The sequence below is a fragment of the Mauremys reevesii genome, linkage group 3 (genome assembly GCF_016161935.1).
Source record: "Mauremys reevesii isolate NIE-2019 linkage group 3, ASM1616193v1, whole genome shotgun sequence".
In the NCBI taxonomy this organism is placed as follows: domain Eukaryota; kingdom Metazoa; phylum Chordata; order Testudines; family Geoemydidae; genus Mauremys; species Mauremys reevesii.
The window spans coordinates 4,865,683-4,987,578 of record NC_052625.1 but is presented as its reverse complement, the minus strand read 5'-3'; the positions used below and the strand labels follow the sequence as shown (position 1 = coordinate 4,987,578).

General features: G+C 43.1%; 2 protein-coding genes across 3 annotated transcripts; one reads left to right on the top strand and one right to left on the bottom strand.

Annotated features, from left to right (window-relative positions):
- Positions 1-616: 616 nt before the first annotated feature.
- Positions 617-88,049, top strand: XRN2 (5'-3' exoribonuclease 2). 2 transcript variants are annotated; one of them, XM_039528775.1, is made up of 30 exons: positions 617-785; positions 13,837-13,964; positions 14,048-14,159; positions 18,231-18,342; positions 19,843-19,901; positions 19,981-20,070; positions 21,248-21,320; positions 21,437-21,487; positions 21,862-22,019; positions 22,477-22,551; positions 22,647-22,780; positions 22,909-22,966; positions 23,064-23,171; positions 25,780-25,824; positions 27,341-27,478; positions 31,564-31,682; positions 34,166-34,301; positions 48,902-49,009; positions 49,091-49,180; positions 49,676-49,748; positions 53,220-53,303; positions 55,590-55,687; positions 55,776-55,855; positions 57,656-57,712; positions 62,004-62,072; positions 62,158-62,292; positions 63,806-63,939; positions 74,646-74,715; positions 81,270-81,414; positions 87,451-88,049. In XM_039528775.1, exons 1-30 carry the CDS (start codon positions 711-713, stop codon positions 87,511-87,513), a joined length of 2,877 nt encoding a protein of 958 aa, XP_039384709.1. In that variant the 5' UTR covers positions 617-710; the 3' UTR covers positions 87,514-88,049. The 2 variants fall into 2 exon arrangements, with proteins under 2 accessions (XP_039384709.1, XP_039384710.1); XM_039528776.1 differs by lacking the exons at positions 617-785; positions 13,837-13,964; positions 14,048-14,159 and adding an exon at positions 15,690-15,834.
- A 5,449-nt stretch (positions 88,050-93,498) lies between these two features.
- On the bottom strand, positions 93,499-97,288 carry NKX2-4 (NK2 homeobox 4). The gene is made up of 2 exons (XM_039531719.1): positions 96,700-97,288; positions 93,499-95,631 (listed from the first exon to the last, which is right to left on the bottom strand). Exons 1-2 carry the CDS (start codon positions 97,082-97,084, stop codon positions 94,961-94,963), a joined length of 1,056 nt encoding a protein of 351 aa, XP_039387653.1. The 5' UTR covers positions 97,085-97,288; the 3' UTR covers positions 93,499-94,960.
- Positions 97,289-121,896: the final 24,608 nt, after the last annotated feature.

Genomic DNA, 121,896 nt, shown 5'->3' with positions numbered 1-121,896 from the left:
CCTTTCTGCCCCTCGCTGCGGCTCTGTCTGGCAGGGCCCTAACCCTGTGGCGTACCCCGCCCCCACCCCCGATTCTGCCCCTGCCTCCCGCTGCCTGAGCCGCCTGTGCGGTCAGATCCCCCCTCCCTCGATTCCCCCTTTGCAGGGAGCAGCTGTCTCAAGCCCACCCGAGGGCAGCGGCTTCAGCAGATGCCACTGAGCATGCTCAGTCCGTGCGAGCATGCGCAGTAGCGACGCAGCGGCCCGTTTCCAAGCCGTTGCGGACAGGCTATAGGGGGCGGACAGAGGCTGGCCCCGCGCGGGCGAGTCCCCAACGGCCCTGGGCTGCCTGTGGCCGCGGGTTCCGGGCGCGGGGGGGCGCTGTAGGGGCTACTGAGGGTGCCCGGGACTGAGGCGGGCGAGGCCCGGCCCCCCTTCGCTTCCCGACTCTGCTACCAGCAGTGAAGCTCCACCCTCAGCAGGGAACAGGGCTGGCCCCGCCCCTAGCTCCTCTAAGCGGGGGGCGGAGAGCCCGCACTGCGCATGCCCGAATATGGCAGCCCGGAGCCGCTGGAGTCACGTGACTTACTCCGTTCGCTGCCGCCGCCTGCGCCTCCCAGCACGTTTTTCCCCATCATGCCTCGCGCTGCCCCTTGCCCCGGAAGTCCGGTTGCCGCCGCCTGGATTCCAATTCCAACGACGCGGCCGCCGCTGTATGCCCAGGCGGGGCCATGGGAGTCCCGGCCTTCTTCCGCTGGCTCAGCCGCAAGTACCCCTCCATCATCGTCAACAGCGTGGAGGAGAAGGTGAGGCCGGCAGCGGCCCGGGCCCGCCCGCACCTCCCTTCCCGGGGCTCGGCCTCCATCCCCCCAGCAACCCTCCCGCCCGTCCAGGCCCAGGGCTCGGCCCCAGCGGCCACCTGCTCCCGGGGCTCGGCCCCCAGCAACCTCCTTCCCCCCGCATTCTGCGGCCCGGCCCCCCATGAACCACAGACCCCCTCCCCCCAGTCCCGGCTTCCGCTCGTTCCGCTTGGGCTCCGGTAGCTGCACACGGGGCTGACTCTGTAGCCATTCCAGCCCCTCGGTCGAGCTGGGAGCCTCTCTCCCTCTGGGCCGGGAGCTCTGGCCTGATCTTCAGCTCTCCCTGGGGGAGTCTCTCCAGCCCAGGCGGAGTGTGGGGTTACAGCCACAGCATCCTTCAGCGTGGAGATCTGGCGATCCCTTGACTGTATTGCACTGTGTGTGTGTGTGTGTGTGTGGTGGATGTGCCCCCACTCAATCATTGGGGAGGGGTGCCCGCCCATTATGTTAGGCAGTGTACAAGTATGCAACAAAGACACCACCTCTCTCCTTGTGAACAAACCCAAAGGGCTGAAAAGCTCATTAGTATACTGCAGATTTGTGGCCTTACTTGCTGTGTTAAGGTGCATGGTCAGTTGTCTTTTGATACATTTTGGTGGATTGGTTTATATCTAGCAAATGCTGGCATGTCTTATTTAGTGCTAACTAATCTTGTGGCACTGTGCAAGTAATAAATAATAGGGAAGAAGCTGAATAGTGGTGCCTGTTAGTTCTTTGAATGGAAGCTCGAAGTTTTCTTATTATGTGGCTGCTGCTGTTTCCAAATGTTCTGAAAACTGGACTTTTTATGCAACATTTCTTACTGTATTTTCTGCAAAACTCAAGAGAACTGAACTTTTTTGCTCCTAAGCTACAGTTAGTATCAACTGGTTTTTGTGTTTCCCTCTCCCAGGCCCTCCTTGGGTTGTAAGTCCTTGCTTGCTGTCTTTTCTACTTTCCCCCTCTTTTCATTTTGCGTGGCACAGAAGCTAGTACTTCTTATATTTGTTATAAGCGCTTTTAGTTCTATTTATGCCATCTTCTGTTGGCACTATCGTTAATGACAATTCAACTTTAGCTACCAGTAAATCATTATTGCTTAATGACTGACTGGATGAATTGCCAAAAGTGAATCTGAAGGTCTTTAGCACGTCTGGTCATTAATTGGCGTGAAATGTCTGACCTAGAGGTCACTGTTGCTGCTATTAAACTTTGGCAAAATGTGAAAAATGTAAAGGAAAAAGTACTGTTGAAAGTTGAATGGCCTGATGCTGTGGAGATGGGGTTCTGTTTACAGTGCTGATTTCTTCTGGGCTGTTAGGCCTGTACAGTAAGTAACCAGTAGAAAATATTCTATACGATTTATAATTGTTAGCAAACTGCAGAGATGTGGAGAGATCACAAGGTTTTTTTAGCATGTACAAAACAAGTGACTAAGAACGCTTCTCAGCTGCAGAGTTTTAGGTTTTAAAGCAACAAACTTAGATGTAGTTTTACAATAGTGATACAAAAATGTCAGTGTTTCGTCATAACCAGTTACAAGTAAACTTGTGTAGGCTATGATATAAAAGTAACTATTGTAGATGTCATACTTTAGGGGTGGAAATGGTGTAATGGGAAATTTTGGAGGAAGAATGGACGCATTTTGTTCACTTAATCTTTTCTCCTATATAGTCCTCAAACCACTTAATAGTGCTTATGTTTTCTCTGGCTTTCCTTCAATTTCTTAATAATTTTTTTGGTATTGAGAGGTATAACTGTGCTCTGACCTCTTGGAAGATTTTCAGGTGTTTCATGATCTTTTACCTATCCATTCTATTCTTCTGATATTTAAATGGATGATTCAATAGCTCGATAATGAATATTGTCAAACAGTTTTGGGTTTTTTTTTCTGTCAATGGTGGGGTGGGGGTGGATTAACTTTCCCTTACAGCAGTTGCTTGAGTTGAGTTTAAGTAATAAATTCTAGATTGGGGTGGGCAAACTACTGCCCGGGGACCGCATATAAACCTTCAGATACTTTAATCTGTCTCTTGAGCTCCAGCTGGGGAGTGAGGTCAGGGGCTTGCTCCACACATGCTGGGGCTCCATGCAGCTCCCGGAAGCAGCAGCATGCCCTCACTACATGTAGGGGCAGCTGGGGTCTCCGCACACTGCCCCTGCCGCTCCCATTGGCCAGCAACCGCAGCCAATGGGAGCTGCAGGGGCAGTGCCTGCGGACGGAGCAGCGCACAGAGCCACCTGGCCATGCTGCCGCACAGGAGCCGGAAAGAGGGCATGCTGCTGCTTCCGGGAGCTGCTTGAGGTAAGTGCCGCCTGGAGCCTGCACCCCTGACCTCCTCCTGTGCCCCTGCCCCATCTCTTATCCTCCTCCCACTCTCTGAACCCCCTGGTCCCAGCCCGGAGCACCCTCCTGCACCCCCAACCTCTCATCCCCAGCCCCACCCCAGAGCCTGCACCCCCAGCTGAAGCCCTCACTCCCTCCTGCACCCCAACCTCCAATTTTGTGAGCATTTATGGTCTGCCATACAATTTCCATACCCAGATGTGGCCCTCGGGCCAAAAAGTTTGCCCATCCTTGTTCTAGATGAAGGTCTAGAAACTGCAGCTTTTCTTGCTTCACTGTGAAAAATCAAGCAACTCTTTCACCTTCCTTTTTTCTTGGGTTGGAATAGGAGCCAAACACTTTGTGTACTCTCCATATATGATAAAGGAAAAAGAGCAAAAATACAGATTGGTAGTTTTCAGAATTGTATCCCTTCTCTTTTCAAATGAGCTTCACAAAGATAACAATGACAATAAAATGCACACTGAAGATGACATTTGTAAGTACTTTACTAGTTAAATAGCACTTACAGAAGAGAGAATTGTATTAAACTAAGGCAATTCACAAGCAAAAACCTTGACTTAATGTTAAGGTTGCTCTCATAAATAAACTAAACCATAAAAAATTAGGAATTTAAGGATTAAAAAGGAGTAAAAGGCTGTGAAGTCAAGCACTCAAATTAGGAAATGCCAAAGTGAATGTTTCCCATGCAACCTTTATTTGTCCCCCTTGTGTGTATGCGTTATGGTAGTCTGACATGATCTCTCTTTTAAATCAAACAGGACCCCAAGGTCGTTGAGTGGGGTAGGATGGATGTGCTGTGGGAATGGATCAGTGTAGTAAAGAAGTCTGTTTTCTGTAGGGTTCCTGCCTTTTTTTTTTATTGCGGACGTTGAAGGTTTGTGATGAATGAGGCAGGGGATTGTAGGAATAAGGGGGATGGCCTTGTGGTTAGGGCAGTTGAATGCTGCCCTAGAGACTGGGGTTCTATCCCTGCCTCTATCCCAGAGTTCCTGTGTGGTGCTGGGTAAGTCGCTTACCCCCCAGACTTTTCACAGGTAGTCACTTCTGCATCTAATGAAAGGCTTTATCATAATGCATACACACAAGGGAGTTAAATTAAGGTTGCATGGGCAATGTTCACTCTGGCATTTCCTAATGTGAAAAGACCTGATTTTGCTATCTTTTTAATCCTTAAATTTAATCCTTAATTTTGTATTTCCTAATTATGGTTTTTATCTTACTGATGAGAGCAGCCTTTGTTTGTGTGTAAATCATTGAAAAGCTATTTTCATTTGATCAGACATCTGTGTAAGGGTAAAATAAAAATACATAAAATCTTTCTTACTAAGATTGTGATCACTTTCCCATCTTTTGTAACTACAATCTTCACATCCTGTACAGCTCTTTGAAGAGTTTAAAGTATAATTGTGAGAGTGACTAATGTTTGGGACCACACTAATTGGGTGTTTTTTTCAAAGTAATTGCTATTATGAGATTGCATAGAATCATGGGGACTAGAAGAGACCTCAAGAGGTCATCTAGTCCAGTCCTTTGCACTCTTGTCAGGAGTGATTATTATCTAGACCATCCCTGACAGGTGTTTGTCTAACCTGCTCTTAAAAAAAAAACAAAAAAAACCCCTCCAGTGATGGGGATTCCACAAACTCCCTAGGCAATTTATTCCAGTGCTTAACCATCATGACGGTTAGGAAGTATTTCCTAATGTCCAACCTAAACCTCCCTTGCTGCCAGGGTTGATAAAAATCAATGATTTTAAAAAATATATTTTGATTTAAATCAGATTTTTTTTTTTGGTAAAATAGTTTTTTTTCCCTCAAAAAGCATCTAAAGATAGATACATTACAGCTCAAATATCTCTCATCATGGAATAGGGATTATAAATTCTAATTCTATAGTATGAGACAATGTATTCATGTAACGTTTAAGAAAAAATTGTAAATGAGTTCCAATAGTTCATGCATTAGGGACCCAATCTTATGGGGTTCCACACACTTCTGTATAGATTATGTAGATTAATCTTTCTATCTACCCAATGGGACTCAGTGCTCAGTCTAGAAGATATCATGAGATGCTTAGTTTTGTAGCTCTGAAACTGTGGATTTGTCTCTCCAGAGGTAACATGCTTATTAACAGCAAAAATGTTTTTAAATAAATAAATACAGAGAGGTGAGAAATAACAGATCTCAATCCTATTGTCCCTCTGTAAATGTGTGTACAAATGTGTGCTGTTGGAGGAAAAAAACAGAGTACTTAATGTTGTTTTAGTTAAATAAAACAATGTAAATGTCTGTCTGGTGGTCTCCTAATACAGCATGGCAAGAAAATCCTCCAAATATTAATGATTAATCTGTTGAATTGGAGATCATAAATATCTGCTTCAGTTACCTTTGGTAAATGAAATAACCAAACAATCATTAATTTTCTGATATAGCTGTAAAACTAATCTGAATTTTTTTTCTAAAATCACTGTTTAAAAATTTATAGTGTGTACCTTCTAAAAATGAAATCTACATCTATCTCAGAGTTGTGAAGAATATGTGTTAAGGTTATAACAACCAACAAGAATGCACTTTTATGTAGAAATCCATAATTAAATCGAGTCTTCCTGACTAGTGATTTAAATCAAATCCACCCTTCTTGCTGCAATTTAAGCCCATTGCTTCTTGGCCTATCCTTCGAGGGTAAGGATAACAGTTTTTCTCCCTCCTTCTTGTAACAACCTTTTATGTACTTGAAAACTGTTATGTCGTCTTCTCTTCTCCAGACAAAATAAACCCATTTCCCGCCCCCCAATCTTTCTTCATAGGTCATGTTTTCTAGACCTTTAATCATTTTTGTTGCTCTTCTCTGGATTTTCTCCAGTTTGTCCACATTTCCTGAAATGTGTTGCCCAGAACTGGATACAGTACTCCAGTTGAGGTCTGATTAGTGTGTAGTAGAGCAGAAGAATTACTTCTTCTGTCTTGCTTACAACATTCCTGCTAATACATCCCAGAATGTTTGCTTTTTTTTTTTTTTTTTGCAACAGTGTTACAATAACACTCTCATTTAGCTTGTGAACCACTATCACCCCCAGATCCCTTTCCACAGTACTCCTTCCTAGACAGCCATTTCCCATCTTGTATGTGTGCAACTGATTTTCTTCCTGAGTGGAGTACTTTACATTTGTTCTTACTGAATTTCATCCGATCTGCTTCAGACCATTTCTCCAATTTGTCCAGATCATTTTGAATTTTAAACCTCTTGTGGAAACAGTTTATGGCAAATTTAATTTGTCAGATCCTGATGGTCTTACATTGAATAGTAACTTACTCCATGAGTAAATCCTATTTTCCATGGGACACTACATGGAATAAAGTATATTTGTGATTGTTGGTATCTAAATCTGGCAATAAATTTAGAAGTTGAGTTGGATCTTGTGGAAGCTTGTCTCTTTTTGAAATTAAACAAGTCAATCCTTGCTCTTTTACTTTACAAAGAGAGAGAAATAAACTTGTTAATCTTCAATCTCTCTCTTATTCTTACTGATTGATTTAAGATACTACAAAATCCTGGGGAGAATATTAATCAAATTCACATGCCCTAATAAAGCAATAGCTGGAGATCTATTTTCAGTTGTTTGAACAATTTAGTTATGTCACAAGAGACATCATTCCCAGATACTTCAATCCATTACAAGACTATTTTTCATTGAAAATTTGATGGCAGGGTATTGGTTATATGAGCATATAAGGGTGAAGTAAAACCAAGCTGCTTTACAAAATCTTAAAAAAGAGCCTGAATATAAGCAAAATATCACCAGAGGGCAATTTTATCATATAGTTCAATGTCATATAGTTGTAAGCCTTTTATACCTGAATCAGTTAGCTATAGTGAGATGTTTGATTGAAAGAACAACAGAAGTGAAGAGAAGACAGCCGTCTTGTCCCATTATATAATCAGTCAGAATTATTATTTTTTTTAAAGTGAAGCTCTCAGTTGACTAGGAAACTTCATAATATTATATCTTTGTTCAAAGTTGGGTAGAAAATAACTGTGGCTAACAGACCCTGTCAATGCATCTGATATAAATTTTTGCTTAATTCTCCATATTACATAATGTTCTTATTTTATGATTAGTCAAATAGTCCGAGATTACCTTCACTGATCTGGATGCGTAATAGAAGGGAGAAAGAAAAATAGAAGGGAGAAAGAATCAGAGAGAGAAAAATTAGCTTTAAAAAAGGCTGAAATTATCCCGATTATAAATCTTACCATCTGATTTCTTTAATCTTGAGTATTTTTTAAACATTCATTCTTGCTTCAAGAGAAGAATACTGGCAGGATTCTTTGTTTTCATGAAATATGGACTATCTGTAAGAGATGTGAAGCATGATGCTATATTTTGGCTTTTAAAACTGGAGTACAAGTTCTTCTGGACCTGGTGCATGATCTGTGATATTTTGTGCTTTCAGTTCTCTATTTGAATCTGGTAATACAAGCAATGTAAAGTCTTAACAAAAATATCCAGATATGGGAAACTGATGATTTCATTTTAAGGATGCAGTCAGTGATGATAGTGTATAACAGTAACTCAGAAGAGATTTCATAAAGGTTCTTTCAGACTACTGAATGATGCCACATGAGTTCGAGAATCCATAGGATGACATCACTAACGACTGCCCTCATTTATTCCCATGTTCATAATCTGAGCATAATAAAGTGAAGTTTGAACTATATTTGTAATTATTAGGGCTGTCGATTAATCTCTGTTAACTCATGCAATTAACACAAATTAATCATGATTAATCGCACTTTTAAACAATAGAATACCAACTGAAATTTAACAACTATTTTTGGATGTTTTCTACATTTTCAAATACACCTCTACCCCAATACAACGCAACCCAATATAACACAAATTGGGATATAATGCGGTAAAGCAGCGCTCACACAGGGGCGGGGCTGTGCATTCCGGTGGATCAAAGCAAGTTCGATATAACGTGGTTTCGCCTATAACGCGGTAAGATTTTTTTGGCTCCTGAGGACAGCGATATATCGAAGTAGAGGTGTATATTGATTTAAATTAAAACACAGAATACAAAGTGTACAGTGCTCACTTTATATTTATTTTTTATTACAAATATTTATGCTATAAAAAACAAAAGAAATAGTATTTTTCAATTTACCTCAGACAAGTACTGTAATACAATATCTGTCATGAAAATTGAACTTACAAATGTAGAATTATGTACAAAAAATAACTGCATTCAATACTAAAACAATGTAAAACTTTAAAGTCTACAAGTCCACTCAGTCCTACTTCTTGTTCAGCCAGTCACTCAGATAAAAAAGTTTGATTATATTTCAGGAGATAATGCTGCTGGCCTCTTATTTACAATGTCAACTGAAAGTGAGAACAGACATTCACGTGACACTTTTTTGTAGCAGGCATTACAAGGTATTTACATGCCAGATATGCAGGGCCGGCTCTAGGTTTTTTGCCGCCCCAAGCAAAAAAATTTTTGGCCGCCCTCCCACCCCTTTTTTTGGCTTTTACACAGAAAACTTTGCAAATGTTTCTTTCCTTTCTTTCTTTTTTTTTTGACTGTTTAAAATAAAAAAAATGAAAACAGAGAATTTGTAGTTAGTGAAATAAAACAATTTCCTACTAGTGTACTCATTTAATTTTAACTAAATCATGATTAGAAACAATTTGGGTTCAACTATACACTGTAATGAAAACCGTTAGTGTCTTCCAGTGTGCCCAGTTTCTCATAAATTAAAAATGTATATGAACTGATTTTTTTTATACTTGCATAGTCTTTTAATAATTCAGTGAAATCTAAATTTTTTGCAATGGTACTTTCAATTGACAAATGATTTTTGAGACACGGTGTGGTCCTCAAATAATTTTTTAGTAATTTCAGTTTTGAGACACTGCGCTCACCAGAAGCCACTTATACTGGTAATGGCGACTTTTTAAAAATACTTATTTGAAGTACGAGAGAGTTTTTCTAATTCTTTTTGCTGTTTCTCTCTTTGTTGTCAGTAGGCAGCACCGGAACGTTTCTGTCCCGGCATTTTAGCCCTATAACCACTGGCACCGACACGACACGGAAATTGGCACGCATGGCGCTGATAGGGCAGCACGGTACACACAAGTAATCGTGATTCTTGGTTTAAGTAATCAGTAACTGTTAACATTTACACATTTACGTATGTTCACATTATGACCGACCGTGTCACGACGTGACACAATATTTTTCATGTCACGCTCCTATCGTACTACTGGACATTTTTTGATCTTCATGTATTTTTCCATACATTGGTGAATTTTTCCGAAAAAAGGAGGATGGCCAGAATGCCGCCCCTGGAAATGTGCCGCCCCAAGCACATGCTTGCTTTGCTGGTGCCTAGAGCCGTTCCTGCAGATATGCTAAACATTCGTATGCCCCTTCATGCTTTGGCTACCTTTCCAGAGGACATGCATCCATGATGATGACTCTCATTAAAAAAATAATGCATTCATTAAATTTGTGACTGAACTCTTTGGGGGAGAATAGTATGTCTCCTGCTCTGTTTTACCCGCATTCTGCCATGTATTTCATAGTATAGCAGTCTCGGATGATGACCCAGCACATGCTTTTCGTTTTAAGAACACTTTGACTGCAGATTTGACAAAACGCAAAAAAGGGTAGCAATGTGAGATTTCTAAAGATAGCTACAGCACTCAACCCAAGGTTTAAGAATCTGAAGTGCCTTCCAAAATCTGAGAGGGATGAGGTGTGGAACATACTTTCAGAAATCCTAAAAGAGCAACACTCTGATGCGGAAACTGCAGAACCCGAACCATCAGAAAAGAAAAATCAACTTTCTGCTGGTGATATCTGACTCATGATGATGAAAGTGAACATGCATCAGTCTGCACTCCTTTGGATCATTATTGAGCAGAACACATCATCAGCATGGATGCATGTCCTCTGGAATGGTGGTTGAAAATGAAAGGACGTATGAATCTTTAGCCCTTCTGGCAGTAAATATCTTGAAATGCCAGCTACAACAGTGCCATGTGAATGTCTGTTCTCACTTTCAGGTGACGTAAACAAGAAGCAGACAGTATCTCCTGCAAATATAAACAAACTTTTTTATCTGAGTGACTGGCTGAACAAGAAGTAGGACTGAGTGGACGTGTAGGCTCTAAACTTTTACATTGTTTTGTTTTTGAGTGCAGTTATGTAACAAAAAGTATCTACATTTGTAAGTTGCACTTTCAAGATAAAGAGATTGCATTATGGTGCTTGTATGAGGTAAATTGAAAAATACTATTTCTTTTGCTTTTTACAGCAAAAATATTTGTAATAAAAATAAACCTAAAGTGAGCACTGTACACTTTGTATTCTGTGTAGTTGAAATCAATATATTTGAAAATGTAGAAAAAATAAAAAATATTTAAATAAATGGTATTCTATTATTGTTTAACAGTGCGATTAATCATAATATTTTTTTAATTGCTTGACAGCCCTAGTGATTGTATCAGGCCATTTAAGAATATTCTCGACTTCTGCCTTGAGATGTAGTATATATTATACCTTATAAATGAAAAGAGTTTAACTCCCTTTTTCAATGCAACTTTTTTATGCTGAAAAGTGTTTTTCTCAGCAGGTAAATGAAGGTGATGCCCTAAACTTACTTCAGGGTTAAAATGTTAGGGTTTAATGCTCCGTTATTACAGTCAAACTTTAATTTCACTTTATTAAGATTCCCATAGCATCATCTTAAGCTATACACACCAGTTGAATGACCAGCACCATTACTGAGTTAAAACAGAAACATTCAGGAGCATGAACTGAAAAGTTTCCAGTACTGAAACTTGTCCTGTTGAGTTAAACACTGATTCTCAAGAAGGAAGTTAAGCAAAATCTTTAGCCTGCTATTCAATATCAGTTACTACACAAACTTCATTTTGAAGCGTTCCTGGTTGCTATGTCTGTAATGTACCTGAAGCTCAGCTACAGAAAGCTAGGAAATGAAGTTATCACATGACAAAACCCATTCCACCTTCCCACCCACATGCAAACACCTTCCTATTAACATAGCTATTATACACCAGCTTATCGCTTCCCCCTACAGCCTTCTTTCTTGTATGCACTCCTACTCTACACTTCTAGAAGGTGGGTATTTCTAGGGAAAGAGTCTCATTGATGGGCTTTGGATCAAGCCTCAAGACACAACTGTGCAGTGATCACTTAAAATGTGATTGCCACTCTGCAAAAGCTGTTTGGTGGTGCTAGAGCTCTTCAAAAATGATCTGTAAAATTTTAATAATGGAGAGCATTAGGTGTCCTTAATAAAAGGACTGCGACTGCTCCCCTTATAAATAGTAAAGAGGCAGGACCAAAGCATGTGTGATTGTGAGACAGCGGAATGACCATCTCCAGAAGTTTGAAAATTCAGGTGTTTGCAGCCTGTAATCTGTTTGGCCTTCAGTGCAATCTGTTCAACTGTTTGTTTTGGGTCTGTTCATTAGATAAGGGCATTTTACAGCGTGCCAGACTGGAAAGAAGAACTTGGGGAATGAAAATTGGAAACTACTGATTTGGCTAAGGGAAAGTAGAGTAATCGATTTTGTATTGTTATTGGTCACAAAAATATAGGCTTCAATCTGCTTTGGAGACGCCTTCCTCAAACTGGAGGGTGATGGGTGGTGTCTGAGCATCCCAGAACATCTGGTAGCCAATGGGCAGAATGAGATGTCTTCCCTCCCTCCCCACAAAAGGGAAAGCTCACTACTAGGGGGAAGAGGGTTGGCAGGATCACATCTGTCTGTGTACAGGGATCAGGAGGAAGCTAATCTTTCAAGGCTAGGCTTAAACTCTTCTCACACTTAGAACTATAAATAAAAGTAATGAAGACGGTTAACTCCAAAGCAATCTGCAAAGAGTTACAAAGGGATCTCACAAACATGGGTGCCTGGGCAACAAAATGGTCCATGAAAATCAGTGTAGATAAATGCAAAGTGATGCACATTGGAAAATATAATCCCAACTATACATTCAAAATGATGGGGTCTAAATTAGCTGTTACCACTCAAGAAAGATCTTGGAATCATCATGGATAGTTCTCGGAAAACATCCATGCAATGTGCAGCAGCAGTCAAAAAAAGCTAACAATGTTAGGAACCATTAGGAAAGAGATAAGACAGAAAATATCATGCTTCTATATAAAGGCATGTTACACCCACATCTTGAATACTGTGTGCAGATGTGGTTAACCCATCTTAAAAAAAATTTTTTTTATTAGAATTGGAAAAGGTACAGAGAAGGGCAACAAAAATAGTTAAGGGTATGGAACAGCTTCCATATGAGGAGAAATTAAAAAGACAGGGACTTTTCAGCTTGGACAAGACACGACTAAGTGGGGGATACAATAGAGGTCTATAAAATCTTGACTGGTGTGGAGAAAGTAAATAAAGAAGTGTTATTTATTCCTTCACATAACACCAGACCTAGGGGTCATCCAATGAAGTTAATAGACAGCAGGTTAAAACAAACAAAAGGAAGCACTTTATACAATGCACAGTCAACGTGTAGAACTCTTTGCCAGGGGATCTTGTGAAAGCCAAGACTATAACAGGGTTTAAAAAAAGAACTAGATAAGTTCATGGAGGATAGATCCATCAATGGCTTTTAGCCAGGATGGGCAGGGATGCAACACCTGCTCTGAGTGTCCCTAGCCTCTGTTTGCCAGAAGCTGGGAGTGGATGACAGGGGATGGATCACTTGATGATTGCCTGTTCTGTTCACTCCCTCTGAAGCACCCTGGCATTGGCCATGGTTGGAGGACAGGATACTGGGCTAGATGGACCTTTGGCCTGACCCAGTCTGGCCGTTCTTAACTAATGTTTCCCAAAGTTAGAGGGAAAGCAGGTGCTTCTTTCCTATCCCTTCACAGTTATCAGATGCTTAGCATAATGGGCATGAGTGCTTCTGCTGTACCCCCACATTTAATAAAATAAAGACTGGTCCTCTGTTCACCATGATTTTGACTCTTCTCAAAAGAGAGGGACATCCGAAAAGTAGTGGTGTCTTTTTGTTTGATCTGTGCTGTAAAGCTAAATATTTAATATTGGAGAAACAAATAGTGGCCCTGGTTTATCTAAACGTGCCAGTCCAGCTCTTGCATAAAGTTTAAAGACTTAAGTAGGACTGATATTGTAAAACTTCCTACTGATTATAACTGTAGACAGGCTTCTTCGTCAATCAAATTTACAGAAGCCATGTAAGGTCCTGCTGGCTCTACAACATTCTCTTTTGCAACATTATTCTTGCTTTTGTGGACAGAGGGGAAAAATATAAACATGTTAAAGAACAATGTTTTAACCCTGGCTAAAACGTGGTTATGTTACCTAATTGTAGTGGAGGTGTTTTGTTTTATTGTCTGTGTGGACATATAACAACATATAATGTTTGCCCAGAACCATTTTTAAACAAAGCCTATTTTGTAGTGTAGACATGGTCTATGTGTAATCGTGTTGTGGGCTGACATGCAACTGCTCTTTGCTCCTTCACCTTTTTATTTTTATTTTTTTTAATCTCATTTGGGTCTGATGTATTTAAAGCTTCTTTGATAACAAAATTGTTGGAAATATGGCAAATACTGAAAGGCTTGTTATTCCTGTGTTCACAGCCTAAAGAATGCAATGGCATCAAAATTCCAGTTGATACCAGCAAGCCTAATCCCAATGAGGTGGAGTTTGATAACCTGTATTTGGATATGAATGGTATTATCCATCCATGTACACATCCTGAGGACAAGTAAGTAACTCTTTCGTCACTTCGTAAATAGCTTGTATTATATATTATCTGAAACATTAACAGGATATCTTGTTAAATTACAGACCAGCTCCCAAAAATGAAGATGAAATGATGGTTGCCATTTTTGAGTACATTGACAGACTTTTCAACATTGTCAGGCCAAGACGACTTCTCTACATGGCAATAGATGGAGTAGTAAGTACTGAAATGTTTGTCCTCTTTCCATGTAGTACCTAATTGCAATGCTAAGGTTGATGCTATCTGCTTTCATAAACTTCAGTAGGCAATAATTTAGCTTTTCATTTAATGTGTATTGTTTTAGTTACAACACCCAGTATTTGGCTAACACTTCACCTTGACATATGTCGAAGAAATGTTAGCAAAGAAAGCTTTCTTGTCTAGTGTATTATATCGGGGTGGAGGGTTGTGTGGGATAGCTTCTGCTTTGCTTCATCAGCGCACAAGTCCATTGTAAATAAAGGCTGGTCTAATGGTCCTTTCTGGCCTTAAATCCTATGAATCTATGAAATCAGTGGTAGGTTGTGCCGCAAGCAGGCTGTGAAAGATCAGAAAAGCCTACAAATGGACACTCAAAATTTAGCAGCTAATTTTAATTGTATTGTAAAAGATTTAAAGAACTCAGCTACATTTGTCGTTTGACCTTCTTCCCCAACTTGCCTTGGCTGACTTGTATACAGTGCCCTGGGAAACGAGTTAATACAGGTGTTTTGGTTGAAGGAACAATCCAACAAAAAAGCATTATTCTAAGTATTCCATTTCTGATTATGTAACCCTGTCAGTTACACTAAAATTTGTTGCACTGACTCCAGATCCATTTTTGTCGGGATTGTACCTGTGTGTATCTATTTGAAAGATTTCCTCCCTCCCCCCAAAATTGTAGATCTTTAATATTATTTGTGGTGGTCTTATAAACGTTTGTATATGCACTCAATTATGTTGTGTATCCTTAAAAACAAACTTAAATAAAATGTTCTCTGCTACAGATTTTAGGATCCTGTGCCTCGTGTTACAGTTTATAGTATTATGCAGCAAAAAATGTCATTAGTAAACCTATTATCTGTGTGTTAAATTGTGTTTTAAAGAAAGTTCATACTAAATTTCTCTGTTATACAGCACTTGTAAGTTTCTTGTATGTTGCCAGGGATATTTTAAATGCTTACACATGGTGCATGGCTGAGACTTGGATGCTACTAGCACCCACTGCTGAGTTTTCTCACTGAGACAGGCACCTGGCAGCATTATAAAAGGCCTTTCTACCTTCAGTCATGTCTCTTAAGTTGCATCCTACCTCACTAGCAGATGCTATGTATCAAATCAACTTTGGCAATGATGTAGTGGCTAACTTCTTTGATCGATGCATTATTGAGCAGTAATTGGGGATGGATAAGGAAAATAAAGGGATGCATTGCAGCAGACTGCTGTTCTTGTCTGCGCAGAACTCCTGTGATCAGTGTGAGCAGCAACTTTTCCCATTACTGCGAATAATCAGCAGAAGCTTCAGCAGACCCACAGACAGTTCTGGGTAACTCTGAGTGCCTGCCCAGATCTGAATCTACACTATTCTCCCTTCTCTTTCCCATCCCCTAAAGACACGGGGAGATGGCAAAGGTCTAATGAGGAATATCCAACAATAGAGGGTGAGACACGAGGAAAAGGAATTCCCAGCCTTCCTTTGTGACATCAGTCTTGGCTTGGATTCAAGGATCTTATCAGACTGCTCACTTGATTCCTCCAGATATTCCTTCAAGGAAGTCCCTAAGAAGCATCATCTTGAGAGTACCTCCTCATCTTGATCGTTTACTGCTAACTAATGCTTTACTCTACAACATACTAACGTTTCCACTTGTTGGTATGTTTTTCCTCTGATTTCCAGGGATCTTTGTTGTAACCTCTAATGTTCCTATGGCAAAGCACAATTTTTGCCTTGTCCGGTTTGGGACTAACAGAATCATGTGTTGCCATGCTTTGTAGAAATCCCAAAACAACAGAGGTAAAGACAGCCCATCAACCTGGTAGAGCAGAAAATATTAAATGGGAGCTTTGCCCATTTTGCGGGGGGAGGGAGCACTTAGCATTATCTAGTTGTTAGTAGGTACACCTCTACCCTGATATAACGCTGTCCTCGGGAGCCAAAAAATCTTACCACGTTATAGGCAAAACTGTGTTATATTGAACTTGCTTTGATCCGCTGGAGTGCGCAGCCACGCCACCCCCGTAGTGCTGCTTTACCGCGTTGTATCCAAATTCGTGTTATATCAGGGTAGTGGTGTATTCTTGAAAGAGCCAGGTGTGGGCAATATCCAAAAAAGCATTTTTGCTGAACCGCAAGTACCAGGATCAGTTAGAACACTAGTGTTCTTTGCCAGCCAAGTGAATGGTTTAAGGGAACAGCTGGATTTGTCACCTCTGCATTGTGTTCTGACTTATTTTGTTGAGGACACGCTGGTAGGTTTCAAAGTGGACTCTTTCATGTTTAACCCATTTCTGAAGATCTTATGTTGGGGTGCTTCACAGAGAATGTGGAGACTGAGTCCTGATGAAACTAGAAATATAGGCATGAATAAGCTACAGCTGAAGAGGAAACTGATGGGTAGGCACCCAGCCAAGCAGCTGGAAGTTTAGCAGAAGCTGAGGCAAGTCTGCTTCTTGAGTCAAGGGAATCTGTTGCTTTGGGATCATCTCTAGATCTGACATTGTAACTATAACGATCGAGAACCTTGTACTGGGAGTTCAGAGCCTGAACTTCAGGAATTTCCCTTATGCTTGCGCACATTTTCCAAGTCTCCATCAAGAACTCAAACCAGTGTTGAAGGAGAAGGGAGGAAATCTATTGTAAAGTGAACATGCAAAAACTTATTTTTGCTAGAAGTAGAACAATCAGTACATAGTTATCCAATCCTCGATTGTGTTTAATCCACAAAGACCTTGAAAAGTGAAACATCTAGATTGTAGCACTGTAATTCTTCAGTGGATATTATGCAAAATCATCTTTAGAAATTTGAGCTATGCACCTCCAATACTACTTTTTTGGGAGTGAGAAAAGTAATGGCAGTAAAAACTTAATAGCAATATAAGCCCGTAGCATCCAGCCTACTGCTCCCGTCTGTAACAGGGGAGAGACTTTCTTTTTGATAGCTCTTGTGAGAGGAATCCCTGGAAAGGGATGAGGAAGTTGAAAGATACAAAATACGGCTTCAGAACAGGAGAGAGCTTTTTTTTGGGTGGATCTGCTCCTTTCTGCTAATACAGCCTCCCAGTCCAAAGGGAGAAAAGGAAGGGTAGTCCCCAAAAGAATGGGCGTGAGACTCGGGGTGTTGAGAAAATTGGGAACAAAGGTCCCTAATTAAGTACTGTTCAGGAGCTGGTGACTACTTAAGAGTTATGGGAAGCTGTTGGCTTTATTGGTTCCCCGGATGTTTCATGTCCTGAGATGGATGCTTTTAAGGTTTCTAGGGGTGATACCTGAACAAGGCTGTTGATACAGATGGGTGACTAAAAGGATGGCTGAAGTCTGAGTGATCAGAAGCCTAAGGGCTTGTCTACACTACCATGGAAGTGTACACCGCTTCCGGTGTTTTGAGGTGGAGCAATTACGTTGATGGGATGGCAACGTGCTCTCCCGTTGAAATAGTGTGTTTTCATCAGACATGCTACATTGATGCATGGTAGTGAAGACAAGCCCTTAGTCTCCTTTAATGTTCTAAGACTGGAGATACTAGGACTTTATTTTCAAAGTCCATAACTTTATCCTAGACCGCGTGAGACAGCCAGGAAATCCCAAGTCACTACTGCTAGTTTGGGGTCACTGCAATTGCAGTGGACCTGGCAGACCACTGTGACACTTCAGAAGCTTCTTGGAGAACATATTTAGTTTTCACCTGACTTTTATCAGCCAGTGATGGTGAAGGCCAAGTATCAACATTCTTTCCCCCTTCCCTTTTGAAAGTTGCAGACAACTTGCTCAGAAGTTGGCTCAGCAAAAGGACACACCCTGATACTAGTGCTGGCTCCCTGTGGTCTTGCAACTATGGGAACTCATTTGGGGGAGGAGGGAACATGTAAAAGAAGGAAAGAGCCAGCTGGAAGATGCAAAACTTTTTACGTGATTGCTTCCACCCTGATGCATTGTCTAAATAACCCCATAAGGCTGTGTTGGGTGTTACCAACTCACAGAAAACAACTGAGCAGATAAGGGGAAAAAAATCAAATACAATGTTGAGTAAAATACTATAACACGTGTTTTAGGCTCCCCGTGCAAAAATGAATCAGCAGAGATCCAGGAGATTCAGAGCGTCAAAGGAGGGAGTGGAAGGTGCAGAAGAGAAGCAAAGAATAAGACAAGAAATTTTGACAAAAGGTACAGATGTTTGCTTCATATCTGATGCTACTCAGTAACTGATGGCTTTAAGTGTGAGAAATTGTTTTGAAATAGACATAGTTTTTAACTATAGCAGAGGCTAGATACTACAGAAAAACATAGGGCTCCATGACACTTTTTTCATTTATGTAGTGCCACAGGCATGCATGATATAGTAACTTATGAAAATACATCCTTATTCCAATGAACTTACAATCTAAAGCAGGGCTTTGGAGCTGTGCTGCAGCTCCGCTCTAGCTCCAGGCAAAAACCTGCAGCTCCGGCTCCGCTCCAAAGCCCTGATCTAAATTAAATTGCGCAAAAGAAAAATGTCCCTCCTTTCTCCCAGGCACCTCTTGATTTGTTTTAATTTTTTTAAAGTTACGTTAGGAGAGGAGGAGTGGTTGTTGTAATGGAGAGCTAATCAAAAGTGTCATGGAGGAAGAGTGAAGATGCTTGTCGCATTAAATGAGAGGCAGTGGTATAAGGCACAGCGGTGCAAGTAGGGAAAGGAGATATGGGGAGCAATATTGTGAAATGCAGAGCAGCTGGGCGTGAGTGACGAGCTGTAGTGAAGTGTATTGTTTTGATGCTGAAAATCACTTGAACTTGATGTGGAAGGAAGGTGCCCCTGAAGGAGCTGGAGGATTGATGTGACATGATCTGAATGAAAGTAAAAGGCTATTTATTTTAGCTGAAACATGCTGGCTGAATTGGAGAAGTGAGTTGGCAAGGCTGGGTGGCTACGGGCAGTCCATGTGAGACCACTATGATGTGAACAGGTGTCCTCGCATTGGACTTGGAGAAGGAGGGGAAGACTTTAGAAATGTTAGAGGGAGAAGTGACTGGATTTGGTGAGAGCTTATATGTGAAAATAGAAGAATGGGAGGAGTCAAAAGTGACCCCAAGGTTATGAGGTTGAGTGACCAGATGGATAATTAGTGTTGCCAACAATGAAATGGGATAGTGGAGAAGTTATAGGAGGAAAGTTCTTGGAAGCCAAGAACAGCTTTAGTTAGAGGAAGTCGCTTCCTAGCACATTCTGCCCAGCATCTTGTAGCAGGGAGAAGAAGTTATCTTTGCAGCTACCTGCATGAACTATTTCATGTTTGCAGTGATGGTGTAGCAGTGTTGGTCCCAGGATAGGAGAGAGAGAGAGAGGAGTGAGGTGATTTCTTTTATTAGACCATCTTTTGTTGTCAGACAAGCTTTTGAGCTTACACTTTTTTTTTCTCTCACCCACCTTGTTTGAACTACTTCATGACTATCATTAAGTCTTGTTCCTTGTTAATTCTCTGCTTATTTTGATGGAAGATAATGCAGTGGTAACAGCAGCTTGCTCTTGGGTTGGTGGGAACAAAAAATAGCTTTTATTAGAAGGGCTCGTGTTTTTTGTTCACTGTTTCAGATAAGCGATTTGTTTCTAGATAATCCTACAAAAGTGGCATTAATTTCTTATGATTTATTTTTGATGTGTTTTTGTTAAACCTTTTTCTCTAGGTGGCTTTCTTCCTCCAGAAGAAGTGAAAGAGAGATTTGACAGCAATTGTATTACACCAGTAAGTAGTCTTGTACTTTAACCAGCTACTGCTAACACCTAAATGATGGGTTAATTTATTTTCTTCTATCACCTTTTAGGGAACCGAGTTTATGGACAATCTTGCTAAATGCCTTCGCTATTACGTTGCTGATCGTTTAAACAATGACCCAGGGTGGAAAAATTTGACAGTAAGTTTCACACTTTCCTACTTCAAAAACATTAGGGTGGGTGTATTAGTCTGAACTGTAGTATGATTGAACAGTGTAAATTTAAACAGTAGATTAGCCTTGTCTTCTGGCACTGTGGTGTTATTGGAGATGGGGGTGACTTGTACATCAAGGTTTTTCACCTAAGAGATACATTTCATCCTAATAACACCATCTAGTAGAGCCATTTGTTATGATTTTATATAAAAATGGAGTTTAAGGAGCACTATAATAGGATTTGATATTGGAAGCCAAGGTACATTGTCTCTAAAGATTGTATGAGTTAAGACTCTACCCTTACGTTTTCCCCCACATTCTTACAGAATGATTTTTTTTTTTTCCCTTTTTCTGTATTGGATTTTTAATTTGTGTTCTGCCTCTTGTAGGTCTCAGGCCTGAGTTCTTTCTCACTTATTGCAAGTGATTGGAAGAGAACACAATACTAAGCAACCGAAATGATTCCTATCAATTTTATTATCTTGTCTTTCTGGCTTTCCTGTTTTTCCCAGCAAGTCTTCATGCTGACTGATAGCACTGCATTCACCATGTGTTGGGAGGGCAGAATATCAGCCTCTTTAGAGACAGCTGACCATTTCATTTACCCTAGATGGGCTGTTAAAATGTGTTCTAATTGGGGAGGCATTTCCCTCCATAAACAACTGAGTTTGTGAACTTCACTGTTGGTCTGTCTGGGTACCTGTATGGTCCTCATCACAGTGGTATCTGAGTGTCTGGGATTCCAGAGTTCTAAAGGAGGTCTGTGGGGGTCTCGTGCATGTTTACATTGCTGGTTGTCCAGTGCAAGTTTTAACTGACTTTTAAACTTGCTTAGAAAACATTGGATACATTAGCTAACTGTCAGTCCTAGTAACTTTATGTACTCTATGATGAAGTTAGTGTATTATTTTAATAGAATTGGTAGAAAATCTGTTTGAATAAAGTAATTTATACGAGTGTAAATAACAAGCGACTCTCAAATTGGGTGCAATGAGTGTATAATTCATATTGAAGTAAAGGCAATTTAGATGAAATTACTAAACATTTCAAGTGTTTGGCATTCATAGGGTCAAGACACAAAGATCTTAAACGTTTGCTCACTTCTTAATGTCAACAGCACAGTTAAAAAAAAAATGTTTACATAGCTCTAAACGTTTTACAGGTTATTTTATCTGATGCGAGTGCTCCTGGTGAAGGGGAACACAAAATCATGGATTACATTAGAAGACAGAGAGGTAAGTTAACTAAAATGTGCATACTTCTATTGTATACTTGTAAGACTTGTTCAGAAGCATCGATGAAATTGTATATAATAGCTTGGTTTGAACACACTTATTTTTCTTTTGTTTAGCTCAACCAAACCATGACCCAAACACTCATCATTGTTTGTGTGGGGCTGATGGTAAGTCCTCCTCCTTTGCTAGCAATACATTTGTTGGTTAAGCTTTTTAACACGGCAGTTTCCAGATGGTGAATAAGTTAAATGCTTAGGTTGATGGATGCATTCAAAGTATCCCATGGATTGGTTAATGTATTTTTGGAAGCTCTATTTTACTTTTGGGGCAAGATCCAGTATTATCCCTAGCTGAAGAACTAATTTATACCTGTAGTATCAAACGACACTGATTTTTACAGGACAGTATTTCAAATTGTACTGAATGCACCCACATGCCTTGCTCGCAGTTGTTTAAAATGGAATACACTTGGTTCTTTAACTCCATATACAAGCCTTAATGTCTACTTTTCATTACTTTTCTTTCTTGCTCTGCTTGATAGCTGATCTGATCATGCTTGGACTAGCTACACATGAACCAAACTTCACTATAATCAGAGAAGAGTTTAAACCAAATAAACCCAAACCTTGTGGTCTTTGTAATCAGTTTGGCCATGAGGTTAAGGATTGTCAAGGCTTGCCAAGAGAGAAACAAGGAGAGGTAAGAGTTTTAACAGTTTGCAGTAGTTATTTGATTGTTAGCTCAATTGTAGAAGGGTTTAGTGTCCACAGATGGTGGGTTTGGTTTTTTCAGGGTGCGGGGAGAGAGGAAGGGGTTTGCTGAAGTACAATAGCAGTAATATCAATGGAATGCCTGACTCTTCTCTTTTTTTACTAAAAAAAAGAAAAAAGTTTGCACCACAATAAAGTGTCAGTGCAGTGCTAATTTGAAACCTGCTCACTCTTTCGTTACTAGTTAGCTGGGTAAAACTACTATTAAAGTTGATAGGCAATTTGTCAAAGTAAAAGCAGAAGGAAAAATAGTATAAAGACTTCAGGAATTGGACTTGTACCTCTATTCTTAATTCCTTTTCGATTAAACCTTTAATATTAAGCCAAAAAGTTTTAAGGTGGGCCAGCGTGTGATTAATACTTTTCCATATTCTTTTGTATTGCAGCATGATCAGTTTGCAGATTGTCCTCCTGGCTCTGAACAAGAGTTTATCTTTATCCGATTAAGTGTGCTGCGAGAGGTATGCAAAATTGTTTTGTAAAGCTGCTTTATGTAAAGTCTATTTGTAGTAGCATCTGACAAGCTTCTCAATGTCTGGGGGTTTTTTTATTGCAGTATTTGGAAAAAGAACTAACTATGGCCAGTTTACCTTTTACTTTTGATATTGAGAGAAGCGTAGATGACTGGGTCTTCATGTGTTTCTTCGTGGGGAATGACTTTCTTCCTCATTTGCCATCTTTAGAGATCAGGTATGTAAAGCAACTGTATATACAAGAATAGATTTATATACATTTGTTTCTATAGATATATCTAGCATATCTGTAAACAAGAGTGGCGTATAGACTAGAATTTAAGTATGTTTATTCTTTATTCACAGGGAGGGAGCAATTGATCGTCTGGTTGGCATATATAAAAACGTGGTGCACAAAACTGGGGTACATTTCAACTTTTTGTGTTGCTATTAAAAAAAAAAAATCCAAATTTTTCAGCGGAACCCCCTCCGCCACATGTATTCACTTGTTTGTTTTGCAGGGGTACCTCACAGAGAGTGGTTATGTCAACCTCCAGAGAGTACAGATGATCATGTTGGCTGTTGGAGAAGTTGAAGATAGCATTTTTAAAAAGAGGAAAGATGATGAGGTAAAGCATTTATGATTTTGAAGTTCAGCTTAGATGGCTTTTATGCAGTGTTTAGTAGAACTTAGGAACAGTTTTCCTTGACACGTTGCTGTCAAGCTGTCCGGAGAGGCTCGCAAGCATGAATGCCAACCTCTGGGCAGAGTGTCACCTCACTGTTTGTATGTTGTAGAACTAGATTTCACTAGCCAAGTAACAAGTGTGAACTCCTAAAGCACTGTAATATGGAGTCACAGACAACCCCTTGGGTACTCTGATCTGTCTTACCGGCCGGGTAAGCTTACCTTTGTGATAGATGGTCCCTTACACCAGGCATCATGGCTATATTGAGGTTACTCCAAGGCCCAAAGGACCAGTCGATTACCCCAGGTCAGCTGTACTTTACATCTCAAACCAAAGATGATGCTTGTAGCCAATCCTATAATACTAACTAAAGATTTATTTACTAAGAAATGAGTTATTGATAAGATTAAAGCAGATCAACGTACGTATGAGAGTCTTAGGTTCCAAAAGGTAATAGCTGCTATAATATGCTAGCTCTGTATGTCCTTTACGGTTGACCCAAGCCAAGCAGCTTGGGGATCCCTTGCTTATGCTTAGAAACTTTTGCCCTCTCTGAATTCCAAGCAACATAGTGATAACAATTCCTTCTTGACTAGTATTTTTATGCCCTTCCCCCCACGTTCAAATAGTGGGACGAGAGCTTGGGCATGTACCCTCTTCGTGGGTGTTGGGGAAGCAGTCAGCCAAGTATTTTGTCTGCTGATGTTCCACAATGGCTTGTTTGGTGTCTATAAGCCACATTTTGTAGGGGAGGTGATGACATCTCTTGTGGTAAATTTTAATATTTCACACTTGGTAATGCTTCTTTCCTTACTGGAGTTTTATAGTTACTTTTATAGTTGCAGAGAAAACACTTAAATATTACCTTATAATATGGGACACGTTATAAGCATCCTACATAAGGATGCAGGATTAGACAAGCATTTCATAAAGTCTAAACATTAAATACTTTCTTATAACTCTATCAGTTTTAACAACATTAACACAGGCAAACCAGGCCAGTTTCCAGCTGTGCATCTATCAGTGTTTAGTATGACAAGAGCTGGCATCTGGTTTGCCAGCATCATCACAGTTACCACTTTGAAGATGTCCATTGTATTGTACAATGATATAGGCAGCATGGGAGAGTTCTGAGCTCTAACAGGCACTGGAATGGTCTAAAAGATAAGATTTCACTCCACTGGGTATTTTTCAGTTCATATTTAGTTCTTTTCAATCATAATAATTTGAAAATTCTTCTTTTAAAAAACAAGCTTTTTTTTCTTGCCAATGGCCAGTAGGTGAGTGGATTTTCAAGCCCTTCATAACTCATTCATTACATTAGTTCAGGGAATGAGGCTGGCACAGTACATAACACTACTATAAAGACAGTCCTTGACTCGGAGCACTTACTTCTGTGTAAAAGCTGACCATTTGTTCACTTTTCTGCTTTGTGTCAAATCTGTTAGCTACACTGAAGGGTTCTTCAGAATTTAATATACCAATGACTATTTTCGAATTCTAAAAGCATTAACTATTAATGCTTTTTAGAATACAAAAATATTGCACTTGTTCAGTCTTGTATCACTTGTTTAAAGCTTCTTTACTTTTATGGATTTTCAGTTACATTTTCTTCCAGGGGGTAGATTTTTGACAAATTTCCTGCTAAATGTGTTGGTGGCAGCTTTGTGCGTTGTATTAAACTTAGTTAAGTTCTAGAGAAATTTATTATGTTTGTGTTGTAATCAGTAAATCAGTGCTGCTTTTTTTGTGAAGGGATCCTTCAGCTGTTTCAAGCAAATTCGACTTCTTGGTCAACAATAACTCACTACACTGCAGCATATTCCTAGCACATTGGGTTATATTTTAGAAAGTACTAAGCAAGCAATCCTAAATAGCTTATTCATAAAAAGGAGAGTCATAAAACCCCTCAATCAAGAGAACAGGACTGTGCTAAGTATCCAGTCAGAAAAACATTGTTTCAATGTTGGCAGGATGTCTTGTATGTCATAACCATAATCTACAATTCTCTCAATATGATATACCAAACTACAGTACAAACTTAGCACTTGTAGAAGAACAGGCTTTGGAGCAAGATCCAGGATCTTAAAATAAAAAAGGGCAGGAATTTTTTGAGCCACTAGCAACTGTGGCAAGAAACGTGTATCTGTGCTGAGTTACCTGTAGCACCTGAACTTCTGTAGTATCTTCACCCAGGTGGAAAGACGGGCAAAACTCTGTTTTGGCATCTTCACATATGAGCCTTAAAGGACTTGTTGTCCCAGTGCAATTTACTGAGTATTGTGAGCCATATTGAAAACCCTTCAGTTTTGGGGGATGTTTTCCATAGGATGCTAGTGTAGCTTAGAAAAGCCATAGACCAGTAATCCTAGGTAGGGGCCAGGGAAGAGTTCAGTTCAGCAAGCCTCATAGGTCAGTAGCCATGATGCCTACTCAGACTTGCTACTTAATCTTTCTTTGTGTGGTGATTAATGGAGGGACTCAGAAAATATTTTCCTAAAAGACTTGTAAGACTAGGTTACTTTAATTGACTTTACTCTTGTTTTAGGAGAACTTCAGAAGACGACAAAAAGAAAAAAGAAAAAGAATGAAGGTAAATTTAAGATCTTACTTTTACAGGCATTTTTATATTGTGACAAACAGAAGTTTAGTCTCATTTCAGTAAATCAGATAAAACTGCTGTAACAATTGCATAGTTTTTGCCTTACTGTCTTACAGTGTTTTACAAAAAACCTTTTCTTTTTTTAAAAATTGCAGCATTGAATGGAAAAATCATATAATTAAATCTAAACCTATTTAAAATGGGGGGGGGGAATTAAGTTGCTCAAGAATAACAATAAATTGGGGCCTTTGGAATATAGGTACATCTGTATAATGTGACTACAGTATCAAATACTTTACAGTACCAGTTGCACAGAGGGATTGTGCCATTGAGTTACAGTGTGTCAGCACAGAGGACAGAAGATGCGCCTCTCAATTGAGAGCCTGATTAAGAGTTTAGTAAACTGATTACAGAAAATTAAACAGTTAATGCTAAATCAAGCTTTAACCTTTAAACAGGCATATCGGACTTCCACAACAAGGTTTCCTCTGCAAATGTAACTTGGTTACATTGTGACTAAAATATATGTGCAGATTTATTCACAGTAATACAAAATACCACTTATTCACAACGGCAAAGTGTTGATTATTGATAGCCTTAACATGTACTTGTGCATGTTAAACCCTTAAAATTGCATTTAATTTACGTTTTTTGTACTAAATGTCCTTCCTAACTTTTTAGAATAGATTCTTGCATGTTCATTTGAATCTAGGATTTGTACAATAAACATGTTACTTGATAGCTCATTCAAATAGGTGTAGCTTCTTTACAATGTGATCTAATGATCCAAGAAACCCAGCAGGGCCTCACTATGCTGGGACCCTTGGCTTCAAGACAGCGTCTCTGTGCAGTACTTCTAATATGTCAGAAGCCCCCAACCGTTTCCCAGAGCTTGATGTCTCTTTCTATTTCCTTGAGGCATAAGGACTCTAGATATACAGTGGAGGAGTGTCATAGGATCATCGTCACTTCATTTAACCAAAGTTTTTCAAACTTTATAGCGCCCCTTTTCATTGAGTGTTATGTGCATATCAAGTCTAAGCTTTAAAATAAGGATCAGCTGAGTATTGCTATCAGAGTGCAAGAAAATGATTTATCACCTTCCTTGAAATGTAAATCCTATTTTTCACACTCTTAATAGCTAGATGGAGTTTTTTTAGTTAAAAAAAATATATATATTTTTTCCTTCTGATGTTTCTGGAACTTCAGTACAAAAATGTAACTTTTTGAGAGAGCATTTAATAAAACCCTTGAAAATAGGAAGCCCTGAAATTGTAAGTGCCATCTTATCCAAGGGTATATTTTATATGTATAAGATCTTGTTTAAACATACTTGTTCTAAGTGGAACTGAATAAGTAATTGTGATCGAACTCTGCTCATTTTACATTCTAGCAACTGATAATCTAAGAACTCTAAAGGAATATCAGCTATATGTGCTAATTTTTATTCTTGTAATCTCCAATATTAGATTTATATCACTGTGTGTGTATTTGCTTGCTTTTGTAGAGGGATCAGCCTTCTTTTATTCCTGGTGGCCAGTTTTCCCCTCAAGCTTTGGGGAGAGGAAATAGATCTAGTCCTCAGGCAATCAGTAACCCCAGGCAGACAGCCTATGAAATGAGAATGCAAGACAAACAGAACTCGGTGAGTGAATGTTTAGATTTTAGTTATAAATGTAAGAAGGAAAAAAGTAATGAATATACTAATGTTACAATTTACTTCTAAGCTCTTAATCACTCAATTTTTACTTTCTTTCTTGAAGAACCAACTTAACTAGTCAAGTTTTTAATCAGTTTTCCAAGGCTACTTAAGTCAAGTTTTGTTCATTTTCATATTTCAAATATCATTGATTAAATATTTCTGAAAAGGTAAATATAATGCAAAGAATGCCCTTCCAATCAAAAATAAGCACTTTTAAGCAAACTTGAATCATTATGCAAGATTATGGAGTTGAGGCTGTTATGAGCATGGGATTTAAGAACATGCCATACGTAGAAATGTAGGAAAAATAAAATCAAACTAAGCAACTGAATTGGGGTTAATTTTTTTTTATTATTCATTTTGCTAATCTTTTTATTTTTACTTCTGTCGTGGTGTGTGACATGTTGAATGCCAGATCAATAGGGCTTTCCAATCTCTAATTAGCATTAGATTAATTAATTGTTGGTGGAATATGTTCACAACCTTTTTATGGTTGTTTTTGAGGTTATAGAACAGTCACTGTAAGTGCTTTGAAATCTGTGTGGTTAATCAGATTGCCAGGAAATTTGTTGCATCTCATAGAGGCACAGGGTATGTCAGTGGTCCAAATTTGGGGCCCTTTGGCCAAGGGATTCCTGAGCCCCTGGAAAACAGCTCTTCTTAAAGTTGACAATTTCTAGCAACTCTCCCCCAACCTCCTCCCCCACCTTCCCCCACAGCAATCAAACCAGTGCTCAGGTTGTTGCACTAGGGTCTCAAATGCTTGAGGGTGATCTCTAATACAGTTGCATGCTAAGCCTCACATGTGTGTTCAGGAGCCTGATGGATTACTGTGAGCATGTGCAGACGGGTTAACAGGATTTTTAGTCTTCAGTTTCACCCTTACTGGATAGTTGAAGGTGATACGCAGTGGTCCTTCTGAACCTGACCCATCCCACCTAGTGTCATTCTGAGTCCTACCTTGGGCAGGAATTTGAAAAAGGTTGAAAGGCATATTGCTAAAATCTGTCAGGGTTGTGTGTGTTGGATGCTTGCTGGCAGTAGAGGAGGTGGGGGTGAATCTGAGTGAGAGGGGCTTGGGGTTGCATCTCGGGCAGTGGGATAAATGGAATGGGTTGTAGGGCAGGAGTAATTTGTGATCCAAATTTGGGGCTGTTTGAACAAGGGATTTGTGAGAGAGAGCTCTGTGATCCATTACACTTGTGAAGTAGGTAGATGAGCCTTAGCCTACCTAACTGGAGAAGCAGATTCTTTTTCAAATAACATTTAAACTTCATTTTCCCCCCCCCAAGGGCTGGTGGGTGCCCTGCACTCTTTTGGGGTAACCCTCAAGAATTTGAGACGCTGGTGCGATGATCTGAGCCCTGGCTTGATCTCTGTGTCTTAAAGCTGGCCTATTTTGGCCGTATATTTAGAGCACAGATAGTGATCAAACCAGGGCTCAGATCATTGCACCATGGCCTCCAGTGCTTGAGGGTTAGTCCCAACAGAATACATGCCACTCATTTTGCCCTCTGGGGAAATCAAATTACAATGCTATTAGAAAAAGTTTGCTTCCCCAGTTAGGTATTCCAGCAAGCATTTTGAAGGTTCATGTGCCTCATGGATTACACCGCGCATGTGCAGTGTGAGAGTTCAAGAACGTTGCAGGGCACCTGAGCTCAAACAGGACCTCTGTAACTCCAAGGAAATGTTCTGGCCACTGAACCTGAGCAGCACACAGGTACTGAGTTCAAATCCATCCCAGGTTAGAAATTTGAGATTTAAAAAAAAACAAACAAACCCAGCTATCTCCCAAGACCAGTGAAACCCCAGTTTTACATAGTAGGGTTTTTTTCTAATTTTAAATGAAAATATTTTTCATTGGAGACATTAAATTTGGATCAATGTATAATCTATTCTGTATAGGTTCTTATACTATGCTCATATTTTGTATGATGCTGGCTAATGCCTGAGCTAGTCATGTTAGCTTTAATTTTCTGTATCCTTTAGTGATTGCCAAAAAAATAATCACACTGTGTTGGTCCATGTAGTCTCTATTCTAGCCCAGGAATGGGTATAACATCGAACTTCCACTCCAGTGCAGGCAGGAAAAAAGAAACCTCTTACAATCCTACCCCTGTGAAATGTCTGTCACAGCTGAATGTGCTGGGTTCTTTTCTTGTCTCCAACAGATGGAGATAGCATTCAGGCTGGCTGAAAAATGAGTAGTTATTGTCTCTTGGAACAATTCTGTAGACTGTCCTTTTTGTAGGATTGTTTGGTTTAGAGTGGGGTGTTCTCCAGTGGAGAGTATTTTAGTTTCTTTTCCTCTGTGCTCTGAGTGAATACACCTGTGAAGTTGTAGGAAAAATGGCAGTTTAACTATCAAATAGTGTACCTTTCAACTTATTTTCAATCTTAGTGCAATGGAGCAGGGGTTCTCAATCTGGGGGTCAGGACCCCTCAGGCGGTTGCGAGGTAATTACATGGCGGGCCGTGAGCTGTCAGCCTCCACTCCAAACCCTGCTTTGCCTCCAGCATTTATAATCATGTTAAATATATTAAAAAGTGTTTTTAATTTATGGGGGGGTCGCACTCAGAGGCTTGCTATCTGAAAGGGGTCACCAGTACAGAAGTTTGAGGACCACTGCAGTAGAGTGTATTAAAAATACTCATCCAATTGTATACTTTAGTATTGGTTGTCAGTGTTACATACTGAATGACTCTTTGCACATACATAAGCTGTTTAGCTCTGCTTCGTTCAGTGGACCTTAGAAGATGTCCACACTTAATATGCACCTAAGTCAGGCAGCTCTACATTATGTACAGTCTCCCTTTTGAGCACTAGTGGTAAGAAATATCTACTGTGTATGTGCAAATTGTTCTCCCCTGCCTAGTGCCTTGTAACTTAGCCAAGTTCCAACCAGTTTTTGCAAAGGCTCCCTTCACAATGGCCAGGTTTGAACTTCCTAGATTCTGTTTCAGCTATAGTGCTGTTCAAAACTCAACTTTATATAATCAGAGGAATAGCTTCCCTGCTGCCCCAAATATATAAAAATAAAGACTGAACTGCTAATTATTTATACTTTCTAAAAAATTTATCTATTTAGTTACAAATTTCCCATACCTGCCTACGGCAAAACTTTTGGAAAGTTGAGTGACTGAAAACTAGAGGTGGTTGTTATGGAAACATTTAACCAGACTTGACTATAGAAAAGTCACTCGTATGCAATGTATAGTGAGGATTCCCCTTTGGCTCTATTTGCCCATCCAAACAGTAAATGTACATTTCAATAAACATTTCTCTATTGCTAATAAGTATTTTTTGTCTGGTAAGCCTGGGTAAATAAAAGTTTGCCATTTTAATTTACTACTCGCTTTAATCCTGAAATTTTGTATTTTAAAGCAAAAGATGCATAAAAATTGTTCGTTTGAGGCTTTCATCAGAATTTTAACTTCCTAGCTCTTGTCAGTTTGTCACAATCTTCAGTGTTTGTTTTATTTATCTTAAATATCTTCTAACTGTGAGCTGCAGAAATGAAAGAGACTTCCTAAAACTCTACTTTCTTCCATGTTAAGATACTTTTATTTGAATAGAGCTCACTTGCAATTTGCAGAAATATTTTAAATTTGGCTGCCAGTTCTGTAAATTCTAAGTCATCTTTATATTATAGTCTGCACATGTGACCTGTTTTGCTGCAGTCATAAACAGAAGTCATAAAATAAGCCTTGTATCCAATTGTTTTTTTTATTCCTACTGTTAGACTGGACTATACCAAATGTTTTGTGTTTTGTCACAGAATTTCATGTTTTGTTGTTGGTTTTTGTTTTTACATTCCAATGTTTGATTCCTATTATAAAGACCTATTTTATGCTAGTGGACTTCCTAATATTTTAGGATTGTGTAGCATGTAGTTTTTTGTTTTTGTTTTAAGTAAAAATAACAAATTTTCTTAATTCTTCACACAAAACCATTAATTTTTAATGAATATGAAATGCATAATAAAACCCCTTTTTCCTGTGTTTATATCTGATTATATCCCTAGACTCCTTCTTCATCTCCTAATACTAGTTTCACTTCTGATGGCACCCCGTCCCCCGCAGGAGGAATTAAGCGCAAAGCAGAAGACAGTGACAGTGAACCTGAGCCAGAGGATAATATCAGGTGAAGCCATTTTTTGTAGCACTTTGTTAGCAAATTGCTGAAGTAGATGCAGCCTAATTAATGCTATTTAGCTTAGAGCAGCAGTGCCTTCAGATGCTTTCCTATGATCTTTTTATCCATGAGTAATTAATGTGGAGGGTTAGAATATTCAGTAAATTCCAGTGAGATGTGTAAGCTATAGCTGTTAAATCTAAGTATCTAGATTAGTATGCATACAGGTTTTTGTCCTCCAAGCCACTACTCCCTTTGAGACCAAGCGCTAAATTGGCTAGACATTCAGTGTTTAGCTTTGATTATGTGAGCTGAATGCCACTGTTTTGCAATTGAATTTTTGAGCTATTTAACCCATAAAGTTCAGTTATACTAGGTGGGTAGCTTTATTTATATTGATTACCAAAATATGTTTTTTGGATTTTTTAAATATTGATTTTATATTGGGTAGGTGTGTTAGCTATGAGCAAGATGCCCTTTGATTAAATAAATGAATAAGGTAGGAATAAGGTGAAAGCAGGTTTAGTGAACTCACATAAGGTTTGAACCAAGATCTCAAAAGGTGAAAGGCTAGAAAAGTCCACTGTCACTTCATTCCCTATTTAGAATAGCGTCATGAGAAATGTACCAATTGGGGTTTGGGTTTTTCTGCGGCGGGGGAGGGAGAACCTAGCTATAGAGAAGAAGAAAAGTTTATTTAAGTGTCACACATTAAAATCTTAGTAGGGTGCAAAGTTTGGGTAACACATTCATCACTGCATCCTGCATTCCATATTTGATCAGTGTCCTTTGATCTTATGCCAAACTATTTTTCTTTTCTTTCCTGTGCTTTCACACTGAAGTATAAATCAGCAAGCAGGAAACCTTGATTTAAATATTTGTGATATTTTTGCATTTATACTTATTAATTTTCCTAAAGATAGGTTTATTCTCATTTGGTGCAAATAAACATGTTTTAATATATATAGACCAAATATAGCCATTACACTAAATTGGTTGTTACTTTTTGCTAACCAGGATGCATTGTCTGTACATATTTATTTAAGCAAATACATAGCTCATCATACATTTATTCATGTTCTTAATTTTTACATTTTTATTATGTTAGGAAAATTTTGGACGAACCATTTCTTATCTACTAGACTGTCATTTTACTTGTAATTTGTGCAAGCCGCATGAAGTATTAACTACAGTTAGTGAACACACTGTGGGCCAGGCTTTCAAAGGTATTTGGGTGTCTAAAGATGCAGATAGGTGCCTACTAGGTTTTTCAAAAGTTCCTAAGAAGCTTATATGCTTAATTCTCATTTAAATCAGTGCAAATTAGGCTCCTAGCTGGTTTTTCAGTAGCACCTATTTACATATTTAGATGCCTAAATACCTTTGAAAATTGCCCCCATGTCCTTCAGGTTTCTAGAATTAGTAAATCTCATCCTCTCACCTGTTTTTTATTCATAGCTTGGAAGAGGGAAACAAGCTTGCCTACTTTATCAGCTGCCAACTGGTTTTTCAACTTTGAACTAGTCCAAATGAAAATACAAACTGCTAGTTAAACTGAAACCAGAAGTAATTAAAACAAAAGCATTGCTGCACAACAAACTGGAAGTACTTGCATTTGGAAAAATAGCAGCACTTCCTCCATCGTAAAGACTGAAAATAGTATAGATCAATGGTTCTCAACCTATTGACCATTGTGGGCTGCATATGCAGCTCTGTGTTATGTGGGCTGCATCCACGCAATATGTATACTACCTGTATGGTCCCGAGAATGTCACATGGGCTGCTGCTGTGTGCTGATTGGGTTGCAAGGGGACCACTGGTATAGACAGATAATGCAGTACATGAGCTTGAGTTGACCTCAGAAGTGAAAAGGAGCTCCGTTGTTAAGTCCTTTAAACTTGAGGAGAGCTCTCTGATGCAGCATGTCTTTGTTTAAATGCTTTTAATAGATTGTAGTAAGTTTAGGTCTTAACATAGCTTCAAATTTTAAACAGGTTTATTTACTTTTAAAAATAAAAATGTATTTCAATTTTTTTAAATTTTTTTAAAACAACCTTTACCCATTCAAGCAAGGTTCAGGGACAGCACCTTTTGTAGAAATCAAAATGCTGTCCAAGCAGCAGAGAATAAGGACTAAACTGCTTCTCAGGGTGTTACTCCTAAATTTTCAAGTTTGGCTTCCCCAGTCATAACTTTCATCTCAGTCTCTGGCCAATGTGTTTACTCCTCTGGCTTTTGGGTCTCCGTCAGTTCCCTGCCCACCCTCCCCAAGCCCAGGTTTAAATTAGTAGAAGACATTGTCAAACATCAAATGGTAATTTAGGGTGTAAGTGACTTTAAATTGATGCATCTCTTGAGGTGAGGTGCTCGCCATACCATTACCCTCACGTTAGTACAGCATTTGCCTTAGCTTTCATTGCAAAATATGTGACATTTAAATATATAATATGAAAACAATTATAGACTAAAATCTAATTGTGCTTCTTGTGTAGGTTATGGGAATCTGGTTGGAAACAGCGCTACTATAAGAACAAATTTGATGTTGATGTGTCTGATGAGAAATTCCGTCGTAAAGTTGTACAGTCTTATGTTGAAGGGCTTTGCTGGGTTCTCAGATACTATTATCAGGTACTTAAATTTTTATTCTATGAAATTTAATTTTCTTCCATGTTTGCAGCCCATCTGTCTTTCAGTCGATAGTGGCTGTAATCTGTTACGGATCGATAGGATTGGTGCTACGCCCCCAGCTTTGGAACAGTACCTTGGAGGAACCCCTTCCATGAGCCAGACTCCCAAGGGGGTCTCACTCTTCCTTCAGGGTAGGCCTCACCGCCTCCTGAGACTGAACCTCTGGGCTGCAGCCCTGCTTCACACTGAGCTCTGTTCAGTCAGTCCAGCTGAGGGAAACCTCCAGGTAGAGACGTGTATTCTCTTCAGGGATTAAGGCGCCTCCACCTAGTATTTACAATGACACTCTTAACAGCTTTTCAAAACAGCAGGGTTTATTAGTCAACTGGACGCAGCATAGGACATCCTTAGGGTAGCACGGAGAAATGATGGTTAAAGCATAGTCCATTCTGGTTAACCCAGAGCCCCAGCCAAGCTGTAATGAAACTCCATTTTCAGGCTCTGTCGGATGTTCTTAGTCAGTTTCCAGATGCAAGGGCCCCCCAGCTTCCTCCAGAAGCCAACTCTTGTCCATCATACCTTCCAGTCCTTTTATTCTCAAGCTGGGGTCTTTACTCAGCTTCCTTGCTGAGAGGCAGAGAAATCCATCTCCCCCTGGGTCCTTTGGTATGTCAGTGTCCTGATGATTGGGTTTTCCACTGTCTTCTCGGGTTTTCTGTTGATATGGGGTTTGCCTTGGCCAGTCCTTTTTAATGACACATTCAGGCTCTCACAGCCAGGAAACACACAGCCCTATGTCTATTTAGCTTGTGCTACGGGCAAACTTAATCCTTTTTCCCCACGAGCAAGCCATGCAAAATACATAGGGGACTGAGGCACATGTAGGATTCATAAAATATTACAGAAAATTAACGCTTAATCATAACATCAATAAGTCATTTTAATATTTTCTTACGGTAGTTGAACAGCAGAGGATTGTTTCTAAGGGTGTAAAAGCTGTTTGAGTAAATACTCATTTAAATGTCTTGCACTGTAAATATCTGAAGCTACCAAGCTTTTTCTTTGAATTGAAGAAGATAACAATGCAAGGGCTGGTAAAACTAATTGCAAATGACCAAATGAGCGAAGGGGAAAGAATGCAAAATGCTTGTAAGAATTTGAAAGGTACAGAATTGTCAGTCTTCTCTGTGGATTGTAGTGATGTTACATGAAGTGCATTATAATTGAAGGAATCTATATCTGATTTAAATCTTTTGATAATTGAGATGTTAGATTGGCAAGAGATTAGTTAGACATATTGGGGATTGTAGCAGTGATGGTTAATAACTAGTTTCGTGCTCTGAGAACAAAACAAGCTGAAGTTTGTATGAACTGGGAATAGATAGTTTAAATAATATCAAGTAGCAAAAATAGTATGCAGTGGTGGTTTTTTTGTTTGTAGGGTGTGTTCCCTGTTTAATTGTTGTTTTCATATCGAAATAGCACTAACATGATATGTAAGTTGGGTTATATTAACTAAATATAAAATTTATTACCAGTTTTTCTTGCTGTTTAGATCAGTCTGCTAGGTCACTGATTTTAGTTTGTATTTTAAAATGAAATACTCCATTTAGAGGTGGAGGTTAGAGTGAACAGTGTTTTAGGTTTCAGGGAATCTTGAAAAGGCCTGGCACCTGGTGTAGCATTTTCACTTTTATGTAGGTAACGAGGCAGGGTGCTTGCCATTCTTTACATTTTGAGATTGCATGACAGCTAAGTAGGAAGGTTAGAAAACATGTTTGCGAGTTGTAGGCCAGAAATTCCTATTCCCATAAAGATGCTATTTCTTGTGCAAACAAACATTGCTCATTTTAATAACCACAATCTTTTTTTTTTCCCTGTAGTGGACTTGTGAGTAGGCTAATTGTTAACTCTATCTGGTTTATTTTTAAAGCATAGCTTCTCGAAACTTAAGCTGTGTAGATGAATTTGTCTTTGGTCTGACCCAGTAGGGCCGTTCTTATGAAAGGTCCATCTAGCCCAGTGTCCCGTCTTCTGACAGTGGCCTATGCCAAGTGCCCATGAGGGGATGAACAGAACAGGTAATTATCAAGTGATGTCCCCCATTCCCCACTTCTAGCAAACAGAGGCTAGGGACAGCATCCCTGCCCATCCTAGCTAATAGTCATTGATGGACCTATCCTCCATTAACTTATCTAGTTTTTTTGTTTGTTTTGTTTTTTAACTCTGTTAGTCTTGGCCTTAACAACATCCTCTGGCAAAGAGTTCCGCAGGTTGACTGTGTGGTGTGTGGAAAAAATACTTCCTTTTGTTTGTTTTAAACCTGCTGCCTATTAATTTCATTTGGTGAACCCCTAGTTCTTGTGTTATGAGAATAGTCTCAGGCTAAGAGCCCTCCGTTAGGATAGGAAAAGGATCACTTTACACTTGAAGAAGAAATAATGCTCAGGGTGACAGTTTAAATGTCATGAAATTCACTGGCTTACCGCTAAACTGCATCAGAGGAAGAATAAAAGCAGAAGACTAGAAAAAATGGTGGTGTAAAACCATCTAACAGACAGCAATACAAAAACGTCGTGTCCATTTGTCTCAATTGTAAAGGAAGTCAAAAGTAGTACTACTGTTTCCATGACATAATTTGCAAATTCATGAAGGCAAAGCCATTCTGAAAAGTGAACAGAGTAACCAGCCCAGCAGATCAAGTCTCATTCACTTAATGTGCTCTTGTCTGTTAAAATCCCATCAAATCAGAGATGGTCTCACTAGACTTATGGAAGACCATGAAGCTGAAGTTAGTTGCGTTTAAACCGATTAGGACTGTTGCATTCAACCTAGTGCCTCTGCATGTGTCCTGTGTCTGAAGAAGCAGCACACTGACAAGTGAATGGAGCAGTAGGAAAGAGAACCTGTGCTTGCTAGGAGGAGTGAACAGTTTTAAGATTCAAAAGCTAGCCAAGCAGTTAGAATGACTTTTTCGGCAGCTAACTCTGCAAGGCTTACCACCTTCTTCAGGAATTTGTGAGACCACTTCCATTCTGTAAGTTTTATCACTTTCCATAGGATTTCACTCTGATAGTCTTCCTTTGATTATCAACAGCTGACAAAAGTATCTTTTTTCAGAAACTTACAAAGATTAGATTTAAAAAGGGAGCACAGCCTTTTTTTGCTTGCATCTTTAAGCTTTGTAATGGACAGCCTCACTGAAGTAATCTCTTCTATATCCAGCTTGTTAAGACCTGTTCCAAAGTAAGATTCTGTGTGCTGAAATGATCAAGAAATGTCAAGGTTTAACTGTTCCAAACTGTTCAATGTGTCTATTGTTCAGGTTGACTGCAATCTTATTTTGAGTTTTATACCTAAAGAAGCACAGGCATATGTACAGGCAAAATAGAATGATATACAATGCTGTGATCAAAGTTTTAAGTAGGAAACTTCCTTGATTTCCAGAAATAGCTATTGTGAAACAGCTATCCATAGTTACAGAAGGCAGCTGCTGTGTATGCAAGTCCTTTCTGGAAATAGTTGTGTTTGTGAAGAGCGGTTTTCTATTTCTGAAGAAATCAAAATTCTCACTTGCCTAATAGATTCAGATTCAGTAATGTCTGACCAGCTTCTATAAAACTGGATTTTGGAAATGTAGCTCAGTAGTAGTACCTGTCTTTTTTTCCTCTGCAGCATCTGAGAGCATCTGCACCAGGGTTTAATGTGCTTCAGAGTCGCACCTGAAGTTAATTTGGTTTAACATTCCTGAGTATGTAGACATAGCATAGAATATCAGGGTTGGAAGGGACCTCAGGAGGTCATGTAGTCCAACCCCCTGCTCAAAGCAGGACCAATCCCCAGACAGATTTTTGCCCCAGATCCCTAAATGGCCCCCTCAAGGATTGAACTCACAACCCTGGGTTTAGCAGGCCAATGCTCAAACCACTGAGCTATCCCTCCCCCCTGCCCTTAAATGCATAGGAGCTTTCATTAGCATTACCAACCAGCAAAGAAAATGTAGACTTGCAGCAGGGGATCTAGTTTCTGCAAGGAATCAAGTGGACTTTTTTTTTTTTTCGAGGTCTGCCTTTATTGCGTGACCACAAGCCACGGTGCTGTGGCATTACCCTCGTTGGATGCAGTTAGTATATTGCTTGTGCACATTCACGCTTGGCTCCTTGCATGAGAGCTGTGCATATTCACCAGGAGTATTTGTTTTGATGCACAGTGTGGAGCACCATGGGTATGTATCCCAGTGTGCAACTCGCAACCGTCCAGCGAACTGTCTTTTTTGAGAAGTTTTGGCAATGTATGGTAGGGCAGAAACAAATTGTGCAGGGGTGACTGGGACTCTGGGCTCAAGTTCCCATCTTGCAGCTTTCTCCACTCCATACTATCCCATAATTTTAGCTCCTATTTTGAAAATCCCATGAGCCCACATGAGATTTGTCACTGTCTGCCATCTGACAGAAGCATGGAGCCTGCGCAGCTCGACATTATCATCATGAGCGTTACAAACACAGGACTCTCCTTCCTTAGTATTTGCAGATCCTCAAGAAGGGCCACGGGGAACATGACAACTTCCTGGTGGGCAGATTGCTGTGGGACGTAGCAAGAACCAATTCTGGGTGGTTGGTGGTGGTCATGGAGTGCTGCTTCTGGGCCTGAGACGCTAGCACTGGCTGGTGGGATAGCACTGTAAAGCAGGCTTGGGATGATGAGCAGCGGCTGCAGAACTTTGGGATGGGCAAGGCAACAGTCCTGGAATGGTGCGCTGAGCTTACCCCAGTCCTCCATTGCCAGAATGGGAGCTGCACTGACAGAGGAGAAGCAAGTGGCGACTGCACTGTGGAATCTTGATACTGGATTGCAGCTGGTCAGTGGGAACTCACTTTGTATTTGGAAAATCCACCCTGGCGGCTGTGGTCATGCAAGTGTGCAGGGGCATTAATCATCTCTTGCTGCGCAGGATATTGACTCTTGGCAGTGTTCAGAACAATGGATGGATTTACAGCAATGGGGTTCCCAAACTGCTGTAGAGCGATAGATGGGACGCACATCCCTATTTTTGGCACCAGACCACCTTGTCACAGAGTACTTCAATTGACAGGCAATTTTTTCTATGTTGGTGGATCACTGGGGACTCGTCAGACATCAGAGTGCATGATGGAAGGTGCATGATGCGCACATATTTAAGAGCACAGGACTATTCAGAAAGCGCCAAGCAAGGACTTTTATTCCCGACTGGCAGATTACCATTGGTAATGTTGGAATGCCAATAGTTTCCAGGGGGAACCATCCTACCCTTTGTTCCCCTGGCTTACGAAGCTGTACACTGGCCTCCTTGACAGTGCCAAGTTGAGATTCAGCTACTGGCTCAGCAGGTGCAGAATGACTGTTGAATGTGCATTCGGTAGGCTGAAGGGATGCTGGCATTGTTCTCACTGACATCCAGTCTTGTGAGTAAACAGTATCCCAGTGGTTATAACTGCATAGTTGTGACCTATATAATATCCGTGAAGCAAAGGGGGAAAAAGCTCCCGCCGGGGTGGAAAGCAGAGAGGGTGCTGAGTTTGAACAGTGAGACTCAACGGCTATCAGAAGAGGTCAGCTTAGAGCTATATGGCTCAGGCAGGCTTTGAAAGAACACTTTTTAAGAGCAAGCTACAGTAATGCGTTGTGGTGTGGTGTACTGTGCTCTACCTGGCCTTGCAGTTTGGAGGCCTGCTAGTTGTGTGGTGCTTGGTGTACATCTATGATAATTATGCTGCTTGTCACTGATCCTATGAGTTGTCCCAGTCTACAATAACAAGTGGGTGCTTTCACTGCTGGCAGGCATTCTGCAGCACCAGTTGGGAACTAATAAAGATGTATTATTTTCCAAACACTAGTGTTACTGAGTAATGAAAACTCTTTTTAAAAAAAAAAAAAAAATCTGTGCAAGTTAAAAGCAAATACATTAAGTTCTGTTCCATCGACTTATGGCTGTAAAGAAGGGGAAGGAACAGTCATTTCCATTTTAGCTACACGTGTCAACTGTGGCGCACTCAGGTCCGTATGTGAAGCTGTCCCCTGGTGTGGAGTGATGGGGGGGCAGGGGGTAGGTGATGTGGCCCCCTGATGCCACATGGAATGTTTGGGCTGGTGTGTAGAGGGGTGCTACATTGGAATGCTCCATGGACTGCAAAGGGAAGAAAGCCCATAACTGTTGAAGCTGTAGGTCCACAAGAATCTGCAGCGTCTGTGGTGGCGGCTGAAGAAGCCCCATTATGTCCTGGTGCCTCTCCCTCTTCTTTTCCTGCACCTTTCTCCTGTCCGCTCTCTCCTTCTCCATGCAATATGCCATTTTAATCCTCCTGACCCTCTCTTCATGGTCCGATGCAGCACTGGCTTGCAGGATCTCGCTGAACATGTCATCCCGAGTCCTCTTCTTTCTCCTCCTTATAACAAGACATGCTTATTGATGCTGCTTCTTTCGAGTTCTTGTGTACGGTGCAATTCACAGCTCCAGCCATGGTCAGTATGGTCTGCCGGGGTGAGGGAAAATGAGGAGGGAATTGCTAGGTTGCATGAAACTGTGTATCCGACAATGGCACTGAATGCTGGGACCACCTTCCACAGGCAGTGGGGATTTTCGCTGGTATCTCACTCCTGAGGGTAACACAGGCAAAGAGAGCACAGCGGCTGCTGGTAACTCGAAGCTGCCACGGCCTGTATGTTGCTACCCTGTGTACTGCAGTGGGGCCTGACAAAGTAATCGCTGAGTGGCATGGGAAAGTGGCCCACTGTGGAGGAAGAAATAAGGCTGCCATCCCTAGAAATCTTTTGGGAGAGGATTTTACTGGGCACCTCCATGAAAGTTTTTCATTGTGATCTCTCAGGAGGATTCAGGACACATCCCTATATACATAAACTGCTCCGCATGGTCCCCTTTCCTAGCCCTACAGGGGAATGAAAAGCAGATAACACTACCTCTTTGTTGTACTGCTCTCTTTTCTAGTATGAGTAATTGAATGAAAAGTGAAGAGCTCTGTCCTGTCCCATCCTCCTCCTCGCTGTTCACACCAATGGCCCATGAGTTAGACTCCTCATCGCTATTGGCAGTGGTGTGCAGGGTGGTATTGCGTGTAGCTCTTTGTCAAAGCAGCCAGTCTGCAGCTTGGCATCAGATCATCTGGTGCCTTCTGATATGCCTGCCACCGTTCCTTCACTTCCATGCAGCACTGCTGCTGATCCTGGTCATACCCCCTTCTCCTGGATCCCCTGTGCAGTCTGCTTGTAAATGTCACTGTCTCTATGGCTGGCCAGTAGCTGTGCTTCTCCCCACGGACAGGACATATTGGATCTCCTGGGCCAGTGCACACCTGGAGTACGTAGCCGGCAGGATCAGCTGGGCAGTTGCACACAACAATGGAGAGCTGCTAGGTGTGGCTCACCAAGCTGGACAATCAGGAACATTTCAAAAATTCCTAGGGTGTTAAAGGGGGAGGAAGGAAGAGTAGGGGGCTGCTGGTCTCTGTGACCACTGGGTAAAGGAGTTGACAATTGTGACCAGAGTGGTCAGTGTTGGACACTGGGGGACAGCTAGCTGCTGGAGGACTGTTAGAGTTGACATTAGTGAAAGTAGTATCTGCCTTCACACTGCATCAACCTCAGCACATGGATCATGGCTCAGCGCCGCTCAGGAAGGTGGGGTCAGTATGTCAGCGTAAAGGAGAGCTTACATCAGTGGGAGACAAGACGTGTAGACACTTGCACAACTAGGTCTGCGCAAGGCAGCTTATGTGGACCTACCTCTGTAGTGTAGTCCAGGCCTGAGTTGCAGCTGCTGAGGACAAGCTGCTTATTTTTTTTTGTGAAGCTGTGTGGCTGATTTGCTGAAGGACTGAGTGGGGAGTGGAACTCCACCCTCGCTTGTGGGGCCCTTCTTGAAGAGGGGGATTCTTTCACCTGAGTCCAAAACACTTCTGTCAGGACTGCCTTTAATTGTGCAGATCTCTGTGTTAAGCCCTGCTCCAAGCCAACTGCCTTTCTGTTTAGTATAGCAGTGTGGACTCTTAGAACTCTCTTAATGTCCATTTCTCTCCTCTTTACTTTTTTTAATGAATATGCAAATTAGGTGTGAATGGCTGGCCGACTGCCAGTGTGGTGTTCAGTATTGTTGTGATTGTGCAGCCCAGACAAAGGGCAATGTGAATCATAAATGGAATGAAGAGATTTATAGAAGGAGAGAGTGACAAAACAGAAATTATATAGTCTTGAGAGAAGATTTAAGAGGTGACTGAAGTATTTACACCTAGCTAAGGGTTATAAAACTCAGCTTGCTGTATCTAAGGAGGTAAGGGCTCATAAGTTAATTCTTTTGGAGCAGTTTTCATGTTCTACTCCTGGGGGAATTCTGCACCGCTGCTCAGTGTAGATTTTCATTTCTTCCCTGCCCTGGAGAATTGGTGCTGCAGAGTTGCTGGCCACCTCCGGGGTGAGTGAGGGAGCATTACATGTGGCACCAGAAGTGGGGATTGTCGTCCCCTCCCCTGAGATAAGGGGACGCCTCGACCGCCAAGTGGGGTAGACGCTTCCCCTCCCCCTTCTGAGAGATGCAGAAGATGGAGGTTGAAAGACTGATTAAGTGCCTTGCAGAAAGCCAGCAGCAACTGCTGCAACAACTCGGCAGCCAACAGCAGCAGCTGGTTCGGGAGCTGGGAACCCAGAACCGCAAACAGCAGCAGCAATGTCTGCAACAACTTGTGGCCCTGTGGGCGACCCCAGGGCCTCCTCACCCCAGCGCAGCCTCAGGACCTCCGGACCCCCTTGCACCCGTGCGCCTGACCAAGATGAAGCCTGATGATGACCCCAAGACCTTCCCAGTCACCTTTGAGAGGGTCGCCTCCGCCGCTAAATGGCCGACGGCCCAATGGGCCACACTACTAGCCCTGTATCTGCCCGGCCCAGGCCGCCTACTGGGCACTTCCTGGGTCTGAGGCCCATGACTATGCACAGCTGAAGGCCGTGATCCTCGACGTCCTGGAAATCACCCTTGAAACCTTCCGGCGACGGCTCCGGGAGAAGACCTATCCTCGTCCCCGGGTGATAGCCCAGCAGGTGAAGGAGGCCTGCTGGCGATGGCTACAACCAGACCAGTATACGGGGTCAAGGTAGCAGACCAGCATACGGGGGTCAAGGTAGCAGAACCCACAACCTCCTGAGTGGCGCTGGATCATTTTTTGCACATCTTGCCAGCTCGCGGAAGAACGTGGGTCATGTGCCATCGGCCGACAACGCTGACCCAGGACGTAGCCCTGATCGAAGACTTCCTAGTGGCAGAGGCCCCCATAGGACTGGGGCCCTGGCCTCCAACAGCCGTACTCACCAGGTCCCAGGGGGAGAGAGCTTGAGGCCAGAGGAGCGAGCCCCGGACAGACCTACGATTCCCTGACGGACGGGACATCGGCAAAGCCAGCGGGTGTTTCGGAGGGAACGGGGGCTGCCGGTCGATGCTTCAACCGGAGGGTGACCCCAGCTTACGGAGAAGTTCCCCAGGACACCTGTGGCGTCAGACCAGCCCCAACGTCCGGAGCTGGATCCGTGTTTTACCTGCGGCCGCTTCGGACACCTCTGCCGGGTGTGCCCTATGATGGACTGCAGTTTTGGGGAGGTCTGCTCGGGGGAGACCCGTGTCTGTAAGCAAATTGCGGGAAAACTGACTATCCCCGTCATGCTGAGTGGAGCCCCCGTGCCGGCACTTGTGGACTTGGGGTGTGGCCAAACACTCGTCCGACAGGGTCTGGTCCCCCTCTCCACCCTGCCACTTGGGGTGGTTCAGCTCATGTGTGTACATGGGGACGTGTGGCCTTTCCCCAAGGCCACAGTGACCCTGACTGTAAAGGGAAAGACCCGGACCCTGACGGTTGGGCTGGCCCCGAGGTTGGCATATCCAGTGATTCTGGGACGGGATGGGACTGGAGGGGCTTTATAGAGATCCTGTTGGCCATGCGAGGCCGGGCCCTACCGGAGCGAAGAGCCCTCAAAGGGGAACCCCTAGCGGGAGACGACATAGCCCCAGCAGACCCCAACCAGGAGGAACTCGGGGCGGGTGGCCCGAACCGCGATACCCTGGAAGAAGGGGGGGGAACCCAGACAGCCACCCCCCGAGGGGCCACCCCTGTTAGGGGCAGACTTTAGTTGCGATCAACGGGAGGATCTGACCCTTAGTCATGCCTTTAAACAGTTGGTAAGGGCTAACGGGACCCTGATGGTACCCCATCAGGCCATTACTTACCCCCATTTTGAGCTGATGGGGGACCGCCTATATCGGATCACCCAAGAGTCCCCAACGAATGAGACTCAAGCACAGCTTGTGGTCCCCTGCTGCCATCGCCGAGCGGTCCTATAGCTGGCTCATGATGTCCCCGCGGCTGGCCATTTGGGCCACGAGAAAACCTTGGCCCGGACCTTGGCCTGATTCTACTGGCCTGGAGTACATAAGGAAGTCCGAGACTTCTGTGATTCATGTCCTGACTGCCAGTGAGCTGCCCTGAAGGGGATACCAAAGGCCCCTCTCGTCCCATTGCCCGTCATGGGCACTCTGTTCGAAAGGATCGGCATCGACATCGTGGGGCCCCTGCCTAAGAGTGTTGTGGGGTTCCAGTACATCCACTGTGGAATATCACTGCCCGGACAATTGCCACCGAGCTCCTGAAGATCTTCGCTCGGGTCGGCCTCCCATGAGAAATCCTGACGGATCAAGGCACAAACTTTACGTCCAAGCTCCTCCATCAGGTCTGCGACCTCATGGGGATAAAAAAAGTTACAGACCTCAGTCTACCACCCCCAGACAGACGGGCTGGTAGAATGCTTTAATCGGACGCTGAAAGATATGCTGCAGAAGTTCCCCCCAAAAGAGATGCGCCAATGGGACCAGCTGATTCCCCACCTGTTGCTAGCCCTCCGGGAAGTACCTCAGTCTTCCACCAAATTCTCACCCTTTGAACTGCTGTACGGCCAGCAGCCCAAGGGGCTACTGGATCTCATGCGGGAGAACTGGGAGCAAACACCGTCTCCCACCCACAACCTCCTCGAGTACGTTCTTCAGCTCCAGGGACGCCTGACCCAGGTGGGGAACCTGGCAAGAAAAAACTTACAGAAGGCACAAGAAGCCCAGGAGCGAACCTACAATAAGGGATCCCGGGGGAGGACCTTTGTGCCAGGCGACAGGAGGAAGAGCAGGACCCTATCAGAGGAATCGAAGCTCCTAGCTCGGTGGCAGAGACCGTACGACGTCCTTCGACAGGTCGGACCCGTCACGTATGAAATATCCCAACCCGAATGGAAAAAGAAAAAAGAAATATACTATGTCAATCTGCTAAAGGCCTGGCAGGAGCAGGAGGGGCTCCTGATCACCCTGTACCCCCCCCCCCCGACCCTGAATTAGGACCAGAACCACCAGATCCCGCTGACTCAGAAGAGCCACAATTGTGGGATACCCTGGCCGAGGAACAACTGAAACAGGCCAGGGCCCTCTTGAAGTCCTTCCCGAAAACTTTCACCTCAAGGCCGGAGCAAACAACCTTATTGCAACACGAGATACAGACTATGCCAGGGGAAGTTATACGCAAGATCACTAGACCGTTGCCACGCCGAATGCGGGACCTAGTTGAAAAGGAGGTACAAACCATGCTCGAACTGGGGGTAGTGGAAAAATCACCAAGTGACTGGCGCAGCCCCATCGTCCTGGTCCCATCTGGTTTTGGGACCATCTGTTTCTGCATTGATTTTAGAAGGGTCAACAACATTTCGAAGTTCGATGCCTACCCAGTGCCGTGGGTTGACGAGCTCCTAGATTGTCTTGGAGATGCCCAGTACATCAGCATGCTGGACTTCACAAAGGGGTACTGGCAAATCCCCCTGAGTTTGAGCGCCCATGAGAAGACGGCCTTCGCAACCCCAACCGGATTATATCAATTTACACGAATGCCTTTTGGCCTTCATGGGGCCTCAGCCACCTTCCAGAGGCTGATGGACCGGATCCTCCGGCCGCACCAAGCCTATGCAGCTGCTTATCTTGATGACATGGTGATCTACAGCCGCAAATGGGGGATCGCCTCAACCAAGTTGCCGCTGCCTTAAGAGCCGTATGGGATGCTGGACTAACGGACAATCCTAAAAAATGTAAAATTGGCTGTAGAGAAACGACCTACCTGGGGTACAATAACACACTCACCAACATTTAGTTTAGGCATAGTTAGAATTTAAAATAGTAGACTTTTGCTTCAAGTGGCACTACTAAGAAAAATAACCCAAGATCTGGGGGAAGGGAGGGGAAGCTCTACACAGACTTTTTAGAGCCACGTTTCCTTTGTATGTTGTACCATATTCCTAGATGTTTGAGTTTCTCTTGTTATACTCTTCCATAGGACTACTGTGTTTCTCAACTGAGTGAATTCACTTGTAATCCCTCCCTTTGTTCCAGTGCCTTTTAAGATAAGGAAAAATGTAATTTGAGGTACATGTAATAATTATATTGCACACGAAAGCAACACTTTGCAGCAAAGGTGGTTTGTACCTTCACACACTTGGCATGATGTGTGGCATCCCAGGCTTCTCTGGGCCCAAAACCCCAATATTAAGAGAATTTAACTTTTCTTTCTCAAAATAAGCCAAACTTTGTTGCCATGAAAATAATCTCGCTTCTGTTCTATCAGTCAAAGATCCTTTCCCAACATGTGATCTCAGGTTAGTGTTGTTCAGGTTGATGGAGACACCTTATGAGTCCTTGAGTGTTGGATCTTTGTTCCATCTTTTGCCTTAAGAGAACATTCTTCATCACATTTACACTTGTGAGGAGAGTGAGTTGAGATTTGATTGACAAAGTTGTCCAATGACCACATACTAATTTCCTCTCCAAAGCTGTCGATTATGCTTTTTGCTCCTCCCCAAAGTATCACATGCGTCCTGGGGAGACATGACTTCACACTGAAAGGTTATATGGAATTTTAAACTTTTTCTTAAATGGGACCAAGACTTTGAAGTCACTCAGATCCCCAGATTTACAGGGGATTAGTGTTGAGGGGATACCGTTTCCGCTTAATTTTATCCACTTAGAAAGACGTTATATAATTAGCAGATTTCAATACATAATGTCTGAATACCGATCTCTTTTATGGCTCATTTAACTAATACCAAGACAGCATCTGTCTGCCTAAGTAATGTTTCCATACTTGATATTTGCAGGATGCAACATTGAGTTCTGTTCACACCTTTACAAACACTATTTTTTTGACATGACATCTCAAACAGATGCCATAAGAGGGCAGCTTAGCAATCACTATTTATCTAGAACACCTCAGCCTACCATCGTGGGGAAGGTATTGGATATGTAGAAGCCACCTTACATATACAAGAAGAGGTTACTTGTAACTGTAGTTCTTCAAGATAGTTGCCTACACACATTCATACTTCTCTCCTGCCTTATCCTTTTCCTGAGATTTCTACTCTTGGATACTGTTGCAGTTGGGGCTGCATGCCCCTCCTATAACCGTGGCTACCAAACATTCAGTGCTGCAAGGAAGGCTTGTGGCATGGCTTGTTAGAAGGTTCTGAAACTCTGTTGTTCCAGAAACATATGGCTCCAGGGGAATATGCAGAAACTACACTCAGTAGTAACTACTTCTGGTAAAGTGACCTCTGTTTGTTTTAACACACAAACTGCAGACAAAGTATACACAACCAAGGATTAAGAACTAGGACTAGAACTACGTATGTGCTTGTATGCATTGTGAGGAGAGGGGGAGTGTGCCTGCAATGTCGGAAAAGTCATACTTTAATGAGTAAGGTCGCTACTTTGGCAAGAGTGGCTGTTGGAATACTGTTCAGAGAATCTCTTCTGGATGAAGCAGTTATCTCTCTGGTAACAGGCACAAAGGGATGTGTTGACATAAGACTTTTTCTCAAAAGTTCTTCAGGAAGTCCCTACGGTCTCCGTCACTGACCATTGAATTTAACCACATAGCCTTCTGCTGAATTATTGGGACACATCTCTTCAGCCTTGACCTGAACTTTGGTGGAGTAGCCCAATTCTAAAAGATATTTAGAACTAGCAACTCTTTCTTCAGTGAACATGGGGGTAACTTTCCTAGTTCTGTGACTAAGGATACGAGTCTGTCATGGATTCAGTGACTTTCCAGGACCTCTACGACTTCTGGAGTAGGAGCAGTGGCTGGGGTTGGATCAGCAACCTTGGGGCTGGAGCAGCAGCAGCGGTCAGCCCCTGCCACAGAAGCAGCAGCAGGGCTGGTGCAGCTTCTGGCGGTAAGCCCTTGTGCCGCCAGAGCAGCAGGAGCAGCTGCAAGCCTCTGGCTGTGCTCTGTTTTGTCTGTTTTTCCCCACCCCGTCATTTTTAGTAAAAGTCAGGGATGGGTCACAGGCTTCCGTGAATTTTTGTTTATTGCTGCAACCTGTCCATGACTTTTACTAAAAATACCCTTGACAGAATCTTAACCTTCTCCATGCCACATGGCTATAACACTGGTGCTCATCTTTAGATAGCCACTAATAGTATATGTGACTATTTATCTCCTCTGAGCTGTGTCATTTATTAGTCTCTTGTCTTGCAAAACTAGGGTTGTGCTTCCTGGAAGTGGTACTATCCTTTCCATTATGCGCCATTTGCCTCTGACTTTGAAGGTATTGCAGACCTGCCCTCAGACTTTGAGAAGGGTACAAAACCGGTAAGAGACATTCATTTATTATTCTGTCTTTTAATAGGTTATTGGAAGTCGCTCACATTTTTCCCTTTTTTGTTTTGGCAGTTCAGACCACTTGAACAACTCATGGGAGTATTTCCCGCTGCTAGTGGTAACTTTCTACCACCAACATGGCGGAAGCTCATGACTGATCCAGTAAGAATCCTCTCTTTCTGCTACTGGTTTGTCTTAAAGGAATAATACTGACCGGGGAAAGTAACAGTTTTACTTGTCTGGTCATACAGCTTTGTGAAATGTGAATCTTTTTGTTTCAAATGTTTGAATATATTAAATAACTTTTCCTGAGCCCATCTCCGTAGAGACAAACCAAAATCTCCTCTGCTTCCAAGAACCCTGCAAATTATTTCAGGAGTGGAGGCCTAGCGCCGTTCTCCTGAACTCCCACAAAATCCTACCCTGCTTGTCTTGTTTAGTCAATCCTTGACTCTCTATTGGGCTTGGGGGGTTCCCCTACAGCCTTCTAGCTTGGATGGTATTTTATAATACAGTGTATTCCTTTTCATTAGCCATATTAAACAGTTTTGTGTTAAGCAGGACAGAGAACAGAGAAGGTTCATCCAGCTCTATGCAGACTTGTGAATCCACTTCCTAATTGTTCTTAATGGTCTTTTTGATTTTTCTCAAATGCAGGAATCAAGTATAATTGACTTCTACCCTGAAGATTTTGCTATTGATTTGAATGGGAAGAAATTTGCTTGGCAAGGTGAAATTTAAGATCTTTTTCTATATGAACTTGAAACCTTAATCTTCGTATTGGGGGGTGTCTGAAAAATGTGAACAAAATAGGAAAGAGTTTTAATTAGATAATGATTAATGAGATTTACTGTCATATGTAAATGCATTATTTAAGGAAGGAAAGAGCATTTTACAGCAGATTTTTAAAAATAAATAAATTCATGTGAAGAGCCAATTATGATTCAGTAACTGATCCAGGATTAGCAATGATTAATAGTAATTTTAGCAGTCATTCTGGACCAGTTAATTTTGGCCAGAAATAGATTAATCATTTTTCTATTCTTTATCAGCCTTACTGTATAATTATGTCTTTTGTCTCCTTTGCATTTAATTAATGGATCGTATTCTGTTCAATCAGTAGTTCATTAGTTCCTTGCGAACAATGCTGTAGGCAATAAAGAAACATTTCAGGTACATACAAACTAAGAACAAAGAAATAATTTATAGTACTTAATGTACTCTCTTTTGTCTTTAAAGTATCAGTTGTATTATTCTGTCAATATTTAAATGAGGAGTTTTGCCAGTTAAATACAACATTGCCCTCTCATGATACCGCTAGGCAATTACATGCCCTCCGTCATTGTAGTGTCCTCCCAAGTGTCCAAAAATAGAAATAACAAAACATAATTTTTTCCCTAGTTAATTAATTCGTATAGAATAACTCGGTTGGTTTAGTTGGTCTACTAGTTATAGATGCTGCTAATGATTTTGCTCTAGAAGAAATGGCTAGTAATGATTCCTGTGCATATTGCTTACATTAGACAATAGTGAGGAAAAAATACAATTCCCCGTGGTGCAAACAGTTGTAGAGACCTTTCCCCAGGCTCTGGAGTGTGTACACCTCAGATCTGAACCTAGATCTACACTGTCCTCTCCCTTTTCGCCTCCAGTGGGCTCATGCACTTTTTCTGACTCACCACCTTCCTATCTGTAGCCCCCTCCAAGCTTATGTGGGCATGGTAGGGCCTGGAGGAGGTGAGACCTGGTTGGTGTGTAATGGAGAGAGGTGCTTAAGTTTGCAACAGAGATTGGAATGGTGTTTGTGATGGAAATTCAGGGTATCTTGGTCAGGTAGTAGCAATGTTCTAGATGCTGCTTGAATATGGTGGATCTAGAGCTAGACTGAACTTATTCAAGGATGATGCCCAGATTACAGGTCTGAGAGACTGGGACGATGATCATGTTGTCCATGGTGACAGAGATCATCAAGGAATGGGGCAGGACACTAAGAGCACAGTTCTGGGACTTGGACAACCATGAGGAGATGTGAAAAAGACAGGCAAGGACGTGGGTTTGAATGGAGAGTAAAGAGGTAGGGTTGAGAGTTATTTGCACAAAGTTGATAGTCAGAGTCATGCAAGTGAATAAGATTTGCCACTGAGGGAGCACCGAGAGAGCGAGCCTGTGGGATAGTTACCAAAAATTGACGGGAGATAAATAGAACCTTCCAAATGAAACACTGAAAGTGTTGTTAGAGAGGTGTATTTTATCATCATCCATCCTCTCCTCCTTATTAGGACATAGGGAATCTCCCTTTATAGATCCTCCCCTAAGGGATAGCCATACCCCGTGCTCCTCTGCAGCTGTCAGCTTTCCCACAGCCCTTAGTTTAAAAACTGCTCTATAACCCTCTTAATTTTAAGCACCAGCAGTCTGGTTCCATTTTTGTTTAGGTGGAGCCCATCCTTCCTGTATAGACTCCCCCTTTCCCAAAAGTTTCCCCAGTTCCTACTAAATCTAAACCCCTCCTCCCTACACCATTGTCTCATCCACGCATTGAGACCCTGCAGTTCTGCCTGTCTGTCTGGCTCTGCTTGGCTCATTCTAGCCGCTTTTCATAGTGGAGTGCAAAACAGTGGATCTTTGTTCAGCCATTCTACTAACAATAGGTGTATAAATCCCCTTAACAATTAGTCTCTTGCAGTTTGCTCTCCTAGTTGTTACTCTTTGCACACATGCACCCTCCCCCTGGTTCTGATCCATTCAGGGAAATGGACTTGCTTGCTTTGGAGGCAGGACCGGCTCCAGGGTTTTTGCCGCCCCAAGCAGCGGGGGGAGGCGCAATCGGCGGCAGCTCCACCATGCCGCTTTCTTCTTCGGCGGCAATTCAGCAGCAGGTCCTTCCCTCCGAGAGGGACCGAGGGACCCGCCACCGAAGAGCCTGACATGCCGCTCCTTCCCCTTCCCCTTCCCGAGCTGGTTCCTGGAGCCGGCCCTATTTGGAGGGGCATGATGTGTTAACCTTGAGCTGAACTATGTAAAGGATGCTTATGTGGTAATGGGTACCTGGAATGGTGCAATGCCGTGTGTTACTATACATCAGTGTTTTAAGCCTTATTTCTGAAATTGTCCAGTTCTAAAAAAAAATTAATTCAGTTTAGCAAGTAAATACTAAAGATTAAAGTTTTTAAATGAAATAATTACTTTAAAAAGTTAAGATTCCTGTATTAAGTATATAGAATTTCATTTCTGTCTTTTGTGGAGTATGGTTATAATCAGAAGTGACTAAAATTGGGATTCCATACATATTTTCTGACTTCTGTATACTAGTTTATTAAAATAAAATTAAATGTCAGCATTGCAAACACAGCATGAAATCTGAAAATCAAGCTATTCTTGTATATAACATACAATGTTAACATGTAAAAATAGATGCAATATAAAAATGACCCTAGGATTGCTGCTCTCACAATTAAGGGATGCTGCACCTGTATTCCCCCTCCCACCAAGGGCACTGCTTTTAGGATCCTGAGCCATCACCTCTCTCGGGCAGAGACCTGCATCTGTGCCTTCTCACTGGGGTTTTTCCAGGCTGCCAGTCCCCTTCCTACAGGGATTTCTATAGAAAGTCAGACTGCCCGAGCAGTCCTGCTTTGCCTTCTCAGAGGCTTTAAACAGTGTGATTAGCCATGGTTTTAAGTTACCACACAGCTTTTCCTAAGCAAGCACACTTACTCTGAAGGTGAAAGCGTTACAGAGAAAACATTAAAACAATAAGAGAACCTGCATGCATGTTACTAAGCTTATTAGAGATCACTCGTCCCACCCTCGTTTCCTAATCACCCCAACCCCCGTACCGTTCTTAATTCCTGGACGGGCTCCCCCATGGAATTACATGCAGTCCTTGGCCCACAATGATACAAACTTAATGCAGTAAGATACTGTAGAAAATTGCCATATTTGTCAAAGCTGCTTGTGTGGTGGTGGATTTTTTTTTTTAACGCTTTTCCTAAAGTATTTGGAAAATTCTGGAACAAACTGGAATTAAATTTTTTTTCAGTGTTGACTGAATCCTTTCGACTATTGCTTGGGTTTTTTTCTTCCTTTCAGTGGAAGAAATCAATTTAATCTTTCGTTGTTAGATAAGCAGGGTAACTTGGTGGCTTAGCTCAATGATTGTGAAAGTTTTGCATCAATACTAATAGCTTGTTTTAATTAGGCGTTGCTCTGTTGCCATTCGTTGATGAGCGCCGTCTGAGAGCTGCTCTGGAAGAGGTTTACCCTGACCTCACTCCCGATGAAAGTAAGAATTATGATATTTCATTATGATGACTGTGATCGTTAAGGCTTTCATTATTAGTGTACTTATCTTTCATGCAGTATTAAAACTCAAATGAACAGGGTATAATAGATGGCTGCTATTGATTTCCTTATGTCAAACCGCAACCTTTGCTCCACAAATAATTCAGTGGCTGTAAATGGAGTGATCTTTGCTATAAAAACAGAATTATCAGCCTTCACTTGCACTTATTAAAATTAAGCAGATCCATAGCAGAATTTTAACACGAAATCTAATTTTCAGGTTATTGTAAGAAATGATTCAGCTGGTACGCCCTACCTGAATGAGTAATTGCTAGATGAACACATTTTAATCAAAAGAATGCACTCAATTATTTTCTGTGGTGAGACTGGTAAAACTGAATGAGGATACACCTGTCCTCTGTCCACTGGACTATGTGTGTCCAATCAGGATACAGGAATTTTCATGACCAGCTTCTAAGCTCCATGTAGGCGGATTCTTCCAGGTGAGGTGCCAGCTCAAGGTGGCTTTTTCAGTCTGCTTCTGTCTTCAGGGTGGAAAGCCAGGATAAGAAGCTGGAAGGAGGAAAAAAGCCAGTCAGGAACTATAGACTCTGCCCTGGTGTCAGTGCCACCCTTCAGCTTCCTGTTGTGGACCCATTTATGAACAGGGTTCATCAGGTCCACATTGCTACAAGTTTCCCTGGTGGCTTCAATATGACTGGGAATGGGACTGGTGCAGGTGCTCTCACAGCAGGTCAGGAAACATACCTCCATAGGGCGGGACATCTCGCAGTTGGCCACCATGGCCGAGTACAGGAGAAGGAGGAAAGTAGTTTGGAGGGGGATGTCAAGATTACCTTTTCCCGCCCTACCTCCTGGAGAGACTAAATCCAAGGGCCTTATTCTGACTCAGCCAAGCTTAAGCAGTTTCCTTCTCAATGCTCCAAAGGGGGTAGGTTGGAGCTTTATCTTCCCCAGTCTAACAATCTCCTCCATACAGCCTCCTCTCAGCTTGCTTTCGCTTCTGTCCCTCTTCCATCCTATGCTGGGACTCCTCTGCCGTAGGTGGCTGTTGTAACCTGTGTTTATCTCCCCCTTCCCCTCCAGGGGATGAATCGGCCAAAGAATGGGAAGGCTCTAGCTCTTCCCTTTCCCAGTCCTATCACCCTTTTAGAATTTACAGGTGGTCTCACTAGATGCATGGACCTCTCCAGTGTCTCATGGCATTGACTCAAAATCTCTCCTATTAAATAAAGGATCCACGAAGAAAACTAACTCAGAGTCCTTTCCATGCATCTCACTGTCATCCAGATAGTAGTGAAAGACTGCTCTGTCCTGAACACAACAGCTGTCATTCTTACATTTTCAAAAGAATTACAATCATAAATAAACTTTTCATGCCCCCCTGGTTCTGCACCTGAGGTTGGATTTGGTAGCGCATCTCACTCCAAGCCTCTTCCCTCTCTGGCACTCTTCTTGAACAGAGGTAAAAGCACTTGGATGCAAACAATACCACAGAGGGGAAAAGTGTTGCCATCCTTGGGGGAAAAAAAATCCTGAAACTTGGGTCAGTCATCAGAGGCCCAGGGAAGCCTCAAGACATGTGTTTGATCCTACATAGAGACAATTCCCTTCTCAGACCTTTCAGCAGTTCCTCTGCTTCTGGATGCCGGGGAGAAGAGCCTAGAAGCCTGTGTTCAGATCCTAGTCATGGTGAAGAAATTACTTTTATGGGCTAGTTGGGGAAAAGGTCGCTTCCCTAGGACCTCTCCCTGCTTTCATATTGCTCTGCATGTTGGCCTGTTGGGTGGAAAGTTAGGGCATACTAACACACAGGTCCCTACAGGATAAGAGCAGACTAATCTATATTTTGCAGCTTTGCAAGTCATTAACCTAGGAGACTTCCTCCACAAAGCAGATAGTCAGAGCTAAGCATGAACTCCTAATTCCAATTGGATATCTCCTTTCTGATGGACAGAGGATAGGGCCACATTGATTTGTTTGTACAAGTGTGGTCACACCATTGCAAATAATTAGCAGATAAGAAATATTTCCTTGATTGAGACCCATATCCCCCTCAAAAGTGCAAGCCATAGAGAAGAATTTGGACTTATATCAATGGAGTGTGCATTACAGTCTCTCCTTAACAGAAATGAAACTTTCAGTAGAGAGTTAGTGAGCTACTGCACACACCTGTCAACAAAATGGTGCTGTCTTGGCATATATTGCTGCTTTAAATCTCCTTCATGCTGAATTACCATGCTATTTTCCTTTTCTCCTATTCTAGACAGAAGAAATAGTCTTGGTGGCGATGTTCTGTTTGTTGGAAAACATCACTTGCTTTGTGACTTTGTTTTAGAACTGTACAAATCCAGTAGCTCAGAGGTATGTTACATTTGTTCTAAGGTTATTGCATTTGTGGGAAGGAGTGGTGTGGTTGTCTGCTTCAGCTGAAAAAATATTTTTTCTATAGCCAGTGGATATACCCCCTGAACTGTGCCATGGAATCCAGGGAAAACTTACTCTGAATGAAAATGCAGTTCTTCCAGATCAGTGAGTATAGCTTTCAGTCTGAGTTGTTTGCCGCTGAAGGATACTTCCTTTAGCTGTGTCTGAACTAAAACAAAACTCCCCCACTCCCCAACAAAAACCCAGAAAAGTCTGATGTCTCTAAATACTTGGCTTTGGAATTAAGTACTGTTTCCATTAGAGTTCAAAGCAGGTTGCTTGCTATTATCCATATAAAACTTCAACTAGTGTTTATGGTTTTCCAGTCCCATTGCATTGCTCTGCTTTGGAAGGGTTTGGCTTAAGAGCTCTGGAAGGTAGTGGGCTTTAACATGCTCGAGAAAGTGTCTTCATTACTTATGAAATCAACAGAGGTCATCCTAATTTCATTATTTGCCTTCTGTGAGAGACCTGTCTTATGTATTTGATATGAAGAGAATACTGTGCACCACGTACTATATGATAAACTTTAACAGATGAAGAGCTAGTGGCGGTGGGGGGGAGGGAGGGAGAGATCGTAAGTGGGCCTACTGTCTTCAATAATCTTGTGGTGTTTGGGTGTCTGATCATCTTTCAGTACATCAGGAGAATCTTGTTCCAGTCTGATGTTGAGGTTGCAGCACTGTGTGCTTTGTTGGATCATGCCCATCGAAATTTTATATCGTTTGTCTTCATACTATTGTTGAATTCACTAGAGAATAACCCAGAGAAAAGCATGCTTAGTTTTCTGTCTAGGGCCTAGCAGTAAATTAGGAGCATACCCTTTCGATGCGTAATTTTTAAAACATTCATTAACACGGAGCTTTTTAAATGATGTATTAAGTTAGTTTGTGAAACCCAGTTAAATAAGATGCTGAAAGCTCTGATAAACTTTGATTAAACACAACAGGGAAGCTCCTCTAAGAAAAACTTCTTCCCAGTCACCCTGATTTGTGTTGGTCAACTAATGTAACTTAGGCAAGAGTGGCTAATATAGATCCCCACTTCCGGGTCATGTAAACATTGAGGAATTTTATCAAAATTTCCTGCCGAATTAAAGCTGCACCGAAGGGAGCGGTAGTGCAGGTGAGGCTCTGGAAGATTGAATGCTAAGCAGTTGTGGGACCTGTAGTGCACTCAAGGCACCAAGTTATGGAAGCAGTGTCTACACGAGTCCTCTCATAAGTCTATCATTGGTGCAGCTGTAAATCAGTGGCAAGTCTTTGCTAAAATTTCCTAGCATAGATGCAGCCCAGGAGAAGGGATCTATTGCCATTTTATACTTAGAAGTATTCTCCTGGAATTCATGTTTTCTGAGGGTGGTAATACACACTTGCCTATGCCTTGGTTTACTGAAGCTGCAGTTTTTGGTCAAAAGGAACTAACAAGTAGATGGTGATCACTGCCCAACTAGGGGATGCATAGCACTTGTTGATGACCTAAAGGTTGATCCAGTAAGCTATGTAGTACTCTGAAACTGATCACAGGCAGGAGTATGAAGCAGGGAGTGGGGCTTTTATTGCTGTTGTCTTCAGAGAAGGAGCATACTTCTGATTAATAACAAAGGCAGTTTCCTTCTGCGTGTCAAGTTGTTGACTGCTTGGATTAAAGGAGCACAGTTTAGTTAGAACTGTGCATCCAAGGTAGTCTACTTTAATTAGAAAGGAAACTCTTGCATCTTTTGGAAACTGCTGTTAAAAAGATGTAAGAACAGCTAGCCATTGGTTAAATTGTAAAGCGATACAATTCTTCAAAACTTCAGTTTGTGTAGGTTATAGACTGCTTTGTTCAGACAGGAACGTACGAATTATAGCAACAGTCTCAAATTAGGGAAAGTGAAGTTGGTAATTTTTTTCCTTTCATTAGGACAGTAGAGTCTCCTGTTCCATTGTTGCGTGATCTGACACAGAATTCTGCCATCAGGTGAGTTAATGTTGTGTGAATGTACTGGTGGTTGTGGGGTGTTTTGGGGTTTTTTTGCTTACTGAAATGTATCAATCCAAGCCCAGTGTAATCTGGGGTTCTGTAGCTGTTGAACTTGCTACAGAATCAGCCCCTTGTCATAGATATGCATGTGAAGAAAACATTGTAGTTAACCAAAGCTACAAAATGTTGTTAACTTTACCTTGTGTTCTGACATGAAGCATGAACTTTGTCATGGTAGGTTGCAGAACCTGAGTTGTCCTTCAGACAGTATAAACAAGTAAAAATGCATCCAACATGTCATATTAAAATCTTCATTTGCATTTAAAAAATATTGCAGGAAATATTCATGACAATCTGCGTATAATGGTGCTCTATCAAACTGAATTGATTTTTGTAAGGGTAAAGATCAATAAAGTCAAATTGACAGTATCCCTTTTTAAAGTTAAACTGCGGTGTAATAGGTTGGCGTCTCAGTTCTTTGGACAGTCCAGTCCCTGATCTGTAAGAAACCCTTCCTACAGCTTTCCCCAATAAGCTGAAGAGTAGTTCTAAGGGTTTGTTCTCCTTTTTACCTTAACCAGGGAATTTTCTTTCCTCCATGACTCTAGGGCTCTTAAGTTTTACCTTAATAGGGTAGCTTTTTAGAAAGCCACCTACTTCTTGACCCTTTTTGTAGCACCATGTGCTATGCAAAGGTCATCTGAAGTTAACATTTCTCAGTGAGTCAAACCCAGTGTCGGTCTGATGTGGTCTAAAATGTTTTCCTCTGTCTGGGATTCATTTCCTTCCACTCATTCACTTTAGACATTGTTGAGGGCTTAAGCAAAACAAAGGGCTTACACCTATGGTATAACAGACTTTCTCCACTTGGGTTTCTTTGTCCACATCTTTACTCTCCCCAGGGGGTCTGGTGGCAAAGTTTTATTGCTTTTTTATAAGAAGACCCTTCAAGAGACCAAAACCCAGAAGACAAAATTCATTTCCCTGTCCAGTAATCATATCCTATCCTAGCAGTTCCAAAGTGCTATGGAGATTTACCAACCGCCCTACACTGGGCACACTGGTCTCAGGTCCTAAATAGAGGCAGCAGTCTTGGATTACTCCCCTCCCTAGAGCAATTCCTCTCCCTGAACACTCAAATTCCCAGTCCTATAACTATTCTTGGCATAAAGTGCTGGAATAAGGCAGTGCCAGACCCACATGCTCCCATGACAAGCCTTTAAAGGGCTGTTATACTACAGTACAGGCATCCTCTGAAAACTCCTTTGGTTACTGGATCCTGAAGGCCGTTTCCCTTATTTTATTAAAAATAAAAATAATAAATACCATCATTGCTGGAAGCTCATTCTCTTTCCTGTATCTTTTCTGCTGTTCTGACTTGACGCCTTCATTTGATGATTAAAGGGAGTCTGTCCCCTCTTCTTAGTTTTCTATGCCTTTTGTGCTATGGCTTTCTCTGTCCCTGTAGTAGAGCCATAGACTGACAGATGGATTCTCCTATGAGAATGGGACCACTTTTCATCTGTAAATTGAAGTCTTCACAGAGAATCCATCTGCTAATGCATGGCAGTCCTCCTGTATTCTGTCCATTCCAGCTTTCTCTTTGAGGCTGGTGGCACCTGGTAGTGTTTATGGGCCTACTTTGAATGCATAGGGCCGCATCTATGTGTGCGGGGCCCGACCAGTAATGTTGGCACAGATTGACAGATGTCTTCTCAGAGAAGACCAAGTGACAGAAAAAACAAGTATCCCACTCATGGTGAAATCTTCACCTGTAGCCACATTTCTTTCGATTTGGCCTACTTTTTGTTGCAGCATATGTAGGAATAAATGCTGATTTTGCCTTAACCATGATGTTCTTTATTCATCATGAAGCATACTATTGTCCTCCCAGAACCATACAAATCTTCCAAGGGTAAATCTTTAGTCACAAAAGACTGAATTACTCATGCACTTGACAGTAAATTGATTTAGAACCAGAATGCTGTAGGTCATTCTGATTTGCTTTAAGTTGTTGCATTACAATAGTGGGTGTCTAATGTCGCACCTGTAACCTTTCACTTCTGGAGATATATAAAATATTTGAGATAGTGAAAATCAGTCATGGTCTGTGTACTCCCTAGTCTCAAATAGGGTATAGCATGGCTCAGTTAGATAGAACTATCTGCTTGCAGGCAGTTCAAGACTGAAATATCCAGGATGCACCTGTTCAGGATATTATTAAAAGGACAACATGGTCAAATGGGAATTTGGTCACTTTCTAGTAACAAGTTAAAAGTAGCTTCAAGTACTATACCTGCCTCAGCATATTTTTTCTGCTGTAAGCCTTTTCTTCCTTGGTGCAGTGCTCCTGTGAGATTACCAAAGGCTTTGACCCTAGTTTGTATCAAGACTCATGGCACCACCCTGCAGTTCTTTCCAGCCACCAGAGCATGTAGTCAGAATCCCTCTAGCCTCCAGCTGGTTTTCCTTCTGACATGTTTTCCTTGTTGAAAACAAACATTTATTATCGTTTCCCTCTTAGTTCTCCTTTTTCATTATTCCTCTCAGTGCGGTGGGTACCCTGCATTGTCATAAGGTAGCCAGTGAGATAACAGGTTTCAAATGATGCGCTCCGTGTGATTCAACAATGTCTATGCTGGACCCACACATACATTGTCTCTGATGCCTGGGTGAGGCTAAGCTTCTCAGCAGGTATTCTGTGTGTCACCAAGGGCTAGAAGAGATGGGAAACTAGGCTCTGGTCACTTCTCATGCAACAGCTCTTCAGAGTGATTCAGAGTGACTTGCGTCAATTGGCACCAGGCCTTCCTTGGTTAAGGCCGAGCCAGAGTGCCATATCCTCAGGTGTGCCAAAGCTGTGCCCAGCACACTTGGGGGGAAGGGGTATAGCTTTCCACTCCACCCTCCCCAATTCCAGGGGCTGTTCCACTGGCCCAGGGTAGCCAGAATAGTGTGCTCCCGTCACCGTGAACAGCTTACAGTACTGAGTCTACAGAGTGCCACTGAAGCCAACGTACATATCCATGTATTGGAACGGCAGGCAGCTCAGTTGGGAATTGGGGCGTCCTTCATCAAATGTAAGGGGAAATGGTACCGTTCCGTGGAAGAGAGTCCCACCAGCCCTTCGCTAGCTGGCCAGAAGATTCTTCCTCGAGTGCACAGTTGGCCCTTTCTTTCAGTACTCCCTCCCCCTCCCTTTCCAGAGGGAAAATATGCAGATACAAGAATATTAAATACTGATTAATAAAGACTTTCCTTTATTTACTCTCTCTTTTTCTTGCTTCCTTTCCTTGTTTATTATTTGTATTCACATAGCACCTAGGAGCCCTAGTCAGAGACTGACATCCCATTATGTTAGGTGCTGTACTAGCACAGAACCAAGGAGCTTACAATCTAAGTCTCTTTACCTCTCAGTCTGCCCACCAAGCAAGCATTACATAAGAATGTCCCTACTGGGTCAGACCAAAGGTCCAGCTAGCCCAGTATCCTGTCTACCGACAGTGTCCAATGCCAGGTGCCCCAGAGGGAGTGAACAGAGCAGATAATCATCAAGTGATCCATCCCGTCGCTCATTCACAGCTTCTGGCAAACAGACGCTAGGGACGCCATTCCTGCCATCCTGGCTAATAGCCATTGATGGACCTATCCTCCATGAACTTATCTAGTTCTTTTTTGAATCCTGTTAGTCTTGGCCTTCACAGCATCCTCTGGCAAGGAGTTCCACAGGTTGACTCTGCTCCTGTGCATTGCTAACTTCTGCTAGAATGTAAAATACCGTGTGGGATCTTCAGTCCCCTTCTTTTCCTCAGGTGCCTGTGGATGTGCTGCTGCACCACAGGATTGTTTTCACTCTATTGGTACATAGGATCCCCGAAAATGAGCTCTAAAATGAATGATCTTCTTAGCTAGAGCTTTGGTTTGGGCCTACCACGTTTAAGGGCTTGCAAGGTGCCCTTTCCCTATTGCATGTGGGACTAACAACTCCACATCCATTCCTGGGCTGACATCTAGTGCAGGGCGAGAGGCATCTCTCTGGAGTATATTGGGGCCTGTTTGAGCCAGTGTATCCCTTATGCCCTTGCCCGCACTTTTTGCTGGAAGTTTTGGGATGATGGATAAACAGCACACCAATAACTTGGCAATTAGAAAAAATAATTCAGTTAAGTACGCTGCATCACTTCTGTAAATAATGCAGCAAACTGCTATTTCATTAGGATAGTTTGATCTTACTTATCAGGCCAAATGTATATCCAGCATAACAATCTCAAATATTTTTTTCTCTTAGTATCAATTTCAAAGATCCACAATTTCAAGAAGACTTTGTTTTCAAGGCTGTAGTATTACCTGGAGCAAAGTAAGTAATTGTCATCTTTTTCCTTCATTTTTATAATGTTGCATAGAGAAACAAACTATTGTTTTCTCTTCTTTTTAATATTCAGAAAACCTGCACCAGTTCTGAAGCCGGGTGACTGGGAAAAAACCAACAATAATGGCAGGCCTTGGAGACCCCAGCTTGGTTTTAATCGCGACAGAAGGCCAGTTCATTTGGACCAGTCGGCATTCAGAACTTTAGGGTGAGTAGCAGTGGAAACACTTAGTGAAAGTAGCTGTCCTTAACTGCTTTGCTGAGATGCCTTTTATCTTCCCTTTTTTAATAATAAAGGAATATACAATGATCTGTGGTTAAAGTTGGTATTTATATGTAGGTCATTTAAACAATTATATATTGAAAATCAGTACTGATGAGTTACATTTTCAAAATGTTCTTAAATACTTGAATTTTATAGTAGGCTTACATTCTTCTGTTTGATAATTTTTTCTGTAAAGTATTTCTAATTGGCTTTCCTGCTGTGTTTCTTCAACTTCTGCTTCTCCAGTACTCCTTTGAAGTACTGGAGATTACAAGGAGAATATTACACAGAAGTAATAGTTAAGATTGTGTAACTAGAACTGGGATGTCTTCCATGTTTTTGTTTTCTTAAATGACGTTCGTTCAAAGTTCATGTGGTCTGCCATAATCTATTTGATTTTGGTAGTACTTTGAACAAAGATGGAAGTCAGTTCACCAAGCTTAACCGATGTGGCTCCAAAATTCCAAATGATTTTTCTGAGTATTTAGGAATCTTGTATAGTAATGCTGCAAGCAAAGGGAATGATCTGAAATTATACATCGGAAACGAATGGTTAGGTTTGTATTTTTCTAAGCTGAGGTGCACAGGCAGGCATGTACAATTTTGAATCCGCTTGTTGGGGAGAATGAGTAGAGCTAACAAGCCACTATTGAGTATTATCGGTGTAGAAGTACAGAAAATGCTTTAAAGGAGGTTAACATTAACATTACCAAACAGCCAGTCCAGACTGTCCCAACCGTTTGAACAGCTGGGCTTCAACCTCTTTCTCAAGGAGGAAGACAGAGGCACTAGAGATAGATAAGAGGCTTGGGGTAGGAAAGTGGGAGCCTCTGTCCATTGAATTGTGGCCTGGAAGAAAGATGAGGAGTGACAAGTTGCAAACAACAGTCTTCCTCCCATTCACACCCTGGGAAATAGAATTGTTTCACTGCAAGTGCACATGAATCACCTTCCCTCTTGCCATGCTTTGCAGTCACAAAACGATAGCTATGTTGAGAACATGTCTTATTAAAACATTAATTAAAAATACAAAAAAATTCCCGAACAAACCAACTTCAAAATCTTAGTGAAGGTACTTCTACACAGAAACAATGAAACAGCTCTTAAATGTATCTGCATTTTCATTTTTTTCTGCAGAATACGTATGATAGTTACCTAAACTTTTACACTGTTTGTGCAAACCCCTCCCTCCCCCTCTCCCCCTCAAAAAAACTACTTTTCTTTGACAAGCTGTGGCATAAGATAATTTTCACAGTAACCAACTAGGTCATAAAATGTGAGTTTCACAGTTGTGCATGGGACCCTTACAGGTGGTGCATTGCTGCACTGCTCATGAGCCTCTCCATCAGTACACTGGAGAAGCTGTCATATTTGATTGACTTGGTAGCAGCTGTTCTAGTAAGAAGACATTGAGAAAATAACTTTTGTACTACCTTCCATTTCTTTTACATTACAGCCATGCAATGTCACGGGAAAGAGGACAGTCAGGAAGTGGAGTCTACAGTAATGCAGCACCACTTGGGGCTTATCAGGGAAACCCATACAGACCACTTCTAGGTGGCCAACCACAGATTCCTAAATTGTTGTCAAGTAAGTTTTTTTTGTTTCCTCCCTTCCCCCTCCTCCCCCCCACATTATCAAATTTAATGAATTTTAAAATTGAACAGTCTGACTTTTATTTTGCTACAACTACATAGAATTCTTCATGATAAAATTAAAAGGCTATTTGGTTTAAGAGCACGTTCATGGATTGCTGACTATAGGAAAGGCACTCAGAATGGTTAGGAGTTACAAGACTTGAGTAAAGTGAATTTTGAGCCCATTTCACTTTTAAAATAAGTGTGAAAGAAATGTCTTGAACTACTTGAATTATGTTTCTGCTTCTTCCTGGGTTCTGATATAGATTCCCCACTGTCCTGCTTTGGAGAAGGGAACCATTTTATAAAACAAAAAGTGACAACTGCTGTAACTGTGCATTACAGTACGGGCCAGTGCCCAGTCTGTGACTATGGTGCAGACGTTTTTTTTTCAGTTTCTTGTCATTCTCTCTCCTCCCCAACCCCCGATGCTACCGGAGCTGATGTTGGATGTTAGCTCAGTTGTATTCTTACATTGGGAGCCAGCCTGTTAAGTCACTGCTGAGGAAAGCATTTTTAAAAATTCACTTCATGGTGTTTCTATTATATTGGCAGAAAACAACAAAATAGAAAACTAGTTGCCTGCCAATATGAAACAGAAAAGTAATCAATTTAATTTAAAAGAAAAGACTCTTTTCTCAATCTATGAATGAACATGCTTTGTCAGAAAGTAGAAGTGCAACTACTAAAATCTAGCATCAGCATTCCTTAATATTGTCCCTCCAAGAGATTTAACTAGGAGGGACTGGAGATAGTGACACAAGCATCTGTGCTACTAAGCACAGTGGGGGCGGGGGGGTTCCACTGGCCAACCTCTGCAATATTAATACTGTACTCTAGTATTGGAGCAGGTGCATTTGTGCATGTAGAGCAGGGGTCGGCAGCCTTTCAGAAGTGCTGTGCCGAGTCTTCATTTATTCACTCTGATTTAAGGTTTCGCGTGCCAGTAACACATTTTAACGTTTTTAGAAGGTCTCTTTCTATAAGTCTACAATATATAACTAAACTATTGTTGTATTTAAAGTAAATAAGGTTTTTAAAATGTTTAAGAAGCTTCATTTAAAATTAAATTAAAATGCAGAGCCCCTCCGAACCGGTGGCCAGGACCCGGGCAGTGTGAGTGCCACTGAAAATCAGCTTGCGTGCCGCCTTCGGCACGTGTGCCATAGGTTGCCTACCCCTGATGTAGAGTTACCATAGATTCCAAGGCCAAAAAGGACCACTGTGATCATGTAGTCTGACTTCCTATATAACACAGGACATAGAACTTCCCTGAAACAATTTATCTTTGAACTAGAGCATATCTTTTAGAAGAATGTCCAAACTTGATTTTATTGTCAGTGATGGAGAATCCACCACAATGCTTTGTAAATTGTTCCAATGGTTATTTACCTTAACTGTTAAAAATTCATGCCTTATTTCCAATCTGAATTTGTCTAGCTTCAATTTCCAACCATTGTATCTTGTTGTACCTTTGTCTGCTAGATTGAAGAGACAATTATCAAATATTTGTTCCCCATGTAGGCACTTACAGACTCTGATCCAGTCACTCCTTAACCTTTTCTTTGTTAAGCTAAATAGATTGAGCGCTTTGAGTCTATCACTGTAATGCGTGGCTTCAGTCCAAAAAGACCATAAGACATGTCTCAAGGCAACTACCATTATATACAGCCTTAAAAAAAATTAGTTGCTTGCTTTGTCTTTGCCAAGAACTAGAATATTGAACAGATTTCACTTTTTTAATCTCCTTAAATTGTTACCTCTGCATTGTGTGTTAGTGCTTTGAAAACTTTTCTCTGTATGAGGCAGAAAGAAAGAGTTTAAACTGTTGTATTGTGGGAATTTGAAACTTTATTCCTGTTCAAAGCTCTGTCAGTTATTTAAGACTCATTACTCAAGGGGTTCTGAATTTTGAGCCCATTTCACTTTTAAAATAAGTGTGAAAGAAATGTCTTGAACTACTTGTGTTGATGTAAACTAAGTTTGAGATTTGCAACATCTCATATTTAAACTGTTCTGTCCTACACAGGAGGATTAAGAAACTTGACCATCTCCTTGTACTCAAAGGGGAAGGAAAAAAACTGTTTTTCCTTTGTGCCTCTCTTTAGCACTACATGAGCATCAGCACTTTTTGAGGTCGCCATTCGAATGTCAACACTGACATTTTGCATCAAAGATGTTTAGCATAAAAGTTGCACTGATGTTGATTGAACTCTCTAGATTGGAAAAAACTGCTCAGTGTAGCACCAAATACAGTGGAACGCTGTTTATCCGGTCTAATTGGGACTGGGGCCAGACTGGATAATAAAAAATTCAGCTAATCAGGAGAATGGGCAAAGAGTTTTATCTGTTTTAAGATGCGGAGTTGCTTTTAAACTAGCTGCCCCATCTTGGAAAAGCATTCAAACATTACCCCCTTTCTCTTAACACAATATACAAACCCTTAGTTCTTTCAAATAATGTTTTGTTCATTTAATAACAAGAAAACCAATGTGAGTTTTTAACAACTTGTACAGGAACTGGTCATTTTTACACTCTAACCCTGAACATTATAGCAACTGTCAACAACAGTGTTTATCAACCTTTCTGTTGCAATTGCCTGGGGCCTCACACCACAGTGGCCCCTGTGAAGCTAAGTTATATGCTTCAGCCCTGGGTGGTGGGGGCCGGGGCTAAAGCATCAATTTTCCGTATTCCTGTGTGTGGACACTGGTGGTTCAATTCATGCAGAGAGCTGGAAAATGGAGGCTCAGGTAAATGGGGTTCTACTGTAGTCAAAATCCTATTAAAGGGAATATGGACACTTACAGTTCTAGAAAATATTGAAAAACTTCCAAAAGATAATCTTTAAAAAGTCCTCTTTACTTTAATCATTGGTTATTCAATGTATGATTGGAAAAAAGTGTCTGAGCTATGTGGCATAATGGATAAACTTCCCTGACTCTCACCTTACACCTGGTTAAATATTAATAGTCATGATTTGAAATGAGTTTAGTCTCCTCCTACAAACTCTGCATTAACCTGACATGCCAATATGTTTGATGTGCCCACAATTGCTCAGTATTCATCTGTTTTAAAGGCCTATGTCACTTAGGGGTTTCACTTCCAAATGATTGATCTTGTGTTGCTCTTTTTGTTGCACCGCTTTGATGCTATTCTGTATGGTGATAGTGTAGTAAAATGTTCTAAGATCTTTTCTGTAAAACTGCATTTCTGCTTCTTCAAGCAGGACTGTGTTGTTGACTGGCAGCACACATCCCAATGTTAGAAACAGGAGTGGGGGGAAAAACTTGGTGGGCTCTAAACATGTAGTGTGTTTAGACTTAAGTGGATAACCTCTCATGGACAACAGTGAAACCTACAGGCTTTGCCAGAATCCTGATCTCTCAAGCACCAGCAGAAAACATGTCAGATGGGGATTTTGTGTCTTGGACAACAGAGCAGAACAGCAAGAGACGAGACTGAGCATAGGGAGTAAGACTTTCTTTCCTATGTTCAGGCCCAGTTATCATGCTATCATGCAGTTATATTTTAAAGTAGGCTTTTTTTTTTTACCCTAAAATGGTTAATCATTCATATGTTGAAACTCTTAAGCTTTCTCCCTTCCTTTCTCCCATGATCAGACACTGCTACATGCTCAATCTGTTTACAGTGGGCAATAATGGTAGCAGATGTATGGAGAGAACTGGGCCTCAGAGAGGCAGGAGGAAAGTTAGGTGAACTGCCTGAAAAGGTACTGAAATGATGACTTTCATTTCTCTATTGAATTCTTGGGAAAACCCATTTTGGAAAACAGATGAGTGACCAAGCTAGTTTTGAAGAGTTGGGACAAGCAGACAAGAGAGGGCAAAAAGCTAATGGGAAAATAATGTTATAAATTTGCGGTACTTTTAGCCAGGTTGCACACATTCATGAGAAAGAGATCAAATTAATTGCAGAATGGGAGAGTGTCAAACTTTATTATATTTCAGTAATAACAGACGTCCCAGGAAGTGGAAGTGAACAGTTGAGATAAAATAATGGTAGCCATTTAAATTAAACATATTGTCCAGTCCCAAAGTAAAGGACTGCAGGATCAAACCTTTAAATTTATGAGGTATCACATTGCACATGATGCCTTCCCAGCTGCTCTAACCAATGTGGAGTGGCTGTGGCTACTAAGAATAAGAACAGCCATACTGGGTCAGACTAAAGGTCCATCTAGCCCAGTATCCTGTCTTCTGACAGTGGCCAGTGCCCAGGTGCCCCAGAGGGAATGAACAGAACAGGGAATCATCAAGTGATCCATCCCCTGTCGCCCATTTCCAGCTTCTGGCAAACAAAGGCTAAGGACACCAGCCCTAACTACTAACTTTGATTTTTTTTAAAAAGTGTTTATAGTAATCAGAAATAGAAGAGAATGTGTAATGGTGTGGAGAGAAGAATGTGATAATCAGAATGAAAGGTATAACTGTCTTTTGCCTTGGTCATAGGAAATACTTAGACTTCAAGTCTTTGTTCATCTGAAGGGAGAAAAGGAAACAAATGTTGGGATTGAATAACCCATTTGGAGTACCAAGAGTGTCTGGTACTGATTTCTGCATTTTTAAAGATCATGTCTTGGCACTTTGAGGGAGAACTCTCAAAGCAGTCCTCTGAGCCTTATATACATGGAGCTCTGAGCTATTAATTTAGGTACTTATGTGGCTTGCATCACCATAGCATCTGAGTTCATCTCGTTGTATAGAAGACACTCCAGATACAAATACCATCATTCCTTCAAATTCAGGAGGCTTGAATCCACTGATCAATGTGGAATTCCAGTCCATCGGTTTGCCTCAGGAACGATCTTGGGGTTTCCTCTACGTTTTCCCAAAGGAGCCCCATTGTGGGGGAGGGATAGCTCAGTGGTTTGAGCATTGGCCTGCTAAACCCAGGGTTGTGAGTTCAATCCTTGAGGGGGCCACTGAGGGATCTGGGGCAAAAATTGGTCCTGCTAGTGAAGGCAGGGGGCTGGACTCAATGACCTTGCAAGGTCCCTTCCAGTTCTAGGAGATTGGTATATCTCCAATTTATTTTATTTTATTTATTTATTTATTTTTACCAATTGGAAGATTCAATAAAAGAGAAGATTGTTCCTTGAATGGGTCCTCGGATTTGGTTGGTTCTCAGATCCAGCACTTGCCAAGACAAGAACATTTCCTATTCTCATTTGAGCATCTATCTCCAAGGATAATAGTTCAGCTTTTTTTTGATGCTGTTGAATTCTCCCCTTCTTTTGTGTCCTGCAAATCTAAAATCCAGTCTATTCCTAATGTTAGATTTTCCTTTTCTGTCATTATTACTTCCCTAGTGCCGGTTTCCCTACTCTTCTGTTGCATGAAGATTGATTCTTGTGCCCCTGGACTTTCCCACCCATATAGGGAAAAGAGATGTCAAGTTAACAATCTTATGGACAGTTCAGCTTTCCTTTAACATGTAGCATCAGTTGCCATCTTCAGTCCTCTTAAAGGCATCTTTCAAAAAGCAAGGAAGGTAAAAATGTTGCCACTGTGTTTGCCATTTCCTAAGTATCCTGAACACAGTATCTTCTGAATTGGAGGAAGAGGAGGGACAGAAGACTGAGAAGTTTCCTTACTCTTTACCAATTTCTGTGTTGCCTATCCCCTTCTCTTCTGTTGATGATACTGAGACCTTCCAGGAGATCTCTTTAGCTCAAGCCATGAAAATCTAGTTTGACCTTCCTGCTACACAAGTTATTTCCTAACTGCCCTAAATTTGGTGGCAGTTCACTTGAGGCTTAGTATCCACCTCTTCCAATACTTCAGTATTGGTTAGTGAGGGAGCAGATGCTGTGGAGTGTACAATCTGGTTTGCCAAAGACTTACAGGGTGTAAGGATAAGCCAAGAGAAACCCATTTTCAGTTCTACTCAAAAGATGACCCCTAGTTGGAGAATGCATAGTATCAACAATAGCAAAAGTTATCCTCAAGAAGGATCTCAGGAAATGCTTGGTGGTGTCCAGTCAATACCTAGTTCATGTGTTCCTGAGGCTCCTGGAATTAATGGCATCATGTATCTTAGCTCAACTCCCATTTGCCAGGTAGAGAATGAAGCCCTCTGCAATCCAGTAATGATACATTAAGATACCATACAGACTCTAACCTGATGTTTTCAGAAGAAATCTCTCTTCAGATCACTTTTTTCCTGTGGTCCTACTAATGGATGCCTCTGAGAATGTGGCCCACATCTGGCCTGCAGATGACCCACAGTAGATGGGCTTCTGTGGAGATCTGGTCATACACATATTCAAGCTGAGAGCAATTTAGCTAGCATTTGTCTTCCTTCAGTAGACAGTAGCCTTCTTACTGAACTGTAGCAAACATTCCATATGTTTTTTCTGCAATACGAATGATTCCCAAGGCAATAAAAAAAAGGATTGAGCTTTAATCCTACTGCTAGCTGTAATTCTGGCTAAACAGGGTTTTTTGGTACGGTGGGCTTCTGGATCTAGCTGTGGCACCTTTCTTATACCACTCTCTCTCTCAAAACTCAAGGACAAATGCCTCACCGAAATCCAAAGGCTCTTCCACTGGTGTCTCAAATAAGCCTGAGGACAAAATCTTCTTCTGTCAGGAGTTCTTGGAGATGATGTTGGAAAGTCAGAAGTCTTCAGCTGGGCAGTCCTACACTGACACGTGGAAAAGATTTTCTAAATCACACACACACACACACACACACACACACACACTCAAAATCAAAATCAGATTTAATCATCTTCTTTCTCTATTACTATAAAACAACCACAGATGAGGCCAGAAGATAGGCCTTGATGAGTGGGAATAGTTGTATGTCAAGATAGTAATCTGACTAAAAAGCTTCTGGAAAACTCTCTCAATTTTTGTGTAGTTTAAAATGTATTGGGAAAAGTAGAGATAACGCAGTTAAACCTGTGGGTTGAAGAAGTGGGATTTTATTTTAGGAGATTTGTATTTTATATCTGATGAGGTAGAATGGGACTCTAGAAGAGCAATGTGGTCAATCAAACCACCACCTCTTTTTCAAGAGCCTGCTGGGGGTGTTTCTTACCGTTGTTCTCTGATTTGACTTTGATGTGCCAATTTTCAGTTGATGAATAATTGTCTGTGTGCTGATAACTTGGGGGAGTCAAGTGCAGTCTGGTGGTACTGTGTGAATGGCATATTTGGTTTCTGCAATCCAGAGTATGTGATTTATGACTTTCATCTCAGTCAGTAAACTTGTCAATTAGCTGCATTTGAAAAGTGATTTTGATTAGTGCAATCAGTAAACATGAAATCTTGTCTTTGATTGCTACACTGATTAGATAAATTGTTACTTGAGGAGTTGCTGGAGAAGGCAGTTTATATAGCCTTATAGCTCTAGGAAATGCCTAATTTGTAAAGACCAAAGAAAATATTAACTGTCGTTTTTTCCTCTCCTGCTTTTACCTTTTTGAAGTGCAATTCACTTTCAGGCTTTTTTTTCCTTCTTAAAGTGATCTTCTGTCAGAACCATGCAAAGAATGGTAATAAGTTTGTTTTAAACTCTACTTCATTATTAAGATATTCCTGCTTGTGAATACTTAATCTGTGTGTTCCTCAGTGCTGTACAAGGAGATGTGATCAGAGCTACTTCCTGAAGGGGGCTGTGTCCTAACTTTTCAGTTGGAGGAGAGGGTTACAGAGCTTGAAACACACATACAGCAGGTGCTTGTGATTCGGGGGTCAATATGAAAGATGCACCCTATACCTGGTGGGGACTAATCTCCTCTCACTGGAGGGCTTTCCTTGGACTTCACGGAGGAGCAGAGGACGTGGGGTTTTTATACGTGAGTGTTGGATTAAATGTGTAGCCCTGAAGTGCCAGGAACAAGGGCAGCTTCTTTCATCTGCATGGCCTCCTGGCTGCAAAGAAAAGAGAGAGCACCCCGTTTCCATGCTGCTGGAAGTGTAACGTGTCCTTCCCCTCCCCCCCACTCTCCATCTGTGTACTAGACAGGAAAGGGCAGTTTGACTCTCCTCCTCCTTTTTCCCCACCCCCTAGACTCCCACACTGCTGCTGCTGTCCATCAGCAGTGACACAAGAATCTGGTTGGGCTGTCTGAGTTTTTTTACAGGACCCATTACAGCTGTATCTGAGTGGCCCCCAACATTATAAAGCATACACATTAAAAAAAAAACAAAAAAAACCTCTTCCCTATAGTCAGCAAGGACTGGACATAATTTTTGTTCACTAGTTGGTTCTTTTTGCGGGGTGGCTGTGGCACAGCTAGATGAAAGGGAGTTTTTCATCCCAGCCTCCTCCAGCAGTGAGTTCCAGGTTTGTGGGTCAGTTGCTGAAAGATCTGTCTCCTGAACACAACTCTGAGTTGTGAAGCTCTTAGTTCTGTTTCAGTGGCATGCATCTGTTGTGCCTACGTCATGTTAGCACATCGTGAGGTGATCCCTGAAGTAATTTGGGGAAGAGTCTCCTGGGGAGCCCTTAAAACAGGGCCCAAAACCATGAATTTGACGAGGTGTTCAATAGGGAGCCAGTTAAAGAGTTCAGAGTGCTGGGGTGATGTTTCTGAGCATATGGAACAGCTGTCAGTTTAGGAACCCGGTGACCGTATTATTTAGGTACTGAGAACTAAGGAATCTAGCCTAGAGGTCTTGTATGGCTGGATCACCATGGTAGAGTCCAAGCCCAGGAATGGGGACAGTTTTCTTGACAGCTATGAATAGAAAAGTGGGGCCATTTACCAGGACTATGAGACACCAGGTGGACAGTCTAATTAAAAGAATTGTGGGCATACCTTTTGGGTTAAATATTTAATCCTGAAATGCAGATCTTTCATTTTGCATCTCTTTTCAAATGGAGTTTGTTTAAAATTAAAGGTTTGAAACTATGGATCATGGAAGATTGAAATGGTCAGTACTGTTCCCTACAGTACATACTCAAGTGCTTTGGTACTATCCTAATTTGAATGATGAATCTACTTCTCTTAAAGTATCCTATCCTCTATAATAGACCTCACTGTTTAAACTTTCTGATTAGTTTAATTTTTTCTTTTCCTAATTTGATCCCATAAATTCCCCAGCCACTCTCTGGTCACCCTAAACCATTATTTTTATATATAATGCAATATCATCAAGTTAGCAATTAGTTACAAGTGAAATGAGTTTGGGGAATCCCAGTCTAGTCTCTAATGGATCTATTGTCCACACTACAAGTAACTTTGTCATCTGGCCTATGTGAGCATGACTCATTCTGATCAAAGGAGGCCCAAGGCAGGAAGAGCAGAACTGTTGGAGATCAGAATTTATTTCTACCAGCAAAGCTGTTATCTTCAGTAGGACCTGCCCACACTACAGAGTTCTCTCAAGTGCTACCATAAAAGGTTTCTGTTCAGGTCAGACCATTAAAATGCACCAGCAATCCAGTCTGAGTTCCTAGAAGAGAGGCTCAGATTTCCCCCTATCCATCCTTTTCTTAAAAGCTCAATTGAAAAAGTAAATGTAGAGTTCTGTCAAATTATTGCTAAGCTTTGGTGTCCTTGAATATTGACAGTTTAACGGGGTATTACTATCCTATCACAGCATATCCATTAGACAACTTCTGGAACCAGCTGTTGTAATTAGGTCACACTTAAACACCATTGAACATAATCAAAGATGTCACTGAAACTGAAGCTTTTGACTGATACACAATTTAAGTGTTGTGAACTGACCAGGGAGCTATTGATTAGATGTTTCTTTCATCCTGTTTACTGGTCAATTTATTTAGAAGAACAGCAGCCATTTAATTGCATGTCTTATTAAAGCAAAGTTGTTGCTGGTACATCTTTGTACAGAGTTAGAGCTTGACTACAAGAAAACAATTGAAAAGTGGGTGGTCCCTTTCATTACCGTTTCTTACTGCTGCAATGCCATGTGCTCTGAGCCAGATTCTACCGATTTTTTTCCATCCGTATAATAACTGTTCAGAAGGACCCATAGTAAATCATAATATTCTGGTGGCCAGACAAAGTTGAAAATACAGTATTCTTAAATCATGTCTCCACCCTATTAGCTTTCAGATTGTATGGTAAATAATTCAGCCTAATAAAGAGGATGGAATTATTGGTTGATGCTTATAATGAATTGCAATATTTTTATCAATTTTCTTTCTCTCCCCCCCTCCCCCCATTACAAAGATCACACATACTGGTATATTGGTGGATGTATTTCGTGGTAACACTAAATGTTGTCTGAAAGAGGCTTTTCAAAAGTTGTGGTAGGAGTCGTATGATTTCTTTTGTTGTAAAAATTCCAGAAAATGTATACATTCAGAGGTTTAAAACATTACAATGACTGGGACCAATACACTGGTTAATTTTTTCCTCTTGATTACCTGAAATTTAGCTTTCCATTGTGTATATTAAGATACAAATGGAGAAATTTTGCTCTTTCACCAGTTTCAAGTCAGTTACTCCACTGAAGTCGGTGGAATTAATTTACAGTTACACCAGCGTAGAGTAAAAAAGTGGCCCAAAAGTATTTGGCAGCAAGTCCAATTTGGGGTTTTTTGTTAGTTCTCTGAAACTTTTAAAAATTTGTTTTTAACACATATTTGACAATAAGTGATGTATGGAACTGGTTTTTGCATATTGTTTGACTTTTTCTTTGTTTTATTATACAGATCTACGGCCCCAAGAATCATGGCGAGGTCCCACACCTCTGTTTCAACAGCCGCCACAGAGATATGAAAGGTATGGCCACTTACATTTTGTAAAAAGTTTTTAAATACTTAGCTTCCTCATAGTCCACAATATGTTATTCGTTAGTCTTAAAACTAGGCTTTTTATTTTATATTTAAATATATTAACTTTTAAAAACAAACTGTTACAAGATATTAAATCCATGCTGTATTTTTATTGTGGGGTGCAAAATTCAGTATTTCTCTTTTTAAAAGATTGAGTTTCTGGCTAAGAAAGAAAGCGAAAAAGAAAAAAACACGTTCTATTAAAAACCAGAAACTTCAAAATTAACTTTACTGTTGATGCTTTGGTTACCATTCTTGGATCTTTGGCCTTTATCTTATTGAAGCTTTTGAGATACCATGAAATTCAACACAGAGAGCTTAAAACTGCATTAGATTTCTGTACAGGCTAAACAAATTTCTTTTTAGGAGGGTTGTGGAGCTTAATGAGGCATAACTAATGGTGTTCCACTTTTATCATTTCTGTGCTGGAACCACAGCATTAGTACAGACTAGCCATTGATTCTTGCTACAAACCTCTTGAAGTCCTAATCAGCTTCTTTGGTACAACTTTTTCAGGCCTGACAAGCCTATTGTAGGGCAGTGTCACTGTAGGTCAGTAGTTATTAGTTGCCACTGAAAACAGTTTCTTTAACTACTTAAGACTGAACTGAATTAAATGCAGAAGGGACTCAGAGGAGGATTATAGAATCTGCAGTCCAATAAGTACCATGGAATAGAAAGAATGTGACATGGTTTGATAATAAGGGATGTTTTACATGTGTTCCTTCATTGATAAGTTGTATTCCCTTAAGTCGGATGGACTTTACAAACTCCAGGATATCTGGTGCTATGAATAATTATATTAAGATATATAGTGCAATTTTTGAATACATATTTAAAATGGACACTAACTTTGACATACGCTACGTTTACTTACAGCTGTTAATGTTGAAAAGAATCAGACTGGGGAAAAGTTGTTGGACTGTTAACAAATATGCACACCTTCCATGGCAAGCATTTTTATCTCTCTTAAAATCAGTCCAATTTCCCTTTAATTTGCCATGTTTAATGTGGAATCTTGCCTTATAAACTGTATTTTCAAGGTTATCTTCAGCAATGTAACAAACTGAAATACCTGATCTTAACTATAAAAGTAGGTTCACAAATAGCTTTTCTTTTGTTTTTTTAAGGAAACAGTACTATGCACTTCGGTAACTTATAATGTTTTTTTACAATGGTAGGAATTTCATTCTATTCTAGAATGTCATTCTGTTGGGCTGCTAATTTCACTGATTCAGTATAATTGAACTAAAATTTCTGTTTGGGCTTCTGGATTTCCAACTTCACACTTCCACCTCTTCAACCAATGCTGGCGTGTGTGTGTGTGTGTGTGTGTGTGTGTGTGTGTGTGTGTGTATTATAGTTTTTATAGTGGAGAGGTCTTGGCATGGGGGCACAGAACTTAATTTCCTTTTAACATTGGACAGATGCCTGTACTTAGGGTCCAGACATCTGGCTGTACAGCCTCACTAGTATAGTATATGGTGGCATCACTGGCTCCTTAACCTTACCCAGTGTGCTTTCAGTAATGTAGGGGGTGGGATGTGTGAACGTTGTGCGGTGTGCTAGTTATGTCACAATGTGGAGATCGACGTTCATTTCTTAAACTTCCATTTTCAATCTTCCTCCAATTACTTGATGGGACTGAAGTCGTTCATGCCATGGCTTAGCCAAGAAGGGAATCTCTTTGGAAAGTTTGCAGAAAATCCTTCCAGCTTTTAAATGAAAGTAAAGTGGCTTTTCATAAATCAAGATTTTTTTTTTTCTGGTACTTTTTTGTGTTCATACCCCTTTGATTTATAAAACCACTAGCTTGCCAGACTTAGCTCCGCAATGAGGACAAATACACCCACCATGTTCTTGAAGATACTTGATTAGAAAGAAAAAAAGTTAAAATGTTTAAATGCACTGAACATTGACATTAAATTACTTGCCTTACTGATTTAAGCATGCATCTAAAAGGTGATGGGCTTGAATATGTGCATATGTGAACAGACTCTCTGCCAGTGCTTCTAAAGGACTTGAGATTGGGGGAGGGTGGGTTGTAATAGACCTGATACTTTTTTAGACCTGGGACTCTTTTATTCGTTCTAATGCCCTACAGAGTCGTGGTTTTCAGCTTGTGGATAGTTACCCAGCAGGAGGGAAATTGCCATCAAGTTTTTGTGGCATTGTGAGGCTGCTGTCCACGTGCTGTTTTGCCACTGCCTGCTCCTGCTGATTGTTCCTCCTCTTGCTCTGCCTGGGTTGGGGCAAATCGGGAAGTGAATAGGCATTGAAATCATAACATACAGGGGGAGCAACACAACCAGGAAGAAACTCTTCACCTAAAAGAGGCAGGACTGGGAGAATGGAACCTCCTCCACTTACAACAGCCAGCAGGGAATGTGGATGTAATCCCATCCCTGCCAATGAATCTTTTGAGGAGCCAGTGAAGCAGGTTCAAAGATATCTGGAAGGCTGGGTTGAAAGTGGTCAGATTTTTGGCTTGCGAGAGGGAAACTTGGTGCTTATAAAATGCTTCTCTCAGAATCAAAATAAGCATGTTATCTGTACAGGAGTGTGTACGTTTTTAGAGTCAGTGGTGTAACAGTCTCAAAAGTATATGTAGGGGGAATAAATTATTAAAACCGCAGGAAGTTACTGATGAACAGAGCAGCTGCTGCATACTTGCAAACACACAGTCTTACTGATCTGAGAAGTTCTGATACAGTCAATCTAAAATCTAAAGCATTTGAGGCCTGATTAATACTGAATAAGCGTTTGAGAACATAGGTGCTGGAACTAGAGATGCTGGGGGTGCTACTGCACCCACTGGCTTGAAGTGGTTTCCATTATATACAGAGTTGACAGTTTTGGTTCAGTGGTTCTCAGCACCCCCACTATAAAAATTGTTCTAGCACCACTGTGTGAGAATGCTTTGTGTTCTAGGCTTGTTTTTTTTTCAATGGCAGTAGCTGGACTTAATTACTATATTTTAGAAGCTTTATATATTTAATGTTATTTGTGGGTTTCGTTGATCATACCACTAGAAAGCTTGAGAGATCTGGGTTTGAGCCTCGCTTCCTAGCATTTCAGGGAGGGAGAACACGATCATTTCACTGAGTGTTGATAGCATAACTTGAAAATCTAAACTAAGCTAGGATTGTTTTAGATCGTTTGAGGTCTGAAACATATTAACATTTTCTTATTATAGAACACCTTCCTAAAGCAACTATAACTGTCACTTACCATGTGTATTAGGGTTTCATTATATTACCCAGTATTGTATGATTGTGTATCATGTTTTGTCCTAATTCAAATACAGTACAAAGGGCACTGCCCTTCTGTCTGTGACTCTGTATCACTGCATGTATATTAAGGGGTCAAGCTCTATATTAAGACAGAGCCTAGATCCTATGGTAATACATATGCACAATAGCACAGAATTTATTCCTGCAGGAACTGTAACTTTGAATTCCCTGATTTGTCAGATTAAAATGTCAACTGTAATCTTGCATTAATACTGTTGTGGCATATAAATAAGGTGTATAACCTAATGAGTGAAGGACAGAATGGAAGTCTGGATGCTGGTTTTGTTACTTTTAATACTATGTAGTACTTGCACAGCATTTTGAAAATGTTAGGTGCTATATAAATATTCAGTAACTTAACAGGTTTAGCTAAAATCTTCAGATGATACTACATAGCTCTGTTTCATTTTTACAGTGGCTTGAAAACAATAGAAATATCTAACAAGCTTTTAAATCTATGAAACACTCACAGGACATTGTCAATCCATCTTAGTAAGCACTCCTAATATGCAGTTTACAAAATTACACTGCTAAAGTTAATGTACGTTTTGCCTAATACAAAAATATATTGTGAACTTTTGCTTTGTATGCAATAACTGAATTGCCAAAATCCTTTCTGAATACTTGTTGCTGTACATGCATATCATCTTATTAAAAATCAACATATTGGCTATTTAATTACTGCTTGGGATGGTTTGGGGGGAGTTAAATACTCCAAATTCATGTTACGCACTTACTGCCTGAATAATTTAACTTGTTTAAGATCACCTTGAGTTACAAAAGCACAAATGCTTTTTAACCACAGTCCCTTGGCATTAGTATAGAATTTAAACATATTGATTTAAATGGAATCTGTTTTTAAAATTTTATTAAGAGAGACCTTACAGAAGCCTAAGCCTACATAGACTTTTGTGGCAAAGTGACTTTATAATGGAAATGGTGACAAACTTACTGAAATCAAATGATTGTGAGTTAATGAAAGACCAAAGTTCATGCTACTTAATGTTCATAGTGTTTTGATGGAATTTTCTCCTGTCACCACTATGATTTATCTGACAAAATATCAAGAAATATTTTGAATCCAGTGTTTTGCCTTAAGATGAGGATATTATTTCCTTGAAATATAAAATAAAAACATTGTTAAATATGTATTTAAACAAAAGGAATATCTCCGCACTAGTCTTAGGTGATCTTGGGTGCTTAATTCACCCTGCCATTGATTTTAAATAATTACAGTATTGGTCTGACTAGTAAATGTTTCAGATGGAAAATTGGTAAAAGGGGTGTATAATTCAGCAGTAATTAAGGTTTTGCTTCTGTGCAACGTTTAGTTCTGTTTCTGTAAATATTATTTTGCATATTGCTTGTAAGTGCCAACTATGCATCCAGCATGAAAGAGTCGTACTTCATACTAGCAATCTTGTTCTTTTATCTCTGTGGACAGTAAGAGTTCTTATTGCCTAGGTTTTGGACATCATAACTGTTCTTAAAATCTTGCCAGATAAAGTAAACATAATGTAGTTTTTACAGTGTAAAACTAAAATGAATGGGAATAGGAATTTAAACATGAAAGCCCTCTTTAAATGTGTACTTTTCCCCCATCTTGTTATATTTACCTTTTTGTGTTTTGGGTTTTCAGAAACAGCTTGCCATGATCAATGCACTGGCTTAATATAGACTTTGTCTCCATTCCTATCAGTGAAGTTCATATTAAACCGCATTAAAACGTTCCCCACCCCCACCAGTCCTTCCCTCATAAGCCCTACACTGATCTTTCAGCTGTTGTGCAGGCGGCTATGTGTAATATGCTTTTATAATCTTCAAGAAGGAGAATGTGATCACCTTATTAAAACCCTGAGTGCTTGCTTGACAGCCTCGGTGTCACTTCATTGACTTTGGTAGAGTTCTGGCAGGGATGACTTTAGTATCTTTAACCAAATGGATCCAGCCAGAGGTTTTCAAAGACAAGGAAAGTAATACTGACATTAGTGTCAATTTTAAAATTAAATGGTTACCCTACACGCCAGTTATCCAACATTTTGATATTTTATGCTAATTACTTTCCTCATTTGCTCAGAGATCATAATAGAATATCAGTGTATACCTGTTGAACAGTAACCAAAACAGATTTAAATTTACAGGATTTGTATATGAATTGTAGTGAATAATATCTAATTTTGTAATTAAGTCTCTTTCCCCTCAACACAATGTGGTATGTGTTCTCTGCAGAAAATGTGGATTTTGAATTCTCTAGCTTTGGAGAGATCATGTCCTAAGCAGTACATGGCTATATCATTTTTGTGACTATTTGTAATAAAACAAGGATTTGATGTGCCTGTTTTATATTTGTAATTTTAGACTAGGTACTTGAAGGCAATTAAATATTTCTTGCTGCTAGTAATCTAGGATGAGAAACTAGGTTAAAATAAACGTTGAATTTGTGTTCCCATATAAACTGTACACCAAATGTCAGTCAGTCCATGCCAATTAGTGCTTATGTTGCTAGGTCACCATGGTCAATTGAAAACTGCATCAATAGAACTTGAAAAGGTTTCTTCCCGATCAGACCTTCTGACATATTGAGCAGAATAATGGATGGGAAAAAACAGCCAAGGCCCCTACCCTAGATTCAAAATACTCAGCAGTAAGAATTCATTTGCAACCTGCAATTAACTAGAAAGAATGGACTCCCAGAAAGAGTCTGGACATTTAGAAAATAAAGCTTCATTCTCCTGTGTTGCACATGTTTACTCTTTGGATAGTGTGTTACATTTAGCTAACTCAGTGACGTTTTGTTTCAAATCTACATCGGCAGTCACTGCAAACAGACTGGTGAACCTGCCTCTAAAATACAGGATGAGCAAAATCCTTTTAGGGAGTTAAAACAATCCCTGACTCTGCAAAATTGAATTTGCATTCTTTCAAAAGCATCTGTTTCTCCACCTTAGTATGTTTGAGAGTGAAGCAGTGAGTAAACATGGTCTGTTAGTTAAAATTAAAGGGCTTCTTCCTTACACAGTGTGAGCCAGATCATTTAGAGGCACTTGTAGCTCCCATAGATTGTAATATGACTGTGCAATTAACACGATAGATCTGGGCTTAAGCAAATCGAACCATTTATTATGCATGTCTACAAAAGGTTGGGCTTTGTGATATGAAGTTATATATAAATTAATAACATGCTATAATACACATGTTCTTTACACAGAAATTCTGGGGCTGCCCCTCTTATATCTTGGAACCGCATGCTGCAATCCCAGGGTGCAGCATTCCAGCAAAATCAGTACCAAGGAGTAGGTGGACCAATGAATTACCCCCACAGACCTGATGATCGAATGGATAGGGGAAGACAGGTAATAAAGCACTGTGTGATTGTACATTGTTTTCTTCTGGGTCACTTGTGCAGTATCTGTTATGGGAAAAGGGAAAATACTCACTGCAAATATTTCTGCAAGTAAAATCTTCTGTTTCATTTTAAAGCTTAACATGGTTCTGTTTTAGGGGTTTGTCTTTGACACCTCCTCATAGGTGAATTGAAGGACATATCAAACCCCCACATTTAAAGCATCTATCGTTAATTTTTTTTTTCTTTTTGCTGAAAGATGCTGATTTGACTTAGACTGGAAACTATTGGGCTATTAGACTCTAATAGCCAAAGATGTACAGGTGTACGCGTGTGTGTAGCTAGCTACTCTTGGAAGAATTTGATTTTCATTGGTAACTGTCGGTAACTGTTGATTTCACTCTAGACACACAAACAGATAAATAAAATATTTCCATCAGTGATGATCAAAACTTACAGCTAGGCAAAGAAAAAAATGCTGCTGGAGAACTTTTGGGAGTTTGATTCAAAGGATATTTACTTTGTATATTTTTGACATGTAGTGCCAACAATTAATATTAACAGTTATAAAACTTTAATGTTTTTAATATAAAATCTGTCATTAAGTTGTCCGAGCTCCCCATAATTTACTTCAACTGTGAACATTTAAATTGATAAAAATGGGGGGTGGGGGTGGGGGGCTGAAATTATAAAAAAACAAATTGAATTCCACCAAGTCTCTCCCCCCCTCCCCCCCCACACCAGTTACTTATGTAGATTTAAGTAAGCAAACATTAGAGAGTTCATATTCAAACCTTAGGTGGTCTTGCCATCATTTTAAAAGTACAATATATATGTATTAAACATCCAAAAACAACAGCATATTGTTCTCCACACACATTCTCCTCCAGTTTCCCAATAAATAGGTAACACATCAGGATGCGCAGTTGTACTAGAAACCTTGGGTACAGAGACTGTGTGGCATAGCACAGTAGTAAAACACACGATTGATGTCCTGATTACACTTTAGGCAGCTATTTGAGTATGAGGCAGATGCTGTCTTTTGGAAACCAGAGCTTGTAGTGCTCAACTGGCAGGCAGGCTACCAAGTAGCAGCTGGAGAAGTAGTAAGGGAGAATTATCTCCCTCTTACCTGCTGGGTACCCATGTTGTTTTCCAACATGATGTGTAAGCAAAGGTGTGAGCCATTAATAAGAATGTAAGTACACCTTTGCCTTATTTCCGTAGGGCCTGGCCCAGAAATACTACTAGCAGCTAGCTCCCAAGGAGGGGAACAGTTCTTCTCTTTTTACTGTCTTCTGCTGCCCACCATGCACTAAAAATGCTGTGCGTGGTGCCCTTCCCCCTCCCACACCTCACCCCCATGTGGTTGAAAGCCATAAGACTTGAGGATACTTTCCTCCTTATTTTTGTTAATTTTTAAAGCAGTTTCTCATACTCCCCCCCCGCTCCCAACTGTAGAAGGATATAGTTATCAGAAGGATACGTTCTGTCCTGTACCACACATGCTGGATAACTACCCAAGCCTCTTGTTCTTCCCATTTTATAAATATAAAATAAAACCCATTTAATTGGGAATGTAATAGTGATGAATCAGTTGCATTAAATCTGCCTTACTTCAGTTTTACTCTGTTGTAACTTCATTGAATTCAATGTTATGCCAGTGTAAAACGAGTAATACAACGATGAGTCAATATCCGTATCTGCTTTGCTGGGATAATTGCTTGGATACAAACTTATATTTCAGTGTCTAATGAGAAAATTATGCACTTAATTCTGAAAATTCCATTTGGTTAGCCTACAAGCCTATTCAGTATGCAATATTGTTGTAGTCATGTCAATCCCAGGATATTAGAGAGACAAGGTGGGGGAGGTAATATCTTTTATTGGATCAGCTTCTATGTGCTAACCACTTACGCTAAACACCTGTTTGAGTCTGTATTTAGCCGTGACACTAAGTACCTTCCCCAGCCCTGAAGAAGAGCTCTGTAGCTCAGAAGTTTCTCTCTCTCACCAACAGAAGTTGGTCCAATAAAAGATACTATCTCACCCACCTTCTCTCTCAAATAAGTCTATTCAGAGCATTATACAGTTGTCATTTAGTGCTTGCTAGTGTGAATTTCCTGCTATGGCTTTTTCTCCACGTCATGTTTCCCTTCTCTATTATAGTGGACCATTTCTACTTGATTGCTCTATAAACGAGTTGATTTGTAATGTGGCTGTTTAAAGCAACTTATGAAAACAAATATATAAATAAATATATATATACACACACACACCCCAGCATAATATACATTTGTGGGAGCCTCTGGTAGTCGTGTTTACATAGCTCATTTAAATAGCCCTATTTCAAGAAGATGTAATTTTTTTTTAATGGACATTTCAAATGTGGCATCAACCAAAGTGTGTGACAACAATGAAGCTGCTTTGGCCATCTCTGCTCTAGGGAAATTCTTGATAAATTTCCCACTGTTACCAAGGCTGAATCAGTGATAGGAGCCCGGGGGAGGCAGCCTGCCAGCTGCCAACACCATTTCCATCCTCACGTCTCTTAGTTTTGCAGGATTACGTGATGCTGAAACATCTGCAGCCAGCAGATGAGCTACCCTTGTGCTCCTAACTCTACACTCGTTCAGCTGAACCTGTATTAGCAACAGTGGGATCTTTCTCTGAACTAGCGACCGTTCTGAAAAAGCTTTAAAGATCAGTTTGGTAATGTCTTTCGTTCAAGCTGCTTCTCTGGTTTGGAGTATGGTAGGGAAGAAGTAGGCTTATCAGGCATAGGCCTGTTAGCAAAGTTTAAAACACTCAGATATGGCTTTGAAACCCTAGTGTAGACAAGCCATTTTTTAACACTATTTGGCCTGTGTGGAGGAGATCAGATTCCGTGGGTTCTAGCCTGGGGCACTGACTGGCCTGTCACATCTTTTAACATAGTGTGATTCTGTCTACACTGGTTGGCTAAACCATACTAGAACTGTCTTAATCTACACCACACTTCTTAAATATAGTGGCTGAATTTTGCTAAAAGATGTGTATTGACAGGGTGAGTTCTGGAAAGCTTTAATGGAATTACTTAAAATGGATCTTCACCAAGAAGCTTGAAAACAAAGAATAAATGCGTAATTGCACCAGTCCACAATATGAGCTGTTGTGATGATAAATAAAAAAGGAATGAGGTATTCTCAGGGCTTGGGAAGGGAGGGGAAAGCATTGAAATCAGACTGGAAAATTGGATACTCATCCTCCCTCTGCAATCCCAAACTCTGCTCCACAACCCTAGAATCACCAGATATTTCTGCTAAATGGATCAGTGAGCACTGGAATAGTTCATTGTTGGCATTAAAATTGTAGTCACTATACATAAGGGTTAACAGTCCACTGAGAAGAGTAGAGATGGTGCTTCTCAGAAAAAATGTTTGTATTGTAGACTCAAGAAAGGAGCCCTGCATCAGTTCACAAAGAAAACCTTCCATATGTGACCTTAAGAGCTCAAAACAGGATATTTTATGAAAACTAGGTTTGCAGGATTGATGGAGCTAGCAGAGAAGTCTGGCATGGTGCACTCTGACAGACCAAATTATTATAAGCCAATAAATTATTTAAATCTTTCCTTGTCCCCTCACAATTCTAGCAAATTGTTCCCTGTTGCACTAGATAGAAGCCACATTAGATAGAAGACTTACTGAATTTCTGATATTCAAGTCTGGTGTCATAAATGCAGGAATTATCTTCTGCTTGATCCTGCAGTGAAGTTCAATCCAGGCAGTGACGGCGTTCTTGGTCATATTCTAATATGTGATAGTAGTAGGGAAGACACAACTTCTGGCCAAGAAGGCTTACTTTTTTAGAAGTATCCTTATGTCAACTGCCCTTCTGTGTAACCCCTTTTTAAGACGGTTGCTTTGTCTAATTTTAGTAATTAAGCCTTCTTTGATTTTTTTGTTTTTTTTAAATGAGGTTTTAGTTCACATTATGGTCTTGGGGCGAGTAAATACTGATGTTACATTATTAGCCACATTAGAGTTTTAGGAGTGCAAAACAGCATCTGAAACTGGTGTTATCTATAAATGTCGAAGCTTTAAAGTCCTGAAAAAGGCTTAAAATGAAAGTGGGCACACTTTTTATAGTAGCATAAGTAATTATCAACTCCCTTCATCCCCTAAATCCTTTGCAACGGCATGGCTCGCAGGGGTTAATACATATGCTGCCGCGGAGTGCTCACGGAATTGATGTAACTGTCTTTGGTGCAGATCACTGTTGTAGCAGACTTTTGTAAATATACCTTACAAACACCCCAGAAATGTAAAGAATAAAATGCATTGTATTGCAGACATACTTAACTTAATATTTAGCCTATAATATAGGAATTGAACATTAGGAATAATTCTTTCCTGTGCAACTCTGTATCAGTGTCTAATTGTATGATCATATACAATGTTTTTTGCAAAAATACACACACACACACACACTTTTTGGTGCACCATTTTATTCTACTAAGAGACTTCTAAAGGAATGCACTCAACATGATTTTTGTTTAAATTGATTTTATTTTAAAAAAAAAAAAGCTTCCTGTTAGAGCATGTTTTTAAACCACTTACTCCTCAATCTCTTTTAAATGAAGGGATGGATGGGGTGGAGCTCTGCTTAGAAAGGGCTTGGGGGCTGCCCAAGAGTAACACCACCAGGCTTGCATGAGCCGCTCCTTTTGCATTTCTTTGCCTGCTGCCCTTTGGAGTCAGTTTAGCTGCAGCTCTTACTCCTAATCACCCTCTGGAAAAGCCTGGGGAAAGAGCTGTCACCATCCCTCCCAGAGAACTGACCGACGGTATATACCCAGTGTGTCACATCACCAGAGTAAACTGAAAATAGAGGTTTCAGAGTAGCAGCCGTGTTAGTCTGTATCATAAAAAAAAAAAAGGCACTTTGTGCACCTTAAAGACTAACAAATTTATTTAAGCATGAGCTGCAGCTCACGAAAGCTCATGCTTAAATAAATTTGTTAGTCTTTAAGGTGCCACAAGTACTCCTGTTTTTTTTGTAACTTTCCTTTGACCTCTTAGGGTAAAGTTTGGGATTATTAGTCATCAAATTTTCGGTTTGGAGGGAGATTCAAGTTGACTGTCTCTCTAAATCCCCTCCAATAAACTTATCACCGTGAATCTAATGTATTGGGTGTGGCAACTAAATTGAATACAAATGTATATCTAAAGTGGTAACCACTTTCCTTGAAGTCTTCTGTACTTTCAGTGCTCAGTCTGTTGACATGCATTGATATCATGTCACCTAGTATTTTAAATGCTACTTAAAACGGAACTGATGCCTACAAGAAGCCAGCACAACAGAAATGCATCCCACAAGAAAAGTCTCATGTATCTGTCAAAAACATATGGTTTTTGCTTTGGCAGAAGATCAGATGTCTACAACTAAAATATACAGACTTGAACTTGTATTTCAATTTCATTGAAATACAGACAAAACATTGTATAAATTAACCATAATGGGAAGGTTAAGATGACTCCTAGGTGTCAAAGCGTACCCTTACTGTGCATGCTGAAGGTATTCTACTTTCCACTATTAGTCCATGTAAAATGTGCATGCGCACGTGTGTGTCTATATATACAGAATGGCAGAGCCACGTTTTCTTCATGGATTTACAAAGTTTGCTTTTCAAATCCTGCTCTTGTTTTCATTTTGCACCTTTTAAATTCCACTATCACTGGAAGCAAAAGGTTAGCAGTTACTTCTGCAGCTCAAATCACCCTCAATGCTGCCTTTTGGCTTTCTCGTTTAGGATTATTAAATCTTTTCCAACACACATGGAAGTGTGAGGTTGGTGTTGTACAGAATTTACTCCTTGTGTAGGAGCTGAAGTGTGTGTATCCAGGAGAGCATTTGTAAACACTATTAAGAGATGTTTAGCTCTTTCTTTGGTCTCTTTCTGTGTAACTGCTGTATTGTTTCAGTTTTGCATGGAGTCTGAAGCTAGGCTAACTTGTTTACTGTGACAGTAATCCAGAAAATAAACCCTTGCTTTTGTTTGCAGGGATATGGCCCTGGGAGGCCCTACCCTTTGCCACCTCCCGCTGGAAGATACAACTGGAATTAGACTCTTGAAGTCTTCCATCATCAAAACCTGTTTTTACAACAGCTGTGGAAAAATGAGGCATCTTTAAGAAACGTACTAGTAGTTTTTAAACTGCAATATGTGTTTTAACTGTGTATATTTCTTACTGATAAGATTTGATTTTGGGGGGGAGGGGAAGGGTTTTTATGTTGCTTTGAAACAGTGTACTGGAGAAGACATGTAAAGCACTTACTAATGTGCTTGAGAGAGACATTTCATGAAGTAGGAGTACTGTTCTGCCTTTATTACTAGCTAAGCATCAATTGCATATGCCTGTCAATTGCAAATCAAAACATCCTTTAATTCACAACATAAGAGCCCCAAAATAGATACTGATTTTTAAAGAATGCCTAGAAATAGGGTTTTATTAGCTGTGAAGGTAGGCACAGCAGGCAGTCTAAGAAACACAACATTTAAAGACATGCTTTTGTCCGTATTCTTTTTAACAACACTTCATTGATGTATTTGTCTCTCGAGTTTGATTTCTGGACTTCTAAGTAAAAATGTTTCAACTTTTACAACTTTTGTCTGGTGTGTTCTTGTTCTTCTATGCCTTTTACCTCATAGAATATGAAATTAACAGATATTTTACAGAAAATCACGTTTTCAAACAAAGGTTAACAAACCGTTAGCTGGCTAGTAAATGGGTGCATTTTTTAGTAATTTTCAAAGGGTTTTGCATTCAGTGTATTGAATATTGAAATATTCTCTTTTTACTTGACTGCCCTATGAAGTGGCTTTTGAAAATGTGCACTGGTATTAAGTGGCTTATGACTCTTTCCTCTGGAATATTTGTGTAGTTTTTATCTAAATGCAGATGCACACTTTTATTTGTTTGGTATTAATAACTTGGAAAATTCCTCTATAAACATCCATATTTTTCAAAGACTCCAAACCTTTTAGTTTGCCCATAAAAAGTAAACAATTCTCTGCTCCTAACATACACCGTGCATCAGGTTAAGTAAACTATTTAAAAATGGATGCAATATCGCTAAGTATCCCATTTTATATTTTTCTTTAATATGCACATGTATGTATGCATAACTGTAGCCTTTTTCTATGCAAGTATTTTTTAACTCTTACACAAGGTTATAAGAAAAAGTCTCTCCTGGACCATCTGATATAGGCAGTTTAGCTGTGTCCTCCTTCAAGGGCATAAATGTTAATACTCAAATATAAGGAAAAAGACCAGACCAACGTAACCTTGAGAGGATGAAATCCTGCACCTAGATTCATTTGCAAGTGATTGGGGATGGAGCAGAATACTTATTGTGATTCAAAGAGTAGTCATACTGTTAGAAACTGATGTATACCATCAGATTGCAATGGCCTATAGTGCATTACATTAAAATGTTGTGTGGGTATAAACATTTGCTATTGAACAGAACAGGAGCGGCAGTGAAACTCAATTTTCAGACATACAGGCATTCTCAAAGCGCTCACCTCGTGTATGGGTGTTTTTAATATCAAATCTAAAGAAAATGTCTGTTTCTGTTTATCCTTTTCAAATGTGACTGACAGCTAAAATGTTATAGAATAAACCTCCTGCAAATGGAAACTGAATGCACCTTTGTACCTGGGCTTCGCATCTTTCGCAACTAGTATACGTGTCGGGAATTTCTGGTGTTTGTAGAAAATAAGTGCAATTGCATGTACATTTACTGTCTATTTGCTTGTTCTGTGCATTGCATCTTCTCCCTAACCCCTTCACACAAGTGTCATTGTTTCCTGCAAAGCAGGAATGTATAATTTGATAGTGCAATTGGAGTATTGGTGTGACTTTCAGAAGGTAATTTTTGGCATGGCCTTACAATTGCATGAACACATGGAGTTAGTGTGTGGGGCAGGTGCAAATGGCCAGTTGTCTCCAACCATCAAAATTGCAAGTGCAGTAATTGTGTGTGCATAGTTAGATGTGCAGTTGCACACAGGCTGGGTTTGGCCAAGGTTCCAGTCTGTGACCGTCCATTCTTTAATAAGGATTTCAGGAGAGGGATGTAACTCAGATTTATTCCTGCCCAAATCAGTTTCACTTAGAGAAGAAGAATTCCCTCCGTTGCAGGAATTACTGGCTGAAATTCCATAGACTGGCTGTGTAGTGCATGAGGTCCTAGGATCTGAATAGTCCCTTCTCCTCTGGCAACCTGCTAATGCAAGAGTCTGGTTAAAGAAATAGCCTCCCAGGTTAGCACGACAAACTCTGGGGAGGGAAGAGGGGTTTGGAGAGCTGGTTTTAGCACCGTTTCAGGGCAGGAATCTTTCAGGAGCTACTTGGCCCTGAGGGAATGTTTCGAACAGCTAGGAACATGTTTACACACCCTCCAACCAAAGCGACTGCTGTGTCCGTGGCTTAAAAAAAGGCCTTTCAAGGAGGAGGGAGGGACCTTCCTTTTTCTCTGCAGGCGGCTGCTTACAATGGCTCATAACCCTGGGCCCGTCCTGACCTTAAAACCGCACCTTCTTCCCTGCATTTGGCTGAGTTGCTCTAGTTTCTAGCTTTTTGCTCGCACCCTGGGGCCAGGGCCACTAAGGCTGTGGGAGGGGGGGAGAAAGGCTCGGGCTAGAATTCGATGGAGCCCCTGGGATGGATCTCGAGGGAGCCGGCAGCAGGCAGGAGGTTGAGGGGACTCCGGCTGGATGGGAGGAGGGAGCCCTGAGAACTGGGCTTTGGAGAAACAAAGGGCGGTTTGGTGCCACCTCGTCTGCACAACCCCTGGAGCTGTAGTGGGGACGCAGCATGGCCAAGGGCTGCTGGTCAACTCCCCTCCCTCAATGCTCCTCGGGCCCGTTTCTCACCCCCGCTTCCATGAATGCCCGGAGCAGGGGAGCAGGGCCATACCCGGTGCTCTGAAAGGCAGACGCCGCTTTTTTATGAATTCTCTGGATCCACACAAGACCCGCACGGGGGGCAGCCCTCTGCAAAGCCGCCTTCGTAAACCACAATGACCCCAGAGCCACTGAAGTCCTCGGGAAAAGCTCCCCTGCACTTCCAGCGGGGCCGGAGCGGGCTCGTGTAAACCGCCGTTTTGGTTTAAACGGAGCTTGATCGTTCACACCGGGCGGGGAAAGGCTCCGCTGCCGGGCGCCCGGGACCTGCCTCGCTCCCTGCGTTCCTCTAAAAACAGCCTTTGCTGCCATTGGCTTATTTCCGCAAATGCCCTGTTCTGGGGGAAGCTCTCTGCGGGAGCAGCCTGGGGGCAATGCTCGCTGGGAGCCCCCCACCCCAGGGAGCCAGCGCCGATCGCCCTTGCAGGATGAAAACTCCCGGTGCCTGCTGGAAATCGCCGCCTCTCCTCGCCCAGCCCGAATGCAGCCAGTGGGAGTCCTGCCGCCGAGCTCACAGTCCTCCGGCTTCCAGCTGATGCCACGGTCGGGCCTGTCTATGGCTAAAAAAAGTCCTTTAAAGTAGGGACTAGGCAGGACCAGTCCCTGGGGGCCGAGAGTGGGGCTGGGTGGGGGGACTTTCCCTTTCTCTGCAGCCGGCTACTCCCGATCGATCATAACCGCTTGGCCAGGCCTGGCAGCAGCCGGGGCCCCCTTGCCTGGCTGGACACAGCACGTAGCAACTAACCAACGTGTGGCCTCCGGGCACCCACGCGCGCTAGGACATACCGCGTGGGGGGTACGGCCGTGACGGACCCAGATCTCCCCGTGACTTCCCTACAGGACGGGTAGAGCACAGGGCGTAAGAGCCGGAGAACAGAGACCGGGGGAATTAGCAATTGAGCGCAACGTCCGATCTCCAAATCCAGCGCTGGGCTTTGCCCGCTAGTCAGTCCCACCTGGGGCTTCTCTCGCTCCCACACCGAGCTGCATTTCGGCCCGCGGGCGAGCGCTTCCGCCCGGCGTGGCCGGGCATCGCCTCTCACCACCAGGTACGTGGCTCTGCCCTGGCCCCGACCGCCCACGACGCGCCCTAGACCGGAGAGGGCGCGTGGGGTGGAACCGCGGGTCCTGGTCTGTTCCACGCGCACCTGCCCGCTCGCCGCCGGAACGTGCAGGCTCTTTCCAGAGCTCAGCTGCAGCCAATGATCCCCTCTCTGAGCCGCCGCTGGGCCCCCCTAAACTTCCAGGGGGGCTTTGTTCCGCTCAGCTCAGCCCCTTTCCCGCTCGGCTCTCTGCAGAGCCTTCTCCTGCTCCCCGGCTAACGAGCTGCACCCACGCCGCGCGTTTCACTCGGACTCAGGGCGTGGGAAGCCCCCGCTGGCGCCGGATCAGAAAACGCAGCTCAACGGCCGGGAGGGGGGAAGCTCCCCGCTCCTGACCAGGGGGTTGCTAACTTTGAGGCAGACACGTTACAAGGTGGGTGAGGTCATTCATTGGACCAACTTCTCCGGGCTCTGCACGAGAGCCCAGTGCCAGCTCGAAAGCTTGTCTCTGCCGCCTGCAGAAGTTGGGCCAATACAAAAATATTGCCTCGCCCACCTGTGTCTCTGCTAGAAAGTACAAATACACCCAGCCCTGACTCGATCATGCACATTTCAGGGATGGTAGCTAGTCTACTCAATCGATCTATCTAAGCACCGAATCCGAATATGTTGTGTGTATATACACAAACCCATCACTGAGTTTCGTACATAAACCTATTTCCCCTCTGTTATATGTAGAGAAAAGGTAATCGCTTTATATTTATATTTCCTTCTTATTTCACTGGAAGCTGCAAGCGAAACATAATGCGTAATCACCCCATAGCATGGTGACAACAGATTGTTTCTTTCTGTCGTCTCTTTTCTCCGTTATAGTAAAGTCCTGCCGTTTCTAGTCTAACCGGGAAATGTTGTAAAAGGTCATATTCTCCTAAGGGTTTCAATCTGCTCCCTTTCTCCACCGCATTTCTTTATGTAAACAAAGCTTTTTGTTCCAAGAGGAAAAAAATCAGGCTTGCAAAATGGACGGATTATATGTCTATATCTACCTAATCTATTTCCCCAGCCATTTTTAAAAAAAATGCATCTTCCTTGTCAAATCATGAGTATCTTGCACTGAAATAGTACCATCAGCTATTAAACAATAAATTCTGAAATGAATGTTCTGTCCCGGAAGCGAATAGTACATTGATCAAAATAACAAGAATTTTCCATATCCTTTCACTACATTCACAAGCATACACCTTTATGTTATTTGCAGATCCAGTTGTGTGTATATATATATATTTTTTTTTCAGAGATCATTCTATGGGTCTATAGTACGGGCCATTTATTCCTCAGACAGTTTGGGTTTTTGCGTACTTCTAGAGGAATCCAAAAATTATTTCTTTTTTAAATATTCGCGATCAAATCACAAAATAACTTTTTCTAAATGTTTAAAAGTATCCGTTTGGCCGAACACTCATTTAGGATGTTATAGCCACATTATTTAAAGAGGGGGCGGGAGCGCGAGGCAGATTATAAAATCTCTTAGATATAAAATTTAGACCAAAATTATTTAAGGGAAAAAAGCAGCTGATAAAAATTCAGTTACAATATTAGATAATAAATATTTAAGCCAAACCACCACCTCCCCTCCGCCCCCCAAAAAATCCAAGGCGGTATGGAAATCTTTCGATTGAAAATAGACCAAAAACATTCAGTAAAAACGTCATAAACTATAAAACCTCTCATGTTGAGGTTATATCTCTTCGGTGGAGAATAGATTTCACTAATTTGTTCTGATAATTTATAAAGCACACCTTGGTACTGATAGTCCATTTATTTGCATTAATGAAATAACACAAATTGCTCTGAGTATATTTAACTCCAGTCATGATTTATTTAATTAAATCATTCTGCAACTTGAGTTTTCATATCGAACACCCAAAACATACTAGTGTCTAAATAAATAAAAAATAAAATAAAACCCCTAAATAGACCTACGTAACATAAAGTAACAGAATCACCTTCACTTCTTAGAGAGAAAAATATTTATGGTTCTCTGAAGTGACATTTAAAGATCAGTTTGGAACAAAATTTGCTCATATTAAGAGGCAAAAACGTCTTTTGTACAATTAAAACAGATTTTTTTTGTGAGCAACCGCGATTTCTTATACTATAAAAAATTGCTGAAAAAGTCTAAGGTTTATTTAGTTTCTCTGTATTTTTTTGTATTCGGGAAGAGGCGGGAGGAAGAAAACACGTTGTTGTAATTTATTTTCCTGGATTTTTTTAATTGTCTAAAGCCAGCATAATATTTAGCATTCTCCCTAGCCGATGGCATTTTCAGGGTCTGGCTGCTGGGCATTTCAGGTTTCATCCCCCCCTCGTTCATAGCTGTAGCTATGCTGCTGGCAATAATTCAGTGCTTTCTACTAACAATATTTAGCTTCGGGTAAAATTATACTGGGATACCAAGAGCAGGTCACACATTTTGGAGGAATTTTTCCGAGTTTCTTTATTTCATCAGGTCAAATGTAACTTAACCGGCGACCTTTCACCGTTGGGACGGGTCACATATTACACGTAGTGAGAGGGGTGGTTGGTTTGTCAACATACATCCAAATCCTTACTAAATAATAATAATTAACAACAATAAAACTTGGTTTTAAATCTGAGCATCAAAGTTCAAAAGCTCTTCTGTAAAAATATCCTCAGCGGGTATAATACAAGTCTTTTTTCTCGAGCTGATTGTTACCGCTGCTTTTCTTTCCCTGTCACCTAAATGGCAATAACTGTTCTCAGCTAACATTGCTGTATGCCTCATCGACCTTGAGTTACAATTCAATTTACTTTCAATCAAATAATAATGAAATTGCACTTAAGGGGCACCCTTATAAAATTAATTCTACCAGATAAGTTGCACTTCAAACGCTTTATTGTTCGCTTTCAATTGGTTTATAAGATAGAGACACCAACCAACTGGGTTTTTGTATTTTTTAACTAGCCTAAAAAAAAAAAATCGGAGACTTTACGGTGGTAAACACTAACTCTTGTCAATCTGCTGCGTCAGCTTTTAATTCGGTTACTGGTACATTACACCAGAGCCGAAGTCAGACGCGCAGGAGGGAAGCCCGCACCTGTACTGGGCAGTGGCCTCAGATATCCTAAAGCAACAAGGGTTTTTCTGTGGGTTTGTTTTAGTTCTTTCTCCCCTTCCCTTCCCCCGTCCCCCGGCCCCTACACGGGCGAGACTTCGGATCCGCCTTTCAGCCCCACCGAAGAAGTCCACGCCGGCTCGCACACGGTCTGCCGCAGCGTTGGCAACTCGGCGTTAGAGACCTGGTTGCAATTCAAGTCTTTAGAAAAAGGAATCGTCATAATACTTAATAATGGATCATATAAAATAAACTCAACCACGACAACGAGAGCGGAGGAAGGCGCTCGGCTCTTCCCCTCCAGGGGCGGCCTCGCAGGGAAGAAAGCCGCAGGCGCCAGCACGGTTGGGGTGGGTGGCGGCGGGGGGTGCTCCTAGCCCGCTCCCCAGGCAGTCCCAGGCCGCCCCCCACCCCCCCGCCGCGTTACCACGTCCTGCTGTACAGCAGGTTGGGGTTGACAAGGCCGCTGCTGTAATCGACGTTGGCCGTGTCCATCTGGGCCATGCCGCCGACCTGGCTGTGGAGGGAGGGGGGGCTGGGCGACATCTCCTCCAGCTCCGGGGCCTGGCTCAGCGAGCTGACCGGCTGGCTCTGGTGCTGGTGCGCGGCGCTGCTGGACGCCGGGAGCCCGCCGCTGGAGGCGCCCTGGGGCGCCGGCTGGTTGGGCGCAGCCGGGGTGCTGCTGAGGTTGCCCGGGCAGGGTTTCCCGTCCTTCACCAGCACCGGCACGGCCACCCGCCGCGGGGAGGGCTGCTGCTGCTGGCACAGGCTGGGCTCCTGCTGGAGCTGCTGCGTGGCCTTGTCCTTCGCCTGCCGCTTCATCTTGTAGCGGTGGTTCTGGAACCAGATCTTCACCTGCGTCGGGGTGAGGTGGATCATGCTGGCCAGGTGCTCCCGCTCCGGCGCCGACAGGTACTTCTGCTGCTTGAAGCGCCTCTCCAGCTCGTAGACCTGCGCCTGGGAGAAGAGCACCCGCCGCTTCCGCCGGGGCGCCGCGTGGAGAGGGGCCATGGTCTTGGCCGCCTCAGCGATGCCGCTCAGGGTGCCCATGCCAGCCATGTTCATCCCGGCCGAGGGGCCCATGAACCTGGAGACTGAGCAGAAGGGAGGCTGAGAGCTAGGCCGGCCCGACGGGAGCAGCAAGCCCCGGCGCTGCCTCTGGCTCTGGCTCTGCTGGGGCGGAATGCAGCGCACGGGCCTGGGGCAGGGCTCGGGGGTGGCGGGAGGACCTGCCCCCAGCCACCGGGTCTGAAACCTCGGCTGGCTCGTAAGGGCGTGGGGTGCCGCAGGGCAAGGGAAACAGCTTATCTGATCCGCATGCAGCGCGTCTGTCTGTCCCACAGACCCCTGTCTGTCTAGCCCCTTCCACCTCTAGTGATCTAAACATCTAGCCTCATCCACCCCATCTATCCGTCCCTATATCTATCCATCCATCCATCCATCCCCACACACACTCCATCCACCCCATCTATCCGTCCCTATATCTATCCATCCATCCATCCATCCATCCATCCCCACACACACTCCATCCACCCCATCTATCCGTCCCTATATCTATCTATCCATCCATCCCCACACACAGTCCATCCACCCCACCTATCCATCCCTATATCTATCCATCCATCCATCCCCACACACTCCATCCACCCATCTATCCGTCCCTATATCTATCCATCCATCCATCCCCACACACACTCCATCCACCCCATCTATCCATCCCTATATCTATCCATCCATCCATCCCCACACACACTCCATCCACCCCATCTATCCGTCCCTATATCTATCCATCCACCCATCCATCCATCCCCACACACACTCCATCCACCCCATCTATCCGTCCCTATATCCATCCATCCATCCATCCATCCATCCATCCCCACACACAGTCCATCCATCCCATCTATCCGTCCCTATATCTATCCATCCATCCATCCCCCCACACACTCTATCTATCTATCTAGCCCCGTTTCTCTAGTCAATACCGACCGCGCCTGATTTGGGGTAAGGACCTGTGGCTTCCCCAAGCCAAGAAAGTCTCAGCCTGGGGGCTGTGGGGTACCCAGAGCCTCCAGCCTTCTGCCCTTCCTCCCTCCCTTCTTCCCTCCCGGCAAAGCCCCCCCCAGCCCGGCGTCCCCGGCTCCCCCCTGCGCCCCACTTACTTGTGGAGTACCTGGGGTCCGGGTTGGCCCCGTACCAGCCGCTGGCGGCGGCGGCCGCGCTGTTCCGCATGCTGTCGGGGTAGGCGGGCAGCTCGCCCATGTTGCCGAGCCCCCCGTTGCAGTAGCCCCCCACGGCGCTGTGGGGGAACTGGGAGACGCCGTGCGGCATGTGGTAGGCGCCGGCCGCCGCCCCGTTGTGGCCGCCGATGGCGTGTTGCTGCATGGCCGGGGCAGCTTGCGCGCCCTGCGCCTGGCGATAAGCCCCCAGCGGGGAGCCCAGGTGCCCGGCGCCCTCCAGCGCCCCGAACTTCTTGTAGCTCTCCTCCATGGGGCTCAGGATGTCGGTGACGGAGAAGGGCGTCGTGTGCTTGGGGCTCAGCGACATGGCTCGGCCGCCGGGCAGCGGGGGAGCTCGGGGGGGCTCAGCCCGGGGCGGCTGCCGGCTCCCCTCCGGCCGGCTGGCTGCGCCAAGAGAGGGGGGCTCCGGAGCGCGCCGAGCGCTCGCCGCGCAGGAGGAAGGAGGAGGGAGGCGAGCCCTGAGCTCTCTTATCTCGGGTTTATTTTAGTCCGGCGCCAGGTTTACGACAGACACTGGGGGGCGGAGCGACAGCCCCAAGGAGCCAACAACCGGCCGTGCCCAGGGGCGGAAATCCAGTTCACTCCCCACTGCGCCCAGCGCCTTGCGCCCCGCTCCGGCCCCTGCGCGCCCGGCCAGGTCCCCGCGCAGCGCTGGGCTCCGGCGGGGCGGTCCGAGGGCGAGTGGGAACCCCCAGCCCGCTGCCTCCCCCGCCCCGGGAAAGAGCCCGTGGGCTGGTCCCACCCCCCAGTCTCCCTCGCACAAGCACCAAAGGGAGCTTAGGAGACGAGGTTACGAGGACTCACCTCTGCCATTGTAGAGGCGCCTAATTTATGCGTCCTTGGGGCTCTTAAGCAGCGTTTGGTGGCAGCGGCGGGGCACTTCCAAATTAGCTCAAAGTATCAAAACCCAGAGGCGAGCGAGACTAACCCCCACCCCGAGACCCTCTCCTGTAAGTATCTGCTTGCACTGGGGAGGGGGGCGCATTTCTGCCTAGGGGCCCCGGCTGCCTACTTTCCCGGTCTGCGGGGGCCAGGGCGCGCTGTGGCGAAGGCTCCGTTTCACTTCTACGCCGCCAGGCGTTATAGCGGCGATCCGGCCTCCCGCGAGGCGTGTAAACCCCACCCTCTCCTCTCTCCCCCGGCTTCCCCGACCAGCGGCTCTCACCCACGGGACTAAAGCGTTTTGGTTTCGTTGAAGCCGTAAGAAAAGAAACACCCGGAAAGTCACTGAGAAGCCTCCGGGCGATGGATAACGAGCGTCCGATTCGGGAACTCAAGGCAAAGCTGCAGAGTTGGGATTTAAGAGCACGAACATGGTGAGCCCAGAAAAGCCGCGGCGATTAGATTTGAATCCAGTGTTGTTTTTCTAGGGGATGAGTAAAAAACCCCGCGTGGGAATAAGACTGTGGAGGAAAATAGAGAGCGGAGACCTCAGTCCCCTCAGGGACAAGCCGTGATGGAAGTGTGGGAACAAGACGGTATCAGACACTCCTCTGCCCACTCAAATCCCAGCTCTGGGGGTGATATTATTAAACCAGCAGCTCTGCACAGATTCGCCCAGCGGGGTTCCCTCTGGCTCGAGCCCGATGTCTGCCTGGATGCGTCTTGGTCTTGACAAGAGAAAATCCCTCGAACCGACTTGAGCATAAACACCTGAAAGATCCCAACGCTTTACCCAGGGTGCCCGCAGGTACCGGGGAGAGCTCGCCAGGCGCTGGATAAAGACGAACGTGGTTCGTTTCTCTCCGGGCTCAGTTTTTCTTAGTGTTTCTTCCGGGTCTCTGTTCCCTCCAAGTACACTGGGGTTTTACTCCAGAAAAGAGGGGCCAGCAAGGGCAGCCTCCTACCCGCAGCAGCCCGTCTGAATATAGGGCTTCCCCCCACGCCCCGGGCTCGGGTAATTCCTCAGGTCCCCACTCGAGAGCCCCGCGCCTGAGCCTCCCGGCGCGTTTTAGAACGAAACTTGCGGGGCGGGTGGTGGAAACCGTGACCCGGGGTCACTTTCCAGAACCCGGCCGAGAATTGGCCCCTATGGAACCCGCCAGCAATGCCCGCACTTTCAGTCCGCAGATGCTGCGAGATACAGGTGCGGTGCGGGCTAATTCTGTGCCACCCCGGGGCTAATTCTTTGAGTAGCGAGCGACTTTCATCTCTGGGAGTTGAAAACTCGTGTGTGTGTGGGGGGGGCAGGGGGTTTCTGCAGGCGAAGCAATACCCCCTCCCCCCCATTTAACGCGAACTGGGCCAGGCCCCTGGAAAAGTGTTTGCTTTGCGGACGAAATGAACTTTCGGACGGGAGCTGTCAGCTCAGCCCACGTGCCGGGCTTGAGGGGCGTGGGATTGCCCCTAGTCCTAACGCCACCCTCAGGAAGTTTAACCCCTGGCTAGGAATAAAACAACCCCCTAGCCCCGGCTGTTCGCCCTGGATCAGGAGCCCCCACACTCAGCAGGGAGCGGTTCTTGCTTGGGGCCCGCTCCGCACTGCGGGACTGGCGCTTGGAACAGCGCATCAGCTTGAATTTGCGTAGTTACCTGGTCAATGAACGCGCCGCGAATGGTTCTGAAAAGCCCCGTCACCCCAAAGCCCTGGAATTCACCTGGTTAATTATGTAATTCTCCCCAGTGCATCCAGGAGAGCCAGACAAGCCTCCAAAAACCAGCCTCTAGGGATCAGGGCTGACTGCGGCTAAAACAACCCCCAAATGGTTCTTAACGAATCGCCTAAATGGCAACCCTCGCTCGGGCAGCTTTTCTAACCCTCTCAGGCCAACGGAGCCTCTCTGTCGTTTCTGTGTGGACACAGAGAAATCCAGCCCAATACATGCACCACACGGCAGTGCTATATTCTGCGTCGGGATCTCTGAAGAGTCTGTTTGCTGCGTATATGGCAACGATCCAATGGTATTTACACGGGAATTATCCAATGGTCTTTACACGGGAATTATCCAATGGTATTTACACGTCTATGCACATAGAGAATATTGAGATGTGATGTATAGAAAGGGGATGTAATACTCTGCATATTGCACACAAGCGTGTGTGTTGTGTATATTTATAGAAAAGTACGGATGTAATAGCGACTACACCCACCCGTGTGTGGTCTCTAGTACATGTTAACACTTTCTGTAAGGCTCACATCGGTGCTACCGGCCTGCCCCGGGGGTTTTGAAGCAGATCGATTATTTGAGAGCGGGTTTTCTCCGCTTCACACCCAGTTTGCGGCCCGCTCCGCAATGCCAAGAGCGGGCACCGAGCTCCCGCGCTGCACCGGCGCAATGCAGAGGCGGCTGTGGGGACCTGCACGCCACCCAGGGTCACCTTTCGCCCAGCCCCCCCGCGCCGTGCGGCTGCAGCCAGGAGTTTTTAGGCGCGGGAGAGCAAGGCGCCCGAGGTGTCCTGTATCCCCCCCCCCCGGAGCTTTTCGCTTGCCGCCCCTGGTCATTAAGGTGACCCAAGACGTTTCCCGGGAGGGGCAGGCACGTGCAATCTGCAATAGTTTGCTGGCTGCAGGCAGGCCGCCTTCCCCAGACCTGTGTCTGGGAGCCCTTATCCCTCGGGAGAGCAGGATCCGTCCGGGTTCCTCTCCCCTTCCATTTGCTGAGCCTGCCGCTCCTTTCCCCTAAGCGGGTCCTGGTCGTGTCCCCCTCTGCAAACAACTCACTGCCCTGGCAAAGCTCGCAGGGCCCGATCCTGCATCCTGCCCCCCCACCCCAAACTCCCACAGTCTCCAAGTGCGAAAGGGAGGCAGGAGCCGGGGCCAGAGAAAGTCACTCGTCTCCTTTCTTTGCGGGGAGCCGCAGAGACATCGGTGCGTGTGGGTTGTGGATGTGGGACATCCGGCCGGGCCCAATTTGGCATTTAATGTCGCTTAGGTACAAACCAGCAACGGAATAAAACAAAATAAAGAGCCAGAGACACAAGGAATGGGCTGGATCCTCCAGGTACAGCTCCCACTGAGTACAATCTGCAGGCTCGGGCCCGCGAGCTGGGGTTGGTTGTTCTCCACACCTGGTGTCTTGCCTCCAGTTCTTTCCCAGGTTCCTGCTTTCCCCTCTACCGATCTGTGTTTATTTTCCCACTAAAAACGCTGCCCGGTTTCTCCCCTTTTTAAGGAGATGCGCCATTCGAGGGGGATTCCAGCTCACTAGGAAGCCAGGGTCTCCTAACTGCTGCCGGAAAGCTGGAAAGGGAACCGACCTGACAGCAAGAGCGTGACTTTGCCGCAGAAGAACCTGAAGGCCACACGCTGGGCTTCCCAGGCAGGACACACCCAGGCAATTTGACAAGACCATTTCCTTTGGGCTGAGCGATGCTAATAGCCGGAACCTGACTCCTGCGGAAGGGCGAGGGAAGAGTGCCACCGAAATCTGGAGATAAAACCCAGGTCAAGCTTTAAGCAGAGATCGGGGATGTTTTCCTTACTACCCTGCTGGGGCCATGTGTCCCAATGGCAGGCCACCCCCGTGGGTAGAATCAAAGGTTCAGGGGTGGGTGGAACATTCCCTCTCCTAGCCAGCTGAGTAGCTAGTTGGCTAGTCTGTGGGCTAGTTGGCTAGTCCGTTTCTCCAGACCGCATGGGTATGTACAGGGGATGCACATGGTCATCTGCCCTCACCCCCCTTGTGGATAAGTTTACAGGGTGAGGGATTGATGGTAGAGGCCACAGGATGAGCTTTATGGTCTGCAGAAAAAGTGATAAATAATTATCTTGTCTTGGCCCCTACTCAATGTCAACCGGGGTTTGATTTACCGTGAAGGCAATGAAGCCTTCTGAATCGGTTTCCTACTGGAAATGGTGTGACCGTATCTGATTAAAGTACGACCACATAGATCATTGTTGCAACCACTGTTATAGATTTGCAACAAATCTTGTATAAAATGTGGCATGTAAGATGTCTCTGAGAAGGTTAGGATTCGCTGAGTGTGATTATGGTATCTGTATGCATGTATCACTTTTGTATTTGAAGTTATGAATATTGACTCTATACCTGGATTTCAAATGTTTGCTCCCCGGGGTAACACCCACAAAGTAGTTAGCCAGCACATCTTGGAGGGACTATTCAAACTTGCATCTGAAGAAGTGGGTATTCACCCACGAAAGCTCATGCTGCAGAACATCTTTTAGTCTATAAGGTGCCACAGGATTCTTTGTTGCTTTTACAGATCCAGACTAACACGGCTACCCCTCTGATACTATTCAAATTGAGTGGCCCATCAAAAGGACACTTAACTCACAGTGGACCATAGGAGATGCCCATCTACACTGAGCGGACTGTCCTGTAAACGTGTTGTCTGGAATATAGGGTAATGGCTTCTTGCAATGGCTGAGCGAAATTGGGCATGAACATGTGACTTGCCCATGTGACTCCAAACACTATCTGGTCACCTGTGAGTCTCCACTAGCTGGGCTGAGGTTTTTGTTTGAAACAATGGGTTTCCCGCCACACCACAGAGGACATAAATGGCCCTGGAAACCCCTCCATTTTGCCTCTACCCTGCTCCAGCCTCTGTCCTGCCCTCTGGACCATGAACTATACTAATGGGAGCATCTAACCGCTGGACTGAGGGTCTCCCAATGATTTGGAAGCAGCCAGAGACTTGACTTAAGTTTATTCCATCACTGCTACAAGCCTGAACCAAGAACTTTGCAATTGTTGTATGTATTTGATTCCTTTAACCAATTTTAACTCTCACCTTTCTTTCTTTCTTTCTTTCTTTCTTTCTTTCTTTCTTTCTTTCTTTCTTTCTTTCTTTCTTTCTTTCTTAAAGGATTGGCATCAGCATGATTTTTGGGTAAGATCTAAGTTATATATTGACCTGGATGAATGGCTGGTCCTTTGGGATCAGAAGAACCTTTCAGTTGACGAGACTGGTTGTAAAGAACCACTCACCTTTACATCCAGTGTTTCCGGTGGTAATACAAGGACTGGAATGCTGGAGGAAACTGCTTTTATGACTTCTTGTTAGCCAGTGTGGTGAAACAGAAGTTTACTTTTGTTGCTGGTTTGGTAGATTTTATGGGGGATTAGCCACCAGTCGTGGGGTGTATCTGCCTATTTCTCAGCAGTTCATCCTCAGTTGTGACCCACTGAGGCACATTTACACATGGAATTTGTGCTGCAGCAGAATTTCGGTGGTGTTTCAGAGACAGTCCACTTATGTCAATGTGGGCAGCTGTAAACCATGACACAGATTGTGGAGGACTGCAAAATTACCCAACTTCCTGGAGGTCTTCATGCCTTGAACATAGTTGATAAGAACGCTGTGGCTTGGCTTGCTCAGATTGCATGCACCAAATAAATAAATAAGATCTTGTTCATTGCAAGTTGTATTAGCATAGCAGTGCTAAAAAGAACTAGATAAGTTCATGTGCCCTAGCCACCAGCCCACACTGACTTGTGGTGCAGCTGTTTTCATGAAGATAGGAAAAACCCATCGAACATGTTTGGTTGAAGAGTTTGGATTGCCCTGAATTTCTGAATCAGAGCCGAAGGGGTAGGTTAACAATACGATATGGGAGCATCTTTGGAACCTTTTATTATCCGCTAAAAACAAAAAATCAAAATCAAAACCAACCAGAGAGAATCTTTGAAAATATTGAACACGAGGCTTGTACCGGTGCAGACTGTGAGGGCTTGAGCCCAAACTCTTTGAAGTTGACAGAAAGAGGCTCATTGTTTGCAACAGACTTTGGATCAGGCTCTGCAAAAGCTTGAGGAACTAGATATTATGTATGAAAAGACGTCGCGGAACATTAATTCCAGAGGGCCTGAGCTTTCTAGCTTTACTCAAGCAAAACCAGAATGGATTGAAGTTGCAGGTTCCTTTTTTAAAAAAACAAAACAACAGCCCAAAATTGTACTGATGTATTTACATGTCACATGCTACACACAGTCTTGAAGAATAAGTCATTTTAATAATAGAACTACAGAGTTAACTACCCACAAATAAAATGCAAACCAGTGATTTCTATAGTACGTTATAACCAAAGATATTCCAGAATAGAAAAGTTTCCAGTCGTAAATCACTTTAAAGACCAGTTAGTCTTTTAAGATGAAAGGGGAAGTGTCAAATTAACAATTCTGCCAACTCAAAATCATCCTCAGTCTCAGAGATTTTGTCATCTTGTCCATGATGACACAATTATTTTTGTATGATTAAAATCTAAAAATAAGTACACCGCTACCTCCATATAACGCGACCTGATATAACAGGAATTTGGATATAACGCGGTAAAGCAGTGCTCCGGGGGGTTGGGGCTGCGCACTCTGGTGGATCAAAGCAAGTTCAATATAACGTGGATTCACCTATAACGCGGTAAGATTTTTTGGCTCCCGAGGACAGCGTTATATCAAGGTAGAGGTGTACTTCTGATCTTCTAAGCTCCAATGCAGCGAAGCACTTAAGCAAATATATAACTTTAAATATCCTGCATGATCCTGCCGGCTTCAATGGGAAGGCTCACATGCTTCAACTTAATTGTGGGTTTAAATTTTAGCAGGATTGGGGTATTAGCGAGCATTGAACTTTACCAGAAACAAATTGCAACCAAAGCACTTAATTTGCTTGTAATGTTTCAAAAACTTCAATTTAAGAACCTGTGCTTGCCCCGTAAAGAATTCTTAATGTTAATGTCCTTTGAAAGATCCCTTTCTCCCCTTTGACAGCGTCTATTTTTAAACCTGCCATCACCAATAGGTTGCAAAGCACCTGGAAAGGGCTTGATACAATTTCTTTCCCACTGGCTATAAACACTTGCCAGAGCTGAGGCACCTGGAAGGTGATATGGATGCACAGCAGGGACTGGCAGAGCAAAGATATGGTCCAATATTTCTCCCAAAAGACTTGGTGTCCTGTTCTGCCAGCTGTAAAGTGAATAGGATCTCATAGAAGGGCACGTGTAGTCAGGTACCGGTTGTGAGTAAGGGTCATATGGCTGAGCCCTTGGTGAAGAACTACCCATGTTCACACCCTCTAAAGCCATCGGCCTTGCAGACCGACAGGTCTCGATTTATTCCCGCACATTATTTGTGGGATACATAAGGGGCCTGAGCGAATTTTCATTGCAGTCAGAGGGTGTCTCATTTCATCACATTTTGGGGGGGCGGGGATTAAACTGTATAAAGTAGCTAAGGTATTTCCCCCCGTGCTCTGGATTTAAACCAGTGTTGCACTTACACTTGTCACTAGCTGGAGGCAGAGCCTTCAGAGGACACACCGATATTTTTGGCCACTTTCTTCTCTCACCTAACCCTAGCCATGCCGCTCTTCGCTGGTGATGCTTCATGGGCGAGCTGCACTTTTTAGGCGTGATCGATTGCACAGGAGAGATATTTAGCAACATGGAGACCACAAAACAGAAACGCTCCCTCAGATGTTCACATGTGCAATGAACGTCTAAGGTAGTCAGGCCCGTCAAAGTCAATGGAAAGACTCTTACTTCAGTGACCTTGGGATGCTGTATCCCCACGAATCAAGACCCAGCTTTGGTTTGGCCTCGTTAGAGTCCCTGCATAAAAAGTGCACGGCCTCATCTGCATGCTCATGGTTCCCACTGACATCGGCGCTCAGTGCCTAGACGAAAATCCGGCCATTGGCTCAGAGGTCTCTGGTGTAGCCCCACCAGCGGGGATGTTGTCTCCGTAGGCTGTGCTCTCTCTTAGGTTAGGCTGTTGGTGTGCAGAGCCCACCACCTGCCATGTGGACCAATAACGTCTCATGGTGTGCTTGTACTCCCTCGTCCGTCTGGCCATTCTCTCTTTGACTGTAATCCCCTGGGGGCAGAGACTCTTTTTGTTCGGTGTATGTACAGCACCTAGCACAATGAAGTCCCAGCCCATGACTGGGGTTCTTAAGTACTCTGGTACTATACATCATAATTAAAAGCAATAATAATAGCCCCTAGTAGTGACATCCTCAGAAGAAGGCAAGACCTGAGGCCATGGATGGCAAGCGCTATGGAGTGGCAGCTTTCAAGGAGAATTGTGTCCATAGACGACTGGGCAGGGACTACATTATATTGTCAGTATAGCCAGGCAATAGCATTTGAATGGAATGGAGAGATTGAGTTGCACATAAGTGACAGTTTAACTGTGTTATAAATGAGTGACATGCTGTAGGTGAAAGCGCTCGACGGGTGGTTGAAAAGAAGCATTTGTAAAGCCTTTGAACAAGTGTGGCATTGAAAATGACTTGCAAGTTAGTGACTATAAAAAACTACAATGGGCCCGGTGTCGATCAGCATGACTGCCTGGCTGGCTGTGGGGTTGTGCTGCTTTACACCAGATGAGACCAGGCAAAGGCCCAGGGCCGGTTTTCCTCCTACGGAAGCTGTTCCTCCTTACAGGGTAACAAGCACTTCACACTGCCTTGCCGCATGCTGTGCAGCAACCCAGGGCAGATCGGTTACTTTGGACAGTGTATTGTGCTGGGAAGTATCAAGGCCTAAGAAATGTTTGACCTCTTCCGAGGGCCCATGTGTGTGCTCTCCCCGACCACCGAGTTCTGAGCAGCCTGGGTCAAGTTCATCTGTGGAAGAACATGGCTGGAATCGGTGGCGCTGCCCCAGGGATACCATTGATGCCACGCGATTATTAATTATTTGTTTGTATTACGGGACTGCCCAGAGCCCTTGCCCAAGATCCGAGCTCCGTTGTGCACAGCATGGTGCAAGCACATAGAGACACATGCCCTGCTCTGAAGCAGGGGGGCAACCAGAATGTCCCCGAGGAAGCCCAGAGCTGGGCCTCCCCTGCTCTGCCCCCAGCCCCATACATTTTCCACTTTGTGCTCCCACTCTGCTGACTCTGCACCCAGCCCTGCAATCTCACATACACTGTCCGCCTGCTGCCCCCTACCGAGCCCCAAACTCTTACCTGGCGAGGTGGTCAGGCTGAAGGGCAGTGTCCCCAGCAGGGGCCAGGCAGTGCTGGGAGCCTCAGACCCCATCCTCCCTCTGCATCCCCAGGAAGCAGAGCCAGTCTCCCCACTGCCTGGGTACTGGGGGTTCCAGCTTCGCTTCTCCCAGGAAGCTGAGGGTGGCTGGTGCCCATGGACACTGGAAGGCCTGCCCAGGTGGTGGTGGGGTGCCAAGCAGTCACATGGGGTCGGAATGCGGCTCAGATTTGGCTCAGCCACACTTCCATCATGACAGAGGGCCCCCCAGGCCAAATCTGAATGAGTGGAGTTGCCACCTTGCACACAGGGTTGCAGGGCCACTTAAGGCAGGATGAAAAACTTAAGGTGCTGCAGAATTCAGCAACCCTCTTATGAAGTAGCATATTTAGGTCAGGGCACATAGCCCCAGTGCTCCAGGATCTGCACTAGCTGCTTATTTGGGTGGAAGTTAAGGCGTCTTTTTGTTTACTTGGAAAAGAATCCTGTGAGAGGTAGCTGCCCAAACGCCATTCACTTTCAATGGGAGATGGGTGCCAAGCGCCTTTGGGACCTCGCAGCCCAAATGACCTAGGACCTGCCTACTTGAGAGACCACCTCTCTCCTTGGCCCACACCACTGCTGTGATCAGTGGGGATCCTAGAGCTGCGGCCCCCACAATTTAAAGAAAGCGGGGGACTGGCAGGAGCGGAGAGCTGGGAGGGACTCTGAGCTTTGGAATTCCCTTCCTTGCTTGGCCATTTGTTGAATCTTCAGGGCACGGTGCAAAGCCTAAGCGCTTAGACTTACATTTTTGATCTTGGGGGCATAAAATTAGGCTCCTGCAACTGGGATGGAAGGGGTTAAAGGGCAGTACAGGGCCCAAGTAGCCCTGCCCCTCCATCCCTGCAGAGCATGCGCCAGCTGGACACAGGATTGAAAAGGGAGCAACCCAGCTCAGAAGGGGAAGGCTGGAGAGGACAGACTTCCCCCGCAAGCTCCTGCCAAAAGAGGAGAGGGGAGCCTCCCTGAAGTGCCAGGACTGTATTCTGAGCACGGCTGTGGCTAATGGTTTGGTTTCATTTTTCCTTTTCTGGGACCAGAAGTGGAGGGAGTGACCCACGGAGGGTAACTCACAGGGTCCGACTCCTTCTCCTTCCTAGTCCCTGGGTCGTCGCCCGGTGGAGTGGGCAGGCCTGGGCTCCTTTACCACTACTTCACGACTGAGTGGATGCGAACCATTTGGCCACCCAACCCACCAAGGATCCTACTACGCACCTTTTGGTAGGTATTAATATAAATCCAAAGAACTGAATAAAAATTAGAGCTGGTCAGAAAATGGATATTCTGTCCAGTGGGAAATCCCAAGAGCTTGAAATGTTGTTTAATCGAGAACTGAGATGGAATATTTTTACAATATTTCCTTGATTTTTCATCTTGGCCTTTTTTTGTGCTTTGATAACACAATGTGTTTGGCAAAGATTTCAACTAATATATAATACAAATGACAGTCAAAATGAAGCCTTTCAAGCTTATCAGAATGAATATTTTTGATAATTTTTCATCAATCATTTAGACCAGGGGTAGGCAACCTATGGCATGCGTGCCAAAGGTGGCACACAAGATGATTTTCAGTGGCACTCACACTGCCCGGGTCCTGGCCACCAGTCCGGGGGGCTCTGCATTTTAATTAATTTTAAGTGAAGCTTCTTAAACATTTAAAAAACTGTATTTACTTTATATACAACAATAGTTTAGTTATATATTATAGACTTACAGAAAGAGACCTTCTAAAAATGTTAAAATGTATTACTTGCACGCAAAACCTTAAATTAGAGTGAATAAATGAAGATTCGGCACAGCACTTCTGAAAGGTTGCCGACCCCTGATTTAGACAAAATCGATACATTCCCATGAAATAGTTCAATTTTTAGTCAAATCAACATTTTCTGAGGAAAAACACTGAAGATTTTGACCTGCTCTAATAAAAATCATTTGACTAGTGTGGCAGAAGTTTCATAGAAAATCTGAAAATCATTCTCATAATTAGAATTTATAAGGTAACACTGGTCTACAATTTTTGAGAAGTCGTCTGCTTCAGAGATAAAATGTGCTATTTATTATGTAGTTTGATGTGCTGAATTCAAATATGACAATTAAAACAACTGATTGGCTACTGTTTCTAAGATATTTAAGTTTTTACATTTGATGTCTATGTATATTGTGTAGATAGTAGAGTTTTAATCATAAATTGTAAACCTAGGTCTTTTCATGTGTTTATGGTTGCTTTACATGATAATATTTCACCTGTCCTGTTTATGTAACACTTTAAAAATCAGCAAAAGGGTTATATAAATAAAATTTATTATGAAACAAAAGGCAAAAAACTATTACGTACATAGTTTAGTCCTATTCAGTGTCTACTCGGCGCTTCTTGTCTTGTCCTTGTATTCATTAAATGGAGCATCTCTTGTCACTGTCCAGCAATAGTCTGCAAGCATTGATGGGCTCCATTTGCCCTGATAGCGTTTCTCCATTGTTGCAATGTCCTGGTGAAATCGCTTGCCGTGCTCGTCGCTCACTGTTCCGCAGTTCGGTGGAAAAAAATCTAGATGAGAGTGCAAAAAATGTATCTTTACTGACATGTTGCAACCAAGGCTTTTGTATGCCTTGAGGAAGTTTTCCACCAACAACCTGTAGTTGTCTGCCTTGTTGTTTCCGAGAAAATTTATTGCCACTAACTGGAAGGCTTTCCATGCCGTCTTTTCCTTGCCACGCAGTGCATGGTCAAATGCATCATCTTGAAGAAGTTCACGAATCTGAGGACCAACAAAGACACCTTCCTTTATCTTAGCTTCACTTAACCTTGGAAATTTTCCACGGAGGTACTTGAAAGCTGCTTGTGTTTTGTCAATGACCTTGACAAAGTTCTTCATCAGACCCAGCTTGATGTGTAAGGGTGGTAACAAAATCTTCCTTGATTCAACAAGTGGTGGATGCTGAACACTTTTCCTCCCAGGCTCCAATGACTGTCGGAGTGGCCAATCTTTCTTGATGTAGTGGGAATCTCTTGCACGACTATCCCATTCGCAGAGAAAACAGCAGTACTTTGTGTATCCAGTCTGCAGACCAAGCAAGAGAGCAACAACCTTCAAATCGCCACAAAGCTGCCACTGATGTTGGTCATAGTTTATGCACCTCAAAAGTTGTTTCATGTTGTCATAGGTTTCCTTCATATGGACTGCATGACCAACTGGAATTGATGGCAAAACATTGCCATTATGCAGTAAAACAGCTTTAAGACTCATCTTCGATGAATCAATGAACAGTCTCCACTCATCTGGATCGTGAACGATGTTGAGGGCTGCCATCACACCATCGATGTTGTTGCAGGCTACAAGATCACCTTCCATGAAGAAGAATGGGACAAGATCCTTTTGACTGTCACGGAACATGGAAACCCTAACATCACCTGCCAGGAGATTCCACTGCTGTAGTCTGGAGCCCAACAGCTCTGCCTTACTCTTGGGTAGTTCCAAATCCCTGACAAGGTCATTCAGTTCACCTTGTGTTATGAGGTGTGGTTCAGAGGAGGAGGATGGGAGAAAATGTGGGTCCTGTGACATTGATGGTTCAGGATCAGAAGTTTCATCCTCTTCCTCTTTCTCGTCTGACTCAAGTGAGAATGATTCTGGTGCATCAGGAAGCGTCAGTCCTTCTCCGTGGGGTACTGGGCGTATAGCTGATGGAATGTTTGGATAATGCACAGGCCACTTTTTCTTCTTTGACACACCTTTCCCAACTGGAGGCACCATGCAGAAGTAACAATTGCTGGTATGATCTGTTGGCTTTCTCCAAATCATTGGCACTGCAAAAGGCATAGATTTCCTTTTCCTGTTCAACCACTGGCGAAGATTTGTTGCACAAGTGTTGCAGCATATGTGTGGGGCCCACCTCTTGTCCTGATCTCCAATTTTGCAGCCAAAATAAAGGTGATAGGCTTTCTTAACCATAGTGGTTATACTGCGCTTTTGTGATGCAAAAGTCACTTCACCATAAACATAGCAGAAGTTATCTGCACTGTTCACACAAGTACGAGGCATCTCTGCTCACTTTGGCTAAACAGAAATGTGTCCCTTTGCAAAATCAAACACTGACAAATAAGAGAGCACGACACTGTATGATTTCTAGAGCTGATATAGGGCAATTTGTTCAGCAGAGTGAAGTAAGCTTCATTATGATTGCATCATCCATGACTTCTAGGAATAACATGATGCAATTCATATCATGTATGATGCAATACCAGCTTCAGATTGCATCATTCATTGTTTTGCCTAAAAAGCAAGTACTGTCTAAACCCAGTCATAGATTTATTCATAGATCCAGTCAAAGATGTATTTTAGTCATTTCTGGTTTAAATTGAGATCCCTTCCCTTTATAACTCACTTATCCTCCGCTATTCCCAAGTCAAGGGTCATATATACTGATCCAATAACATAACTTGAAAACTAGAGCCAATCAACAATTTTAAGCATCATTTTCATTCTCAGTGACCCAGAATTAGTAAAGTTTGACTACATTTATTTCAGAAGCATTTTGGCTGTAGAGCAGTGTAATTAATCTTAATCAGACATTAAATGCACACAAATGGATTGTTTCTTTTGAAGTTTGTAAGGACTGCATTGTGAAATGTGATTCCAAAGAATAGGAACACTAAACAACCAACCAATCAAACAGCAAGAAGTCAACTATTAGATTTGAATTCTCTGAATTATCATTGAATCATTAAGCATTGCACGTGTCATGGGAAAGATCACCTTGGATTAAAGATATGTTTGGAAGCACAATGTTTATTTCAGCCATCAGCTTGGCCTTCTGACCACAATGGCGGATTATGGTTGTTTTCAAATATAGGTTGCTGTTGCTATTTTTGCCAGTGTCTATTACAGTAAAGATACTGACCTTGCAAGATGCAATTGACATGTGGATGAAGGCTGAATTCTTTTTTAAATATTCCAGTATATATGATAATTTCTTCCTGTGGCAGTGCTCTGAAAAGCGACAGTTTTTTCTAAATAATCAGCGATAGTGCTTATTGTTGAGTTACAGTGTTATGATCTGTTTGCCTGGATTCAGCTGTTACCAACAATTTTCAGAGATTGAAAGAGGCTTTGAAATGGAGGCTTAGGAATTGCTTTCAAAAGACATCAGTAGATTGAAAAGAAACCTGGGGTTTTCGTGCTCGCTGAAATCATTTTCACACAAAACCCAGATTTAGTAGTTACAAGTGTTGCTTAATGACCCTGTTCATGAAAGACAAAAAATGTTGTCATAAAGACATTCCTCTTTTGGGTCACAGATATTTAATGTATGAGTCAGGGTGTGTATTGCCTGCCCCTATCAAAAGGCGAAATCAAGTACTTAGCAGCAGGCAGGTATTTATTGATTTCACATTTGCTACAGGAAATACCACCCCAAAAAAGGCCTTTCTATGCTGACAGGAAAGCATTCTTAGACTCACAAATGGAGTGACCCTTTTCTTGCTTTAAGGAAGTGGCAGTAGCTTTCCTCTGGTAGACCCACCAGAGAAACGATCCGCTGCTTTTTTAAGGCCTGATACAAAACCACCAAAGTAAATTGAGCACATCTTCTGGCCAGTATTCCAGCAGCTGTCTCACTACTGCTATATACAGAGGCAATATTACCACCTTATTCCTGCTTGCTCTTGGCTATACATTAGCCCTCTTAGCCACAGCAAGCTCCTGGGAGCGCATGGTCACTTGGTTATCCACTCTGACACCTACGTCCTTTTCAAAGCACCTTCCAGGATGCAGTCCCCCACCTCACAGGCATGACCTATAGTCTTTATCACTAGAAGTAGAGACCTAGTATATGGCTTCATGAAAATACATGTTCGAACGAGCCCACCTTACCAAGCCACCCAGAGCCCTCTGCATAATTGGCCTGGCCTTGAAATTATTTACCATTTGACCAATTTTTGTGCCGTCTCAAAGCATTACCAGCAATGATTTTATATTTCCTCCCACATCATCGATAAAGATATTGAATAGTACTGGGCCAAGAATAACTCCCTCTGAAACCCCACGAGAAACAAGCTATGGGCTGATGAGGCCTCATTTGCAATTACTTGTTGAGATCAATTTTGAGTCCATTTACTATAGGTTCCATTGATGCTGGATCCTAGCAGTGTTTTAGTTAGAATGCCACGCCTCACCGAAGGCTGAGTACACTGGTACCTTTATTAAATTATAATCTCATTGTGCAACATCATTTGTTTGACCAGACTAATTTCCAATAGGGCCATGTTAACTGGCATTCATTATGCTAGCCTCTTTTACTTCTTTATTAATTGACCATCAGCCTTTCTCCGGGTTTGATGTCCGACTGACAGTTTTTAAACCCTGGCAGAACTTTGGATTGTTTCTCAGTAATCTGGAACTTCCCCACTGTTTCAAGGTTTGCTAAAAAGGCCCCACCAGTGGTTTAGAGAGCAACTTAGCCACTCCTGGGTGCAAGTTACCTGGTCCTGCTGATTTAAAAAAGTTTAATTTTCATAGTTGCTGTTTTAACATCCTCCCTGGTTACTGACAGAATAAAAAATATATATCCCAAGGCAGAATACCTCATTCAATGGCCTTGTAAACATACAACACAAATATTTATTAAGCACGTCGGCCTTTTACTTGTTTTCTGCATCTTTATTGAAGATTATACCATCCATATCTAGCAATAGACCTATCCCATTGTAAGGATTCCTTTTTACTGTCTATGACAGGGTGGACTAGGTCCGGAGGTGCCCTGCTGGAGGCCTCACGGCCCTGTGTCACCCTGCCCCAGATTAGAGCAGCTAGGAGTCCTCCAGACAGCCTAGAGTGGCCACAAAGGAGCAGCCAATCAGAGGGACTGCTGGAGTGGCCAATAAGGGGCCAGGAAGGCCAGATAAAAGGCAAGCAGCAGAGCAGGGCCTTCAGTTGCTTTGTGGATGTGATGAGGGAGGATCAGGAACATCAGGACCATGGACAGCTCACTGCAGAGCGCTCACCAGGCTGAGCAGCGCCCATGAAAGGCTGCAGTAGACCAGGTGCGTGATTGGCTGGATAGAATAGCAGCAGGACCATGAAAAGGTCAGCGTGGGTAGAGTGAGCCTGGGGGGACTAAGCACAGAACCTGGCCAGACAGGTTACCGAGATGGGCCCTACTGGTCTGGTTACAGACTGAGCCCAGGGAGGGGTGCTGAAAAGGACACCAGCTGGGGGTACCGAGATGGGCCCTGGCGGGGTGGGTGAAGAAGGCAGGGCCTCTGGGAAGCCTAAGAACTACGGCCCCATACCAGGGCAGTGATAAGAATTCAGGACTGTATACCCTGGAAGGGAAGACTGCATATGTAGCTTGGCCGGAGGGCTGAGTTGCTGAAGACCCACCAAGAGAACCATCGGGTGCTCATGAGAGGTGGGTGCCACCCTGAGATAAGAACTAAAATGAAAAGCAAGCTCACACTGAATCAACCAAAGGAGGCTAGCTGTGAGAGGTGGGTGAAGCCCCTGAAAAGAACTGTGATTGCATGTACATCACCCAAAGAAAGGGAGCACTCACAAGAGGTAGGTGCCAACTCCATTACACTGTCCTTAACTTTACTGGCTGGAGACTTTTCATTGAGACCTTCAGCTTCTCTTATCAATTGTCTATATCTCTTCACTCCTAATTTATGGTCATTGCTATTAACTTACCCTTCTTCCATTTGTTATATATTCTTCTTTTACTTTTTTAAACTGCAGCTTTCATTTCCATTCTCGGTCAGGATGGTATTTTTAAATAAAGCCTTCTTTCACGATTATGGAATTGTGAGGGTTTTTTCTGGGCATCTAATAAAGTTTTCTTAAACAACTTCTAATTATCATTCAGATATTTTTTTATTTAAAATTTTCTACCCAACCAACTAATTTTGCTCATAGTAGCTTTTGAAAATTGGTCCCTGTGTGTGCATGTGCACACACACATGCACACACACTGATCTGAACTGCATTCTGTTTGCACATAATGAATGTAATTAGCTCCCAATCACTTGTACCATGGCAGCCACTAAAACTTAGTTCAGTGATCAATTCATCTTTTCAGAAAGAGGTTTAAATTAGAATTACTCTGAGTTGGGTGTAATACTTTTTGTGTTTACAAATTTATCTATAATCTTCCAAGGGTGTTTTACTAGTGGCAACATGAGGATCCTCAAACATGTCCCCCAGATTGAAATCTCCCATGATAATGCAATTTTTCTTTCTACGCATTCTAGATAGATGCTTAAAGAACAGTTCTTCCTGCTTTCTTGTCTGAGTCGGTGTTTATAACAGACGCCACCCGTAATCCATCTTGTGATTTAACTGTCTCACACTGATCCATAATCATTCCAGGTCCTGTGCTTCTGAATTGCCAAACTCCAAAACAGGTAATGGCATGCCTGATGCAGGGATGCCAACTCTGATCCATCTACCCACTCTGCCTTTAACAAATAGGGCTGTATCCAGAAGTTTAAACATTCCATCCACGAGCTAGTGAAAAGGATCAGCAAGCGGAGGAGTTTTGTGAGGGAGTTCTCCAGGTGGAGGAGGAGCGGCTACATGACCCTTCGGGTCAGTCTGTCTGCTCGTTTGTTCATTGCTTGCTTGCTGGGTTAAAGATGATCGCATGGTCTGTTTGGGGGGGGCTGTGTGCTGAGCCTAGCAGCCCGCTAGGCCAGGCTGAGAGCTTCCCAACGAGGCTCTAGCCTGCCATCCTTCGGTCTCTGACCCCTTTAAGAGCCCTTGACAAGGGGGCAGGGCTAACCCAGGGAGAACAGGGGATTAAAAAGGCAGTTTCTAAGCGACCAGAGGAGCTAGCGACCCGGGAGTTTTGCGAGGGAGTTTAGAGAGGGCACATGAGAAGCAGATACACTAACAAACATACTCTAAACTTAAGCCAACAACCCTCCTCACAAAAAAACCAAACCCACACCTTGCAGCCAGAAGTCCTCCAGCAGCAGAGTGGGGACTATCCAGTGTATTGCACTGAATGCAGCATGTAAGATTATCTGCCTTGGGGGCAGGTGGCATATGTGTGCATTTGGTGCAAGCAACTCATGGCCTGCAGAGACACAGTACAGGCTCTGGAGTCCAGAGTGGCTGAACTAGATGAGCTATGGTGGGGACGGAGAAGTACATAGACAAGACTTTCAGGGACCCCAAGTCTAACAGCCTCTGTGCTGTTGAGGAGCAGGGCCGGCTCCAGGAGTTTTGCCGCCCCAAGCAGCCAAAACAAAAAAAGCCGCGATCGTGATCTGCGGCCATTCAGCGGGAAGTCCTTCGCTCCAACCGGGAGTGAGGGACCCTCTCCCAAATTGCTGCCAAATAGCTGGACCTGCTGCCCCTCTCCGGAGTGGCCACCCCAAGCACCTGCTTGCTAAGCTGGTGCCTGGAGCCGGCCCTGTTGAGGAGGATAAAAGTCTCTGGGAAGGAGAACATCAGGCTGGAGTGGAAGGAAAAGACCCCGTAGTTGGGACCCTCCTTCCAGATATCACGGCACCCTCCTGCTGGCCCAGGGAAAAGAACTCAAACAAAAATGTTCTGTAGCATAGATGGCCATAAAGCAGAGGGAAGAAAGGAATGGGACAGGGGGGAGACACTTTCATACTCTATTCAAATCAGATTCACTCACTTAACACCACACAATGAGTTTTACACACTACAGAAAGCTCCCATAAAGTATACACCCCCCAAAGCTCCAGACACTGCTGTCATAGGCTAGGAAACTACTCACCCTGTCACCAGAGACCAGAGCTGTGTGAATAACCAACTTTTCAGTTCACTGTCAATTCTGAAAAAAAAAAAATTCAGGGGAAAAAATTGTCTTGGGTTGACCCTTGTATGAAATTTTCTGAAAGTTTTGGCAAATGGAAAAGTTAAAAACAATTCATTTTATGTTGAACTAATGTTCTTGTTCAGCCAGAAACTAAATATTTTGTTTCAGTTTGGGGCTTTTTAAAAAAAATCTTTAATTATTTCGAAATAAAATTTAAGAAAATTTTGAAACAAAAAATCAAAAATTCATTTAGGAAATGTCAGTGAAATGGTTCAACTTTTTCTGATTTCTCCTCACCACCCCACAATGCAAACAATTTGGTGAATCAGACACAAATTTGTTAAACATTTTGGTGTCTATTTTTTTGGTTGGAAAGTGTTGTGGATGAATTTTCCCTCAGTTCTATCAGATGCAGGGAAATCTAGAAGTGTTCACATGTACAATTCCAATAGGACTGAAAGCATCACATGTTCTTTCTTTGAGGAAAAACAAAAAATGCAGAAAAGAATTCTGAGTTAATGATCGCTACTGATTTCCTTTATCGTACCAATGTCAGTATGGTCAAGGTGACTCTTTGGTTCAGGTTTCGATACAGTGTTGAAGAGGATATCATAAAATAGATTTGTTGAAGAATCCTTGCCTTTGGCTTTAAACTCAGAATACTATTCTATATAAAATTAAAAGTAACCATAGTTACTTGGATCTTGAGCTCAGAGGCCAAATGGAAGGGACTTTGGAACGGCAGTACAGACCAGGGCATGAGTGGCATTAGTGGAACATTTTCATGAGAGGTGAGAACACTGCTTGTGCTGAGTAGTAAAATCAGATGCTGGCAGGGTGAGAGTGATTTTTCTGAGGGCTGGATAGACACTGAGACAGAAGGATGGCTTGTGATTATGGCACTGGAATAGGGCTCAGTAGGCCCACGTGTTATTCCTGGCTGACCTGCTGATGGCCTTGGACAAGCTACTTCATCTGGGTGAAATTTTGTGCCTTGTGTTATGCAGCAGGTCAGACCAGATGATCGTAATCTTCTGTTCTGGATTTATGTGTGACTCGATGAAAATGAAAGGACTCCTCTGATAAGCCAGCACGCAGGGGCACTCTCAGAGTTGTTTCACATGGGACGCACCATGCATGGGGCCTCTGGGGATTCCAGTCCCAAGTTTTCTTCGCTAACAAAACTCCAGCCCAGAGCAAGGAAACAAAATGGAATCGCCCACCACCAAGCCCTAAGCGGCTGCCGTCCCTAGCTCTGCCCCTGCTGGTGGTACGTGCCATGTGGAATGTGCATACGATGTCGAGTGCTATTGCCTGCAAGGGCCAGGGAAGGGGCATGGAGAGAGAAGTGGGGAAATTCACCCATTTATTCTGCTTCTGGAGCAAATGGGTGAGAGGGAAATAGGCAGAGCTGTGTCTCCACTTCCCCTGGTGCCTGGCCAGAGCAACTGAGCTCTGCAGGGGTATTGTAATTCCCTGTTCTAGGCCAGTATGGGAGCAAGGAGACAGCAGGAGAGGAACTGGGACTCGTAGGGTTGTCTGTGGTCAGAGGGCCTCCCTGCGCCACTTCAGGTGGGGCAGTTTACTCATCACGCCTTGCTGAGGGCTGTGCCTACAGTCAGTCTAGTCAAAAGAGTTTATGGGTGTGTCTACAGTGGAGCCGCAAGGTGTAAATTCCAGCCCAAGTAGACATACCCCTGCTAGCTCTAACTGGGCCTGCCTGCTAAAAATAGAAGAGTAGCCAGCTGCGGGAGGGGCTAACCACCCTGAGAAGGTATCTAGGGGTTTGGATGGGATTGTATGTGGGGCGGTTGGTGCCACCCAGCCCTCCCGCTGCAGCCTCTAGCCTTCTATTTTTAGTGCACTAGCTTGATCAGAGCTAGCATTGGTCTGTCTCCAACAGCAGGAAATGACACCTTCAAGCTCCACTCCAGGCACACCCTTGGACATCTCGGTCAGCTCCTGCAAGCCTATGGGCTGTGTAGCGATCCCAGCCACAAACCAGAAACATTTGCTCACTATGTAGCTATAGTTATGTTCTGTTTCTAAAAAATGCTGTAAGGAGAAATACACAAGTACAGCACTACTGTAAAACCCCATTGCTAACCTTATTCATAGGACGGGTATCTGCATGTACATGCAAATTGGATGCAGTTTCTTTATGCAGCAAAAGTACCTATTTACATCAGTAAAGAGACCTTATGGCTTAGGAGATATGCCATTGACCTGGACAGGCTCCAGTGAGGGAAGAGACAATCACCAGAAGAAGCATCATCAGCCAGGAGGTGAAATGAGCACCATTAAAGTTAAAGCAGCCCAATGTGGAAGATGGGTGATGTTCCTCTTTCTGTAAGAAGGTTGGGGAGGCTACTTGCATGCAATGCATTCTTGGCAAGACTGACTGAGATGGAAGAACATCTGATGTTGCTGCAGGACACAAGGACCTAAGTACAGAACTCACAGCCAATTTGGGGGTTGTGTCCTGTTCCCTAACAGTCTGCCCTGAAGTTGGTACTCATGCTCTGGAGCCGCGGCAGGACAGCTTGACAGTGGAGTAACAGATGAGCTCCCCATCCTAAAGCTAGCACCTATGTACAGGACTTTGGGATCCTAACTGTCGAAGGATGCTTTCACTGGATGGCCCTCCTGTTTGCACCAGCAGAGAGGCTGGCTCATGCTGAATAGTATCACTTCATTTTTCTGCATCTTTTGTTAAGGAGGGTCAAGGTCCCTGAGATGAATCTCTGATGCTCTCATGTGTAGTCTTTCCCATGGAGGAATTACTGTGCATGAGACTAGTAGACTTAAGAGCTGCAGGTAAAAATAGATGGTAGTGGCTTGGTTCCATGACAACTCAGATATCAGTGCCTGGAGCTTGTTGGATTTCCCCTGCATCAGGAAGACTGACTCATTTCCCTACATGGGTTTTGTGTAGGTAGGGTGGTATTTTCAAAGGAGTTCAGTGTTGGCGTAACTCTGCCAAGTCAATGGTGTGACACTGATTTGCACTAAGAATCTGGCCCACTAGGTACATACTCACGCTAGTGTATAATCACTCATATGTCTAGGTGCCTGCTCAGTCGAGGAAAAGACGTATGACACAGTAATCTGTAACAATGGTTAGCAAAAATCTACAAGCTAATTCAATAGGTTATGACAATTTCTAGACATATGTATTGAAACAGAATTTCTTTCAGAACATCTCAAAGAATACAAATGGGATTTTCAAAAGCTGATAAGTAAGTAATTTAGGCCCATTAACCCCATGGAAAATCAATGGGAGTTGTTCCCAAGTCACTTAAGGCCAAATTTACAAAGACATTTAGGTGCCTAACAATGCGGATAGGTGCCTAGTCACTGTCAAAAGTCCCCTGGGGCTTAACTCCTCTCCCGAAGCACCTAGATCTGTCTGAAAAATCCCACCATCTCATTCTCATTAATAGCATAAGTGCTTTGAAGTCTGGATGGTGCAATTACTTCATGCATAAACCGTTAATCTCAGAGTCTAGATCTGGGATCAAATGTGGTTTAGGTCTCAAGTGAAATAAAAGGTGGTATCACACTATTAATCTAGTCCCTCATGGATTTTAATCTAGATAACTAATGTATCCTATAATGTGACATCCGGGCAATCTCTGCTCAAGAGAAGACTGGCGTAGCATGGAGGACAATGCAAATCAGGAATAATAGGGACCGGGTTCCAACCTCAATTACATCAGCACAAGTCAGAAGTAATGTCATTGATTTCAGTGAGTTACATTAGGTGGGAAACTGGTATAAAATCAATACCCAGCTTAATCTGGGTGGCAAGAGTAGCGGGAGGCTGGAGCAGGAGCACGGGGCCAGCTGGGGCAGAAGCACAGGTGTGATCAGAAGAAGCCAGCGTCAGTGCTCCCAGCCAGGTTGTGACATTAAGCAGACTGAAGAGATGGCTGTTCTGAGGAGCTTATACACCTGCCTTGGGACCCCTGGGTGGGTCCTGACCTGTGGATTGGTTGAATTCTAGTTGAATGGTGTGGGGCCTATAACAATTGCCTCTGACTCCTCGCTCTCTCTGGCTCTGGGATGCCTCATCAGGCTAAGCAGGTTCAAGCTCAGAAGTAACTCAGGGAGGAGAGAAACGCTTGCATGGCACCTCACATAGTAGTATATCAACCATAGATGCTTGAACAGACAAACCACACTCAACTCTAGACGCAGTGGCCCAGATCCTCTGAGGTATTTTAGGTATCTGTGATGGGATTTACTCATCCCTGCGGTGCCTCCTTTTGGCTGTCCCGGGGATTAGTTCTGCCAGCCAGTGCGCCCTCTTCTGGTGGTGTCTCGCTGTCGTCACTCCTGCTCCAGGACCACATCACTCCCCTGACCACGGCTTCCTCTTCATGACACAGGCCTCCAGCCATAGCGTGCTCTGTTCTTCCCTCTTCTGGGAGAACTGCAGTCCGCTCTCCAGCCACTTCCCTCACGGGCAACTGCAGCCAACTGTCTGGCCACTTCCTCCGTGGCAAGGAGAGTGGGACCCGGGTGCACCCCACCCACTACTCCGGGTCCAAGCCCAGGGACCCTGTAGATGGCTGCCACTTGCTGCATCCCCTCTGACTCCTCAGTTCATTTCCCTGGGCCACTTCCCCATGGCCCCGAGCAACCCCTTCACCTTTGCCTCAGGACCTCGGCCTGCGAATCCCTGCAGCCAACAAGGAGCCATCGTTAGCTTTCTGGTGCACCCCCAGTCACTGCTTGCAGCACTGCTCTGTCCAGGGTGCTAGTTCCCTTCTGCCTGGCCAGGAGCCTGAGCTTCCCTCATCAAGCTCCAGTCAGCTACTGGACTTGCTCTCTCTGCTGCTCTTCTTATATGGACCAGCCTGGCCCTGATTTGGCTGCTTCTTGCAGCTCCTTTCCTATTGGCTGCTTTTTGTGCAGCCTCCCAAGGGCTCTAACTCCTAACCGGCCAGTGTGGGGCAGTGTCTAATTGAACTCAGAGTAGGTGTTGGGCAGGGTTCGCGGCTTGTCCAGGGTAAGGCCCTGGCAGGCCATGAGGCGCTTTGTTTACCTGAGTGTCTGTAGGTACAGCCGCTCGCAGCTCCCAGTGGCCGCGGTTCACTGTTCCTGGTCAATGGGAGCTGCGGGAAGTGGTGGCCCAGCCCGCGCCGCTTCCCGCAGCTCCTGTTGGCTGGGGATGGTGAACCGCGGCCACTGGGAGCTGCGAGCGGCCGTACCTACAGACACTCAGGTAAACAAAGTGTCTCATGGCCTGCCAGGGCCTTACCCTGGACAAGCCACGAACCAAGTTTGGGACCTCGTGGTGTAGGGTGACCATATTTCCTAAAGTAAAAATGAGATGGCCAGGGGCTCACCAGAACTGCCTTCCCACACTGCCTAGTGATGGGGCTGACCCCC

What these genes read in the sequence shown, in the direction of transcription:
- NKX2-4 (XM_039531719.1), bottom strand. Translation starts at nt 97,084, where the DNA reads ATGTCGCTGAGCCCCAAGCACACGACGCCCTTCTCCGTCACCGACATC. An exon ending in GGACCCCAGGTACTCCACAA is followed by an intron (nt 95,632 to 96,699) that starts GTAAGTGGGGCG and finishes CCTTCTGCTCAG; the next exon opens with TCTCCAGGTTCATGGGCCCC.
- XRN2 (XM_039528775.1), top strand. Translation starts at nt 711, where the DNA reads ATGGGAGTCCCGGCCTTCTTCCGCTGGCTCAGCCGCAAGTACCCCTCC. An exon ending in ACATGGCAATAGATGGAGTA is followed by an intron (nt 14,160 to 18,230) that starts GTAAGTACTGAA and finishes CACGTGTTTTAG; the next exon opens with GCTCCCCGTGCAAAAATGAA. An exon ending in TCGGCATTCAGAACTTTAGG is followed by an intron (nt 62,293 to 63,805) that starts GTGAGTAGCAGT and finishes TTTACATTACAG; the next exon opens with CCATGCAATGTCACGGGAAA.